The 127,208-nt window shown below is 45.6% G+C and overlaps 1 long non-coding RNA gene across 8 annotated transcripts; it reads left to right on the forward strand.

Moving 5' to 3' along the window:
• Nucleotides 1–23,395: 23,395 nt before the first annotated feature.
• Nucleotides 23,396–120,170, forward strand: LOC121064587. Of its 8 annotated transcripts, XR_005816562.1 has the most exons (15): nucleotides 23,396–23,613; nucleotides 23,727–23,979; nucleotides 37,050–37,214; nucleotides 47,255–47,304; nucleotides 52,154–55,147; nucleotides 55,451–61,362; nucleotides 80,989–81,149; nucleotides 89,631–89,837; nucleotides 90,134–90,256; nucleotides 90,486–90,624; nucleotides 92,253–92,482; nucleotides 92,790–92,904; nucleotides 97,147–97,279; nucleotides 98,937–99,011; nucleotides 101,831–120,170. It is a non-coding gene; the product is annotated as an uncharacterized LOC121064587 (long non-coding RNA). The 8 variants fall into 8 exon arrangements; XR_005816563.1 differs by lacking the exons at nucleotides 23,396–23,613; nucleotides 23,727–23,979; nucleotides 37,050–37,214; nucleotides 55,451–61,362 and adding exons at nucleotides 44,239–45,012; nucleotides 46,084–46,130 and having other exon boundaries at nucleotides 52,154–52,262; XR_005816568.1 differs by lacking the exons at nucleotides 23,396–23,613; nucleotides 23,727–23,979; nucleotides 37,050–37,214; nucleotides 55,451–61,362 and adding an exon at nucleotides 44,239–45,012 and having other exon boundaries at nucleotides 52,154–52,262.
• Nucleotides 120,171–127,208: the final 7,038 nt, after the last annotated feature.

A 127,208-nucleotide genomic window follows, 5' to 3' on the forward strand; every position in this document is an offset into this window, starting at 1 on the left:
GGCTTCTTAGGTTTCTCGGTCTTGTCACTTGCTATAGGAAGGCTGATGTGGTTTAATGGCTGTAGATTTGTGTTTTAAGCTAATGAAACTCTTTCTTAAAAATATTTTTTTTCCCCCCTGGAAGACTTCTACAATCTTGGTTGTTCTGATTAGAATCTTCCTTCCAATTGCCGGCTTAAAGTTTTCAAGGCCATTATCATAACCTTTTTATTTAAAGAAAACAAAACAAAAAAACCAGTTTTTGCCTTATGTAGCTCTCTTTCATGTTTATTCATCTAATGGTTTATGGCTAGAAGTTGTATCACTTAACGCCTCTTCGGTCAGGTAAGCAAACAAAACTCCCAGTATTGATTTTTTTTTTTTTATTTTTGTTTATTTTTTAATTCTTTTGATCACCCTGAACCGTGTCTGCTCTGCATGCTTGGCTCGAATCGGAGACGGATTTGCACCTTAGTGTGCCGACTGCCCGCGCTTAAAGCAGCATGGGACACGGTGTCCCTTGGTGTCTCTTAATATCCTCCAGAATGTCTAAAGTCTGTGGCGAGTTAGCTTGCTGTGCTGGGCTTTGATGTGCGGTGCAGTTGGAATAGTTCATCAAAGCAGAAACATGGGCGAAGGAACTATTCTTAATCATTGCGCAGTTGTTAGCTGCTGCTCTGCAGCTGAGGCCGCGTGAAATAACTGCATGAATCGTCCTCCATTTCCTGCCTCGGAAACTTCACGGTCCCGTCGTTCATTTTGGAACTGGTGCTGCGGTGTCATTTCCCAGCTGAGACCAGCATGGAGTCTGCAGGTGCTTCTCTGCTTCGTTCAGCCGATTCCTGCCGTTGAGCAGCTGAACATAAACCACCGATGGAGCAGAGAATAACAGCAAGAGCTCGTGCAGGCAGGCTTCCGTTGTTGCTGGGAGGCAGCAGGAACAAGCAACCACGTTCGCGCTGTTTGTTATGCTGGTGCTCCTCTTCTGCTCATTCCTACTCGTGGTCTAGATTGAATCATTTGGCTGCCATTAATGATCTTGGCTGAGAAATTATAATTTGTAGTCTGAGACCACGGCTGGTGGTCAGACAGCTTTTTTTTCTTTTTTTTTAAACCGGTGAATCCCATTCCTTCTGGCAAATGCCGGGCTGTCACTTGAAAGGTAGAGGTTACCATCTGGTGTCATTCCTGCTACCTAAAATGTTTTCTCTACTGATGCTAGAGCCTGCACCTTTCTTAAACAGGGACCACAAAATAATCGGATGCAGTCTGCAGGCAGCCATAAATTGCTGCTGTAAATTGGGGTCTCAGTTGCTTTATTTCATACCTATGTCCCGCCAGTGACCCATGGTTACTTTGTAATGAGCTGCACTTCTCCTGCTGCATAGTTTCCAAATTGAGGAGTTGTTTAGCTGGCAGAAATACATATTGTGCCCAAGCACATGACTGAATCTTCTGCTGCAGATATTCACTTCTGTTACTCAAGTTCTTAAGGTTATTCAGCTCCTTTTGTAACTAAATTTCATCAACAAACATCAATGTGTTCATTATTCTTAGGCCAGGATTACTAATAAAGGGGGGAAAAAAAACCACAACAAGCCTCTAATCCCCAAACCTAGCTGATAACGGTATAATTCAAAGTATCTATACCTTTCTATCAAAAAAGATCACGAAAAGTTGCATGTAGAGATCTTCAGATATATTCTGCGTTTTGAAAAAAAGGTTGCACTGTTAGGTGTTTTCTCTTATCAAGATGTAAGACGTGCCCAAGGATGTTTTGATGGATTTAGAAGAATCAGGTGGTGAGGTCCAGTTGTGAGCTGAAATGCCTTCAGAATTGAGTGACTGCAGTGAAGTGAACCAGACAGAGAAGCTGCAGATACAGAAAGCCTGGAATTTCCTTCAATAAGTGATAAAAGAGCTGATAGAAAACTGCTTAGACTTCTGTATTAATTGGGGAAAAACCGTGGGCACTTTGATCCAGCTGTGGGGATAAGTACTCTAAAGAAGAAACAACGTAAGGAGTGGTAAAAGGGCTGAGCTGCAGAGAAAAACCAGCTGTAGATGAGAAGATAAATGGAACCAATAAGCCTGTTAAGACATGTCAAACAGTGATAAATATTAATAGAGCCTTCAGCTGTTCGAATGGCAAAGTAGGAAGGGTAGGTGAAGCCCACAGCGAAGGTGACAGTGTTTAGTTTGGTTCTGCCCTTCCGTAGGGACATGGGGAGAAGGCAGGATGGGTAACGGACATAAGGCTTTAGAAACTGAGGTGGGTGTAAGAGTGAAAGATGCTAAAGCACTCAAGTCTGGATGATGTGACATGCTCCAAAAACTTCAAAGGATTTTTAAAAATTATTCCAGAACTGCAGTAGGAGCGTTTTTCTTTTTTAAACACATGTATGCTGAAATAGCTGAACTAGTACGCTTCTTCCAGAACTCAAAAAAAAACAAACCTAAACCTAAAAACTTGGACTTGGACAGCTATATACTCTTAGTATGGCTTCAGTAGAATTCTAAAGTCTTAAAAGAGAGTAAGATACTGAGTAGACAGTACAGAAAATACTATTTGCTTATCAAAAATAAATCATGCTGGAGTAACCTGACATCTCCTCCAGTAGGACCTGCTTTTTCAGAAGTCAGCCTTTCCCCAGGCTTTGGTCAAGTCCTTGGGAGGAATCCAAATGGAAAAGTACTGTTTGAGCTACACAAGGAAAGTGTGTTTTATCAGAGAGGTTGCAGCGTCGGTGACAAGATGGCCCAGAAGCAGTGACAGTTTAGCAAGTGGAAGGAGAGGGGTGGGGACAGTTTGTGGAGAATAAACTTTTTTTTTCTGTTGGTTGGCCTAGATGCAGGGGGTGAATGACTATGCCTGTCAGGGCTCCGCACGATAGGTTTTTAAGACTCAGAAGTTAAAGTGATTATGGAGGGATTATTACATTACAGGGACGTAATGGTGTTTCACTGCTTGGAATGACACAAGTGCTGCTCCGATGTGTATTTGGAACCTCTAAAATTCCTATTCCTTCCGTCTAGAGTTTGGTTTTGATAACTGGTGAGCATTGAGTTAATAGTTAACGTGAATGTTAAAAGAAAGCGTTAGCAAGTAATAGCGCTCTCTTTCATTTTGTAATTGTACAGTATTTATAAGAAGCAGTGAGGTCATTGGCTTCCGGTATGAGCCACTTCCTGAAAACCGTGTTTTACATGGTAAATCTAAAAATGTATTTCTTCGAAAAACTCAGCTGTGTTTTGTTTCCTCTCCTCTTGATTCAGACTGTCCACCTTACTTCTGTTTCTGCTCTAGCGCTTACGTACCGCTGTAGAGTAGGGACACTTGGTGATGGAAGGCACGGGCCGCGCTCTGCAAGTGCTGCGGAGAAGGTAGCTCGCAAAGCCAGCGCAGGCGGTGGTAGCGTGGAAGCAGCTTAGAGTCTGACACACAGCAAGTATTGACGGTCTCAAACATTAGTGAACCGTGAATCATACGTTGAGAAATAATCAGATTAAGATAATGAGGTAAAACCAGCATCAGCAAAAGTACTCAATGTATTATTTTCCTGTTGGGTTACAGATATCTAAGGGGCAGTTGTTCTTAGGCAATGCCAGTTAAAATCAGTTTGTTCTTGTGCTTTTCTTTATGCAAAGTTCTCATACAGTCGGTTTCTGAACGCTTAGGTTTTAAAAGTAACCATCAAATTTCATAAGACTTGAAGGATTTGGCAGTAAAAGGAAGCAAGCATATATATGCTTCCTTCCTTGCAAGGAAACAAGCATCCACACTTCATTTATGCAGCATTTTTTGATCATATAATATTATTGTTTATAATGTAAGAGATTATTTTAACTATGACCATGTTGTTTAAAATGTCCAAATGCAGTCATAATTGAGCAGTATATATTAATTAAGCTATAGCAGGTGAGCGTGTATGTGGGAGCCAGGCAAGATCTGAAGGAGCCAGGCACATCTGAAGGAAAAAGCTGTTTCAGGGTAGTTTAGAAGAGTTACCTGTTTTTAACCAGAGTTGGACAAACTGAAATTGCTAAAAAGTATATGCCTCTTAAAGACAACGTAATCATTAAACGTGTGGGTCACTAATTTTATTTTTTGCATTGGTTTAGTTGGCTGAAAGGCTAATTAAGTTTAATATTTATACTATCAGAGTAAAGACAGACTAGAACAGCTTTATAAACAGCTGCTTTGATTTGCAAATTATCTGAAGTTCTGAAATACAGGAACATAAAGAGCTGCTGTCAAAAAGAGTTTGAGAACCTTGTGTCCATTTGAAGATGTAAGATAAATAAGAATTTTCGTGGTTAATCATATACTTGTTCAGTTCAAATAAGGTATTTTGTTTGACTGTGCAATAAAGTAACGTAACTTGCTGGATTTCATGGAAATAATAGCAACAGGAAATTCTTGAAAATATAAATACTTTAAAAACTTAGGAACGGTTAATGTTATTTTAGCCAATCGTCATGCTGATGTGTTGTTGCTATAAAGTCATTCTCTGTGTCTCCATAAAGACATGCTGCCTGTCAGCCTGTAGTTGGCAATGTTCCTGACCGTTGCCATGGTTATTTTATTGGTAATTAGCATTTGTCAATAGCTTGTCCATCATAACTCTTAAAATCTCAAGCCTCATCTGCCCATACCACAGTCACTTCAGAGATTTCCAAAAATACAGTTCAGACCCCGGTTTTGTGTGGCTTTGTTGGCTACTGGATGAGGAACGCAGGTTCCGAATTTACTGGGGAGAGCTGTGTTACTGTGCTCTTGATCCTTTTTTTTTTTCCTTCCTCACTTTTCTTGTCCAAGTTCCAAACGTGTGGACATGAAGTAGAACCAATGTCTGCATCGCTGTGTTCTTACTTCTAGCGTTATTGAAAAATTAGTCTCCTCTACTGACGTGAAAATAATGACTGTGTACTAAAGTTACTGGGAGCTGTGGGAGTGTGTATTTGTTTGCTGTCAGGCTTTAACTTTACCATGCCAGGTTCAGTTTGTGCCTCTTACATGAGCTGCTAACGTACCGTCCCAATATAATCACTGTGTGGTCAGATTATCGCTTAATTTATCAGTTATTAATGTCTCAGAATAAACTGATCAAAAAGTTACCACTTCACAGCACTGGCAGCGTTGGGACTTCAGGGAAAAAAAGCCCTAAGCCTGGTTCCACCTTTCCCTGCAATGCTTTGCTTGCTTTTCATATGGCCTGCTTGAGGATCTTGCGATACTGGTTTAGGCTGTGCCTTGCCTCTGGCACGTGAGCCTCTTGTTTACAGCTGCCCAGGCAGCAGTCGTGGCACTGCGTCGGCGTCGCACACACTGCACAGGGCTGGGGAGAACAGGACGGCTCGCGCTGCCTTTAACCTTCTGGTAAGAACTGCAGTTACCCATTTAGACAGTTCTTATGGGAAGTACTTAAGCGAAAAAGTCATACCGCTGGTCAGATTCCAGGTCCAGGTGGACTTCTCCTCCCAGGTCAAATGAGTAGACCTCTTGAGTTTTGCATTCCTTTGTATCTTGTTACTTTCCTTCACCTGCTGGGATAATCTGGGAGCATCTCATAAGAGTTTTCACCAGTTCTCTGTCCAGTGCATGGTCTGGTTACCCAGCAGGTGAAAAAAAAAAAAAAACTCAGGTGAAGTCTTCTGTAGTACCATAAGGATGAAATGCAATAACCTGTGATAGAAAGGGGTTTAGTCTGAGTGATCCAAAGTCTCTGGACTGTGATGTACACCAAGTTGTGTGCAGCTGCTTTGTAGAAACGGATTTGTTCATGGTTTAGGTAATTTCTGGATTGAAAGAACATTGTGTTTTTTGTTGTTTGAAGTAGGTAGCTTTGGGGTGAAACTTCGGCACATTGGTTTAGCTGAAAATGACATTGGAATGTGTTTCTTAGTTTTGTGTTGCTTTAAAAACCTAGACCTTGAAGTACTTTGCAAAAGGTTATTTAACATTTGCATCATCTTCAAAAATGTTTAAATTGCTGTATTAGTTTTACATTTGGTGTGCAATAACGACTGGTAATCTTTGGGTCTTTATTGTATTCCTGACTGCCTACATACTGTTGAACTTGTAGGATTTTGCCTATGTGGCTAAGCACGAGCAATATCTGGCTTGACAGCTGCAATGACGCTACATAAAATAAGATGAAGTAAGTGAAGAGTTAACCAAAGCGAAGCTCTTAGCAGCGTATCACTGCAGTTTCAGATAGTTATCACTAGGAGGACACACAGACCACAACATTAAGGAACTAATTGTTTACCTTTTCGTATTAACTGGTTTGGTGCTAGCTTATAAAACCCAGAAAATTGCATTGCGAGGTTGCCGTGTAATAATGCGCTAATTCAGATACTTTATTTTACTCACAATTGAAACGGAAAGTTGTGTAACAGAGTAAAAGCGAGTACGGTAACATTTGGAAATCTCCGTGTTTGCTTTGTCAGTGAATCAGATGAACACTTACTCTCAAGGGCGTACGCCAAGCAGTAATTGACATTTCGGTGGAAGCGATCCCTGTTAGCAGTTTTTGTATGTTTTTTTTCACTGGAGGAATTTCTTGCACCTTTTTCTGCAGTATTTACAGAGGCTGCTGCTGGGCAGGGAGCTACGTAAGATGGATCACTGGATTTGCTGCGGCGCTTGCTGTCATCTTGGCTAACGTAATCTGTGATCTGTGTGTTTGCAAATCGCTTTCCTTTTAGTTGTTTGTATGTATTTACTTAGAGTCTGATGTACAGTAGCCATACCGGGTTGAGTAATATGGAAATTAGTCTAATTGATTTAAATAGTTTGTAGACTGCCCGTGTTGCCGAGGCAAGCTGTTACCTAATAAAGATTTCAGAATCTGACTCTTTCTGTATCGGATCGTTATTGATATCACACATGCAGACAAAGATGATAACTGAAGCATATGCTTTAAATAAAATGACACGAGAAAATGAAAAATGGTTTCAAATTTAAAATTAGGGAAGGATGCATGAAAATAACACCAGATGGAGAGAAAGAGAAAGTAAGATGCATCTTACTAATAAAGTGTGATGTGTTAAAGTTACATAGACTATAATCTTAAAGGCTGCCATTGTGTAAAACTCGCTGTGACTTCTGTAATAGTTGTTGTATTGCATAAAAGTGAAAATACGTCATCTGAGTCTTCTGCAGTGAAGAGACCTGATACTACAAAAAGGAGCACAACCTAGTTCTAAGTAGTTTTGAAAACCTAGCAATTGTTTTGCCCCTTTAGATCTTGGGAAGATAGGGTAGAATCTGAACTAAAAATATTACCTGTGGAATTAACAGTTTTACATCTCTAGGTTCATATACTTACTTCCCCTACAGACGTTCTCCTCAGTATTGCAGCTAGTTTCTATAGTTTCATTTCGTTGGACATAGCAACAAACCCCTGTATCGCCCTTTGAGAACACTCAGGCCTGGAATTGTATAGATGCTTTATTGAAATCCTGTGGTTTAAACAAACCTGTGCACTTTTTGCTCATTATCTATAATATAGCTGTATTTTTCACACGTTCGCTGGTACTTGCTGTGTTGCTTTGATCCTCGTGATGTTAATATCCTGAGCAAAACCTGGTGTATTTTCTTGCCAACCATTTATATTTTTTTGTCCCTCCATTTGTATTATCTCAGTTCGGTCGATTTATTTATTTATTTATTTTTTGTGGGAATCAGTCTGTTCTATCACAAAAACTCGGTGTTCTGTGTCAGGCCCTTAACTGTTGAAAAGCGAGGACCTAGCCTGCTGCCTGACTGCGCTGAGTATCTGCTGACCCCGTGCATCAGGCTGCACACTGCACATCTTGGGCTTTTGGCCCCTGGATCATTTCTCTCTTTAATTTGAATTGATTTACAGGGTTGTCAAGACTGTTCCTTTTTGTAGCATTGCTGCTAGGGATTCTGGAGAGATTTTCTTCATTTTGCAGAATTTTCTAGAAGCGTGGAGTAGGACCTGGCTCAGCAAAGTGCTTCAAGTTCTTAGGGCCTTATCAGGCTGAGGCTTTTTGGTCTGTTTTCAGGATTATTTCTTTTTTTTTTTAAAGATCCCATTTACCATTCATTCTAAGAACACTCGAGATAATGATTGAGTTATGAGCAGAAACGCTGCATAATACTACTGAAGTCATTAGAGGCCTGCAGCATTTTTGTAAATGATCTAGTTATAATTTTGGAAAGTATTAGGCCTAGATTGATCTAACCAGAGCAAAGACTGGGAGCCTTTTAATCTTAAGAGGGAGAATGAGGACCAGACTGCAAGACTGGTTAATTGTAGAACACGCAAAGAGCATCTCGTGTTTTATTTCTCCCAAAGTTGGATGAAAATGGTGTATACTGAAGATCTGCACTGGACTAACGGAATGAGACAAGCTGCTTTCAGAATGAATAAATGCTGAAGTATGGTTCTTGTTCTGTCAGAGTATTTATACAGTGAGTAATTACAGTATAACAGGATATTTGCAGCATTCTCAAGATGCAGTATTATGTTGGTAGTGAAGCAAGATTTTGATTATTCAGATCCTTTAAATGAGGAAGCAAATAGCTTGCTGCATTATACTGAATTACGCGGATGTATTTGTTTAGGTTTTTGTTTAACAGCATAGCGATTGTTAACCTTTGACTAAAAGCGAGTTCTTTGGAACTCATTCAAGGATTTACATTCAGATAATGATTCAGAATTTGAGAGAGTTTCCAAAACAGATCAATACTGAGATCTTGTTTGGTGAGTAACATCAAATCAATGTCATAAAATTCAGCTGTGAGACTTGCAGATTGGCAGCTGGCGCAGAGCTGGAAGAAGGACCAGGGCAGGGGAAGACGGGAGAAGGTGGGAGATGAAGGCAGGCCACCAGGCTGATGGACAGACACTTCAGGCTGAAGTACAGACGGCAGTACCACTGTGAGTATTAGCATTTGTGGTGCAGCACGTTAGGATACTCTGTGCGTTACCGCTAGCAGTGTAGTCATTCGTGAAATCCTAATTTTTGCAGCGGTTAGACTCCATTTCAGCAGATCTGCTAGACTTGCATTTTGCAGCCTATGATGTGTTACAGAGAGCAAGGTCTGAAGCAGGCCTTCAGAGTCAGACCCAAATAATGGGAACTGGAGAAAAGCATTCTGCAGTGACGTGAGGCGTGGGCTGAGAAAGTCTAGAGGCGCTGAAATAGCGGGTCATTGCGTGTCAGCTTTTCTCAGCTGGCCGCCAAAACCAGAATGCTGCTCTGAAGTAGATGCAGTCTTTTTTTTTTCCTGGAATATGGGAGAATGAACCATGCATTTCTTTATCAAAAGATCAGAAAAAAAAAAAAAGGTGGGGGGGACAGACTTTTGTCTCTACAGATACAGGGATTTTTATGGTGTCCTTTCCGTGAATAATCAGTTAGTTTTGGCACTCGCTCTCTTTGGTGTAGAGGTACAGGAACTCCTGCAGCACTGATGGAAAACGCTATCTTTCCATCAGTGGATTGCCAAAGGTAGTATGGCTTCCATGGCAAAGGTGAACAGAGTCTCATTGTGCTATCACAGACAGGTATAGGACCTGATGGAGCTTCTGTTGCTGGTTTCTGCTAGTGGAACTCCAAAAGACAGAAAACACTTCCGTGCAATTCTAAGCAAACTTTCAAGGAATATTCTTCATTTATCTTTTTTTCAAAGATTCTCAGGATAAAGCAGAAATCCTACAATTTACTTCACAGTCATGACAGTCACTTAAAGGATTACTTTAGTGTTTTTATCCAGAAGCCTGTTTTCATTCTGCTGTAGTCAGTATGTGATATTTTTTTTCCTCATACTTCCAATGAAAGCCTTTTGCCATTTTTTTCCCTTTAGCCTTTTTAACTGAAACGGGTTTTCATTGCTAAATGGAATTTCTGATGCTACTTATATGCCATAGGTGGTAGTTGTATTGGGGTAATAAAAACTGGGATGAGTTGTGGAATGATAACGAGCTATATGTTGCATTGCTATCAATGTTAGAACATGATCTTCTGCTTTGACCAGAGGTTTGTTGTAAGAGGAAAGTGCCAGGTAGTGTCTGCAATGTCAGCTTAGTCATGTAAACAGTTCTGAACTGGAGCATAGAAATTAATGCTCTGCTCTAGGTACCAAGCTTTACCTGAATCAATCTCATGTTCTATTTTGGTACAGATCCAGGTTGCTTAGAGCACCTTGGGATTGCAGAAGAGTATTTTCATACTTAGTCTTTAAATGTCTTATGGGAAGTGCGTGAGGCTGACATCAAGTGTAGTGGCTTATTGAAGACAAAAGGTGGTTGAACTGACATGGGCTTGAAGAAGGCTTTTCCTATTTATTCATGTGACCTGTCTTTAACAGCTCTTGAAAAGTACGTGAGTGGGTCTGTGATGTTGGCAGTCAGTATCTACAGAAGCCGTTTCCAGGGCCTTGGTTTGTTGCTGTCAATTTGCATTACCTGGTGCCAGTTTCTTGAATTTGGTCAGAACAGAGTGGAAGAAAAGAGGGAGAACAAAGGGTAGACCAGAGTGGTCATCCCTGTGTATTAAAAATGCGTGTGTTGAAACGGGTTGGAATCTGCTCAGTGCTAGGAAGTGAAGTGTGTTCCCACAGAAACGATGCACGCTGGGATGCGGAGAGAGCTTTCAAACTGCATGCATTATCGAGAAATAACCTCTCAGAGCTCTTGGCCGCTAAGGGTAAAGCTTGCACAGCTTGTTTCCAACCACAGTGCTGATATGTTTAGTAGAATTAACGTCTGTATTTCAAAAGATGTCTCGAAATTTCTTGGAAAGGGAAGGTGGCTGACAGAAATGTACCCAAAACAGGAATAGAGGAATGTTATTCCTGGTATTGTTCAGGATATTTTTCTTTTCTGTGGAATACTTGAGAGGTAGTTGAATCACTAACAGGAATGACAAGCTAGGAAGTTACGATGGGAGTGCAGTGACCAGACTGGATAACTCAGTCAAAAAGCCAGGCCACTCCCTGATACCACATCGAAGTCAGAGAAGTGCCTGTTAAATCAGCACAGGATATTTTCTGTCTTCATCTCTCAAATATTCGTTCTCAAGCATTGTTTCTATGATTGTTTGGTTAAGAAACCATTGGAGCCAAGTTACTTTTAAGTAGAAAGCACACTGCTTTTGGCTATTTTTTTTCCCCAGACACCAAATAACATTTTCAGAAACTGAACATAAGTAAGTAAAGTAAGTAGTAAAATATTTACAGGAGTAGTATTAGGTGTTTAATTCTCATGTACTGTGTTACGTGTTTCCCAAATAGCTTGTCTTTGCATGGGTAGTGACATAAATGTAGTCCAATTTTCAAGAAGGAAAAAAGGAAGGTCAAAAAACAGAAGGTCAAAAATGGATATGAGGAGGTATGGACTAGCTAGATCTCAAATATAATCCACCGCTTCTATAGCCAGACCTTACGACTTGCGAATGCTTCAGGCTGACCTTCCTTCCTCTCGTACTGTAGTGAGATCGCAGATAGCTTGCCCTGACCTACTGACATCCCATAGTGCTGTCTGTACACTTCCATTGCTCATGGTCACCCAGCTGCTGTGGGTGTAAAGGTGAAACAAGACAAGCTGCTGTATATTGTGTGCAAGAGAAATTGTTCCTCTGCCTTCTTTCTTCTGGCTGAGGTGCTGGACTCCCTGTTGTTTTCTGCTTCGGTACTGCAGAGTCGGTGGTTCCAGAAACAAGACCAGTTGTGATGGTCCATTGCTCTTAGGGAATGGTGAAATGTCATCTCTCAATGGAGAGAGGCTGCGGTCAGAGTGGGAGGGCAGAATGGGTTTTGATGTTATTCGTGGTGTTTTCTTGGTTTAAGAACACAGGGTCAGCATGCCTTTAATATTCTGCGCTTGTATACGTCATTTCTGATGGCAGAAATACACTTCGGAAGTTCTTTTGCCAAGGTTTTCATTTCTTGGACAAGAGCATGGCTGTTAGTGCCTTGAAACTGCCTAGCAGCCTGTAGTTACCAGCAAGATTGATCCCTCCAGGCTCCGGCTGTGGAAGAGCAGTGTAGAATAACTGCACCTGAGCAGGTCACTTCAGACTCTTCGCAGTCTTTAGAAGTTTAGGATGTGATTCCTCACTTTTTAATTTTTTTTGAGTGACTGGATTTAGTCAATTGGACTGTTTTACCTGGATCTCCATTACCTGCAGTGGGAATTTAGCTGGTTTATGTGAGGGCACCTGTATTGTAGAAGTTAAGTGAGACATATCCCAATCCAGGGTAATACTGTGTGGTTTGGTTACTGTGCTCTTAAGAAATCTACATTTATACTGCTGTGTCGTGCTGGTTTTTTTTCTGTGAAAATCTGTAGAATCCAGGGTTGTTTCTCTTCCAAAATTAATATATGCTAAAATAGGCTTTTGCAGTCAGAGTGGAAAATGAATATAACGCTTTTCTAACATGGATTCATCTGGGATCTCTCTTGGTTTGCATGAGTTGTGCTGGGACAGAATAAGACCAGTTAGTTTGATAAAGAGATGCTGAATTACAGGGCCGTGTTCCCAGATCACTCCATCTCTGAAAGCACCATCCGCTGTTGAAATAGTAGGGAGGAAAAAAGGTTGAAGTGAGTCACGTTAATAAAGTTCACGTACGTCTAAACCTTCCTGTTAAATCTGTAAAAGCCCTGCTGAAATTGCTAGGTGGGATTTTAGTGCTGGCACCGAGGTGTAAATTTTAGCTGCCTATTGATGCACTCTTAAGTAAGTTACGGGAGTTTCATGTCCAGTGGATGGAGAGAGAGATGGGTGCCATGGAGAGCTCCAGAAACAAACCCCGTCTGCCTTGGTGCCCTCTAAGTGTGATGCACCAGAAGCAAATAATTCTCTTTATTAATGATGCCTAATTTAGGCAGACTGAATCCTAAACAGCCTGCTATCAGGATTTCCTCCACTCCTTTTTATTTTGCTTTGTGACTGAACTTTCTGGAGAGGAGAAACAGCAGATTTTTCTGTACAAAACCGATCCAATACAAGCAGAACCAATTTGTGTAGGATGTATGCAAAATAAGGTGTTAAGGATTTCAACTGAAGTTTTCAGGGAGAAGCCCCTAACTTATGATACTATCAGTATATGTAGCAGAGGTATAATATGCATGATTTTCAGTACGTTAAGTGTATAAAAATACCAGAAGTGTTGGTTGTTTCTTCCTCTTGCACTCAGTTTTAAATCAGTTTCACTGAATACTTTATTTAAATAAAGCCAAGTTAGGTAGAAGAACACCAGTTATAGTAGATGACAGTCATAAAACATTGTTCTTTTGGTTAAAGCCCTTTGTCTCTTTATGTTAAAACATGCTGCAGACTGCTCCTCATGCTTCTTCAGACATCTCTTGAAGCTGGAAAACAAATTGAGAACAAATTTATGCAGCTATTCAGTGCCAAGTGTGATTCCTCCTATCTTCGCAGCAGAATCGATGGAAATTTGCTGGTTTTCTGGTGGGACTTGGGCGAGGGGCGTGCTTCGCTCGGGGAGCCCCTTTGCTGGACAGTGTCCCCCTGGCAGGTGCTGTTAGCTCTCCTTGGTTATCAGCATTCGTTCTTCTCAAGTTATTTTCTGCACCAGTAGATCTCTACTGCCGATTGTTTAATTACTATGGATTATTTTAGGTATCACACTGATGAAATGGGTGAGCAGAAGGAAACAGAATGGGGTTGTCATGACTACTGTGGCTTTTTTTTTAATTTTTTACTTCCCTTCAAAAAATATTTTTATCTCTAAATTTTTAGGGATAAAATTTGCTTTGATTGTAAATTAATTGTCATACATCGGAATCGTCCAATTTTGCTGGATATTGTGAAGGGTGAAAAGGGAGAGTTCTGTATCTTTTCATGAGGAAAACTGAGTTAGTTCGATACTCACAAAATCCATTTCAAATCAGGTGGCTTTGCATAGAATTTGCCTATGAATTAAAAAATAAGGTTTTTTTCTCTTGACTAGTATTTTTTTGTGATTCTACCTCCTAATAGTGATAATTTCATTGTTTTATTTAAATTAATGTAAATCCTTTTATACGAGTAGATTTTTGTAATACCCATGCCTCAGCTATGTTTAGAAGTGATTTTTCTCTGATGGAATTCATTCAGGCCTGCAATTATTGTGTAGCAAAGGGAAGACCGAAGCAATTCAAGATCTTTTCAGTCACTCAGGAGGGCAAATCGCTTTTTTTATGATGGATTGAGTCAGCACATTGCTCTTAGCCACAAGAGCGAGTCTCTTTTTTTCTGGGTACATTCGGAATGGGACTTGCATTACCTGGACCATCAGCAGGGTGGTGCAGGGGCCTGTTGAGGTTGCGGTTCTTGTACCATTGGTGCGTGTTCAGCAGTGATCAAACAACAGGACAGTGAACGGCACAGGTCTGGCTTTTAAATCAGAACAATTTTTTTTTTCTTAAGTCTCTCCATTTACAAGCATTTGTTACTTAAATATGTATGTTTAGGGCACAACTATAAGACTAGTGCCTGATGAGTTCCTTACTGGGTTTAAGGTTGGTATGTGCCTCTGGTCTCTCCTGCACGCAGAGGACTCTGCAATAACAGCCGTGTCTGCAGCACACTCCTTGATTCCCCAGGAGCTCTAGCTTTTCTTGATGATACAGCCAAATCAGCCCGAGCTGATTTAATTTGCCCTGTTCCTCAGCTTAACAAGCTAGCCCTAGATGAACTTGCCTGTTACATTAAAAGACTGCTACTTTTTCCCCTACGCAGCCCCAAATCTTTCTTAGGAATGTCTCGCAATCAGTGTTGGAACTAAACAGTAGAAAAATGATTTCTCTTCACTGTCCTATGGTTGCAGGTGTCTCCTAATATTTTCTGTACATTTTAATAGAGGTTAATAATTTCTGGTAGCCATTTTCTGCAAGAGTTAAATTTTTATTCTTATTTTGGACTATTAATATACAGAAATAATGTTTTTTCTTGTGAATCCTAGTTGCTGGTATTGAACAGTACGAACAGCAGGGTGAGGAGTTGTGTACTGTTGGGTTTTGGTGCTGTACTGGTTTTCCTCCAGTGTAAGCTGCATGCAGTTCATTCTGTTCAGGAGCTTGTCTGAAGTCCCACAACCAAGCCACTTGAAAGAGCAAACGCAGAACAAAGGATGTGAGTTTGTAGAAAGTGTAATAGGACTTTGAAGACTCGTGATGGCTGAGATGCTTGTGTGTTGTGTGGTATCTTCAGTTACAGTCTGTTCTTGTAGTTGTCTTTCAAGGTACATAAAGCCAAACAACTGAAGTGTGGTGATCTGTTATCTCCCAACAATTCTTTCACATCCTGTATATTGGTGTCTGTGCTCTCTATCTGACCGTGCTTCTTCAGTCCACATCCTGCCTTTGCATGTCGGATTTAAATGTGCAATTAAGTGCTGATTAATTCCACTTGCTGAATGGAGCTGGTCACACAAAGCAGGAGGAGAGAATGTGAAACAACGATGATGCTCTGCTCTGTTCCCTCTCACTCCACTTCTATTTTTCTGACAGACATTGCTTTAAGTTAAATATCTGTGCTTCCGTGAATATAACCTTTATTTTAAAATAAATAATAGAGTTTGGCAGAAGTTGGCAACACTAGAAAAACACTCCTACATGCCCTGAGTGTTTTGTTTTTCCAAGGGTGAGTGTGTGTATGGTAGTGACTGAGAAAGAATAAGTATGTGTGGGCACTCGCAGCTAGCCACACGCTTCATGCTATGCACTGTATCACCTCTTCCTTCTTTCTTCGCCTTGCAGAATGTACCGGTGTAGATACATAAAACACGCTCCTTTCGAAATTGTATTAAATAAGGTCCTCTTAGTCACTCAGCGGTCACAAAATGCTGCCAAGTGCTACACATCCTCTTAATTTGTAGAGTATTTGCAAATGACGAAATACTACACAGTTACTGCGGCAGAGCAGAAGCATCTTCCTCCACCCGTACAATACTGAAGCATGAAGGAAGATCCGCTGAGCAGAAAGCCAGGATTTCTCCTTTGACCCTCCTACGTACTGCTTCTGCACGTGAGGATCCTTGCTCCCCGAGGCTGTCTGCTTGTGGCAAGCAAAATTGTCATTCAGTGCGCTCGCAGCTGCGAGTTTTGACGAGGTCGGTAAGCAGTTCTGGCACAGCGGGGCTGCTCCTCCCTCACTGCCGCCTTGGTACCAGGAACAAGCGAGACTTCTGCTGCTTCCTGTGTAACGAGGTACGAATTCCAGATCAAATGTTAGAGCTTCTTGCTTCTACGCGAAGAAATCGGATTCAACCCCTGGGTGTGTTCCAAAGGGAATCGCGTTAAATCTGACTGTTGCTTCCAAGTGTTACACCATGTGGACCCGACACAACCGGGGAGAGAACTGAGACACACACACATTTCAAAGATGTCAGGCAGAAGGAAATATTGGATCAGTTACTCTGACATTTAGGGTGTTGTAGGTCATTATGTGCAACTGTTACTCCCTGTTTTGAGCTCAGGATCTCATGCTTGACTGAAAAGTTAACAGGCATTTGTTTGAAACCTTTTTCAGAATGGCATGCTGTCCGTTTTGAAGTTCCTAAAAAAAAAAAAACAAAAAAAAAAAACGGAGACTTCAGCATCAATTCTAGTAATTTGTTCTATTGGTTAAACACTTCCTGTGCTTTCTTCATTTTCTTTATGCCTTTCTGCATTTCGAACTCAAATTTATGTCTAGTTGCTAGTTTCCTGTAGTTTCTCAGCGATTTTAAGCTGGCATCAACTGGCAGAGCTGCTGAAAGAAGCAGTCAGCTTCCCGCAGTCGCTTGTTCCTGCTTTGGCGCCAGCTGGCGTGGCCAGAGCGTTGGCCCCTGGTGCTGGCCTGATCTTCCTACAGCTGTACAGGGAACCAGCCTGCAGAACCAGCAACAGCAGTGACAAAATCAGTCTTGGTACGAAGATCTGGTTCAAACAAAGCTATGTGAAGGGTGCTGTAGCAAACAAGTAGGTGGAACAGGACAGGAGTGAACAGTCAGGGATGGAAGTGGGCGAGGCTGCCTGTTCTGGTGGTGGCTGTCCCGGTAGCAGATGGTGAGACAGTGGAGTGACTTTCAGCTGTTGGTTCTTGGCCACTCCGTGCTGTAAATTATCATATTGTAATGGTGGCTTGTGTGGTGTCGTCTCTGCGTCTGTGACTTGGTCCTCATGGGGTCAGTATCACGACTTCACAACCAGGTGTATGTACGTCAGGGTGCTGACATAAAAACTGTAGTTACTTTACGTAGAAAAAGCAGTTTAGAAGCAAATATTGTTGGAGTATTAATGTTAATTTTGCTGATAAATCTTAGTATCTGTCATGGTAATTGGCAAATGATACTGAAAGACTTTTGACTGTGTTACTGCAGGGTTTGTGTGAAGCAAATGGGTCTTGGTTATTAGCAGGTCGAAAGTGCAGATTCCCAGTATGTGAGAATGGGGGGTGTAGGGCTAGGACAAGGGGGAATGGCTTTAAACTGAAAAAGAGTAGGTTTACAGTAGATATAAGGAAGAAATTCTTCCCTCTGGCGGCGGTTGGGTACTGTCCCAGGCTGCCCAGAGGAGCTGTGGCTGCCCCATCCCTGGGGGTGCCCAAGGCCAGGCAGGATGGGGCTGGGGGCAGCCTGGGCTGGTGGGAGGTGTCCCTGCCCACGGCAGGGGCTGGAATGAGTTGGGCTTTGAGGGCCCTTCCAACCCAAACCAGTCTGGGATTCTGTGTGAAGGTACCACGTGATACCAATGAAGAGGACATTGAACGGAGCCCTGGGGAGCCCCAGCAGTGACTGGCTGTCAGCCAGGTGTAACCCCATTTACTGTAACCCTTTGAGCCTGACCCACCAGCCGGTTGTTCACCCGGCTGGTGCACCTTCGTCCAGAAGGATTCTGTAAGAGACAGTACCGAAAGCTTTGCCCAATCCACAAGGAATACATCAGCTGGCTTCTCTTTGTCAGCTAGTTGGGCAACCTTGTCACAAAAGGAAATGAGGTTAGTTTCATAGGACCATGTCCTCACGGATATGTATTGGTTATGGCCAATGACTGCGTTGCCTGTCAGTTGTTCTTCGATAACTCCCAGAACCATCTTCTCCGTAACTTCATCAAGCATTGAAGTGAGACTGACAGGCCTATAATTATCAGGGGTCTCTCTTTTCTTTCTTTCTTTTTTTTAACTTTTCTTAAAAGCTGGGACACTTGCCAGCTGCCAGTTCACTGGGTCCTCTTCAGATTCCCAAGATCATTGAAAAATACATACTCAGGGCGCATGTAGCTTTGACGTAAAAAGTCAAAATACATACCAGTTTTCTAGGGTGTCAGATAGCGATGATGTTCTCTCTATACGGAAAAAGTCTTTTTGCAAATACTGCTGAAAGCACGGACTGATTTTAGCGTTGTCAAAACATGTTTTGTGCTTGCATTGACGTTTACCAGTGACTCTCACTTTTATATAGCACATATTCTATAATGAAAGTTGCTATGTTTTCTTCTCAAAAGATTCCAGCATTGTTTAGGCAACAGTGTTGAATGAATGAAGGAAGCATCTAGTCACTATTTGTTACCTTCTCACTATTTGCTGTGCTGATACCATATCTCTTCTGGCAGCACAGTTAAACACTTCACTAAAAAGAATTTCTTTCTCTTTTGTGGTGCATTTGGTTTTGGATAATCTGATTGCGTATTATTTCATTGAGCTCATCTTCACAGATTCTCCTAGCAGCCACAGATCGCGTTTCACACGTGGGAACTGATAAACAAAGCTGCAGAGGCTATTTTATCCTTCCGTCTTGCATAGGAACTCAAAACAGCCCGGTTCGTCAGAGCTCTTGCCACCACTTTGGTGGAGTATGAGGAAGCCACTTCACTTGAGATGTGACCGATTGCCAGCGTATGTTCAACTCAAACGTTTCTGAAGTGGTCACGTGAATTGGCATGTCTCAAACGAAGCTCCTCGAAGGGTGCCCAGCCGTGCCTGTCCTGGGGATGTTCTGCTGCTCCTCCTCCTCTTCAGAGCCTCCCTCCTTTGTTACCTGTCCTGTTGCCTTTTGTGGGGCTGCTGGCTGGCAGGTGTGCTGTGTGGTCGTGTCCCAGGCCAGGTGTCTTACATTCTAATCAGTCTTTTACACCTATTTTGTGTATATATATATATTTTTTTTTTGGTTGAATCTTTGAGAAACTTTCTGGGGTGAAAAATTTCAGGCCACCTGTGGCTTCATGGGGAAATTCCCATATTTCTCATTTAGAACTCTCAGTTAAGGGTTTTATTGAAGGCAGGAGGTGACTTTTTCTTTTCATCTTTGATTTCAGTGTTCATTTTGCAGATTTTTATTAGCCTGGTACAGCTGTAAAATGGCAGTGTTGTTATGATCTTTGCTGGAGGTGGTACAGTTTAAAGAAGGCTTTGCAGTCTGATTTAGTTGTTTGTACTTCATTGTAATTTAAGAGAGAGATTCTTTTTTTATTTACCAAATGCTTGTGATTAAACCATAAAAAACACAATAAAGAGGAGATAATTTTCTTCACAACACAAGGTCTTTTATTTCTCCAGAAACCTGTGAAAGTAGGGGATTCTTGCCAGCTATAGAAGTTTTCAGTAGATTGCTCTTATTTTCCCCTTACTATATTTCAAATCGTAAAGCATATGACATTATTGACAAGCTTTCTCAAAAATGACATCCGAGTTTGACAGATCTTGCTAAAATACCATTTAACTTGCATCTAGGTGGAAATAAATGATACAAGAATGGATAACCATTAAACAGTGCTGAAATAAACACATCCGTTTTTCTTCTTCAAAGACTCTTAATGATGAATTATGACTGGAACTGTGCTCAAGTACTTGTAGAGTCAGTGGGAGGCTTTAACTTTATTTTTCCAGGAAACCCAGAAGGCTCACTCTCACTACAGTGCCTCTTTCTGCTATTAAATATATCACCTATGATGTATGTATTTCAGAAACCTTCAAAGCATGCGATTAAAAGGAAGTTTTGTACTCAGTAAAAGCTTTCTGTGTCCACTTCAGATGCTAAAAGTACAAATATCGAGAAAACATTTGCTTTTGAGTTCACAAGAAATGTCAGTTCATAGGAGTTTTGTATGTAGCGAACGTCTTCATCTAGGAAGTCTTCAACTAGAAAAACTGATTTCCATACCTGGTAAAAGATGGTCAGTAGATTTTCCAAACTCACCACAGGGCTGTGGGTGAGACCATGAACAAAACAAAGAACTGGACATTCAGAAGCATGGTCCTAGCTTGAACGTACCCTGCTGATGTGAGCTAAACTGGAATTTCCAAAGAGGAAAAAGGGAGTTAACTCAAACCTCGTTGGTTCAGGTTGCGGCAGCCTGACCTTCCCTGGTTCTTTCTGAAAACCCCAAGGCAGGATGTGTCATGAGTTGCATTTGAATTGAAGGTTGCACTCCCCTCTGTCAGGTGGAAGTCCCTGCTAGGTGGAACATTTCCCTTCCCTGAGGGCACCTGAGCACAGCTCTTGGGGCATCTTTTCTGAGGACAGGGTAGAGACGGATGAGAAAGGAGCCTGTGTGAGCAAGGGAGGCTGCCGAGAAGATGGAACAGACTCAGCAAGGGCTCAGATATGGAAAGACGGACTTCTCCTCCAGGGATGCCTAGAGATTTTGCAAGTTCAGGTCGCTAATGGCTTGCGAACAAGCTTGAAAGCTAGGAAGTTACTTAAAAGCTTTTTCTTCATCTTACTTTTACTTGTAGCTGTTCAAGAGTTCTGTGCTTTATGCATCTTTCTAGTAACACCTCGCTCCAGGGCCTGCAGTGCTTTTAGTGTTCTGAGGGTGTTCGACTCTCAAGAGAAGCGCAGGCAGCTCCTCCAAGCACTCGGTGCCTCAGGGGCTTGTCGCAGTGTTGTTAGAGACAAGATGCGAATCCGAAGGCAGCTCTGTGCTGAGCACTCACGCTGGGAGATGAGCAAGGCTGTGTGTCCTCTCAAGAGTGGGACAGGAGGTTCTGTTACTTCCTTTATATATTGGAGAAACAGTAGGATGGAAATACTCCTTCAAGTCTAGGGAGCAGCGGCAGAGAATGTGGAATCTTTCTTCAAAGGGCTGAAGAAAGCCAGCCAGTGGAGCTGCTGATCTGGGCGTCTTCATAGCACCCGAGAGGGGAGGACTTTGTAGAACCTGAAAGAAATCAGAGGCAGGGATTGGGTTCATCTGGTGGCTCCGATACCTTTGTCTGTAGGGAGCAGCAAGACAAACCCGAGAGCACTGGGTGAACAGTGACTGCAGTGGGATTGAGAAGCTTGGGCAGGAGGAATATGGGCAGAGGTAAGCCACTGAACTGTGGAGTTGATCACAGGAAGATTCTGTGTTAAAATAAATACGTACAACATGAGTATATGTTAAAATGGGTTCCAAAATACATAAATAACACAAAAAGCTTTCAAGACATCTCTTACAGCCTTTGGAAGGATTTGTATGCTGTGGGATGGTGCACCAGCTCCATCAGCTACTACAGGAAAAGACTTTAAAAGTCATCTTACAGAGGCACGTCTTGAGAAGGGTTTAAGATTAAATCAAGGTAGAAGAAGCCTTGTGACACAGGTTCGGAGTAACCTCAGTGATACTGCTCTGAGTGTAAGGCAAATGAAAATGGGAGGCAGCACCTCTTGAAAACTGGATGCCCCGTTTCTGGGACCATCTCTGTGATGTTCAAGTGGATTAAAAGGACTAAAATGGGGGAATTGGTCATGTACCAGGTCTGGATCAGAACAGCAAGAAGTCAGCATTCTTGTTGAGCTTATTGTAGGCTGAAATTCATCTGTCTTCCCTGTGAGGAGCATCAAAATGACCTGATGAGTACAGGGTGAGAAGTGCTTGAGAGTAGTGTCAAGATGCTTGAGGTAAGGAAGAGAATCCACCTTTCCTGGAAAGAAAAGTAGCCCTTTGTGGTAAAGGGGTCACTTTGAGGCTTTGGAGACCGGATCTCTCTTAGAGACACTCTAGGGAAACAGAAAAGAGACAGGTCTCCTATTGCAGTAACAGGACATGCAGGAGGTCTATCTATGTAATATCCATTAATGCGAAGAGGAAGAAAAAGAAAAGATCTCAATATTTCACAGTATTTTGGCGTGCCGTTTCTTCAGAGGGAATCCCTGGAAGATGTGAACCAAACGTGACTGACTGAAGAGGAAAGTCTGGGGAGAGGATGGAGGTACATGGCAAGCACGTCCTGGGCTGGTGGGACAGGAGAGTTGAGAAAACCCATGTTAATCCTAAATTGTGTCCAAAAAATGATTAAAAAGTCTCACTTCTGGAACTGCTATGAACTGCTGAAAAGAAGACAACAGTTCTTGTAGCCATCGGGAAGGAGGCGACCTGCAGAGGGCTTCTTAAATGTGTTTTGTCCTCAGTGAGGTTGGACAAGGAAGGGAAGCTGGGAGAGAATGGAAGTGGTTTCCCAGTCTAACTTGCAGTCCAGACAGTGAATCAGGAAGGTAAGAAAGAGGGGTGGAGGCAGTACAGTTTGGTTAGCAAGTTAAAAAAGGAGTTTCAAGTGGTTCTGAGACTTACTGTGGCTTCGGAAGTGCCTGCCGGGAGTGCTGTAAGGGAGGACAACAGAAAGGGAAGGGATAGCACAGAACAACTTCGGTTGGTTGGGTTTTGAGGCGAGGCTGGAGCGGGCCTCGTGGTGGGCTCTGCTGGTCAGAAAGGTGCTGAGCAAGGCCTGAGAGCAACCTGAAGGAGAGGACCTGCTGGGAAGGACACAGTGGGTACTGTGCAGGATTGTGCACAGGCCCTTCCGCTTCTGTTACCTCACTTCAGTTTTCTTTGTGAAATAAATACGTACTGCCTCCTTCTTGTTAAAAACTGGGTCTAGTATTAAACATATTATTGTGACTTTTAGGTGTCTTGTTATGGAAAGGTGAAGGCACATCTGCCTCCATGTCTCTGCCTTAGAGGAGGTCGTGCCAGGGTACTTGTTAATATTGCAAGTCAAAATACGTTCGAGTGAGCCTTGAGGGAGTGCTGTTAGCTTGGATGTATTATTAGAGACGGGCTCTGGGTGCTGGAGTGATCGTTTACGTGACTGAAAGTTTTAGGGAAATTATTTTTAGAAGTCTTGCTATTAATTATTTGTTGTTAACAAATTGAACATGAGAAAACAACGAAACAAAATATTTTTGAATAATCACAATTCAGAACTTTGACCAGCAATAGGAAATGTAATTAGGTTTTGTTTTCTTGTTTTCAAATTTTTGCTTGGTTTGTTTGTGTTTTTAATGGCAAATGTTCAGCTTTTGAACTAAAAAGAAATAAGGGAAGGAGAATTTTCTGTGCATTTAAATCCTGTGTGCTCTGCTGGGGTTTTAATTGTGTTTTAAGCAAAGTCGGTTCTGGTTTTAAAGCCTAAATGAAGTTTGAAGCTATTAGCTGTATGATACAATGTACAATGATTCAGCATTCGTGATGAAATCTATTTATAGTTAACTCTATTTTTATTCAAAGAAAAACAATAGCACTGAATTTCAGGCAGTTTGACCAGACACTGAGGAAAGTCTGTTGGAGCTGAGGAAAATCTCGAGCTGCCTGATCTTGAAAGCTGAGCTAGTGAGCTCCTCCGGCATCAGCATTTCAGTGCTGTCCTCTCTAAGGTGAAACGCTGTGCTGGAAGGCTGCCTGAGTGGTAAAGCCTGCTTCACATCTGCTGCGGAGGGGTTATCTACATGAATTGCATTGTATTTTTAAAGAATTGAGCAATATAACTCAGCTCTGTTCATTTTTTCCCCTCTCTTTCAGGTTTTCCTGTTCTGTGGCCCTATCGCTGCAGCCGCCATGGATCTGAATGCTGTGGCTGCAAAGGCTTCTTACTTTCTCATACTGGATCCCTCAAATCCAAGAGCTGCTTGGCAGTTTCCAAGGCAACCACCTGTGGAATAATTAAAAAGGGTGAAGCGTTAGTGTGCCAAAGATACGGAATTCTTGCCGGGAGAGAGCACTTCATTTTCATCTGTTATGAAGAATCAAATGTGTCTCTGCCAGCAAAGTTAAGGTAGTACAATTAAAAGAGTACTGATTTATTATCTGGAGATGCTGAAAGTTGGCGTAGGAGTAACAGTCCTAATGTGACCATATGCCGTTGACTTCACAAAGTGACCGTAGATGGTTTACTATTAATTTTGGGGTATATTCAAACAGAAAATCTAAGAGGAAGATGATGATGGAAAAGCAATGTGGGTGAACAGTATTTCATGCAAGTAAAACATTTGCATGAACTGTTTTGCAGTTTTTGCTGTCCTGCCTCACAGACGATTTTAAGCTGGTAAGGACTAAAATGGAGCGTACATTAGTGGGAGCATAAATATAGGAAGTGGAGCCTTCATGCCAAGTGCACTGAGATTTCTTTGGCATTCAGTGGAGTGATGGATATAAAAGGAGTATAGGAGTGGGCTCGCAGAAAAATGACAGAATCGAGGATCGATCTTTATCCCGTAGCCTAATAAAGGGTATGCAGCAATTAAGTTGATGTTGGAACTGAACTGTTAAGCAGGTTTAGACTCCTGGGTGAAGCAGTAGCTAAAACCATTTTTAAGCCAGAATCAGAGCTGAAATTGCACAATAGGAGACCAAAAGGTAAAGAAAAGAACTCTGTTAGAATACCAAATAAAACAAAAATACCAAATTGAGTTCTGCACGTTTGAAACCTGGATACAAAAGTTTATGGAAAGCTCTTGCGCTCTAGATGGAACTGGAAACCTTATTCTTTAAGTATAATATGTTGCTGGATGTATCTGCTTATTATATCTTCTTCTCTGCCAGTCATTCAAGTACATTTGAATAGAAAAATATTGTTCATTTCTGACAATGAAGTTAAATGGGGAAAGCCACATTCACGTTCTTCTCATAGTCCACATAACTGCTCAGTTAAGTCTGGTTACCTAGCTTAATGCTTTTGTGCAGTTAATTTTAGGCGTGATACTTTTGTGTCATTTATTTCAGCAAAAAAAATGATCTCTGAATTTTCAAGTAAAAATATTTGGGATACCATCTGGGCTTTACATAATCAATTTTTACTGCCAAGATGTTTGTGGGATTCTGTTCGGATGTGGATGGGATTTCACATTCCATCCCTTTCACAGCACAAGAGGATCATTGTTTTTAGATACGGTGGGTCCAAGAAGAAATACAGATTGCTTGATGGCAGCTTTGTGATGTGAGGGAATACAAATAGATGCCCAACCTCTCTAGTAACCACTGTTACATAGTCAAGCTCCTACAGAATCTCAGAAGTAATATTTGTAGGTGGTATCTGAGTGCAACTGTACTTATAAACCCTAATACTTAGCTGGCAATTTCAGTTTTGCTGTCACTGTGGCTTAACTGCTAAGTTGATTGCCTTCTGAAGTGATTCTTCTGGCTGTTTACTTTTTTCAGTATACAGCTGAGGAAAAAGTGGCTTATTGTTTGTTTGGTTTGGTTTTGTTGGATTTTTTGTTTGTTTTGGGAAAAAAATACTGTTTTCCCATATGAAAGGAATGTGCTGGCAAAGTATTTGCAGCAGGCATGGAGAACATGATTGCCTAACTCTACCTGAACCGCGTGTCAATGGGGGTGTGCGTGTATGTCTGGATCCAAATCTTCTGCTTTCCAAGAACCATGAGTAAGTCTGAAAGATGAAGTGTGTACTTGGGAAAGAGCGTATGCCTGTGCGTGTCTAAGACTAATGCAAGAGCTAGGTAGTAATCCCGTGAAGTAGGCCAGTATTCCCATGAGTGTGCACGGAGAAGTTCCCTCCTGGACACTTCTTGAAAACACCGTGGCCGTTACGCAAGTACCTCACTTTTTCTGTTTCTCCTCAAATAGTGTGGGTGAGATTGTTCTCATGAATCTCAAACTCGTAGGCAGTGCTGAAGCTGATGGTGGAAAGCAGAGAAGGCGGGTAGCTCCCGAAGGTACCTGTACCAGACCTCCTCCAAAGGGATGACTTAGATTTTAGAGGCACTGCTCTTTACATTGATGGCTCAGCACAGACCATTACTTCAACCTAGATGGGAAACTTTGTGTGTGCAATTGTCTTTAATATGTATGACCTGTGTACAACCACTTTTTTTCTTCGTATTCAAGCAACGTGGTCTAGCGGAAAGTGTCGGTACACGTGGCAGGGTGGTGGAATTAGATGGGCTTTGAGATCCCTTCCAACCCAAGCCATTCTGGGATTTCATTCCTAATCCAGAAATAGGGTAAGTGGATTTGAGCTTGGTTACCGGTACAACCCAGTTATTCCCAGCTCAGACAATTGACCCTGGCAATTCTTCCAGACTTGGGATAATGCGGTTCAATGTCAAGGATACCGGAGAGCTGCATGGAGTTTGTTAACATAGTTTCTATTAGAAATAAAAACATGCATGCTAAATTTAGGCATCTGGGCTGTGTGAAAGAAAATAGAGCGGCTGGGCAGAATTTCTAATCTTGTGTGTATAGTTTACGTTTTGCTAATTGTTATCCTTGAGATATTTTACAGGACTGAAGGGGAGTAAAAACTTAAAAGCTGTGATTTGTTCAGCAATCCTGATTTTTTTTTTTAAGTGGTTCAGTACATGGCAATGTAGGATTCGTTTTTGCAGTCTTGGCTATTAAGAATTAGTGCTATATGCACCTAGAAAAAGTGAAATTGTCTTTGTGCTGCTCTTCTGTAACAGACGATTGATGTTACTTTGCACGTTGGGGTAATTTGAGCTCCTCTGGAAAGAAAAAAAGTACAAATGAGTCATATGGTAATGCTCTTAAAAATATTTGGTCCAGTTAATGTACGCTTTTTTTTTCCTATTTCTGTGCTGCTGGCACAACTGTATCAAAGGAGTCAGTTACAGTGTGGGTCTCTAGACGGATCACTAAAATGTGCGTTGGTTTTGTCATGTCAGTGGGACTGTTTCCTAGAAGAGAGAGCTTTCTTCTGGCTGGTTGGAAATCAAGGTGATTTTTGGGGTTGGGAGTTTTCAAAGGGAATTTTCGTTCTGCCAATGGGAGTCAAGAGTGAAAATGTAGGGCTCGTAGGGAAAAGAGTGTTGAGCAACAAATGCCTTCCACTTCTTGGAATAGGGAACTCCAGCAAGGAACTGAACCGTTTGCCTAGGCTTTCTCTGGGCACCTAATATCTACATTTCTGACGGGGGTTTTAGGGTGTATCAGGCTGGGCAGACACGTCAAGGTCTCACCAAGGTGTTGTAGAAAAGGTGCTCAGTAGTCTCTGGGAATATTGGTCATAGTGATGCTATGTAAAGTCACGTATCCCAAGGTTTTTAGGACCATCTCTTTCCTCTTTGGCTCCTCAGAGATCAGAAGAGAGTTAAAATGAGCTGCCCGGAAATGATGAAGGAAATTTTCCAGGTGCATCAATACAGGATGCTATTTTTGCCCATCAGCACCCCCATCAAAATCAGAAACCCCAGTAAAAATGTGTTGTGCTCCCCTGTATCCTGCGTTGCCTTCAAGTGCCAGGCTGCTGCTGGGAGGGCAGTTACAGGGACAGCAGACACAACCTTCACAGGCAGGGTGCTTGTGTGGATGAATGCCTTACGAGGATCGAATTGGTACTCCACTTCCAATGCTCTCGCAAATAGAATTGTCCACTAGATGGTAACTTCAAGATGAGTCATGAGATCCCTTTCTTCCTGCCGGCCGTTGCTACCGTGCATTGTGGATATATTATTTTGGTGTAGTTCAGAGGACTTCCCCTGACAAATCGTGCAGGACAGAATGGAAAGGTCAGTCCTTCTTGTTCTGGGGCCAGTTTAACTCCCTTTGCAACCAGCGAAATAACTACCAAAATGTTTCTTAGCAATGGTCTTGTTGATATTTGTGTGTACTTCCAACTCCCTATTTGTGAATTTAATTCCTCACGTTAGGTTGTGTGCAATTAAAAAAATAACACTTCAGAATTACTGAATTGTACTTGGTAGAGGGGTGAAACACGGCTTTAAATTACTACGCACAGTGAACACTTAGGTATTTTTAACAGGGTAGGAAGAGATACTAGCACCTGACAATTTGTCAGGACATTGTACCTGTGCTAGGCAAAATGACTCTTGGAGAGGTAATGAACATAAGACTAGAGAGCAGCTGTTCTCATACACCCGCCTAGAGCAGTGTTTGTCTCTAGCAGAGTCCAAAGGTGGGTAACTGAGCGCTGCAGGAACAGAAGAAAAACGCGTGATGCTCCTTGCGCGCACCCTTCGGTCTTCAGACATGGGGAGTGCAGGAGTTTCCTGAGCCGGATGTCTCTTTTATAATGTTCACTTGATTTGTCTTCTCACTTTCTTAAATATTCCCTTCAAGCCACGAGAAGTTTCAGGAAATGTGATACTCTGTGGTTCCATAGCTTGACTAACATGGCAGTGTAGTGAATGAAGTCCCATGTTCTTCTGAACTCCCTTTAATGCCTACTGCTTGTACTGGAAGAGAGGTAAACGATGAATCTCTATTTACTCTCCCCATGGCAATCATAATTTTCTAGAGCTCATCTGGCTTAAGTCGAGACTCAATTTAAAGCCTCTTGACCTGTATTCCCCCTCCACCGGGTACCCTACTTCACACTTAATTTCATTGACTTTATGAATTTCATCAATGTAGTTTATTGCCCAGTCAGTAATCTGTTTGCAGTCTTTCTTCAGTTTTCCTGCTCCTTTACTGTCTTCGCTGCCGTGACTTAGTATCATCAACAGATAGCATTTATTGAGCTCGTTCCATGTCATTTCTGAGTTAATTGAACAGTGCTGGGAGCAGATCCCAGCACAGATCCCTGTGGGAATCTGGGGGTGGACAGGAGCAACCATGATTGTACCAAGTCCTAGCAAATGCCCACTTGGGCACGTGACACGGTTGAGTTTATACATCTGTGTTGTGGTAGTCTTCTCCAAGTGGAATCATCACTAACATTTTTGTAGGAATGCTGATTGCATTTATAAGATACGTTGTCGTTCTCCATCAGCTGCATATTTGTAATTTCACCTTTGAAAGACGTGACAGGGAAGGGATTCACCTTTTTTGATGATGGAGGATGATGGCTTTTTAAAGTGCTCTTTGTTCACAGTGCAGCAGTTTTCATTTTCTGAAGTTCTGTTCTCAAAAACAGCTTGTTCAGGACGTACTGGTTTATCACTCTGCATTAGCAGTATATACAAAACAGCGCTGAAGAAGGTAAATTGAGCAATTGGGTGAATCTCCACAAGTCTAAAGGTGCACTGGTTTTAGGTGGGTAACTGTGGAAAATTACATTAACAGCAGAACTATGAGTTGTTCTTGTTTTCTAATGTTCATAATGTTTCTAAGTTCAGGGACACCTCCCAGCAGCCCAGGCTGCCCCCAGCCCCATCCAGCCTGGCCTTGGGCACTGCCAGGGATGGGGCAGCCACAGCTCCTCTGGGCAGCCTGGGCCAGGGCCTCACCTCCCTCAGAGGGAAGAATTTCTGCCTTACATCTAATCTAAATCTCCCCTCTGTTAGTTTAAAGCCATTCCCCCTGTCCTATCCCCACACCCACCCCACAGAGTCCTTCCCCAGCTCTCCTGCAGCCCCTTCAGGCCCTGGCAGCCCGCTGGGAGCTCTCCCCGGAGCCTTCTCTTCTCCAGGCTGAGCACCCCCAGCTCCCTCAGCCTGGCCCCACAGCAGAGGGGCTCCAGCCCCTTCAACATCCTCGTGGCCTCCTCTGGCCTCGCTCTGACACGTCCCTGTCCTGGTGCTGGGGCCCGGAGCTGAACGCAGGCTCCAGGTGGGGCCTCACGAGAGCAGAGCAGAGGGGGACAATCCCCTCCCTTGCCCTGAGGAACGTTTGCAGGCTGCTGTCATCGCTCCTCATATGGAATTTGTTCCCTAACGCTGCTCATTGCTGTTCTTCGTACCAGTGTTAGCCCTTCCTAAGGTGGGGGCACCAAACAGCGCGCAGAGCTCGCGGTACGACCGTGCAGCAGATGGATGCACCTCACACTGCTGCTCCCTCCTTCGGTCTCTGTTCCCTGCCTAATGACCTCTGAATTCTTGCTTGCGTTCTCACTGCTGCTGCTATCAACCACTGTGAAAGCTGTGTTTTCAAAAAGCTATCCTTAGTGACTTCAAGGTCTTTACTAATGAGGAAAAACTAATTTAGAACCCTTTATCTTCTGTGTGTAGTTATTTTTTTTTCCCAGATACTGGACCTTGCATTTATCTACTTGAACTTCATCTTCTGTTTACTCTCCCAGTCACACTGTATAATAACTAGCTGGGGAAAAAAAAAAGGCTGAGAAGAACTTCACTTAGATTTACTTAATATTTTCTCCTCAATAGACCTGTGATCTCACATTGAATCATCTTCAGCATAATTAATGGTTACGTTAAATGACAGTATGGATTTTTATAGGAGTAGACTTTTGTGTGTCTCTGTGGAAATGGCTATGTCTTTAGCATGTTAATTAACTGTTAATAAGAAGACCTTGCTTCTGTTGTGGGTTCTAAGAGTTGTTTGAAGAAGCGGTAATAAATGGTATCTTAAAAATGTTATGTTTACGTCCCATTGACAATATTGAGAACTTGTCTGTCCCTGAAATCCTACAGTTCAGCCACTTGAATCTCAAGGGATGACGTTTGTCGCCGGTAGCTAGCTGTCAGCTGCCTTCATGGGACCACGATGGTCATCTCCTGCCTCGGGCTGAGAGCGGTGTATGGGGAACTGGGGAGCTGCTCCTTCCTGCGGGACTTGTTTACGTGTCTTCTCTTGCTTACTGTGCTTTTGTTGGAAGGAAGAGGTATCTCTGAGCTTCGTGAGCTGCCGTGCACACTGAGGTACTCAGGTCAGTCAAGGTGAAGTAGAAGCTATTGGGAAAATGTTCTTTATGGGGTTGCATCCCTAGTCCTGCTGGAATATCCCACTATTCCTGCTGGAATATGCTATTGGAAATGGCCAGAGGGTAATGTTAAACAGCAAATCCTGTCCCCAAACAGAGAAGGTGAAAGAGCAATTTGGCTAACCCTACGTAAACATCTCCTTGTGGTCAGACACGTGTTGCTGCCTGGACTCCGCCAGGCTGATGGCTCTGCAGTGGCTCCAGTGGGGTGTTAAACACTCACAAAGCCTGTAAATCCATTGCAGACACCTACATGAGGTCAATTAAATCCTGTCCTGGCATTTCAGTCCTTTGGATTGGCGAGTGCTGTCACTTCTGGAGAGCGGTCATCAGTCAACGTGGTGCTTGAGGAAGGTTGTGTGGCGTGGAGCTCTGCAGCGCGGCAAGAAGGCTGCAGGCTCTCTGAGGTTGAATTAAGGTGTAGGCTTGTGGGTCACCCTGAAGGGTGAAGTGAGAATGAAATCGAAGATAAAGTTCTGTAAATTGGTGAGCCGTTGTAATGGTGATTGCAAGGCACACCGTGTTGTGATTTGGATGGTTCAGAATTTTGTCAATTTTTATCACTTCCTTGAAAAATAAATCTAATTGAAAAGCCTGCAGCCCAGGGCTGTGGTCAGGTAGAGCTTACGGTTCTAGTGATACCTATTTATTTTCTGTGTCCACACCGAAGGTAGCAGCAATGCTGCCCTGTGTAAATTGTGAATTGGGTGGCTGAGGTGTGACGAGGATGTGGTGGCCTCAGCTGTCACCTTCAGGAGTGGTTGTTAGCCAATGCCCTGGCAACCTGGTGTTCGCATTGCTTAACCTGAGCCCTCTGAAAAACAGATCTTTTCTTTCAAGTCACGAAGATAGGAGTATTGCCAGAGCAGTTCTTCTGTTAGTGTTGGATGGCCAGGGTAAGATGGAGAAGAGAAGGCTTCAGGGAGACCTTAGAACAACCTGCCAGTGCCTGAAGGGGCTGCAGGAGAGCTGGGGAGGGAATCTGTGTCAGGGGGTGTAAGAATAGGACAAGGGGGTATGGCTTTAACTAAAAGAGGGGAGATTTAGAGAAGGTATTAGGAAGCAATTCTTCCCTCTGAGGGCGATGAGGCCCTGGCCCAGGCTGCCCAGAGGAGCTGTGGCTGCCCCATCCCTGGCAGTGCCCAAGGCCAGGCTGGATGGGGCTGGGGGCAGCCTGGGCTGCTGGAGGTGTCCCTGCCATGGCAGGGGGCTGGGATGAGATGGGTTTTGAGGTCCTTTCCAACCCAAACCAGTCTGGGATTCTGCGATAAGGCTCAGATGTTCTTTAGAAGTGCAGTTTTAGAAAGTGCTTTAGTGAATGAGAAAAAACTCCATTTTTAACGAAAGCAATGAGCTGAGCTGAATCCATCCTTAAAGGTCAGGTTTAATTTGAGTATTAGCACTTCGCTCTGTATGGTCACCGGCAGCGCAACAGCTGAGTTGTTCTTGAGTTTTTAAGATGAGTTTGTGTCAGTCTGGAGTTATTCATACGCTACCCAAAAAATAACCTTTTGAGCGTATCTTTTAGCATACTGGTTGTTGGTGATTGTTCATCCAAGTGACTGATCTGAGTGGCTGGAAATTTTGTGGTGCTTTACCTTCGGCAGGATGAGAACAGGCTCAGGTTTGTGTGGGTGAATGGACAGTACCACGTAAGTCTGCGCACACAGACTCGTAAGCAGCCTCGGGGCTGAGGTTCACGAACTTTTTCTGTTCCCTTTTGCTCTGTCTGCAGCTTCCTCAGCCTTGAGCTTCGCGACCAGGCAGACGGGTCTAAAAACTATGTAGATTACATAACGTGCTGCCGGGGTTTATTTCAGCTGCAGGGTAGCTGCTCTCGGTTTCTGGCAGGGTGAGCACACTCCTCTGCCCACCACGCCATGCCAGGGCTGGGGCTGAGAGCAGGTGATGATACTGATGACATCCTCTGATCTCTTGTCAGGGGGTGAATTCGGGGAAAGGTAGGATTTTCTGGGGACCCGAAGGATGCCAATACCACTCTCCTAATTCATTCCCATCAAGTAGACGCGGGTTAAACACAAACGCTCAGGAACGGTATCAGGACTGAGAAGATGAAGGGTGTTTTTTACTTAATGCCTGCCAGGAATTAAGAAAAATTAACATGAAATTTTTGTGGTCTCGGAGAATACTCGCACAGGGAGTTGTCTGTTCGACAATGAGGGCTTGAAGAGTATTTGGGTTGGATTAGTCATTTTGAAAAGAGGACTCGCATGCGATTTGTAGGAGAATGTTTAAATTTCTTTGGGATATGTTAACTTCCAGTTCAGTTGCTGAGGACTTCTCATTCTGATTCTCGAGGAAATGAATTGATAGTTCTTATGCATAGATCTCACTGAAATCAGTGGTAAGGATTTCTTGCTGTTACTGAGGCCTGCAAAAAAATCAGGTTAACTCTGCACAGTCTGAAGTATGAGGCTGGACTGCTCAGCAGTCAGTGAATAGTCAGGGTTCTGCTCATTCAGAAATTGTTGTTTCCTTCAAATTGTCTGATTTTACCTTCTGTAGGGTCCCAAGGTTATTTCAGTAATGGTGTTTCTGGTATTTTCTGTTTTGGGCACTTACTGCAGGATTACAGATTGTGCTGAGGTGTTGCTGGCAGTGATACAATTCGTGTCTTGTTTACGGTAACTTCTTTTAAGGTTTGTAATGCAAATATCTCTGCAGATGTCAGAGCTCTGGGTCCTCTGGAGCTGAGGATTTCATATCGTCTAACCTGCACAGCGAAAGGCTGTACCCAACTGATCCAGCCACATAATGAGGAAGGGAAGGGTCCTCGTGATCAGTCTCATCTGGATGTCTGATTTTCAGAGAGCTAAAGGCAGAGTCTCTTAATTGCAGGAGTAATTTCAGACGGCAAGTAGCAGGACTTACTCTTCTTTTTATGATCGTTGTTCTAAACAGGGAACTCTGGCTTCCTTCGTAGTTGTTTTTCCTTGGTGTTCTGCCATGAAAAAGCAGCCTAAAGGTAATTGTGCAGAGGAAAATTGGTGCTCGATTTGGAGTGGTATTTGTGTTGGTAGAAGAGGATCAGCGTCCTAAAGACTTGAGTCTAACTCACTTTAAGAACAAGAAAGGCTTGGTTTTGTATATAAGTGATTTTTTAATGGTGCTGCTGCTCTCAGTTAAAGCTCTTCCAACTTAAATAATAAACTGCCATATGCTAGTGTAATGCCAGCACGCAAATTGTGTTAAAATATAAATTAACAGAACTGTAGTTTGGGGCTTTAATGCCATCAGAGGGGTCCATTTGGGAGCCCTGTTCATTCTGCACAAGACCTGGAGTTGGTTGCACCCCATGGCTGTGTTCTGGAGGCTTCGGGCGGAGGGGCTGGGAAGGAGAGAAAAGGAACTTCGGCAATTTCAGTGCCTGGGGAAGTACTGGTGAACGAAACTCTTCTTCCATAAAACACTCCAGTGAGGTTTAAAAGCTGGCATTATGAGCTCTCCAGCCTGCTGTGGATGCTGTCTTGGATTTTGAGGCAGAACCAGCCCTTCTGTGGCCATTTGTGTCAGGTTGCGGTTAGCAGTCTGTGTGGAAGCTGGCTGTGTCTGTACCAGTGAGTTAAATGGGGCTTAGTGGGATTGAACAGCGTCCTGTGGTCATCCCCACTTCTAATCCCTGCCGTGCTCGTTAACGGGGCTTCGTCCAGCTCTTGCCCAGGCAATGCAAGGGGGTGGTTCTGGTGTGGAGTTTGGCTGCTGCCCTGTGCTGCTGGCAAAGGCAGCTCAGCTGTGTGAACGTGGGTTACACAGCATCTCTGCTGGTCCTCGTGGCCAGAAAAGGGACTTTTTTTTTAATACTATTAATTATTTAATACTATTCCAGGAGTAGTCACGGGTGTCTTGGTACTCAGTAAGCCAAGAGTCAAAGGCACAGGCAACTCTGGAAGTTTGGATACTGAACTGAGCTTATCTGGGCAGCTTTCAGAGTTGTAAGCACAGGATAAGTTCTTTACTTCTGATTTTTATTTACTATAATCTTGTTTGACCCAAATATTTAACTGATCTATAGGGCTTGGACTTTTTAATGTTAATCTTCGGAAGCCCACGTGTGTTTGAACAGAGGCTGCAGACCACATAAACACGTCCATTAATGGTGAGCACATAGCTCAGATGCCTCCGTTTTCTGTTTGACGTAGGCATCAGTGAAGGAGTGGTAAGAGTCCAGCTGCTTGTGTCCAGGCAGTCGTTTGGGGTCGGTCGTGATGAAGCAGCAGACTGCCTTCAGAGGGCAGTGCTCCTGACGGTTTTGTTGTGTGCTGCTCCGACAGTGGTCGATGCAGTGACCTCCGATGGAAATGTTTTCGTTTAATTCACGTGCTTCACTAAAACCACAGATATTTATTTTAGTGCTAACATCAGGTACTTGTAATCTTGAAAAGGCTGGAAAACTGTGATGCAAGACAATAACTCTTTTTTCCCCTCTCTGTAAAGAAGACCTGACAGGAGTGCATGGAAACTGTCAGCAACATTCCTGAACAAGTATTCAGGCACAGTTAGGCCACTAGTATTTTGATGATTGATTAAAATGAATGAGACATTATAAATAACATTTTGAATTCTTTCTGTGTGCCGGTTTTTGTTTTTTTTTGGAGCTTGGGGGGAGATGTCAGATAATTTTTGGTCATTTCTGTGCTTCCTTGGAGACTGGAAAACGTTTCACTATTGGCATTTGAGATTCTTACGTAATCTGGTAATTCTGATAACAAGAATTTTAAGAAAAATGCTGAGCAATTCACATCTTGTCAACAAATTACGGGATTGAGAAACGTTGTGCTAAATACTCCTGCAATAATTTCACCAGAAATACTAGTATTCTGGGCTCCTGGAAAGCATGTTTTTCTAGGAATCAGGGTTGTATCCTAAAGGAGTTAAACTCTAATCTCATGGAATAAAAGAGGTACTGACAGTTATTCCATAAAATGAATACGTTTGGGTTTTGTGGAGTATTAAAATGGACTAAAACGGAACTGCTAACAAGGCAAAGAGGTCCAAGTTCAAGGTCATTTCTTTGAACTACAGAATTAGAAGCACATAAAATGGTTACCTTAGGGTGCCTTGTCCGGAATTGTATAAATTCCCTTGCTGCACGTGACAGGGAAGAGGAGCAGCTTCAGAGGTCCCTGTAGCATGTGCAGTAGAGTGGCAGAGGAGATAAAATGAGTGATCTGTGCTCCCGAGCTACCTGAATGTCACGCAAGGCATTGCTGCATGCACGCCTTCTTGTAGAGCTGATTTTGCAGATGTGGGGCCTGCCATGAAATCAGAAACACTGAGAAATATTTAACCTCGAATACCTTCAAGCAACAACTTTCTGTTTAGTTCCTGAAGAAGAGCTGGTGAATTTTCATTGAAAGCCGTTAGACGGCTGACAGTGCAGTGTTCAGAACAAAATATTTCAGTATGGAGCAAGGGCACAGTGTCAGCTGCTGCTTGTTCTTCATCCTAATCCTGTTGTTTCGTAACCGCAGAGTTCAAAATCTTCACCCATTACTTTTCTCGTTCAATAGCAAGAAACAACCTTCCTTTCTTACAGTATCTCCTCCATTGTTGCTAATTTATCAGGACATTTGATATCTGTCAGCGTTTTTGTCACTCTTGCAGCGTGTTCCTTGTCTGGTGTCACAGATGGGCTCTGTGCTCACTGGCACGACCAGCCGTGTAGGTGGAGTATGTCTCTTAAAAGTCTCTCTCTTGTATTTACTGCATTATTAGGACATGAGGAACGGTCTCACATTGTGCCAGGGGAGGTTTAGCTTGGACATTTGGGAGAATTCCTTCATGGAGCGGGAGCTCAAGCACTGCAGCAGGCTGGAGGTATTCAGGAGCTGCGGGGATGTGGCACCAAGGGGTATGGTCTAGGGATGGGTTGGGGTGGTGGTTGGACTTGATGAACTCAAACGTCTTTTCTGGCTTAGATGATTCCCTGATTATTGAGCCATGTCTGTTCTGCCAAGTACTGTCACAGCGTTAGTCAAAAATTTAGGTTCTGGAGAGACAGAAGGATGGTGATAAAAAGCGTTTGGGTGATGGGGGGCTGAGAAGAGGGACTTGGGTGGTAAAAGCAGTAAGCGTGTCTTCCCGTTCTTCTCTGGTACTTGTTTTGGCTAAACTGATGTACTCCTGAAATGTAATTCCTCATCATTTTCTAACAATGCTCAATTTAAGTCACCGTTTGTTTCTCCCCTAAATGGTATTTTCTTTCTTCCCCATCTTAACTTTAGCTTCTGTGTTACTTTTTGAAGTAATGAGGAGAAAGCAAAGCAGCGGATCAGGCGTTTTCCAAGTCTGTGCTTCTGCAGATCGGTTTCCTGAGGGGAGAGCCATCTTTCAAGTGCCGCTTTCTTCAAGTGAAAAGGGAACAGTTCATCTTCATGCAGCGTGCTGCAGTAAGCATTGAAGAGCAATACAGTTACAAATTAAAATCAACTTCAAAGCTAATTTTATGATTTCATATCTAGCTCTTAATGAAGTTTTAGTTTCATGTCTTTACACCAAGCCTCTAATCTGGTCTGACCTCATCTGACTGAAGATGAGATTTTTTTCCACAGAAGTGGGTGCCTTTAGAAAGTTGCCTAGTCCGAACTCACCAAGTAGTGGTAAATCTTGCACTTCTTTTTTAAAGGTTAAATCTTTAATAATACTATAGCAAAAAACCAAGTTATTTCAAAATTGAGTTCTTTCGGCTTCCAGCCTTTGTATCTTCCTGTGCCTTTCTCCGTGAGGATTGCAGGGTGGGTTGCTGTTTGTGATATTCACAAAGTATCTCTAGAAGTTGGGTCACATCCTCATCTTCTCTGTAATAAACTGTCTTTGCTCCTTTGACCCAGCATCACGAAGTCTGTATCGCAGTGTGACTGTTTTCTGAGCTCTTCCTTTGAACGCTTGCCAGTCCTTTGGCATCTCTGCAGGGTGGGTATCGGAACTGGACGTGAAGTTCTAGCTGAGAATTCAGCTTGGTTTGTTTCATAAACACTGGAAGATGGTGTCATCAGCCAAACCATTAAATACGCCCTTGCCCTGCACTGGCCGTCCACATGGAGATGATTCACTTCAGAGTGAAGCCTCTTCAGAGCCCTTTCTGGGTAGAAAGCATCCAAGTCCCAGAGGAGTAGCCTGTGTTCCTTCTGGAAGCACGGACAACTTTGTTAGGATTAAAATCATTTGTTGTCTTCAACCACCACTATGTCATCACGGAGCGTTATTATTTCCTCTGCCAATATTCTGTCATCTTAAAAGTTTCTTTTTTTTATTATTATTATCTAACTTACAAAATTGCCAGGGCCCAGTTTGATACCAGCTCTTGCTCGTGTCACAGGCAGTAATACGAAAGCCTGCCATCCACTTGCTTTGCATAAGAAAGCAGTTTACCAGCTCTGGAAAAGATGAGGGGACTTTGGTATCCCAGGTGATTCTTCTTGCGGACAGAATGAGTCATCTTCATGTGGACTTCAACATGTGGGTGAGTGAATCATCAGGTGTCGAACAGATGAAGCTTTTCAATGGGACATGCACAAGATAGTGTTTTCTCACAGAGACAACTTGTACCTGTCTGAAGAAAGGAGCAGGGAGGCTGGAATAGAGTGACGTCGAGTGCCTTCGAACACGTTACCTTGGGAGCTGATCCATAAGCCAGCCCAGTGTTGCTTTTCACAGTTCATAATATGATAGTGACCTTTAAAGTACTGGTAAGAGCAGCAGCTTTGGGAAAAATTAAATAATTGACCAGCGGTTGCACAAGAAACTGAGCACAAGTTTGTCCTTCTCACGTGCTTGCCTCACGCTACAGACTGTAGGGAGGCTGTGTAAATTGGTGCAGCACGTGACGATGACCCAGCACGTGCGTAGAGCCTGGGGCTGGATAAAACCCGACCGCGTGCGTTCATCCGGGTCTGGTACAGGGCTGTGGCCAGCGCCTGCTTGGGTAGTAACCGCAGACTAAACTTGAGGATTGTCTCAGCTTTGCTTTCTTTTTTTTTTTTTTTTTTTTCGGTAGCACATGGCTGAGTTCCATCATCCACAATCATGCTGTAGTTTTGGGTTTGACTGAGTTCTGAAAACTACAGAGCAAAACCATCTTGCTGTTATGACAGATTAGGGATAAGAAATGAAGCACTGCGTTTAGGTGTGAACATGCTAGGTAAGTAGGGTTTAGAGCTTGAGTCAAAACTTGCCATGGGTTTACATGAAAAGACTAACAATCATTTCATGGAACTTCAGTTAAGCTTTAATTTTGTAATAGTGCTTTGAGCTCAGGGAATTTTCTTACAGGTTTCATTATAAAGCATTTCTCAGTGGGCTTTTTTAAAGGGTTTTCAGGAGGTACCAGTAATTACAGACGTAGAGCCTTACATGGACAGAATAATTCTCTGAGCAGTGTAATATTTTTTTTTATTCTATTTTTTTATCTCAGGGCTGCAGGTTGAAAATACATGTACTTTAGTCACCAAAGCAAACTTGAAGGGAGGTAAATTCGTTCATTGCAATTAAAGGTGCAGATGCTTTTAGGATCTGACCAAATAGCTGCAAGTAAAAAGCATCTTCTTCATTCCTACTTCTGAATATGGATTTCGTAGAGTGGAAGGGTTGAGCACCAGAAGTGCAATAATAATAAAAAAACCAACACCACCCCCACTCTTCACACCCACCCCTTCCCAGCTGTCTAGCTCAGTAACTTTCACACCATGGTTGCAAGGCCAGAACGATTACAAATTAGGGTTAGCACAAAATCTAGCAATTTGAACGTTTCTGTAGCATTTTACTGTAACGTAGAGGCTAGAATTTCTCAAAGAACAAATCCGACAAAATGCACGAGGGCAGGGAGGTCACGCTTTTTTTTTAAACAATTCACTGCAACAGAAAATGGAATTTCTTAACCTTGTCTTTCAGGCAAACCGAATCATGCTTCGTCCCCTTGCACTTTGCCACCACGATTGCCATCTGTTAGGCACTCCTGCATCCTAGGATCATCCTCATTGCCTTTCCTTCTAGGAGGAGGTTGCAGGACATTCAAATTGTTCCATATACAATACAAAGACCCTAAACTTTTGATTACCGCGTGGTTCCTGGCCCTTTTTCTAAGTGTTCTTAGGCAAGTCCCCAGGTGCTGATGACCAAATTATGGGAGCAGCAGAGTATGTTAAACCTTTCTAAATCTTACCCTGTGCAGAGGCTCTCGGAGGGCTTATTTTCAATTGTGGTGGAAGGAGCGTGCCTGGTCTTCACTCTGATTTTTAACTTCAGCATAGATCCCTCTAATTTAGTTACCCCCAAGGCTGAAGCATACTGCTTTTTAGGATTGCAGAGGAGCCATTAATGGAAATTGGTTGAGAGTGGGAGTGCATGCATGTAGAAAGTGTGTATAAAAAGATAAAGATGAGCCTCTTGCTTGTGATGTGCTTAGATCAAAGCCAACAGCATGTACCTAACTTTACTCGAAGGTATAGGAGAGAGCTGCTGTGCTCTGAATAACAGCTGCCACCACAGCCTTCAAGTCAGGAAAGCTTTTGTGGTCCTCAGTAATGTGCAGCTGATTCTTAAAAGTGCGTGTTTTCTCATCTGTATACAGTGATGTACGACTCCAGGTATGGATCAGGGGCTTTGCCTTGATTGCGACATGAGATAGATGGTTTTCAGGTATCCTTACAGGTAGTATTAAATCATGGTATTTGCAGTAATTGGGGATAAAAGGTGACAGTCCGAATTTCAGGTCTCTAGTGCATGAACCCATGCTCTGGCCATCGTTGTCTTTGCTTATATCTGCAAAGGCAAAATTGTAATAACGCAAAAAGAGTGTTTTTCTTCATGGCAGTGTTAAGAGGTAGTGTATCGAAGAATAAGTAATTGCTGCAAAATAATCTGTATGGAAATAAGGTACATACCAGTCACAGCCTCCATGCTTGCTACCCCGTTCTTAAAGGAGGTGTGAAAGCTGTGAAGGCATCCTTCAGGATCTGGGTAAAGCATTCATACTGCACTTGTCTGTGCCGGAACACCTCAGTGTATATTAAGAGAAGTCAGAGTTCATCCCCCAGGGAGGTGTCATAGTTCCCCCGAGAAATTCAGCGTCAGAAACCCAAACCAATATACAGACAGAAATCAGATGACTGCCATCCTAGGTCTAGCAAAATCTACTTCGATTGAAAGTGTGGTGTGATAACTTAATGGCTTTTCTTCTTTTTTCTCCTTTTGATGCACAGTGTGTGTTCAGGACTGTGGGACAGGGAAACTTGTATTCTGCCCAGCACTTCTACTCGGCTTTTTTTCCTACTCTTGCTGTGCTCCATGTGGGAGCTATCCCTGTTGAGAACACACTGCGCTCCTGGTAGAAAAAAAGGCTAAAATTCATCTTTTAATTTATTTGTCCTCTCATTTGGAGAGAGCAACTAATGTGATTTCGTATAATAAAACCAGTCGTGTGAGAATCCACAGAGGTGATTTTCTAAATTTAAGGTTTCCCTTGAATTTTTTATCACAAGTAGATTGGATTACTATAGGCTGTGTCAGTGTGAGTCACTTGTAAGTGCCTGCTAATCCAATAAACCTGAGTGGTTTCTTATGGAAATACTATTTTCTGATTTCTATTTATACTGTGGTCCTGGCCTTGCTGAATCCCCACTGACTTCACTGGAAACATCTACATGGAAAAAACTCGTCTAACTTCATATGGTAATGGACATCACCATGAATCAGTAAAACGAAAAATAGCCTCAAGTAATTAGTAAATGCTTTAAAACAAGTTATTTCCCTCAGTTTTGTTCTGTATTTTGTAGCATTTTAGGCTGAGAGTAAAAACAAGCTAGAGAGCTTTTTTTTTATTTGGTTTGTGTGGAAGGTGGAACAGCGTTGATAGGTTTTCACCCTGTCCTACAAATTCCAGTGGTTTTGTTCCTCTTGTTGCCACTGCCCTACTTTGTGCTGGTGCGGTGCCCTTGGATCGCTGCGTGCTGTGCTGTCCTACCCCGAGCGCTCTCAGCCCTGCTGAAAACTGCCTAAAAAAACGGAATAAAAAAGCAGCCGCTTCGAAATCATGACTTCAGCCTTTTTTCCCTGTTTAGCTTGAGCAGCAGCTGGTATTACGAGACAGCAGAATGCAAATACTTGGCTATTTTTCGGGATTTATCTGAAATTAAAAAAAAAAAAAAAGTGAGGAAGGCAGTTTTTCCAACCTGAGATAGGTTATACTTCTCTTCCAGAGCAGCAGGAGGGTCTCACAGTCTTAAAAGCCAGCCTCTAAGCCTGGCCTGTTGCACAATACCAGGATCTGTATTTGCAAAATGGATTTCTCCAGTTGAGCGGGGGAAAAAATAAATGTACTGGAAACGGTTTGACAAAATTCAGCATTTGGGACATATGCAGCGCTGCTGATAACCTTAAGGCACCGCAATTTTCATAATGTTAAATTTACATGCACGTACCGAGTTTCCAAATACCATCCTCCTCTGTCTCTACTGGCGCGTGTTATTGTGCGTGGTGTGAGGGCTGGGACGCTCAGCTCCCCTGAATTTTTGACGTGTTAAGACAGAATTTGTAAATGTTGGCTGCCTACTTGATCACACACGTTTGTGACGATTATTGAGCCTCTGAAATAAACGCTGCCTGGGGAGTCGGATCTGTAGCTGAGGAGATGTGAAGCTCTAATCTTTATTTTGCGTGATAGATTCTGCTAGTAAATGTTGCACGGCATTTGGAGAGACAGTTCAATACTGAGATTATAGATCTGTTAGTGGTGGTGGTTTGTTAGTAATAGCTCCAGATCCTGAATTAGATCCTTAATTAAGATTTCTGGTAATCTTACCACTAAGCATCCAGTCTCTCAAGCAGATACTCAACACAGTAAGAGAATGCATGGAGGCCTGAGAGTTAATGAAGAAGCTAGAATAAAAGCACAAGAGAAGAAGGAAAATAAAGCAGAGAGATCTGTCTTCATGTGTTGAACACAACTGAATAATATAAAAGCATATCTGATAAGGTAAATATAAAATCTGAAGTACAAAAAGACTGATAACTAATGTTAGTGCCAGCCTCCGTCTTGCCACAGAGTGATAGTAGATAGTGCACTAAATAAATTGATGAGCTTAATTATATTAAATTGCGGGTCTTCTGAAGGATCTGAAACCCCTTTGGAGTCACCAAGGGAACAATTTTGGTAATTAACAGATTTCAGTTTAAAGAATAAAGTTGTGATGTTTCTGCGAGCAGTACAAGCTGTGGCATTCCGCTTGAAAACATTACTCACGGGCAGGCTGGCAGCGAGGGTCAAAGGCAAAACTTACTCAACACACGGACAGCTGAAAACGTAAGAATGCCTAAATAAATATGTTTATTGCAGGGGCTTGAGCCGGGGGAGGTTAGGTGGATTCGGTTTATTGCTGAATCTGACACCAGCGTTGCATCAGCTGGGCTGCGGAGCGAGGTCAATGCGCAGGCAGATGTGGAGGGAGAGGTCTCGACCTGAAACAATGTGCTCTTCCCTACACGCATCTTATTTCTAAAACCAGCTTCTGTATAATAGGAAAGTTAAAAATAAGCTTTATTTTTTTTTTAGAAGCGTGCCCTGTGCCTGGTCTGTGGACCAGAGGACAGCCCCTAACTCTGCTTCTTTGGTAGGTAGCTGCTGCTCTGCATAGGGCTTTCTTTTGGGAATGGGACACCACCAGTGCCCCTTCAGGTTGTTCTCTTGTTTGTAGACAGCAATGCAGGAACACATTGCCAAGAACTGGGTTTGAAAGTTGTCCTGTTCCCTTCCGAAGGCATACACTAACCATAAAGCCTGAAAATTGAGATTATTAGTTGTTTTTTTTTGGTGGTTTATGACTTGTTGCACTCCTGTGGAGGTGGTCAGCTGCAGGAGAGGGGAGGAAGGCTCTCAGCCCAAATTTTCCACGATGTGGTGATGAGGCACTGTCCTAGGGTACAAGATCAATGCCATCAGTCTGTCCGAAGCCTTAAGCCCAGGTTTCCTGCTTCTGCCGCGACTGCAGCTCTTGGGCTGTTGCAAATTAGGCAATTCATCTTCCTGTTTGTGGGGAGCCTGACTCCCAAGAACAGGCCTTTTTTATTATTTTCCTGCATTCTTAAAAATAGGGCAATTGTACCAGCTTGATTAGAGGCACTTGAATTGATTCTGTTGAAGTTGGGTTGTCAAGAGGTCTTCAGACACCCCTGTCCCTCTGCGCCCGTGCAGGGATTGAAAAAACTCCCTCCCGAGGGGAGCGGAGGGGCAGGCGCTGAGCTCTGCTCTCTGGGGACAGCGACAGGACCCGAGGGAACGGCATGGAGCTGGGACAGGGGAGGGTCAGGCTGGGGGTTAGGGAAAGGTTCTGCCACCCAGGGGTGGTCGGGCACTGGGACAGGCTCCCCAGGGCAGTGGGCACAGCCCTGAACCTGCTGGAGTTCAGGGAGTGTTTGGACAGCGCTCTGAGACGTAGGGGTTGGTTTTGGGGTGGTCCTGTGTGGAGCCAGGAATTGGACTTGATGGATCCCTTCCGACTCAGGGTATTCTAGGACTCCCTGACTCCATGATTTCACGCTGTTGATGGAGTATTTGGGAACATGAATTACACTGAGAGTGGAGCTGCTATTACATTTGTCTGGGTGAGTTGCGTGGAAGGAAGAAGCTGATGGTAGGTGAGGGAATGGCTTGTGCTTCAAGGGAGGGAGGAAATCCTCTTTTTTTCTGTCCAGGGTTCCACCTGCCGTATGTTTGGGCTGTTCCCCACCCACCAGAGGGGTTCAAGCCCTTCTGACAGAGCATACGGTGTTTATTTTTCTGAACACAGAGCATGCTCTCTGATTTCTTACTCTCCTCCCATGGAAAAAAGCGGTGCTGTGAGATCAGCAATTACCTTTCCCCAGCACTGTATGTTCTCTAAACGCAGGGTTCAGTTAAGAGGTCAGTTCAACAACAACTAGAAACTATGGCTGTTTCCAAAGGCTTCATGCAAACCTGCTGTTCCTGTAAGCACTATGTACTCGAGTAGAATGATATATTTTCTTCCAAGTGCAAGAAATCCATTTTATGTGCTGCTTTATGAGAAAGATTTGTTATTGGCTGTTTATCAAACAGCGAGAGCGCTGCGGAGAGGGGAAAAGAATGTAGTGGCAGAAGATGTTTTAGTAGCTAAGTACCGCTTCTCCCGCAGAAGAATTGTTTTCAGGACACAAGGTTGTTGATGGGGTTCCCAAGTGAGTATGTGTTTCCTTTCCCCCTCCTTCATTTGTCATTAATCAGTAAGGTGGGAAGACCTCGCTTTGTACTCGAGTCGTTTTCGTGGAGTTGTGGCAATTCTTCGTGGGTTGAAAAAATAAATAAATCCAACAGCAGTAACCCAAACACAGCGGCTTGTGCTTTAAACTGCAAGCTCATCTCACGCTGTTGAGATGTGAATTGAAATTGTGGGCACAGAATTCTTCCTCTGTTTAGAATACATTTTTTGTATCTGCTAATGACATATTGTCATGCAAATGAAGTTGAAATAAATTAAAGGAAATAGTTTTCCTCTAAAGTATACTCAGCTGTAGGACTCCATAATGGAGATCTATTTTCAATTAGAGTTTGGAATTTGGAATAAGAAGCCACTGAACTAAACATAGTTGCCAATTTTGAAGGGACATAGCTAGCATAAAATCACACCCATCTCCAAAATATGTTGATCTATTTAAAATCTGGAGGAGTATCATGAAATCTGTGGTTTTACTTTGTATATTTGATTGTACTTGGAATTTAGAAATTTTTTTTCCTGGATTTTTTCCCCCCTCACAACAGCATTTTGAGAACAGAAACGTCATTTTTTTAAAACCACAAATATTGGCTGTGCATTTTAGAGGCAAGCAAAAATAGTGGCCAGGGTCATTAGTGAAAAACACACTCCATAAAGCTCTATTGTTGCTTTGCTAAATTTAATAGCTTGAGGTTTAATGATGTCCCTTTTAAAGGAGTTAGACGATTGCGTACCTCCTAATGATGTATGTATGCATTTCATATTGAGATTTTAGAACCTCAGCTGATGACGGCAGGATTGGGAAAACATTTCTTCTCATGCACAGTTGCTTGACGAATTAATGAGATGGATACTCTGTTTTCTTCTGAATGCATCGTTGGTTATATTTTTTGCTGATGCTGAAGGTTGGGTACCTTGTGCTAAGATGAACGTGCAGCTGCTGTTGTGAACCATTGCTAGTTTTATTTTTATATATGTTTGTCCATCTAATTCTACTGTATGTTTATGAAGACCGTACTTTCTTTATTGATTTCAGAGAGAGCAGTATGACAGTGTGAAAACTAAGACGTTAGGGTGACCAAGGTAATTGCTGCACCTTCTCCATATCCAATGGCTTTGTAACTTGTAGGTAAGGGAAGTGAAGGAGCCAGACAGATCAGTGGCATTTTTGTGTCCCTTCCTCATACCCTCCTGGCTGCAAACTTTTGAACAGAGCCAGGGCTCTTCCTGGCATCCTCCTCTTTCCATCTCTCTCTTCTTGGTGCTTGTGCATCACCATTTGCAGCAGACTAAGAAGCGTGCTAACCTTGAGTGATGAGATGTCTTCGTATTGCATTTTCCAGTACATCCTTTGCTGTTTAGTTACTCATTGTCTGGAACCTACCAGTTCTTAGGGAGGTTTGAATAGCTCTTCCAGGTCACTACGTGGCATGGTAAAGGGAATGAGGAATTTTTTTTGCTGGTTCTGCTAAAGGTTTACTAATTGTGTGGCTAAAGAGAGAATGTAGCATTAGAGCATTCTTTTTGAGGACAATACTCTGAATAACTTTACTTCATACATTTCTTCTTTTTGTTCCATTTTTTTTGGTTGCTTGCTCTTTTTAATTTTAATCTTCAGAATGCTTTACAAACTATAAATGAATTCCCAGTAAGGCATGGATATACTTTGTGTTTTTACAGATGTGAATCCAAAGCACAGAGCAGGACGTAGTGGCCGACTTCAATTCAATGCCTGTTGCAGTGTGTTGGGGTGCCTACAGCATAAGGCTAGCAAGTGTGACCCCAAAATGAGGGAAAATTGCCACCTTTCCAGAGTCATGGAATGTAAAGTGATTCAATATAGCTATCTTGGAGTGATTAAATCCCTTTTTACTTTTTCTTTTTTTTTTTTTTCTTTTCCCTTCAGTTTATCCCTGGTTATAAGGAGTTTCTTTGGCAAACTCAGAATTTGGCATTGTTGACTTTCTTTGGTGGCATGCTCAAATCATGAGGCAGTCTCCGCAGTTCATCTTGGTAGAGCAGTCTCGTAGCAGAAATATTCTGGCAATCCAGTCGGAGAAATAGAAATGAATGATGGAAATTTTTTTTCCATTGCTGAGTAAAAGCAAACAGTAAGCTTCAAGCATTAATTAGCAATATAATAAGAAACTTCAGTTCAAGTAAATATTTTTTTAAACAGAATTTGTCTTTTTTTTTGTGTGTTGCAGAAGAAGAAATGGTGACCGAGCTGTGCAAGTGAACCAGGACAATCCAAAAAGTAAGTCAGTCAAAGAAGACTGCTTAGTTTGATTGTTTATAAGACTAGAGGACATCTGTGCTGTAAGACGTGTATTTAATTGAGAAGATAATTAGTTTTCCTCCTTTCTTTGACTGTGAGTGTAGTGTGTGACTTTGTAGAGTTGTTTTGAGTTAGCTGGTTTGAAGCCATGTTGCTCAGGGCGAGTTGCACTTGGTAGGTTGTTTCCCTGCCTTCCTCATCACTGCTCAAGATCGTGTCCTGTAATTGTGTTGCTGCTGCTGTTAGAGCCATGGTGGTCCAGTGATGTGTGGAGGAGGTCTGTAGGGAAAGGCGTTGTCTCTTCTTAGGCTGTTTCTGATGAAACTTGAGGAGTCAGAGCAACCTACAGGTACACAAGAAGGGCTAGAAAGGGTTTTCGGGTTACGAAAGGCTTGGTAATATTCTCCGTAATACCAGTTGGTGTAAGGAAAGTTTTAATCTTCCTTTCAGGCTGCTGAATATTTTTGAATATATTGAAAACATTTATTTGGAGTACTGTATGTGTTTGTGGTTTAGCACAGGAGTTTCTTCCACTTTGGTCAAGAAAGACAAACGTTTTTCAGTGGTATTTCAGATAGCAAGCCTTACAGCTCATCTTTCTGATTCACTTGCAGTAGACACAGGCAGACTTTTAAGATGTGTGCTCTTAACTGTCTTGAACAGAGCAGGTACTGTGTGATAAGAACATCTATGCTGCAGTTGTAATAACAAAACCTAATATTATTCTGAATTTGGTTTCGCACAGGCCTAGTAAGTGAATTCATTAAATGATTACATGAGGTTTTCTGTGTATTGTTGAGTCAACTTTAAAATATCCATAAGTCTGCAAAATGCATCTCAATGTGCTTGAGCAAAGGATGAGTATGTTCTTAACGCATAGGTTTTGATATTATTGATGCCTCCAGTTTGTCAAACAGTCTGTATGTGTGGTGCTTTATTGATCCTTTCTCTATCACTTGCATGAATATCATTTTAATTAATACCTGTGTCCTCGTCTTGTCTGAAGTGTAAGTAATCTTACAGACTTGCTTTTTATAGACACTTTCTATTTAAAAAAAAAAAAAAGGTATTAAAAGTGGTAGAACATGTGTCAGACATATGCAATTCCTTCAGCATCATGTTTTCCACACTGATTTAATAGCTATTGAATCTCTTCAAATATTCTTGTTTCCAAGACCTGTTTTGCAGTAATAAATCTTCTTGGCTGTAAAATTCTTGAAATGATTCAGGAGGACAATTGTTTCCTTAGCACATTCCTGAAGAGATCATAGTTAAAAATGGAAAGGTCCTTAACCAGGTCACTTTTTTCCTTGCAGTGCATGTAGTCAGTGCTGAAAATTACAGTTAATGAAATTGCCAGTGTTTGTCCTGGTGAACCACTATTTGGCACTGATGCTCCTTACTGTAAATTACAGAGAGAAATCAGGGTAGTAAGTTTTGTATTGGAGTGCCGTACTGAAATGCATTGAGAAATGCCCAGCCACATAAAGCTGTGGCATGGCTTGAGGCAACTCTTCGTTGTTAAAAAAAAAAAAAAAAAAAAAAAATCTGTCTTGAAATTGATATTGAAAATATTAATGAAATTGCTAGAGACTTATTAATTTCCCTGAACGTTTGCACATGAGGCTAGTGGATGGGCTGGGGTACACAGTAGGTTTTTTGAAACAGAGGATAAGAAAAAAACCGCTCAGGGTTTTTTTTTTTTTTTTTTTTTTTTTTTTTTTTTTTTTTTTTAAAAAAAAAAAAAACTGCTCAGAAAAAACCTGCTCAGGGTAGTTTTTAACGTCTTCCTTCCATACAGCGAGTGCCATGCATGGGGGTTCTCAAGTTGTATGGAAGCTGCATCAACAACGAGTACATGGTCTGTTGTGTTGCCAGCTTGTATTTCTTTGGGTTTGCCACCGGATTATCTTTTGGAAATAGCAGGGCCTTATGTAGGAGAAATCCCAAATGAATTCTGCAGTCCGTGATGTAGGTTGTATGCCTGACAAGTTACTAAATTACAAGGGTGATGAAGTTGTGCGACCTGGTCTGCTGGTCCCCAAAGGGTGAACAAATGTTGTGTAATCTGTGTGGCTTTCTGACAGCTGGAGAAGGCTGCGAACATCAACCATTAGTTCCTGGGAGCAGAAGGGAATTCAGCCAGCAGCCCCTAATGAGCTCTGCGTGTTGCCTTTGCCAAGGGAAGCTGTTGGGTAGCTCATGGGGAACACCACGTGTGCCAAGGCAAGGGAGACGTGTGTGTGTGTGCCAGAACCGCACAGCTGGAGGATCTTCCTGGGTGAAAACACAGGTTACGCTGCGAGATACAGAATTCCTTGGTCAACCGTGGTCTTAAAATCTGTCGCTTTCTGAAGCACTGTGGTGTTTTTTTCTGTTTGGTTAGCTGGACGGCAGGTGTTGGGATCGCCCTCCAGGTTGTTCAGCTCTGAGGAAAGCAGTAAGTTCTAGGGTTAGTTCCTCCTTGGACATTTCCTTAAAATACTCAGGCTTTGGCACCTGAGATACTTGATCCTCTTGAAGTGCCTTGGGATAGAAATAAGACTTTTCAGCTCCCCCAGGCTTTTTAGCAGATTTGTGTATGAAATCTCCTCTTACCAGTGTTCTGGAAAAAGGGGTCTGGTATCCACACTACCCTCACCTGCCAGGCAGAGAGATTTCCATATAAACAGAGCGTTTTAATCAGGTGCTTTTACTGCAAGGTTTTCAACCTTGTTCTTCATAATAGCACCCATGAATATAGCAGAAACTTCTGTTAGTCACTATAGAGATAACCTCTGCGCTTAAGAGGTGGGCTTGGGGATTACTTCTGCACTGTAGGATCTCAACAAGAACGCCTTATGTCATTCCTGTTAATGTCTTCTGGAAGAAAAGGTAATGCTAGGAAGCATTTTACACGTGGGTGTGTATGCACAGACACTTTTAGAGCTGGCGGGATTCTTAGCTGCCATAGTCCTGTTGGAACTGTAGGTTGTATAGAGACCTGGGGCGGTCTGACAAATGGACGAGGTGATGGGAAGGTTTTTACTGGCAGTTCAGGTCCTGCTAACTTGTGTGCCTTTGTGAAAGCCACCGAGTCGTGTTCCTCGTTCCTACCTGTGAAGTGAGAGGATTGTACCTACTTCAGAGTTCGGGCATCAAGGCACATCTTAGTATTTCAGCTCTTCAGAAACAAGAGCCTAATACCTGATCTCAGGAGAAAGCCCAGTCCTTGCACATGTGCGAGCAAGCAGGTTTCCTGGACCTCTCCGTCTGGTAGCTTAGGGCAGGGAATGACAAGGAGGCTTTGCAGAGAAGAGAGAAGTGCAGCCAGCAACCGTCCAGAAAACCATTTTCCTCTTCGGCTACCACTTTTCTTCTTCGGAGGTCCACTAGCGTATGTGGCGTAAAAGGAGACAAAAACCACAAAGAGGTCAGTGCTTGGATGTGTGCGAAGTAGCCATTAACACAGGCAGTGAGTATTCAAAAAGAAACTCTTCGTTTGACAGTGCAGTCTTCTAGATGACTTGTAAACATAAAAACACACCATGTTTTTAAAAGAGCACTCTTAATTTCTGTCAGATGTGAAAGTACCTGCAAGTTTAATGTGTGTGCCTGCTAGGAGTTACCAGATTGGTGTTTTATGAGCTGTCTGGGGTACGGTGGCTTCATATACAAAACCCTGGCACCGCCATGAACACTGGGAGACGTGTATGAGCTTTGCTGTGTGCTTTGGGATCTGTGGTGCTGAGAGCACTTCACAGTTTAGGATTCCCTTTGTGCAGCTGTGTTCTGGGCTACAGGAGGCCCCAGGGAGCAGACCTCTTAGCTTCTTTTGCCCCTTTTTCCATAGTGATGCAGCTGTTACAAGAAAGCATTCTGGAAACTAACATCCCTCCAAAAAAAGGGGGGGAAATAAAGAAAAAAAAAAAAAAAAGTATCGTCCCAGAATGTATGCATCTGTGTTATCAAGACCTGGCTGATACGTTCCCAAACTAAGTGGTACACGGCACGTGGTCCTGCTCTCCCCACCTCTGCCTGTTGATCAGTCTCCCTGGTAGTCCCAAACCTGCAGTTTCCTGAAGACTCTGGGTGTTTGAAATTGGAAGACACCTGGCAGCAAAACCTTCTCCCCATTTTTTTTCTTCTTTAAGTGAGTCACTCTACAGAAAGGATAAAAAGCACTTGGTTTCAGATCTCTGTTTAAGATCTAGAGTTTATGTAGAAATTCTTTTTTCCCTGCTTTGCAAGCTAAAATTGTGCATGGATGGAGCAGTTGGGTGACCAACTTGTAGCAGTGCTCCCTCAACTCTCAGGCAAATCCATGCACACACAGACACACAAGGAGTAATGAGGAATTTAGCATCCTAAATAACTCTTGTTTCTCATTTTGTAACCTGTGGGGTGTCTTGGTGCTGGAGAAAGTGAGCAACAGGCAGAGGACAGGGTACTGATCTTTTTAAACATTTTTCTCTAGAGATGCAGGGTGAAAATACATCTTGATTATACAAATATTTTTGCATTGGTAATACTTTTTCTTAGCATGAAAGCCAGAGATTAACAAATCATTTTTTGACTTGATTTAGATTTTATTTTCCCCTAAGTGAAGCTAGTTTCTATAGCTCAGGGGTGGGAACCTATATATCCTACAGGCTATATATGACTCACAACTGTTTCGTACAGCCTACTATCACTTTACTTTTTCACGTTATACAGAACAGTACTGACATGGTTGCTAACACATGGCCGTGGCCTGCCAAATATGTTTAAAAACCTTGGCCCTCAGCTAGAAACAGATTTCCCCGAAGTTGCTAAAAATTGTTGTGTCACAACCTGTTTTCACTTGCAGGCACCAAGTGTCGGTGAGTCCCACTTGCTTCTAAGCCAGCCTGGGATGGATAGACTGAAGGCGCTGCTCCTGACATCTAGGCTCCGAGGGACGCAGGCTGTGATGCCTGGTGGGTTGGAGCTCCGAAAGCACTGATTCAGCATCCTTGAGCTTGCAGTTTTGCATACCGTATTTATAGCAAACGACACTGTGTGATTTGGGCTTTGAGTTTTGCATGCAGATAGCAGGGGGAAAAATACATCTTCATAGGAAAAGACAAAACAAGGATTTTCTCTTCAAAGCTCCAAGTTGTTCCAGGCATGGGAAGCGATGAACGTGCACTCCTCTCTAGTTTTCAGCATCTTTTCTGTGGGGCTGAGGTCTGTCTCTTCTGTAGAAGAATGCCTCTTCCCTTCTTCCCTGCTGCCCCGGCTGCTGGGCTGCACGGCACACGCCCTTTCTCAGGAACTCATCCTTAGCTAACTGGCCCGGAGGTCTGGGCTAACAGGCTGGAAAATTACAGCCAGCTCCGTCAGCCTTCCAGGAGGAGAGCTGCTGGTCCTCGGAGGAGGGCGATGGCTGCGTCAGGCCGTGCTGATGGGCTGCTGGCTTTCTTCACTGGTGTCTGTGCCTGCAGCGTCTTCCAGCCCTTTCTGCACGGGGCAATCCCAGCAGAAGCTGAGCTCGGACGAGGCAGGTTGTTCCCACACGTGCAACCAGCCCCCATCAACAGGACGAGGGGGCGCAGAGGATGCAGCAAGGAGAGGAAGAGGAGGCTCACATCTCGCTGGGTGTATCTGTCACAAGTCGGTCATGGAGATTTTCCTCCTGTCTTCCAGGTTTAGATGTGTGTACGTGAGAATTGAAGTATTCCAGATGGCTTTTAGAATAAAGGTCTTAACGTTGCCTATGTCCATACGAAAAATAATTTGCCTTTAGATTCCAATTTAGGATTATTTTCCCGTTCTTGGTTTCCAGCTACTGAATCTCATGTATCGTGTGCGTATAGAAGAAAAGAGAACTGGTGAGATGATGTCACAAACGACAAAAATCTGCAGAGATTCCGCTCAGAATTAACACTTAAAACTCTGGAAAACCTTGCTGCTGTAGTGCATATCAGAATTTTTAAAATACCGTTTGCAAAGGCTGTGAGGGTAAAGCCACGGAGCCTGGATACGTGCATTCTGGTTCTACTCCATCTGTTTTGTAAGCTTGGAGAAGTTGCTTTGCAGTTTCCTGCTTCGGTTCTCCTGTCAGCAGCGTGCTTTACTTGCTCTTGATAAAGCACTTCAGAATAAAACCTTGAATTGGTATTGTTATGGACTGCCATAAACTTAATTAAAATCCTTTTCCCTCCTCACTCATCCCCTCCCAAGATGAGAACAAGCAGCCTGTTCTTTTCCAAGTGGTACGATGGACTGATGTGCTGCAGCTGCTTAAGGTTAGGCTTTACCTGATCCCTTCTGCTCTCCAGACACCCAGTGAGCAGCTTCAGATGGAGAAAACCCTTGGGTTTCCGGCATCTCTGATTCTTTTGGGGCACGGTCTGGCATGCGACGTTTCCTTGGTCGTTTTACGTAGCAGGCTGGAGTTCCCAAACATCCTGGCATGGGTCCGTGCAGGCTGCTTTACCTTAACGCTGGCTGATCTTGCCTTGAGTCAACCAGAGCTCAGTGTATCATGGCCAGATGGCTTACCTACAGGCTGGCGGTGAGTGAAACATCGTTTTCAGCGCCTCAGAGCACTCTTGTCAGGCTGTTAGAGCCCATCAGCACCCTTCCTCAGGGCAGAGGAGCTAATGGAGCCACACCGACCTGCCCTTACGCAGCTGCAAGTACGGATCTCAGTGCGGAGAGAAGCTCTTGGGCTAAACCTGCTGCTGGCGAGCACGTGAGAAGTGAATTCAAGCGGGCATTAAGCTCTGGGGGTGCAGGAAAACCCATGGATTTTGCACGGCTAAGCGTTGTGGAAGCAGTTGAGCTCAACAGACTTAAATCTCCACGCTTGGAAGAAACACCCATGCTAAGGTGCAGCCTTACTCAGTGATCTGCCACTCGTGTTCTCCACTAACACTACCGGTGTCCTGGCCAGATCCCCCCGCAGGGAGCTGAAAAAGTGGATTATATGAAAGTAAAACTCTTCAGGCTTTTTGTTCTGTGCTGATGCCTCAGCCTTGCTGCAGCTGTGCTGTGCCAGCATCTGCACTCCGTATCTAGAAGCAGTGAGCGCACTCTGAAGGGTTGCTGCTGGGCGTTGCTGTGCTGCAAGGGTGTTAAAAGCCTTGCGGTGTGTACAGAGGTCAGGTGTAAGTTGCTTTAATTAAATGTAAAAGCTGCGTGCACGTTGCAGAAGAGGGCAGACAGGGATTCCCTCCGCTGACTTGTCCTCTTGCTGTCCGGATTTCTTTGCTGTTGTCTCCCCTCTCACATACTTGGGCAGAGAAGTTTCATCTTCTCCCTCCCATGCTGTTACAAATGGCATCTGGCTTTGGAAACACAACAAATCTGGGATGTTTTCTGCTGTCGAGAAGCCATTCTTGCTATTTGGTGCCAGAGCCATCCTCGTCCTTCCTGAAACACACACCTAGACAGCATTTATTTCAGTCAGGAAAGCAGAATTCCCATCCTGTGGGAGGCTTCTCCGATCTGATTTTTATTTTTTGAATTACAGAGCTTGGACTACCCACCCCAGGGCTGGCAGGCGGCCGGGCAGGAAGCTGGACAGACTGGCCTGCCGGCCAATCTTGTTGCCTTTTATAGAGCATTTTGATGAAATCAGCACATTTCCATGCAATCTGTGTTTTGCAACATAAAGATTGTTGTGTTGGGAAGGGTTTTGGGGCAGCTCTAGTTGTAGTCTGCAACTCGCGTCTTCTGGGAAGCTGCAGACCAGTTTTTATTTGTTATTACAGACAACCTCGTGAGAAGAGAGGTTGTGGTTCTGTGGAAGAAAACCCTCCTAGAAGGATGTTCTCAAGCCAGCACGAAGGATTTCCCTCTGCATGTCAGTGCTTAGGTAGGTGAGCTAGAAGCCAGGGGCCTCGTGTTCCCTATCCACGTCTCACTGACAGCAACTTTCTGACAAAATTGCTACCAAATGTTGTGTGTTTTCTTAGAGCAGTTTACGTTGGGTGAAATGCAAGCCGTGCAGGACACAGCCCTCTTACTTTTGGTGGGGCCAAGTGCTGAGCTGAGTGTCAGTGGGGAGGCACAACCTTTGGGAGAAGCCCGCTAGGTGGGGAGGACACCATCTACGCTCCATCTACACCACCTATTCCTGGCGCTCGGTCAGGACGTTAGCTGTGCTCTTGTTTCACAGACGTCCCGAAAATAGAGCATGGCACTGTGATGCACATCTTTGGAGCAGGTTGTTTAGTGTCTTCAAGCCATGCTGGTGATAAACTGGACCTGACTCTTCATCCTGCTCAAAGCAAGACTGCGATTGGAGTCAGGTCAAGCTGCTCTCAGGGCCTTTACTACTTGAACATCTCCAAGAACTGAGAGCTGATGGCCTTTCTGCCCCCTTCTTCCAGTGTTTGCTCATATCTGTGTTGGAGAATTTTCCTTGCACCTAATCAGAATTTGCCTTTCTGCAGCTCGTGGCTGTGGCCGCTTGCCGTTTGGCTGCGTGGGGCTGAGCAGCTGCAGTTCCTCAGGAACCCCCTGCAGGTGAGCAGGGCTGGAAGCGAGCATTTTGTGCGAGGCTGTGAGTGGTATCCAGGAACCCTCCTTCCATCACTCTTCCACTCCATCTCTTCCTCTCTCTGAGCGTGGAAGTGCTAAGGAGAAGCAGGACGTGGATTATCAAGATACAGCCGTGTTACTGACTGACTGTTGACTTTGGACTTCTTTAGCATCATCCCAAACTCCTTAAATCCACCAGTGTGAGTGATCCAGGTATCTTACACTTAAAACAACTCGGACTGATTTTGAATGTATTTTCTTTTGCTTGCTTCTTTTCAGTAAATGAATCTTCCTCCTTGGAAGATTCTTTGCATTTTGAGGTTGTAAGCTGTCAGTGAGTCACCAATTACCAGCTCAGTGTAAATAATTTCAAGTGAAATCATTACTTGTTAACTTACGTAGTTGGTGCGGTCAGAGGAAACATGAGGGCAGCCTTGGCTCTCTGGAGAAGCTCATGTTGTAGAGGATTTTGAGTGTGTCCCGAGAATGGACTGGTTGTTTACACAGATGTTACAAATCATCCATACCATTTCAAATGAGTCGGTCTCGCATGGAATTCCATCCGTTAAGGAGTGATATATTTGAACATGGGATGACTTTATCTGCTTTTCTTGTTGCCTGTTGAAGCTCTGGTATTTGCACAGTCACAGCCTGAAAGCTGTGTGTGTGTAAATCCCACCAGAGGGGAACCTAGAAGATAACCAAGAACACCAGTAAAAGGAAGGAATAGGGGAACTTCACCTTCCTGTAGTCAGTCTGTACAGGTTTGGTGGTTCTTGTGTACACAGTGTAACTTCCCTGGAGCCCATCCAGATTCACAGTGGGTAAGTCACTCTGCAGAAATCAAAGGAGGTATAATCTTGTAAAACTTTTATAAAAGGAAGGTTTTTGCATTTCTGTCCAGAAGCTGCCTAAGCAAACATCTAATATTGACTTGATCTCGTAGTCTGATAGCCTGCCTTTGACTTGGAGTGCGAAACTTAACTCGAGCTAAATGAACCATACCTTTTTTTTTTTCTTTAAACATTTAGCATCTTCCTTAGAAAAGCATGTAAGCCAGGTGCTCCTGTCTTAGCAAAAGCTAACAATTTAAACTCCTCCCGTGCTTGCTGTTTTCTCCCAGCTTCTCCTCGAGTGGTCAAGGTGCATAGGGAACTAGAGGGCTGCTAACATGGCTGCTAATGAAATAAAATGCAGTGAGATTCAAGAGGTTGCAGCCTGCAGGAGTCAGCTCTGCAAACTGTTTTTTCCATACCCAAGAAACATGAGTCAGATTTTGCAAAGTGAGTCAAATCTATCTTCAGATTCATTTGAAGGCGCTGCATTGGATGTAGAATTTGAAACAGTATTATGCATAGAAAGGGCTCATTAAACTGATTGAGTTTGCAGTATTCCCTTTGAGTGGGAGGGGGGACGGAATGGATGAAAGTGACGGGGAAATGTGGAAGGAGGTTCGGGTATTCCTCAGTCCCCAGAAACGTGAGCAGTCCTCCTGCAGCCTGGAGGAAATAGAAAGGTGATCCTTTCTTCTGTGCTCCTGGGGGGACTTCCCAGGGCCTGAGAGATGGTTATTAATTGAAGTTTGCTTATCCTCGCTGCTGCTGCTGATCTGTGGTTGGTCTCCAGCCTGAGAGCAGCACACGAGGGTGCGGGCGCTCCCTGGGCTTTCACATTCTTCTGCCAGAAGCCTACTGGAGACGTCCTTGGAGATCCAGACACAAACCCTGGCCCACAAGGAGGGCAGTATCCGCCTAACACCTTCGTTTAAATAAATTAATTTCCTTTTGTTTTGCACTTCTTGCCTTTATCTTCACCTGGGTAGTGTTCCTGCCCATAAAGCTGTCCTCTTGGGTCAAATGTGCTCGAGCTGTAGCCCTTGGACAGGATGTGACTCCTGCATGTTTTGCTGGCTGTGTCATGCACAAACACTCCCTTTCCTCTGGAGGAATTAGATGACAATTAAACTTGGAGGCACAGTCACCTTCCAAGTCTCGGTTTCTTCTCCTCTGTTCCCATGTTTCACCCTCCCTCTGAGAAATCTCTCTTTTTTGATCGTGGATTTCGACCAGGAAACAAATTTGATGGCTCCATTCTTAACCGTTGGTCTTTGACTGGCTACAATCAACATCCTAATATTGTGCTGAGAAGGGTGACTAATACCTCCTGTCTGCCTTACGTCTTGAATGAACTGGTAGACAGGCATGAGCTGATTTTTTCCTATTCTCGCGTGTAACCAGCTTAAAAAGAATTCTTTAGACTTAACTTTTCTTCCACAATTTTTGGTGGGGACCCTGAGCAAGCGGGTGACGGAATTCAAGTGCAGCAGTACAGAGAGCATCTCTGCTGGCGCTCGGTGGTGGTACGAAGATGAGCTGGCAGCACCAGACACACGGGTCCCTGATACACAAGGACTCTGGCTGCTTTTAATTCTGCTCATAACTTCAACACCCCTGAGTTGTCCTCACTCTGAACGAGGGACGTTGTGCTTGTAGCCACGTCCTGGTTCTAGATTGTTCAGGTCCTCGTTACCTTTTGTAGAAGTTCCTGCTTTATAAGAAGGTGTAGGGGACTGGGATTCAGGAGCCCTGCAGCAGTCTTTGTGCTTATTTCCACACCTCCACATCTCCTCCAGTTTACTTTCTGCCAAAGCGTTGTGAGTTTTGGTGCAGCACCTCTCAAGCACCATAAATAAAAACCCAAAATGAAACAAAACAGTTTTAATAAGCCACAGCTACTAGTATATTTAAGCAGAAGGAGGTGGTTGGTTACCTTGCCCAGCACTGCTCTTTGTTGCGCCTCCTGCCAGGAGCCTCGGAGATGCCCTGAACCACAGCTCGGTGCATCTCCAGCCACCGTTCCTGGCTGCACGGGCATTGGTCATGGTCAGGGACACAGCATCTTGCCTGCAGCCTCTCTCCTTCACAACTGCTGCTCTCATTTTACTCCTCGAGGTTTTACTCGTACCCTTTTGGTTCCTTTTCCTCGCTACATGGGTACGTGACTCCGTTACCACTCTGCAGCTCCAAGTCCTCCAGTGACTTCTGAGTTAATTACCAAGAGGCTGAGAACAGCAGGTTTGGGATTTTTCATGCAAAGATCCCTTTCGGAGAGGTTCTGCATGCTGCTTGGAGAAAGTAGTTGTTGCCTAAGGGAATTCAGAAGTCTGCTTCACTGTCGGGCTGACCTGCAGAGCTGCTTCTCCCTCTGATGTTTATGTAAAATTTTATTTCTAAGGAATTTAACAAGATTCACCGTTGGCAGTTATCTCTTTCTGATAGCTGCTCAAGAACAGAATTTAAATTAAGCCTGTAATTTCGGGCACCTTTAGCTGAGTAAAATAAACCCAGTTCTGCTAGCAGCTACCTCCCCAGTAATGTAGTCACTGTTGGATGGGAGCAGTCTCCCTGAAAGTCCTTTGTATGTAGGAATGCTGTACGCCATCCCCTGCACATGGTTGAGGATGCCTGAGTCACTCCGGTGAAGACAGATTTCTAAATCAGCGTCCACTTTTGCTCAGGATTTCTAAAACAGAACCACTTCCTGGACAGTGCGATAAACAGTTACATTGTTTTTTGTAATTATTTTTGTCTTGGTTTTGAATCTTTCTTGGGGTTGCTGCCACACATGCCGGAGGCAGATCTGGCAGTTTCAAAGTACTGGAAAATCCCTGAGGATCTGGTAATTAAAGTACAGAAACCCCACGTTGTGACCCACCGGCCATATTTTCGGCTACATCCAGTATCTCAGCTATGCACGTGACGCGTGTCCCGCGTTCTGGTCAGACTGTGCCTTACCGCTGAGCTAACACACAACTCAGTGATAATTATTTTAACATTTTATTACTTCCTAGATGCCAGCACAATAGCTGGATCTGTCGTTCTCCAACACAAAGTTACATTCCACTGAAACACTTGACCGTGTCACCAGGACCCTGTAAGAGATTCACCCCGTCGATTCATAGCTTGCTGCTGCGCAGTGCAAAATCCAGACGGTGCTGCTGACTCTGGCCTAGTAAAATGAATTGTCGTTACGGTTTCCCTCTCTGCACGTGTAATGTATGGGTTTTTAGCAAGCCTTTGTCAAAAGGGAATAGAGTCCTTCAGTATTTAAAAGAGGTCATCTTATTAAAAGCGAGCTTGTACCGCAGAGCCATTTTTTTTCTTCTCTTTTCCATTTTTAGGTCAGATGATTCAGGTTTTCCTCCGTGCTTTTAACCTTTTGCCATCTGAGCGAGTTGTTCGAGGGACAGCGATGCTTCGAGGCCATTACTGAAAAAACACTGCCTTTGATAGGGTGGTTCTGTTTCACTGTCTTTTTCTCCTGTAGTGTTTGCTCTTAATTTCTTATTCCTCTGTTGTTTTCCATTTTTCCTTAGCACTGAGCTAGCATCATCCTAATGAATGCTCCTCTTGTGTTTTTTAACCTCTCACACTTCCCTTTTTAGCATGAAAGTCCATACAGGAGATGGGGGAGGAAAAAAAAAGGTCTACAGCTCAACTAATCTACCAGCTTTTCATGGAAATGTATACAGAATTGCTAGTAACAGAGAAAAAAAACAGCATTTTAACACTTCTCATTCTCCTTTGAACAGAAATTTCCATAGCTTGCTGGATGTTACCTCCTTGCATTTTGTCCTTCAGATAACAAAATGAGCGTATGCTTTCATAAACTTCCTCTGTGAAAGGCAGGAGAGAGTTCCTGATGCACTCGGAGCTTGTCCTGCCTTCTACATACTTAAAATAGATTTAAAAATATCGGCAGGAGCGTGTAAGTCTGCAAGCGTACATAGATCAAGAATAGGTAGCTGGATTGCTGGAGACAGTGATTAGAGAAGGGGTGGCAGAGCTGTGTTGAAAAATATCCTGCAGATGGATCGTGTCGTTCTCGTCCAGTGCAGGAATTGTGCACTGAGCAGACCTTTGCTGAAACAATGGCTGCGTTTGAAAAGCAGAGGCTAAATTCTGCTGTTAAAGTGGCTTTATGTCTTTAAAGGGACCTGATATTTTATTTTGTTTAGCATGGGGTAAATCTCTCAAAGGCAGTGGAGTTACACGAGGCTTACATCGGAGTAACTGAAAGCTGATTTTGGCCCTTTATGTTCTGTGCTTCGTAGTCATGTGGTGCTATTTCCATAAATCATGCACTTGAAAGGTTTTCTTGCTTCCTGCTTTTACCAATCAGATCATATAAAATGCAGATGAACCGAGCTTCTGGTTTATAAGCCTAAGCAGAACACCCCCTCTAAATCCCCTTTTATCACGCCGGTCCTGGTTCCCCCATCTGAAAACAAGATAGCAAGAATGACAAACTTTGACTAATACAATGGAGTTTTTTGGTCTCCTCCCTTTCTTATTTTGACCTGTACTTTGCTTTCGTTATAAAGTGAACGTAGAAATTACCCTGTGGGAGTGGTGAAACTGCAGCAGAGAAACAAAAACTATTTGGATTCTTCCGAAAGCTATTCATTCGCTTGCTCTTCTTTTTATTAACGGCTCGAAGCATGCAGTTTGTCTTGTTCTGACTACGTATCCCTCAGCAGGAACGGAGGTAATGCTTTGTGGCTCTTTCATTTTAATAGTGCTTTATCAGAAGAGGTTTTTACGTTTTTATCATTGTTATTTCAGCTACTTTGAACGCGTGTACACAGCTATACAGCTGCCTGGTGGGCATATTTCTATTAATCTCAGCGAGCTCCTTTTCCAGTAACATTTTTTTTTTTTTTTTTAGTAGAAGAATGGGGCTTTAGGTTCGGATCCGGGCTACGCAGGTGAAAATCTCAATTCTCTCCAGAGAAGGATGCAGAGCTGCTTCCAGCAGCCGTCAGCAAATTTGCAGCCAAAATCGAGTCTATAGCAGGTTTTTGTTTTAATCATACCCAATACCTAAAGAAACATCTCTCTGTGCTGTTGTATCACCAGCACTTTCTGTGCTGGGGAAAGTACGTTCCTGTAAACTGATGAGCAAGTTCTCGGCGCTGCTTTCTCTGCAGCAAGGAGGTATTTTTAGCAAGTTGTTTCAGAAGCATAGAACTTCCTAAGACTTTTAGTGTTGATTCACTGCAAACGCAGGGTTGGCAGCAGGTAATTCCGAGAGGATCCTTCCCACAAAACCGTGCCCGCTCCTGCACTACGGGTGCAGGTGGTCATGGCTCCGAGAGATGGGGTATGGTAAGGGCGAAAGAAAGTTTTGCTTGGCTGGTGCCTGAAGCAGGAGTGCTAAGAATGTCTCTGAAATACTGCAAAGTAACTTTATGCCCCTTAACGCCTTCGCGAGGGTTTTGCACCGGGGGGGAGGAAGGAAAGACAAACGGAAATCCTTTAGATTTTGCTAAGGTTTGCCGTAGATAGCCATTTCTGGACCTGTTCCAGAGGTGTTTATTCGGCGTGTTTCTCCCTTTCTCACGTGAAAATGTTCCCGGTGGTCTCACACAAGGAGTTAATCCCAGCACATCTTCAGCACGGGCAGCAGCATCTCCTGCAAGCCGCCAGCCCCGGGCGGTGCCAGGCGCTGTGAGCACGCTGCCCAGGGCTGCCAGGGGCAGGAGGAAGCTGTGGCTTCGATGGGACCGCTTTAAAGAGGCACCAGGAGGGAACGACCCTCTGGTTAGGTGCCCTGGTGTAACAAGTGTTACTAGAAGTTTGGCAGTACTTGTGTGCATGGCTCCTAATATCTGCATTAGTTTTTATGGCTGGAATACAGGTCAGTTGGTCTCGGGAAATGCAGGTTTTTCTAAAGTGATAGGCGAGAACTGTTTGTCACTCTTGAGTACTCTGAAAACAGCAGTCGACTGCATGGAACGGGGAAAATTTACATCAAAACTTAGAAGTAAAAATTCCAGTTCTCTGCCAGCGATCCTGGGCATGGCGTTGCATTCCTGTGTGCGGCAGTTCCCCGTCTGGACAAAGATCAGTCGTACCCACTTCTCTCTAGTGGCTTCACGCTAAGTGAATGAAATCAAATTCACTTGTTACCTGCGTCGTGTGAAAATAGTCTGTGAGAGCTGAGAATTGCCGCAGCTAGGAATTCTTCCGAGTGACAGGGTAAGCAATACACGATTAATTGCAATTAATGGCTAAGCTGTGTTCCTATAGCAGTTAGTGCCGATGCTCAGTGCTTCCGTTGGGCTGCGAGCAGATCAGAGCCCCAAACTAGGCTGGCTGAAGAACAGGATGAGTTTGGTGGATGATGGTTATCAACATCGGTGCAATAAGATCGGTTTAATTAAAACTCTGCAGTCAGACGTTGTATATTCTTGTATTTCTGCTGCTGTGCTAACAGGCAGAACTCAGCTAACTGAGCAGCCGGCTGTCCGGTGCCAGCAGGACTTTGACACCTCCAGTGTGCAACCCAACAGGAAAAAATCGTGCAAATGAATTTGTTCAATAATTAACTGCATGTATGTATATTTCTTTTAATGAGTATTTCTCTGGATTTAACAAATAACTATTGAAAGGTTGGGTTTCAGCTTCTTTGGTCAAAAGTAGTAAAATGTGTTAAAATACGTTTGCTCCATGTCAGAAGCTGACCAAGCAGTGGTTCGGTGTGCTGTAGGAACAGTCATATTGCCTCTTTTTATTCTATTTCAGCTGGTTTTGTAAGTGGTAAGCTATTTTTCAAATATGTATACACACTACGCACATATATTCTATTCACCAGACATTACATACACGTATACATATTCTCCATCCATTTCCAAGCGACGAGAGGAAAGCTTGACCTGCGTGTGTGGCAAGAAACGTGGACACGAGGAGAGCAGAGAGCTTCCCGCTCCAAGTATTTCTCCTCGGCTTGCTAGGTCATGCCTGGTGCATATTTGTGTGCCTCAGTTCTGCTGTCAGAACGAGGAGGTTAGCGTTTGGAATTGCTCACAGGATCAGAAATTCTTGAGCGATTCTAAACCCGTATGAAAACATGAGATGGAAACTTCTGAAAAAAAAAAAAAAAAGAAAAAAAATTGTGCCAGCGTTTTAGACCAGCTTTTATACCTGAACTAAAATTTTGCAATAATGAGTTGCACATACATGCAAATACAGAACCTACCTCTTTTTTGTCCTTTCTTTCAACTCTCTTTAACCACAGCACACATCAAAGTGTTACCAAAAGACTGAGCGTAGGAATTTATGTTTGGAGAGCATTATCCATAGATGACTTCATGTTTATTCCAGCCTTCCCTATTTTCAGGTTCTGAAACTCTTTTGTAATTTTTTCCATTTGATTTGAATCGAAGCCATTTTGAAAAAGCAAATTATTTTGGATTCCTTAATGCAAACTTCCAAAATTTACCTCCAGCTTTAATAAAACTCTACTGCTCAAACCTTTTTTTTCCTAAGCTGTAGAACACAGTGAATGAGAATAAATAGAAGCTGGCATGTTTCTTCTTGTGCAGTTTTATTGGTGTGCATGTTTGTTCATTTGTCTGTTAACTTGTAGAATTCCATGATCTTACAAAGTGGTTTGCGGTTTGGTTTGAATTGGTGAGACTTTCCTATTTTTCACATTTTAACCGTTACTGACATTTTAATGCAGTAGAAACAATGCCGCAGAAGAGCCACAAGTTTTTTTCTTTGAAAATAGCCATTAGATGTTATGGTGCTTTATTGCCCTGCTTTTAGGAGGTTTTAGGAGTTTCTTGATGGATTTCTGGGCATACCTTTTATGGGGTGTTACAGAGGCACATTGATCTGTATTTGCATGCCCAGCTGCCAAAAGCCTGCTAACAAATTGGGTGACAGACACTCCAAAATCTGTATTTTCTTCACATCTCTGATTTGTAGGGTTGGCTAGAGCACTTGCTGAATTTTAGGTACAATCCCCGGGTTGCTCCTTTCAGGATTTGACTCTTTACCTCCGGTTGCACAGTTACACGTTGTGTCTTCTCCATTCCTTATCTCACAAGTGAGGGGAGCCTGGCTGGTGCCCTCGGCGTGGAACTGAGCCGCAGCACGTTGAGCTTGGTTTGCTCAGAGCTGTGGGACTGCTGGAACGCCCAGGGGCACACGGACAGCTGCATTTTCTTGTAAAAAGCAGCACTGCGTGCTGTACACGCTGTAACAACAATACCACTGAAGCAAGAGGTCACATTGATCCACGCTGGAGTTCACCAGTACTACGCTTTGCACTGAGGTCAGTAATGAACTGAAACAACCTTTCCAGCATTTGCTTTTCCTCCTCGCGGTGCCAGCGGAGGAGCTGGGAACGGCCTCCTGGAGTTTTCAGGGAAACTCATTGTTCACGTAAACCCTGGGAAGGAATTTCCCTTCCTTCTTGGCCTGCTAGGTATGCAGTGAACCATTCAGTTTGCTTTAGCTGCATACCATCTGCATTTTATTTTTGTTTTGTTTACTGACTTTCCGCCCGTGTTGGTACTTCTTTTAGCATGGGTATATTGTTGTGTAGTCCACCTTTGTCAACAGGGCTCTGCCACTCTTTGTTCGCTCCGAGCAGCCTCGCGTTATGCAAGTTGGGGTTTGGAACAGAGCTCCTCATGGAAAAAACCTGAAATTGGGGGAAATTCTACCTGTATTGTGCCTGCGGTAGGATGGGCATTGACTGCTTTGATTGTTTAGAGCTGCTGCTGTTTGTCTGGCATGCGTGCAGTTCTGTACTTTGTACTCATGTAGCACTGTGTGCAGGGACCTGCAGTCCTTGGGGCGCGCTGCTCAAGCGAGGAGCACAAACCCAGCTTCTTCCTTCTCCACCGCTTGTGGCTCTGCTCAGCATCTGCTTTTACTTTCCCTCCACTTCTTTCTCCCCGCTGCTTTGAGCTTTGCTGGAAGAGTCGCTCCTTCCTGAGATGCCTTTAGCCTCAGTCACCGCTGTTTCATGGTGAAGCTGGTGCCGCAAGGAGATCCCAGCCCCACAGCACCAAGGATCCCAGCTCCACGGCACCCGGGCTGTTGGAGCTGGAGGAGCCCCGTATGCAGTTGGGTTTGCGATGTCGCTAAGCGGACCGTTCAGGTGGTGACTTCGCTGTGGCCAAACACCAGAGCAGCGATGCTGATTCTGGACTAAACCCTGCTGCTGGAGGCTTTGCAGAGCACCGTGCAAAGAAGGTCAGCAGCTCGGTACAAACCCTCGAGGCTGGGTTAGAGGAATGTGACCCTGTGGCTCCAGGACCCAAGCTACATCCGCGCGTTCCTGCGGTGCCGTGGCCAAGCTAATCAAACCACCCCGAGATGCCAGGAGCTGGCTTTGCAAAGAATAGCATTGTTATTGATGGTTTTTCATTAACTAGGTTGCCCCAGCTTCCTGTTACCTGACATACTTGAGAGTTGACTGTGTTGTATTATGTTGGAGTTCCTTACTGAACTTCATGGTCCAGAAGTTTGGCTGGCTTCTCTTCGGAGATAGCTCCAAGCCGTGTTCTCAGTAGCATTCATGATCCAAACATTCCCAGGTTGTTTTGCTAGACAAGCCTTTAGTATAACAGTGATCAAAATCTAAGTCACTGTGTTCTTTCTTCAAAGCTAGGTGAGAATGAGAAATTAGTCAACATTCACTAAATAGAAATTCCTTCTTCTGTACAGAGTTTGCATCCAACAGCACTGTGATGATAGGCCTGGATGACCACACTGGGTAGAATTGTCTCCTACCAGGAGTTCTTGCTGTTAGGTAAATCAAAACATGTTTGTTCAGGGGGTGACTCATGGAAAGCTAAGTAAAAGTTTTATAATTGGATCCTTTGGAAACGCTAAATGGCACATCACAATGAAATCGTTAAAGTCTCCTTACATAAATTGTTTATACGCTGCTAATCCTCTTCTACAGTGAGAAGAGCACTGAGTGGGTCTTTAGTACAGAAAGTGCAATCTTTGTTACCTGTAAGTACAATCTTCAAGCTACCTGTGCTTTCCTGACCTCTGTGATTGGGCTGAATCTGAGCGTACTGCCTGATTGTAAATCTAAAGATCCTACCTGAGCCCAGGTGGAAGTTTCTGATGCAGAATACTTCCCAAATCCTTCCTGCTGAGCAGTCTGGATTACACTAACCATGCAATGGAAGGAAATAGCACAAAATGTATTTTGCCGTCAGTGCTTCTGCAGTGAAATCCTGTCCTTTCATGCACTGTGCTGTACCTTATTGCCAAAATTACCCTGCAGTCCTAATTGATCCTCTCCGTTTGCATACCCTCAAAGCCCTCAGTCTTCCTTCTCGAACACTTGCCTGCTGAAGCCTGGGAGAGACCTTTGGTAACCGTTACTTGCCGTGGAGAGCAGCTGACACCTGTCAAAGGACTGATAAAGAGCCCTGGACGAGGTAGCTAGCCTGGTGGGAACGAAATGGCTGGGCTCAGCTGGAAAAATTTAACCTAAGAGCTTAGGATCTGTCGTCTTTCTTGTGGAGTAAGTGACAAGGAGGTCTAGCTTTCAAAGGCACTGCAGCTTTATAAGGCATAGAGAAGAGAAGATCCGTTGAGTTAACTTGCCAAAAATGTCTGCATTGTGTGTATGACTGGGGGGGCTGGAGGAAGCTCAAGCAGAGGCTGAAGAAAGTTGGGTGAAAACAGACTTTGGGCTACCCAAAGGCTGACCTGTAACTCCGGGAGGTGTGATGACTGAGTAAGAGCGGTGCGGCTGGGAGGAAGTGTGCATAGTCAAATTTTCCCTCCTACTTCAACATTCAAATGTGGATCGTAAATATAGAAGGTGCTGCCTTCGTTGGGTGACCGTTCCTTGGTACTGCTCATCCGGTTGCTCCATAGCCTTACTTTTCAAAGAGGGAAATAACAAAAGGTATCATTGACAGTGCCAGAGTGAATTTGCTTATACACATGTAAGCCTAACTGGTATTGTGAAATGGAACGAGTGGGGCATAGGGAATTTCCAGATCCCAAGATGAAAATAATTTCAGAGAAGTATAGACAAGTTTGAAGCATTACCACGGTAAACGAAAGTTGCTAGGTCCTTTTTTTGCTGCCACCCGATTGTGTACTTTTTGGCAGTGGAGATGTGTTTTTTTTTTCATGAGACTCAAAAAAACATGAACAAACCTGCATGGATTTTATAACACATGATACCTTCACTTCGGGATCACAGGATTCGGGTTGGAAGGGACCTCAGGAGGCCTGTAGTCCGACCTGCTCCAAGTAGGATCAGCTGTCTCTGGCCTTTACTTGGTGCCATTGCTGTAACCAAACTTTTAAAAGTAGTTGTGATTATTTAGCCTTGGTAGTGAAAAAAATCTCGGGCCGAATAAAGGCCACTGATCAATTAATTGAGTTTTCAATCACGCTTTTTAATGAAGTACTATCTACTTTCCAAGAGCAGCTGTGCCTTTCTGCATGGAGGCGAAGAGGATAAAGGGAAGAACAGACACACCAATACCAGACTTCCTTTCACCGATCATCACCGTATGGATTTTCTCCACTTGCCAGATACACTTAAACTAAATTGTAAGTTATTTCAGCTCTGGGGCTGCTCTCTGAGACTTGTCACAGCCCAAGAGTCAGCTCAGTGAGGTTCAAGGAGCCTGATGGTGTAGGGCTGCTGCAGTTTCAGTGACCATTTGAAGCTTGACATGTGTTCTGCCCACTTGTTTTCAACACGTGTGGGTACCATTGATGAGCATGGTTAGGAAAGTGTATACTTCCACGTATTTTTTAATTGCTATTTTTTTCCTTTTGGTATGATGGTGATGAAAAGTACCTAGGCAAGGCTGCCTGCTTGCCTGTGGGCTGATGGTTGTAGGACAGGCTTGCTTTCTGTCACTGCCCTCTTCAGGACAGACCGTAGCTCATCTCTCACATCCATGTGTCTCCCATCTCTTCATGACCTTCCCCGGTCGCTGAGGCTGTGCCTTCGCAGTCGCCTTACCGAGCCCTCAGCCTGCAGTGCCTCTGAAAGGCACGGCCCCATTTTGATCCCATTTTTGGACGCTTCACCAGGCAGGATTCGTGCAGCCAATGGACTAGGTGGCAGGAAGACACACCGGGTTGCCCTTCAGCAGAAATGGGTCTTGCACTGGATTCAGTTGGGCTTGCTGGAAGCGTTCAAGATCTGCTAGGTCCTTACCAAGCAGAGTGATTCAGGCACATCAGTAGTCTTCATGAAATCAAAACAATTGGGACCTTGCTTGGTAGTAACATTCGTTTTTGAAATTCCTTTAAGATCAGCAACAATGCAACTACCCAAATTTCATAGGTCTTTTTAAAATCTGATTTCTTGAATCCATGTTTAGACATAATGGACTGACCTCAAGAGGTGAGAGCATTCCCAGTGAGGACCGAGTCCTGCCTGGGCCCCCCTGTCCCACAAGAGGTTGGACCTGATGGTCTTACAAAGTCCCTTCCAGCCCCTGTTGTTCCATGATACAATTACTGAGTTTATTTGACACTAGAAATGGCAATCTTGTGACACCTTAAACTAAATGGACTGGAGAGAGAAGTGGGAAACTGGATTATTTTTTTGTCTGTAACTGATGGAGCTCAGCAGGACAGGAGAGGAGAGTTCCTGGGTACCAGCAGAGGCCTGTGGAGAGATGTGGGTGCGTTTACCGAAGGCAGGAAACCTGTGACACATCTCAGAAGTATCCAGCAGGTTTGGAAGGAGAAGAATACAGATAATCCCTTTGAAAAGCGGGAAGCTGTGCGTGTTGAAAGCGGTCCTTGCCGCAAGTGGCAGCTCTCAGCACTGCTTGGCACTGCGGCTCGGCCAAGCAGTCTTGGCACAGAACCTGGCCTTGACCAGGAAATGGTTTTCTCTGCAGCTCAACGTCAAGGGGAGGCAGCTTCGCTTCTCTTTGAACGCACACCTGGAGAAGGTGGTTTTAAAAATGATTCTGCTTGAGCAAGTTCATAAAAATCTGCCTGGGTGACAATAAATGTTCTTCGGCTTTGCCCTGAACAGCCTCTTCCTTTGAAGTTACTGTAGCTTCTTTGTATGATGTTTGTGTTATTGGGAGAAATATCTCAAACCCAAAGATTTACAGGGCAACATCCATGTTATAGAAGACTCAGAGGAGAGGAGAAACAAAGTTACAAACAAAAATGAGTACTCTGATCCCAAGACCAGGTTTACAAGATGAAGGTATTTTTCCCTGCTGGGTGTAGCCCACATTTTCCTGCGTAATGGCAGCCACATCTCGAATGTAACAAAATCTTTGTTCCTTTCCATTCAGACTCAAGCTGCAGAAGAATTTCTCTTCTCATTGGAATCAACCCTTGGCTGCAGTGGAGAGAAAGGATGTCTGAAAGTCTGCATTATGATTTCGTTGTGGGATCAGATAGAAGTTGAGGATGCAGCTGAGAGAATGAAAGGTTTTAATCTCAGGCTAATCGTAGTGGTAGCTGGCAAAAATGGGCAGTGAATGAGGGCTTTATTAAAATATGTTCTCAGGTGTCAGTGTTGGTTTCTGTCAGATCTCTAACACGTAGCAAAACTGTTTGAGGCGTGAATGCAGAAGAGGCTTAAACCTTTGGAAGAGACTCTCAAAGCCAGCAGGAACACCCTGGTAGGGTTTTTTTTTCCTTGAGTCCTGTTGGTTTTCTTTTCAGCATTCCTCTTTGCCAGATTTTTAGTTCAGGGGAATGCATCCTGTCCTGCAGTGTCACCCCCAGGACGCTGGGGTTTGCTCGCTGAGCTCGCGGCGTGCAGCGCGTGCGATGCCTGAGGCCAGTTGGTCGCAGCAGCTGATGCCTCTCCTTCGTGGTGCAGTGAGAACGGGGCTGGCTGGAGGGAGCACTGCTGGAGCAGCGTGGAAATAGGGACCTGCCTCCTGGTAGGAACCACACAGCTGTAACAGGTAACTGCAGAAATAGGGAATGACAACAATGCGTTACCATTAACGAGGCATTCTGCAAATAAAAGGCAGGTACCCCTTCAGCTGTTGGCATTATGCTGAGGGGAGCTGGGGCACAGTTTTCAAGAACCATCAGTTCCGAGTTCATGAGAACCGTCTGCAGCAAACGGCCAAGCAGGGTGTAGCACTGCTGAGGGGATTGGGTAGAAAGCTGGTGCTCTGGGGATGTGGAGCCTGCCGTTACCTTTGACATCTGCGGTATTATTTCAGCTCACTGCTTGCTTTCAACGTGCATTGGTTTCCTTTTTTTGCAGAGTAAATCTGAGGACTTCAGGCTGTAAGTGTGACTGAGGAAAAAAGCACAGCACAGGGAGGTTGGGATGGGAAGGATGGGGTTAGCTGAGCACTCCTAAAGGAGGTTTGCCAGAGGTGTCGCAGAGCTAGGTGAAGGCTTCACTTTGTCCTGCCTTGGTGCAGAAGGAGAGAAGATACGGCCGTAGCTTTCAGCCACAGGAAATGCAAAGATAGAAGTGCGGGTAGCTTGATAAACAAGGACAGGAGCCGTAATTAGTGCTGGGAAAGCACCCTCGTGTTCTCCGGGCCTCCTTGTGGAGCCGCGCGGTGCCAGCCAACGGCAGAGGAGCCACAGGTTGGTGCCAGCGATTCATATCCACTCGGTGGAGTTGCTTTGAGATTTGCAGATGATACAACTGCTAAGTGCTGTTATTAATGTTTCAAAGCTTCTGGCTCCCGTTTCCATATGTGGATCATCAGGCTGTCTTCCCTTGCCATTTTAAAATAATTGGACGACCTGAATATCTTCGAAGTAGCTTGAGTTGTTGCTCAGGCACAGGCTTTACAAATGAAATCTTTCATCTGATACACTTAATGTTAATTTTCCTTCTGTAATGGGATTCTCTTTACCCAAATTTACATGATCGAGCTTGCAGCCTGTTGGAGATGTTCTTCTCTTCCAGTGGTAAATGTGCCCGAGCATCTCGCAGTATGTGGTGAGAAACACGTAGGTAGCTGCTCGTGTGTCATGCGCCTCCGCGGGCAGATAAACAATGAGGGGTTTGTGCGGTTGTTGCTCCAACAATACTTCAGAAAAGCGCCGGCCCGCCTGGCTGTCACTTCTGTTGTTGTACTTTGCTCTTGGTGACATCACTGGTGGCAGCTAAATGAAGTGTGTTAATTGTTAGATGCTCTGTGACCAAGGATGTTGACTTTTCCCAGCAGCCAGTCCTACTCAGCCAGTTCGGCAGAAGAAGCTCCGCGAGCCAGAATATGGCCTCTTGGTTACACGTACTGGTGAGAGAGGAGTCGGTCTGTTTAGATGGGAGGTAAGTAATTAAGGAGAACTAAAAGCCATGTGAATCATCTTTACGTTTTCAACGTCTCCCTGCTGATGATGCAGAGTCAGCTCTGAAATTAAAACCCTCCACTGTGTTAAAAGTTGCTTGTGATGCCTCTGAGACCAGTACTGGCATGGGGAACAGTGCTGTTCTCCAGGATTGTTTCTACAAGGTGAGGATCTCCAAGTTCCTTACGAGTGGGGGGGCGATCAGGAGGTGTGATGTGCCATCACGACAGATGGACAGACAGATTTCAGCTGGGCATAGCCCATACCACGGCATGTACGCCGCCCTCAGGATGAGCTCTTTGCCTCATGCATGAAGAGTTGACGTTAATTCTGCCAAAACCATCCCTCCTGGTCCCTCGGCTTCTTCAGAAGGCTGTCGTGTGCCTGTGGTTGTCTGCTGGGGAGGCCTGGCGGTGAAGTTCAGGGGACTCTTGTTGCTAACCCTTGGTATGCTCAGACCAAGATGGACTGCCCAGGGGGTTTCCAGATACAATATTTGAAGTGAAGCGGCGCTGCAGAGGCCAGGGCAATGTCATGAGCTTAAACTCTGTGCAGTAATAACTACATCCTCCCGGCTGTCCTTCGGGTCCATCCTCTTCTCAGCCTGCCTCTATGGATAGGGAGAGCTTAGCCCTCGATGCTGTGCTCTAGAGACAGTTCCTCAGCGGCACCCATTTCATCTTCCTCCCCAAATCACCTCCTTCCATGGCTGTGTCCTCGCCAGAAATGTAAATCTGAGGTCACAAATGGTGCTGGGTAGTGCTGAGCTGGAGACTTGCTCGTTTACATCAGTAGGAAATGCGGTCCGGAGCTGGTGGTGCACTTTGAACGTCATGCCCTTAGCCATGAGATGATTCTTCCTTCCTCATAAACATCCTTTTATTAAAGTAGGAGGATATTGCAGGATAAAATCCACTTTCTGCTTTTTATCTCACTGCGTTTACTTTCCAATTATTTCTATTAAGAGTGAAAATAGATCAATCGCTTCCTTTGCAGGCTGGCCTGAATTCTTCGTCCCCCTCTCATAGACAAGGCCTGTGCTGCAGAATTTCATTTGCAAATTGGAACAGAAGTCTTAAAACTCTTAAGAGTCAACACGCTAGCTTGTGTTTCTCCACTTCAGTGAGGAGACAGAGGAGAAATGTGCGCAGTAAATCATTATCAAAAAGCTCTCATTTTCTGAAACACCTTGCACAGCAGCTTAAAGCAGAATTGGAAAACAGATTCCTTCGTTACCATCGGGCAGGGCTGCGAGGTTCCCGGCTTCCCTTGAAAAGGGAAGAGCCCAAGGTAAGGTAGCTGTGTGCAGTCAGATGAATCGTGCCGTGGAAGTGGCCGTTTCCTTTTGCTGGCCATAAGCGGAGTCCTCGTGGCTAACAGGGACACATCTACTCTCTGAGCATGCAGATATAAGTGGGATGAATCCCAGTTTTCCAGCCTGCTCCTCCCTTCGAGTTGGAACACAGCATGTTGAGTTGTCTCACTGGCTTAGGCAAAACGTGGAACAGGTTTTCAAGGGTTTTAAAAACATAGGAATAACCTGCCATTTTTTCCCCTGCCAAATTTTGCAGTGGGGATTGTAATGATGCTGAGAAAAGAGCCCATCCGTCCGAGCACTTGCAGTTCTTGTTGAACGACGTCGAAACGGTAGGAGCGTGTTTGGAAGAGGCTCGGTGTCATCCAGTGCAAGCCTGCGTTTCGGGACAGCCGACAGCCCGTCCTTCCAGCAGCTCTGAAAACAGAGCTCAAATTGCTGTGGTCCTACAAACTGCTGGCTTCACGGGAATAGGAGCTGTACCCAAAGTGCACGCCTGAGGGGACCGGAGGGGCTGACCTGGGGCTGTTGCAGCGTGATGTTTGCCTTCAGGTTTCTTGGGTTGTGTGTTCAGAGCAGAGGCCTTGCTGGGCTGCTTCTGCTGGATGCTGCTGCCCACGTGGCTGTGTTGGCAGAGGCTGCAGACATCAGCGCAGAAGTGAGTACTCTTGTGCTTTTGGGGAAATATTTGCTTAGGGTGACACTCAACATGTATGTAAACACACAAGTAGCACCAAGCTGATGGATTGGGAAAGAGCAGGATTCCTAGGGACAGGAATGGAGCACGTTGTGGTCCTTCCCTGAAGCTGAGACCGGTGAGGCCAGTTCCGTGTACGTCGTCCGTGTAGTTTGGGGCATCCTTCCAGAGCTGAATCCTACATACAGAGGGAAAACAAAGTTGTTTGCCACAGCACTGGGGTTGAGCTGTTAGTTATTGGAAGGGGGAAGGCTTCTTCCATCTGGACAAGAAGTATCTTTGCCATTGCCCTTGGGCTTTATCAGGAAAACTTCTTTCCTGCTCGAATGTAAATTGACAGTTGTTTTTTCACTGGCATTAGTGCCAGTTCCAAGGACTAAGTCAAGTGGTGAAGCGATAATAGTGAATTTCTAATCCTCTTTTTACTGGAGTTGCACATACGGGGCATGTGCAGCGCGATGCCATGACAAGTACCGTGCCTGAGTTACGCTGGTGCTGAACTGACTTGTTCTTTTGGAGGCAGCGTTGGTCGGGGCAGAAACATGCTTGTGCTCATGCACCTCTGAAGTGGGCTGATGGAAATTAAGGAACTGGCAGCGAGAACAAGCAAGGAGCCTAAAGGAAGCGGCGCTGCCAAATGCTGCCGTCCCTGCCAGGGCCGGTACCAGGGCACAGCGAGGCACACACCGAAGTGTATCGGTGCAAGAGGTGACTTGCCCGCGAAGCTGACTCAGTGGGTCGTGGGCTGTGGTGTTTGCTTCTCTGCCGTGGAGAGCTCGGGTCCACCGCTGTGGGATGCAAAGTGCTTGGCCCTGATGGAAAAGCTGGGTTTTACGGTGAAAAAATACTGTGCTGGGGCTTGGCTTGGTCTTGCCCTGTTGTTAGGTTGTGCCCTGAAAGCTCTCCCTGCTATCAGTTGATGCTAGTGGTGTGCTGGAGTGGTTGTAAACTGGTTTTGTGTCTGGTTTTGGGCTCTCTGGGGTCTTCCAGTCCCCTCCATCTTCCTGAGCACAGTGAAAATATTTGGAGTTTTATCAATACCAGTGACTTGGCTTTTCAGGCAGGAAAAAAAATCGCTATTCTGAGAATTTTAAAGCATGAAGGCATCGGATAAAGTACACCTCGGGTGATACCCAGCCTGCCACGTAGGTTGCTTTCCTCCAGTTGCAGCTCTGCAGGCTACATCCCACCTCCTGGAGTCAGCGGTGCCCACGGGGCGCAGCGAGCAGTGGTGAGACGTGGCCTCGTGCCCCCGAAGCTTGAACTCGCCCTCCTTTCCCATCTTCCCTCTCCAAACCCCAACGTGCACCCGTCCAGGCTGCGGAGTGACGCGGAGAGGCCGCACCGAGGTCGGAGGTTGCGGTGTCAGCGCTCGGGACTCGTGCAGTGCTGCTCTCAGCTGGCTGGCCGTGCCCTCCCGTGTGCTCGCCTTTTTACACGTGGTTGCCTGCCTGTCATCCTTCTCCGGCTGCTCACGGTATCATTTTACCTGTACTTTTCCATCCCGGGTGAGGGTAGCAGGATAAACATGGTGTGATGCAGGGCAAAGCCTTACTGTAATTTCGCGGAGATGCCAAGAGCTTCAAACGTGCCATCTAGTGGTGTAAACACAGCACTCCCCATCAAGGAAACCCCCCCCAGATCCACCCCCTCGTACTCACTACTTCTGAAATATGCCCTTGTTCTTGGCGGAGGTAAACACTTAAAGGTTCCTGCTACCCTGTCGGTTTTTGGAGTGCGTGGACTGAGCTCTTCAGGGACTTGATAATCAGAAGGAGGAGCAGGGAATTTTTTAGGCTATTCGACAAAGTATGTGCTAACTCGAGAGGTCTGTACCTGCATGTCAAGAAAACAGTTTCTGCTGGTATTGCCTCCCCTTGGAGGAACCGAAGGGAGTTCGCAAACCAAATGAATCTTAAAGTTAAAACACTTTTGTTTTGGTAGGGAGGGGGAGATAATAATACTAATTCAGTGGTATACAATGATCCATCGACAGAGCCCTGTCGCGAGAAGCCCTCCCTTTGCAGATCAGAACTAGGACGTCAACTGCTGCAGCTTGTAACCTGAACTATTTTGTTCTCCGCTTGGCTAAAGAAGGCTGCACCAAATCGCAAAAGACTCCAAAATCTTTCTGAAAACCTTTCTGAAAATCTTTCTTCATCACCAAGGTAAGAACAGGCCCTACAAGGAGGAGCGTTAGAAGGCACGAGGCTTATTCCACCATTTGGCACGTGTGTGTGATGGATTACGGTCTGAATCCAGTCTGGTGTGAGTGTTTGTCCTTACTGTTATCTCCGGTTCGAGCTCTGGCACCGAATTCGAGTTGCGCAGGTTGGGCTTTGTGTGCTTGCTGTTCCTAGGATTTTTACCTAGAGGTCATCGTGTCCTTTGTTACAGCAGGCAAGTTTCTTTCTGTTTGGATTGGGTTATGTGATCCATCTGCTGTAGCTACCAGAGGACGGCAGGAGAGCGTTTCTGTGCTCCCTCGCTTGCCCCTCAAGTCATCCTTTTCAGAGCAGGGCTGGAACTGAGCCTCTCCTATCAGATCCTGCAGCTCCGAGCTTCCTTTGTGTGTGCTGCTTGTGTGTAAGCACGTGAGACCAAATGTAAAAAAATAACAAAAAAAAAAAACCACGAAATTTCCAGCACTGAGATTGCAAACTGCAAATAATATGGAAGGAAGATGCTTGTAGGGAGAATAAGGGAATTTAAACGTCTAAAAATAGCCAGCAAGCTAAGTGGGAAGAAAACTAAATGTGCCAGCATTAAATGCTGGAAGTGTATCTGTCCTAACTCGAGGTCTGCTTATGTAGCTTGGATAAAATGCAGAGAGAGGATTAAGGAGAGAAATCAAACCCTAGGGACGAGCAGCATCTCCTCGGCTGACTTTTCCAGGGACGGTTTGAGTGCGGTGCTGAGCCCCGGGGCTGCGCTCAGCGCCCTTCTGCAGGGTGAGGCTGGGCCCTGCACCCAAGCGCATGGGCCAGAGCACAGGTTCTGCCCGTGATGTTTCTGCCCAAAACTTCGCAGTTTACAGGCTTCAGGATCAGCCCCAGAAGAAGTTAACTTTAAATGAGACGAGGTTTAGGTCGCAGCTGGTTTAGCCCTTGAGCTGCCTCCTCGTGGTGGCACAACGTGGGAGGGAGCCAAGAGTAGCAGGGGACGTGAAGTGGGAGGTGCTTGTGCCCATCAGATGGGACCGATCCTTTATTTGGGTGCGGGCTCCTAAATGACCCCGAGGTGGGTACCGTGGTCTCACTGTCTGTGTCTCTGTGCGTGCCTCCAGCTGCAGGGAGCCAGTGCTTGCCCCAGCTCACCTCCGACAGAGATGCTTTTTTCTGGAGCAGACGCCCAGGTGTCCCCCGTGCCCCACGCAGACCAGCAGAAAACATCACTGACGGCTTTCCCTTTTCGTTTAGTGCCTGGGGCAGGCTCCCAGCGCTGCCTCCTCCTCCCCAGGGACTGGGGGCGAGCAGTCCTGCAGGGCGAGCAGCAGTGATGGGGGCACGGTTCAGAAAGCTGCTGCAGTTGGCAGAGGAACAAGGGTCCTTCAGAAGGACGAGAAAGCAGCACATCTATAATAATAATAATTTTAAAAAATAGGGAAAAAAAACAGCCCTGCATTGGGAAAATTCACATCATGCATTTGGAAATAGCTGTCTTCGAAGGTGCTTGTCGTTTTAATTTTTCCGTCAGACTTAGGCGAGTGGTTTAGGTAAGCCATTTCTGCTGCTACCCGATTTTTCTTTCAAGGAACATGATATTTTTACACTAAAAAAGCGGCTGCTTCTTACCTGTCATCTTTTCTTTGGCTTGAATGGGTTTTGATTTTATGGCAGGAAATGTTGGACTGTTTGTGCCAATGGGATGCAGCGTCTGACTTTATGACCGCAGCGCGGGCCTTTTATTAGTAAAATTTAATGTGTAACAGGGTAATTCCGTTGCACCTACTACTATGCTGGCTTGATTTTGTACAAAATAAGCGTCTACTTCCTTGAAGGCCTTACATAAGCACTAACTGGGAACGAGCCCAGCGTGTTCGATCACAATAAAGGAGCTGATTCAGACCGGGCTCTTTCTTAGAAATAGTCGTAAACAAGTTTATGTATAGACACTGCTCTTATATACAAAACTCGCTGAAGAAAATGTTTCTAAGGACCAGGGGATCTAATATATGGCATAGGGACTCTGCTCAAGCTGATCGCTGACCAAACCTGTTGTCGTGGCTCGAGGCAAGGTTTAAAAAAGAGAACATCTCTGAAATGCTGGTGCACGGAAGGGGCTGAGCTCTAAAGAGCTTTCTGCTCGTGCCAGGAGAAAGGCATTTGATAAAAGGCTTGGAAACTCGGGCTGGCATCCCACACGTGCAAATCCAGGTGCCGTGCGTGTTGTATTTGGGTGTCGGGGTTGTTTCAAGCCGGTCAGGACCGGCGTTAGGTGCTTTGATCCGTCGCTTTCCTCGCCTGTGCCCACTTCCAGGGAGAGGGGGCTGTCACATCTCGCGTGCAAGTCCCCGCCGCCGAGCATCACGCGCTGGGGAACAAGGAGAGGGCTGTCATCTGGGGGGCTCTCTTCCCCCCGAACCAGGCAGGACCCCAAATGATCCCGGCCAGGGCTCACCGATGGGGTTTTATCTCGAACAGGTACGAGCGGCGTGAGGGCTGCGTGTCCTGAGCTGTGCTGCCGGCTCCCGCTCAGCATCGCCGGCTAGGTGCAGGACCAGACCTGGGAAGCCTCGAGCCTTTGTGATGGGTTTGTAAGGACGGTGCCTCGCCTCCTCCCTAACGAGCTGAATTGTTAAAATATGTTAATGGCAGCAGACACACGAGAAAGGGTGAAGCAATACCCTGACACGTTGGATAATTAGATCATCTCCTGCGCAGGAAAAAACTCGGGTACGAAACAGGAACAAGAAATGCCTCCCTCCCCCTCTGTCGAGGCACCAGGTCGGGCTCTTTCTGCGTGCAGAAGCAGGTTAGACAATCAGATCTTCAGCATTAATTCCTTTTAGTGAAATTCCCAAAGATTCGAGGCGCACGTATGGGCACTAACGGCTACTAATTGCCTTGCACTCGGCTGTTGTTTTTTTTGGAGAAGTTGGAGGCTTGTTTCGGATGGCTGAATTCGCGAGCTGCGTATTCGTGATGAAACAAACAAAAAAATGAGCGCTGCTGGCCTGAATTCATAAACAGTGCCGTGGTTAATGGGGTTTCCTTGCTGAAACCCTAGTGAGTGCTGTCCTGAATAGGAGTTAGATAAAGGGAATTTCCTCCAGAGGTGCAGGGCGCTGTGGATGCTTTTCTCGTAGCCTTTGTCATTCTGGCAAAGCGGGGCTTGATATTTCTTAAAAGATTGATTTATTTAAGGTAGCAACTGCTTCATAATCTCCGCGATAGCAGCGGGGTGGGAGCTGGCACCCATGGGGGGCCGTGGCAGCGACGAGCAGGCTGGGCTGTTTGAGTTGACTTGTTGATAAACACAACCCTTGACTTCTGTTCTCTTCCTTAATCGCTTCCTTCAAAGAGTTAACTTCCCAAGCAGCCACAGATTAGTTCTCTCGGTTGTTTTAATTATTCTTCTCGTCACGCACAGTGAAGGTCTCGTGTTTGTGAAATGTCTTCTTTTATTTTGGTGTGTGTGTCCCCTTCCATCGCTGCTCCAGCGATGCTGGCATCGCAGGCTGAGCCGGCCGCGGTCGTGTCCTTTTTACCCACTTTCACCTTTTTTTTTTTGAGCACCCTCGGGGGTGACGCGAGCGCTCCGCTCTTTGGGATTTCAGCGAGGGAGAGGCTCTCGCGGGGGCCTCCACGTGCTCGCAGCTGAGCAATTTCCTTTTGTCCCGCTGGCAGGTGACTCAAAGCAGGAGCGAGCAGCTGGCCGCGCCGTTAGCCGGTGGCCGCAGCCTCGGGAGATGAGTTGTGGAATTTCCATCCAAGTCAGGATTAGGCTCAGGAGATGGCAGCGGCACAAAGCACGCCGGGGGAGCGCAGGAGAAGAGGAAATCATTCACGGCGACTCATCCTGTGGTTGGGTGATTCAGGGGTCTGCCGGTGGTGGTCACAAAGGCACGTGGCTTACTGCATCGTCTTTGTGTGCTGCGCAGGATGCAAACTGTCTCCGAAAATTAATCCTGGCCTTCGGATTTTTGTCCGGTGAATTATTTCCAGAAAGGAGTTACTGTATTTTCTGGAACGAATATTGTGAAATTCTTTTCTTTACAGTGGGCGAGTTTTCAGCTGGTGATTTATCAACCAAGTATTTTACAGGATCATAGTTAAAGGCTCTTTTTAAAGAAGAAAAAAAAAAAAAGAGAAATATCCTGTGCGATAGGGAAAGTAAAAGCATCTCGGTTTCCAAATGATGGAGGAGTAACCGAAAGAGCTAGTTCTTGGAATAGGAGCTCCATTGGCACTCGGTGGTGATTTCCTGTGCATTTGCTGCGAGAAGCACTCGGTGATGTGAGTAGGTGGTACTAAAGGGTTATTACGAAACCAATTTTCAACCAGACGTTTTGAGTCATGGATCGGGAAGAAGGCTAGCAGCTTCGGAGCTCTCTCTTTGTTCGAGCAGCGCGCCTGGGAGGCGCAGGCAGGATGCTCCCGGGACGGAGCGGGGACAGGTTTGGCACAGGGACCGTGCCCTTCTTCTTCTCCGTGCCGCCGCGCGCGCCTGCGATGGGCACGGGGCTGTGGGCTGGAAGAGCTGGGAGCAGCGGGCAAGGTGCACGGCGAGCGCTTCCCTGCCTGTGTCTTATTTGTAAGTATTTGCTCGTGGCTTTTCCCAGACGTGAGAGACAAAATGGAGCTGTGTCAGGACGGATGTCTGCGCCAGGGCGAGGTGGTTTTTTGGGAGCCCGCTCGGTTCTGTCCTGCGAGCAGCTGAGCTGCCACTGGCAGCAGACAGTTGGCTTCTCCATCAGGGAGGGGAAAAAAAAAAAAAGCGAAAAGGGGGCGTTTAAGGGAATTGGTCTGGCTCCTAAACCGAAGGAATTGTTGACCTACTGACTCAGTTATGAAGAATTAGGGAAACAGTCTTATTGTGGTTTCTTTTGTTGGTGGCAGATTCAGAAGGCGTCTGTGAGCGGCCGGGCAGGACTAGCACAGGAGAGGTGCTTCTGGTACCTGCTGCCTCTCGCCTGGGGCTTGTGCCAGCAAGGAGCCGAGGTGCCGACTTCACATCACACCTGGGCTCGATTTCGGATGCTTCTCCTGGCAATGCAGGGGTAAGTTTATGAACTTCTCCTTTTCAGTGCTAAGATGCTATCTTACTAAATGTAATGGAAGGAAATCTCTTTCCAGCTGTGTGAGCGTGGCAAGGTGTATTCGTTGTTCAGCAGAGCAGCTCTTACAGAATGGCTGGCTGGCCTGTGCGAGTTAAGGAGTCTGGAAATCAGGGGGCACGCTTTGATCTGGGTGACAAAAACCAATCCCAAATGGCTTTTCCCTCCCCACTTCCACCTGCAGACCTCTGCTGACGGGGGTGCTGGGCAACCTCTGTGCCCCAGCCGTGGGACAGAACCATCCCAGAGGCCCTGCTGCTCTCTCACATCCCTGATACTCGTCGCTGAATGAGCAGGGCTTTGGTTTTCTTGAATTTCGCATGATAATCGGATGTCCGTGCCTGGCATTTAATGATACTTTTCCTGAAATACGCCTAGAATAGAAATGTTATTTTTAAGTGGCTTTTTAAATCCCAAGAAAAAGGCTACCAATTAGTGGTTTCTCAGAAAATAAAATAAATAATTAGAATAAAAAAACGATTAGCATGCTGTTGGCTAGAAGGAATCCCCCTGGCTGATGGAGCTGGCTCTGGAAGTCGTGCTCTCTGGATCTGCTCTCGACTGCCACTGGTTTGGGGCTGGTTTTTGGAGGAGGGGGTCTTTTGGGGCAGTCATTATTCCTAGCTGCCCGGTCAATTAAGTGAGGGTAGTGATATTTAACTTCACCTTCTGTGCTTTATCGGCATCGTCACTCCGCTTTCCTTTTAAAGAGGATATTAGTGATGCCGTAGCTCTTTGCTTCCCAGCAAATCGTGCTGCACGCATAGGTGGCAAGAAGATAGGGAAAGCAGAAGAGAGCTTGCTGGATTTATCAGGCTCCGTGGCGCATCTCCCGTGCAGACAGCAGCTGCAGTAAGTGGTGCTGTGTGCTAAGAGACACGAGGATTTCACCGAGGGGCAGCTTTCCTGCCCGGGCTGGGTGACGCGAGGACGCTTGGCTTTTCCCAACCCTCTCGAGGCGTGAGTTTGCAGCACGGTGCTCGGGAACCTTCCCCCTTTTTTTCCTGCAGCATGGAGGGCAGCACACCCACCACCCATCCCCACAGAGCTGGGAAGAAGCCCAGGGGTTCAAAAAAAAAGAGGAAGGTTGAGCATTGTGCTGGATTTCCTTTCCTTAAGTGCTTCCTTTGGATCGCGGGAGAGGAGCTTTACGTGCGCGGCAAGTTTCTAGTGAGCAGTTGCGCCGAAAGGAGTGGGAGGCAGGGTCAGGGAAGAGTCACTCGGTTGTTATGTGGGTGTGAAAAGCCTCTGAAAAGGAAAAGGCGGAGGAAAATATTTCACTTGAATTAAACAAATAAAGGAGAATGTTATATGAATTAGATATTTAAAGTTAGGCTCCTGCCAAGTATTTTTGTGAATTAACTGCATATCTTCTGAAGATCATTTATTTAATCGTGAGCTTATCAAAATGTTCTTCAAATTGGATGTATTCTAAAAAACAAAAACAAAACAACCCGTCTACCCCCAATTCTTCTTCTTCTTATCGTTTCAGATAGAGAGAAAGGCAGTTGCAGATTTTTATAGCCCCTAACTTGTTAACTGTTAAACTTAAATTGAAGCAACGGATCAAATTTCTCCCTCGCACCGGAGCAGTCCCATTTACTGAGAAATTACAGGCAGGACCCGTTTAAGGAGAGGCAATTTTAGATCTTCAGTTAATGGCTGTGTACCCACCTGCGGGGCAGGGGAGCTGCCGCTGCTTTGGGGAGCAGGCTGTTCCTGTCTGTTCACTGCTAGGGATGGCATGGACCCAAATTAATGGGAAAAAACTGTTCTGTAGTTTGAACACTGATGATTTTTTTTTCTTGCAAGTGTGTCTGTATTATCTCTGATTGCTTCTTGTTTTTAAAATGCTGCCTAGTAGAGAGGAGAGAACCTAAAATGCGCGGTGCAGGGATTACTTCTTTTTTCCATGCTTTCTCTGATTATCTTGACCGAAAAAAATGCAGCCCATGGAGGCTGATACAACAGCGCTTCCTCTCTGAAGCAGAGAACCGCCTGCTTATTGCATTAGTAAGTGAAAGACTTGATGTTGCTTAAAAACAAAAACAAAAAACACCACCTTTATCATAAACCATATCTTTCGAAGTACAAGCCATAAATTGCACATCAGGAAAACACTAAAGCAGCGTGACATGAGATACGCAGGTGTGTAATGTGATTTCTTTCACTAACACAACCGAAGGCTTGATGTTTTAGGTGTATGCGGTGTCTTGGTAGCATCCATTTGTGCTGACTTCTGAGGGATTCCCGTCTGAAGGTGTGCAGGCACGGTACGGAGGCATTGTTGGTTTTGCTTTTTGCATTGTGTTGTAAATTTGGGAGTTAAGCTCTTCATGGCCCACGGCGATCCAAATGCAGAGTTTGTGGCTGAAGTTTGCATAGAAAACGGCGAGCTGGAAATTGGAGCTGGAAGAGGAGAGCGCTTCCTCTCGTATTGTTCTGCTGGAATCGGGATGCCAACATTTAAACAAAAATAATGCATCGAGCCAAAGAAAAAGGTATGCACACCAGCAGTGTGGGCTCTGAATAGGAACCGAGTGCAGCCGTGAAGTTGCAGGAGTCGTGCGTGGGGATCGCTGTGTCTGCCTGCTCCCTTGCCTCGCTTCCCATCCATTTCCTGGTGGCCTGGGCTGCCCGCAGGCAGTGCTGCCCTGCCAGGCTGTGAATTTAGGGGTTTTCTGGCACAATTCATACTCGGAATCGAAGATTGCGCACCCGAATTGTAACTTCTGGGACCAAAGCGGCTACTGAAACTCCTCGTATGACCTGTTATTACAGGCTCCTGTATATACAGCTTTATTGCCAAAACATGAGGTTGGCAGAAGTGAGTCATAACTGTGAAGATCTCCAGCTTCGCTCTTTGATTTTCTTTTATCCACCAAAAATAAAAATATTTCCAAGAATACAGGTAGGTATGTGCTGTTCTCCTGTTAGGGCAGAGCTCTCACTGGCTCTTCGGTGTATTTACATAGCTCATAGGATCTGTGTTGAAGCTTTAATATAAAAGGAGCTCTGTATACATTTTATCTAATCTTTGGTGCAGTAGGCATGAGCAATTCCTGGGGTAGGGATCAGCGTATAGGGCTCTGGCCCTTCTCCTGGGAGTCTCTTTCTCATGGAGTCATACTTGCCCTCCAGTGCTTTCTCTTTATGGCTCTGTGGATTTCGAATTCCGCTCTGCGCTGGCACCGCTCCCGTAGGAGGGCAGGGAGCAGCCTCAGCTCAAGGTCTGCCCCAAGGCTGCTGCTTCGAGGACTGTAGGAAGGGGGATCCGCAGGAGGAGAAGTGCCCAGCTGCCCAGGTGAGCCCTTACCCTCGGATTACTCTTTAAAGTCAACATTATCACCAGTTTTGGGTGTCTTTGGACCATGGCATTTACATGTTGTCTTGCAGCTGATGTTTTAGCATGACCTGAGCGTACCGAGCAGGTTTTGCTGTGCAGATTTCTCGTGTGGTCTCAGGGCTAGCTTCTTCCAAGGTCAGTGCTGGTGACCACATGGCCGTGAGGTGAGCTGGATCATCTTGCTGATCTGGTTGAAAATTAGATTTTTCTTCCTCCTTTTTGGAGGGAAAGTAAGGTTTTGGCTTTCCAAACAGATCCAAGTCATTGCATGGCTGCATGGCTGCTCGTGCTGATGATGAAGTAGGAGGAGGAACTCGTGGCCAGAAGCACAGGAGAAGGTGGGACTGTCCCTTTCCGTGACACCTCCATTGAAATTAAATTCAGCTCAGCCTGATCAGGAAACTGCCCCTTGTCTCTCTGTTATTCATAGTGGAGCTCAAGCTAGAGCTAAGGGCTGACTTTGTCAGGTGTAGATACACAATTAGTGAGCCTTGTCCTCCAAAACATGCACCTATCCATTTTTAGTCTTCCCTCTTCTGCACTGGCACCTGGATTTTAGGTGTCTGTGTTTCATTTGAGCATCCACGTGCATCGAGTACTCGATGCACTCCTTTAGTACACCAGCAACAGTGCTACTCCTTTCCATTTTCTGGTCAGAAATTACAAAAGTACTTGAGAGGAGGGCTGGCACACCTCTTGTACGGTGTCAGAGGAGTCCCTCCAATACTAAAATTTCTAGCCATCAGTGTAAATAGTATAGAAGGAGTATTTTTAAAGCCTGATAGGCTCACGGCACTTAAAGATTCACCATGTTTTTTCAAACAGCATTGTGAATTTTCTTCTGTTGGTGCTTTCCCCAAGCTTTGCCTTTGGCTGTGATCCCACCTATCATACCCCATCCTCATCAGAGTCAGGGTGGAATTTCTGTTGGCCAGGAAAACAACAATGAAAGGCCCCAGGCTCCAAAGAAGCTTTCAGGGCAGAGATGATTGAGGCAGCGGGGTTCTAGCAGATACGTGGAGTTCTTCATGTCATAAAGGATTATCTTTTTTTTTTTTTATTCCTTTCTTCTGCTTTGGAGGTTCTTTTGCTTCTGTAGTTTCCTTGTAAACTTCTCTATTCTTATTTTTTTTTTGTTAGAACCCAGTTTTCTTGTCCACGTGCTTTAAAGATGGAAGGTGTGCTAGTGCTCTTTCTGCTCTTGAGCTTTCTGCTTTCTGCAGGTACGCTCACCTAGTAACTTGGAAACAGTTCGATCAGAGAAGCAACCTGGTATTTTACCATAGGGGAGGATTTTCTAAGCCTGAAAGTTGGGGTAAATAGTTGAAAATGCCTTTTAGAATGGATCCAGTCCTGCTAACACTTACTTGCGTGCATGAGTAAAGTTATTTGCATGCATAAGCAGTGACAAAGTTGAACTCTGTATCATCAGATCTGCTGTCAAAAGTTGACCCTAGGCATTTTGTGAGAAAGATGATGATTGTCTCTTTAATTACTTAAATTCTGTTTTGCCTGTTTAGGAGAGCTATACGCAACTCTGTAATTACTGCCATTCACATCAGGCTCTCTAATGGCAATGCCGTGCACAACTTCGAACGAAGGCGGTGTGGCGTTAACTGCAGCGTACAGACACAAGGGCATCCTTTTGGTGGAAGACTTTGATTATCACATTATTATCAGCCGATTAAGCTGGTACTGGAGTTTGCCAGCCCTCTGTTAAGTGCTCCTACGGAATTACAGAGTCATAGATGTTAGAGATGGAAAGTGCATTAGATCATCCAGACCGTCGTCCTGCCAGGACTTGTTTTCTGCTGCATTTTTTTTTTTTTTGTTTCTGCGGTTTATGGCTAGAGATACTCTAAGGACTTGGCCTTCCACTTCGATACTCTTTTCCACAAAGTTTGATGGTGAGATTTTTCTTTGCCTGATATTTGGCCTAAATTTTTCCATTTCTTTCTTTCACCACATTGTTTCAAGTCTACGGTCTCATCTTGCAGCAGTTCTTCTCTCCGTGATGTTAACAGCCTGCAAATATGAGCAGAACAGTATTTGGGGCTCTTGAATATTAATGTATCACTTACCTAAGTGCTGCACATTCAGATCTCTAGGACTTGGGAAAAAATTCTGATTAAAGATAGGTTTTAAACCGAACTGCTAATAGTATAATTTTTACAGTGCATATTTTATTCCAGAATAAGAGTGGTCTGTTCTGGTGTCACTTGAGAAATTGCTGAAAGTTACCTGAAAAGGCCAGTTTTACTCTGGAAATGGTTTTTGGGGTGGGGTTATTACACCAGTGTAAATAAAGTGCTTCTGAACTCTGTTGTGACATTCAGACTGTCGGGAAGTGATTCTGTGCAGGCAAGTCTGCAGAAGGCATTGCAGAGAAAATGAACGAAAGGGCACGTTCCAGTTAGTGACAGAAATGGTGGAAGTTGTATTGTCGTTATCTGCATCTTCATTTTTCCCCCTTTCCATTATCCTCTCTCGTTCTCAGAACCACTTTATAAATACTGTTTCTTTTTAGAGTTGCATTCATCTTGGTGGGATCTGGGGGTTGCTTGCTTGTTGTTTGTTTCTCAGTGCCTGGTCTTCGCTACCAGAAGTCTTGGGCGCCCAGGCAGGGTCATCTCCACAATTTCCAGCGTCTTCACCACAAAGAGCTTGACCAACACCCCCCAAAATAAATATCCTTGGCCATAAGGAAGACAGACAGGCATTGTTCTTGCTCTTACCCCATGAGAGAGCGGCTCGTTTGGTTCTGGTGTGAGCTGGCTCATAGCCATGCTGGCCTGAGCCAGACCATTCAAAGAGTGGCCTAGGGTCATACCCCGGCGCCTTTAGCCTAAATCTCTGGTTTCTGAGGCATTTTATTACTGTTCTCGTTGCAGAGTGCCCCAAATGATGAGAGGGTTGCGTTGCAAGCCTCCAGAGAAGAGTTTTCGGTTGCCTTCCTTAAAGCCACCTAAGAAGCTCAACGCAGGGTAGGGATGTTGATGAGAGAGGTGAGGACAGGAATACTGCAGGAGGTAAAATTACTATTGCCGAGTGGTTTGAAGGTATTTGAGGATCGGATTGTGTAACTGAATGGGGAAATGAATGAGAAACATGTAAAGGGGTGGGTTAGTGAGTGAGTAAGAGAAAATGCGAGTGGGCGGGTAATTAGACTGGCAAGTGCGAGAGGAGGTAGGAGTGGGTGACTGGAGGGGTAGGTATGTAGCAGGAAGGTTGAAGCAGCTTCATGGGTTGGCTCCGTGACAATAGTTGAAGGAAGGGGAAAAAACAGCCCCCTCGAGGTGTGTGGACGAGTTGGGTGCTGGTGCAGGCACCGCGCTGCGCTCAGCAGAGGACCCTTGAGACCTTGGTTGCTTTCCAGCAGCCCACCTGCAGCTCGTGGGAGGGCAGGTCATTGGCTCTGCCTAAATAAATGTCCGTGTGTCTGTCTGAATACAGCAGGCAGCCAGCTTGGCCTTGGTCATGTGGCTGTATTCTGCTCGTGGTCATGCAGGAATATGTAAAACCTTTACTATTTGAAGGTGGTTTTGGCTCTGACAAAGTCACGGAGAAACCACGTGAACCCAACATATGCCTGAGCCCATCTGGAGCACTGCTGTTCGTAGTGGACGTTGCCAGCAGTTGAAACGGCCCAGAGCTGCAAGTGGAAGGAGTTAGGTGGCAAGTACTGCAGAGCCCCAGCCCGGCTGAGGTGGGAAGGCACCTCTGGGTGCCTCTGCTCCCACCCTGCTCCACGTCCAGGTGGCTTCTGAAGCCCTCCAAGGAGGGGACACCACAGCCTCAGGGTACCTGTGCCAGGGCTCCAGCACCCACGTGGTGACCTTCCTCATTGGAGAGGCTGAGATAAAAGGTACAGAAGTGCCAGATGTGCTCAAAGTACAAATATACAACACAGCAGCATCACAGCGTCTCCCAAACCTGAAACTCTTTCCCTTGCAATGAATGAAACGTGAAGTTGCAGTCATTAAAAATAATTATCAAACCTTGACCGATGACTTTCATTAGGATCTTTTACCATAACCGGTGTAAGGCTGGCCATAGTTCACTGTGTCTAATCAGTAATTGTTTGTAATTTACCATGGCAGAGTTACAGCCCCAGCTGTGACCTTTTCCTAGCTGGGTACAGTCGGGCCATTGTTGAAGGTAATGGCTCCACTACCCCGTTAAGTTACACTGAGTTGCGTGTGGTACATTTTCAATGTTTATTGTAAGAATGCAAGTCCTTTTGAAGTCCAAATAGAGGTGAATGACTCCTGCAGGAAGTCGCAGGCTTTATCTCCGCTGCCCCAAAGGTGTGTATTTGCTAAGGAATAACTAATACGTGGTGGTGCACCGAAACATCCTACTGCAGACCTGGCCCTGCTGCTCTTTGCATCAAGTAACCAGGCAAGGTGAGTTTCCCCTTACTGAACCTACTTTGTGAGGAAAACCGCGTTGGTTGCACGTGGATGTAAGAGCAGGATGATGACCAAGCAGCCTGCTGTAACGAACGTGGTGACTCTGTGGTTGTCATTTCGCCCTGCACAGGTGGTTTCAGCCCATGTCATGCTCTGGAGGCTGCTCTGGGAAGGGGGACCCAGCTCAGCACCACAGGGTGTTTGCTGCCTCCTGCCAGCAAGGTGCCTGTTCTCCTTGCAGGGCACAAAGTCCCTGCAGCTGGGTTACACCAATGTCTGGGACGGGCATCAGGGCATCTAACTCCTCAAACTATCCCCAGCTAGAGAAATCTCTTCTCATCTTCAAAGCAGTCACCTGTTGCAAGCCAAAACTCCTCCAAAGCTTGTAACTGTAGCCAGGCGAGCTCATGTAGCAGGCAGTGTTCTTTTCCTGTCAAACCCAGAAAGCATTTGCTGTGCTTAGGCAGATGTCATGCTGTTAGAAGAACTCAGATCTCGTGCTGCTGTTGAAATGCTGTAGTAACCGTGCTGCGAGGTAAGGTGCGGAGGAACGTGGGGGTATGTTTAATGCAAGCCTGCTGGGCTGTGGATCTGCCAAAGCCCAGGATTTGCATTACTTACATAAGCTCAAATCGCAGGAGTGTTTACACGTGCTTTGTGTTTTAGGAGCTGCAGGAATTGAATTGCTGGGTCAAAAGCTCTGCTCGCACCTGCTGACAGTGGGATTGCGCAGAAACTGTTAAGAGTACTGACCACTGCAACCCTAGCTAGGAGCTCGTTTGCTGTTACGCTTGATACTAAGGCTTAGAACAACAATCGTAAGAGCAGCGTGCACCCGCGATGGAAATACAGATAGTCATCACATTTCTGAGAGTACGTAGGAAAGAAAACCTTGAAGTTTCCTTTCTGTTTAATTAATTGTTTGTTTTTTTTTGTGGGTGACAAGGTTACAGAGCGTTTGTAATAAGCATGCTTCGTCTTTTGCCATTTTTTTCCATATGGGTGTGTGCTTCCTTTTCATTATGTTGTTTTTCTTTCCTTTTTTTTTTTTTTTTTTAAAACGCAGCCACTCCTTTCATTTTAAGAATAAGAAATGAGCTGCTTTCGGAGCAGAAAAAAAGTTTCATAAACATCGCGATTGTGATCCTTCTAATCCTTATTACCTGTAGGGGCAGGTGCAGGAAGCTACTACAGGGAAGGAGGCTTACTAGTTTTCTCAAGGCTTGGGATTATGCAGTGGAGCAGCGTATTTTAGACGCTACGGAGAAAGTTCACAACAGCATGGTCAAAAGGTGCGTTGCTCAGAAATACATCCCCTTTGCTTGGCTTATTTCACTTCGATTTCAGATTGTAGAGGTCTAAGCCTTTCCAGCTGTCATTCTAAATGCTAAATGGGAGTAGGTGGCCTGAAGTCTACGTATTAACTTAATTGTTTCCTGCTGTTGTAAAGTAGATTTTATTTCTGGCGATATTATCTCTTAATACTTTCATTACCGGGCTTTTTCTGTTTGTTTGTTGAAGGGACACACTCAAGGGAAAGTGAAGGGAAACGCTCACTTGGTCTGAGAAAAAAAGCAAGCAGTTAATGCTGGTAGCTCTGCTGACTATACAATCCTGAGGTAGCGTCCATAGGAAAATGGCCACACAGCTTAAACAAGAAGTAAGAATATTTTTAGCGTGTCGAAACTGTTTAAAATGCTGCAATGGGAGTAGGGCGAGGAGGGTGGTTTAAAAAAAGCAAAACAAACAAAACAAAACAAAACAAAAAAAAAAGCACCCGTCCCTTGTGATTCTCTGGTTTTGTCTGAGTTTTTTTTCTTCCCTACGATCAGTCATGTGTGTCAGTTGTTTGCTGCCTTAAGACTGCAGCTACGTGCAAGATGTATTTACCTAGTAGTAATAATATTTTTGTGATGCTTGCCATCTGGCAGATACGTCGCACACCTTTGTATTAAAATCTGTGGCTCCCTGTTTGCGTGTTGCTGTGTTTTATGGATGGAGACTCCGGTGCACGGACTTGTTAGGTTACAGTTTTGGTCTGAGGAATTGTTCAGAGCTTACTATTTATTACCAGAAATAGGGCTTCACTATTCCTCTGTCTTGCTGGATCTGGTAGCACCAATCCATTTGTGGGCAAACAGTTTGTCTGCTTAAAAAATATTGGGTTCATTTCCTAGAAGAAATGCTAACCAGCTAACACAGAGTAAGAGATGCAAGTATCTTCTTTACCCGGTGGTTCAGGAGGTGCTCGAAGTTTGAGGTTCTGATCCAAAAGTGTATGTGCAGATCACAAGGTGTAAATACCTGTCAAAAATGATCTCAAAATCGTATGCCCGTTAAAAGCTGCATACAAATACTAGTCCCACTGCCATTTACAGTAGCAAGATGACCTCTCTTGAATGAAGTCAATAAATTTGTGTCAGAGAATGGGATATCTATGATAGGGAAAACAGGAGATGAACCTTTTCAGTCTCAAAATCTGTAGCCGAGGTATTGCTGCTTAAGCAGCATTATTATTTTTCAAGTAAATAAATAAAGCAGCTTTCTGTGCTGCAAGCACACCTTCAGAAAAGGGCTTCTGAACTGCTCGAGCTTCTCAGATATATTTGCTTCCATTTCTGGCACGTACTGACTAATGAATTTCCATTTCGAGCGCAGAGCCGTCCTCTAAAAGACCAGGCTTTCAAAGTGCTCAGCAGCAGACAGCATCGATGAGCTTAATTCCAGTTCGTGGTGGCACCTTCTGGATACTGAGCAACTGGGAAATTTCACCTGTCACTTGGGGAATTGATTGAAAGTTGATTTCTTTCCAGAACCTGGCATGCTCCACGGTCAGCAGTGTAATGGTACAAGAAAACAGTCCAAGTCTGCTGTCTCCCAGGCTGGGTAACAGTCTAAAATGTTTTCTTCTCAAATTGCTTTTAAAACATGAGCATGCAAATTTGAACGTGCTCTGCAGATTTGACCTGTATTTCTATCTGCATGTTTGGAAGAAGCCCATAAAATTATTTCCATATTGTTTTCAGTAAATCTCCAGTTTATTATTCTGAGAAAATTTGATGCATCTGCTGTGCCCACGATCTGGCTTTCTGATACGCAGATGCACAGCCCTGCCTATCTTGTCAAATCAGTGTAGCAACTGCTTTTACAAACTACGTGACAATGTACAACCTCCTATCTGAGAACCAGATCAGACTAAAATTGGGACTCGGTCCAAAAAATAAAAGACTGCAATCAATCTACTCACTGTGTCAGCATTCAGATTCGTTTCTGTTACATACACTGCAGGGAAAGGAAGTGGAAAACACGCGCTAGCATCCAGAAACGGATTCCTGAGTCATGGAAGATGGCTGAGATGGGCGTTGTCAATAGGAGCTGCATAAAAGCTCCCATTTTTGCAGACGCCTTCTGGGCTGGTAGACGTTGACGACGATGTTGTAAGGCTGCGTGACACTAAGGAAGTCGGTGCGTGACACTCCGGATGCCACGTGGTTGCCCTGTTTACAGTCAGCCCAGCTGTAAGCGCACACCAAACACCAGCAGCAGACCTCTCTGCTCGTGTGTCACAACATCCTCCCTCTGTGTGGTCATCAGCCTTCCCACCTCGCCCTCGGTACCAGTGGGGATTCGCAGGGCTGAGTCCCTCGAAAACCATCCTTGAAGTGCCGAGGAGCTCGGGCTGGCTTGACCTCTTGCTTAAGAGCTTGAATTTCCTTCCCTTCTGCCCGCTGCTATTCCTGGCTGCTGCTGGCACCTCTCCTGCTGCAGGCAGGTGGTCCCGTGTGTGGCGCTCTCCTCTTAACCCTGTCATTTCCCTTTCCCCAGCAGTGGCCACCTTCTCTAAAATGGGCTTGTTTGAGCAAATCGTTCACCCCTGTTACAGCGAGGAGGATCGGCGGGGCCGTGAAACCCGTCCACGATGGCTGTAGGCAGTGCTCAGGTGTGTAGCAGCAGGGGCGCTTCAGGGTTACAGCAGTAAATCTTTCAGTTGTGCTCTTCATATTCATTAATTCATACATTCATACATTCATCAATTCATACAGTTGTGCCCTGGAAGTGATCTAAGGGCTCCCCTTCCTGGGCAAAGCCACTTGCCAAGGTCTAATCTGTGCCTTAAAGCTCTGGTGGTAAATCCCATCTGGCAGCTCTGCCTGCCTTCGGATGGAGACACCAACATCAAAATGTCCTCCTTGGGAAAGAGCAGCGAAACTTTCACTGTCCACAACAACAACAACAAAACCCTTATAAAGGTTTTTTTTGTTGTTTCTTTCCTTTTTTAAAAAAGAATCTTGCTACGCTATGGATGTGCAGCAGACTACATGGGTGGGATTTGGCTGTGGTACAAAGACCAAATAACTTAATACCTGCTCAGATACCTGTCTACAAATGCCCAGGGACAGGATTCAGTTGCTGGCACGCAGGCGTTGGGTGCCTTATAGATACTTCAGGATACCTGGGACGTATCTGTGGGGCCAGCAGGTACAACGTGAGTTTTCTGGGAGTGAGGCAGTGCTGTGGACAGTAGCTGTGGGCCAGGCAGGGCGCTGCACAGCACCTAAAATCCTAAAACGACCGGAGCTACAGATGCTATTATTTTTCAGCAACGGAGTATTGACTGGATTCTTACTGAGCGATCTGTGCCATCTTTTGCTCCCCACATAAGGTGAAACAAATAGGCGTAAGAAATAGTTTAGAAATAAAAATACATTTCATGTCCTTGCAGTGAACATCACAGAATTTGTAATAGTCAGTGGGGATGCAGAGAAACTAAAGATGTTTTTGCAGCTGGATACCTGTGAAAGAAAATCCTTAGACCCAAAGCCAGTAACTCTTCGTGAGTGTGATTGTAGCTTATTGCTTACACTTCTCTCAAAATTTTGGTGTCAAGGTCACATCTTAAGCATTAAGCTTTTTGTTTTCAAACAAGAATTTTTGGTTGTTTTGTCATTGCTTAGTTGTAAATAGTGAGTTGTTCAATGAAAGTAGGGGACAACATACATTTTGAGCCAAAACACCACAGCACATAAGAAAATTGGGCTTCTGTTTTTCATTGCCAATTTCCTTCTCTTTTCTATCGTGTCTTGGTTAAAAAAAAAAAATCAACAAGCCCATTGTGATGGTTTTCATTAGGCTTCAACAGAGATAATAAACGTATAGTGTCCCTTTGTGAAAGGAGTTTTTAATTATTGTTAATTGTACTTGCTAGCATCATTTCTGAAGGGAAGCGGAGATGACCTCATTCCAAAAGTTGTCAGTCTCATGCCGGTGTCATTCACCGCCTGGAAAAGAAGTTGGCTTTTTGTTTCTTCTTGCTTTTTTTAATGAGGAGCTGTCAGCTGGCCTGATGGTCCTTGCCGCTTTGGAAACACTTTCCAAAGTCTGGTGTAGTAGCGTGCTTCTTTCTGAAATGTTCAGCTTGAACAGGAGCACAGGACTGGCTACGAAGGACAATTAGCAAACATTTGAGGGTTTATTTACCTTGTTCTTTCATACTAACGTCCAGTCTTGGATGTTATCACCATCTACCTGATTTCTGAACTCTTGGAAGATCTTGGCTTTGGCATGTTCTTGGGGCAGTGAGAGTTTTGTCTGTCTTCGTAATTCATTTCCTGTGCTGTTTCCTCGTTTCATTTTACACGAACCTTCTCTAAAATACCCCAGATTTCCAGTTCCCTTCCAGTTTATCAGTGCAGTCTGCCACTGTGCCTGCCATGTATCTCAACCCTGCTGAAAATCCCCGTTTCCCACCAGTACCTTGGTGCCTTTTGATGTGATGAGCTAGGCTGGCAAGCTGATCCAACCTCGGCTGCCAGTTGCACAGCAATGCCAAGAGCCAGATCTGACAGCCTGAATACCAAACTCCAGCGAGATACCAGCGATGGGGCTCCTGAACCGCTGGGCTGGCATCTTTGCTCGGTTACTGCTCAAGCAGACTCTTGCTGACTTAAATCACTGTGCTTGTTTTCTGTCTCAGTTGTGTACTTAAAGATGATTTTTTCTCAGTATCAAAACCGTTGACTTGGAGATAAAGAGCAAAATGCCAACAGGTTTCTCTACAAGGGAATAAGTGCTCAGCTGTTTCGTTTTCTAGCCCTTGCCTGGAGAAATCCGTAAGGTCAGTGAGCTTGGTACATTTAATGGGTCTCCTCACCACTTCGCCAAAAGCGTTGTGAGCCATGATCTGGAGCTCCCAGTTCCTCTCATTCCTTCGCTTTCTGCTGCTCCCTAAAAGGCAGATCTCAGGTCTTGGTGGTGCGAGATGCTAGGTCACCTTACGTTGACTTGATTTTGTCCTTCTTTTTGCCATCTGTAGCAGGAGGATCCCCACTGCATCTTACAGGTTTATGCTGACAGTCATGCTGTCTTCTTAGCATTTTCTGTGGTTTTATCAAATAAATGCTAAATACAAATGCTCTCAAACCTTTTAATCTCCCAGGCAGGATAGAATTTATTTCATGATGCTTTTTTTTTTCATCTTTTTTTTAAGAGGTGTTGGGACTGTTTTCATCTTTACTATGTTCTTTGCAGGACTTATGAGGGCAGTGAGGCCCAGGCTGCCCAGAGGAGCTGTGGCTGCCCCATCCCTGGCAGTGCCCAAGGCCAGGCTGGATGGGGCTGGGGGCAGCCTGGGCTGCTGGAGGTGTCCCTGCCATGGCAGGGGGTGGAATGAGATGGGCTTTGAGGTCCCTTCCAACCCAAACCAGTCTGGGATTGTATGAATCTCCAAATCTGAGTTACCTTGCACCTGCCAGAGGTGGATCCAGAAAGAAGTTGGTAGGATTTAGTCTCTGCAGTGGTGGGTACCACGTGGGGTGGGAAGGTACACCTGGAGCAGCACGAAGTACAAGCTGCTTCATCCTGAACAGGCCAGCAGGAGGCTGAGTCTTGCCCCTCACCCTCAGAAAGTACCGTAGGAATCATGGTTACAAGGTATGTCATGAACCAGCAGGCTGTCTTCTGTACAGTTTGACTCCCAGAGCCTGAAAGGGAATAAATGACCTTTTCCTACCTACCAATAGATCCAGAAACACAGCTACCTTATTCAGAAGGTGAGTAAAGCAAAGCTGTGTTCTTAGCTTAAGCAGAATTTCTCCTTTCCCTACTGAGGAGCATTTTTGAAGCGCAGGAGAAGCAGCGGGCGTGGATGTGGTGGTGGCGGATGCAGAGCCCTGCCGTGGGAGAGCGGGGTTTATTCTAGTCGTCCGTGTCTTCACGGCTTCCCGCACCGTACCACCCTGCTTCTCGACCGTGACCCTTTCTTGTGGGCAAAACCAGCTCTTGATTTAAAAAGGAAAACAACTTAAATCTGCCCTAGGGCAAAAAAAAATGACGGCGAGAATACCAGAGGATTGAGCAACGTGGACATGTTGTTTCCTTTAAGGCTTCTGACTATAAATGACGTCACTCGGATAGTTGGGATGTTTGTGAGCACTACGGGGCTTGGAAAGGGAAAGCCAATCGGAAAAACACTGGGAAGCTGAACAATTTGTTATGCTTTATGACTCCCTGGTAGTTTAATGAGGGAGCTATTACTCATGCGCTGTCACTGCACATCTAGAAAATTCCTCTGGGTTTAAAAACTGGCAGGAAAAAGTAGTTTCCTAAAAACCACTGAATTAATTAGATAAAGCCTGTTGCTCAGGAGTCGCGGACAGGAAGGGTCAGAGGTGGAGCTGTGCACGACTCAGGATGACTTGGAAATCTCTGCACGGTGCTGCACAGAGCAGACGGAGGGGATCAGTGGTGCAGGAGGCAGGCTCAAGCATCTCTTTTGTAGGGCTGTTGATTTGGGGGAGAAAAAGGTGAGGTGGGTTGTAGCAAATCCTTTCCCTCCATTCTCCAAAAATACCTGGTACTGGGGTACCAGACTCCTAAAGAGGTGGGATTTGAGGAAAGGTTTCTTACTCACGGACAGTGGTACAAGGCAATATATCATGAATATCAAACCTTGAAGTGTGTAACATGTATTTAAGGAAAAGAAAAAGAAGTATTTGTTTTCTTGGCTTCATTGTACAGCTTTAATTGAGTTTTCATGGTTTTTTTAATCTGTATTTCCACGTCTGTCTGGCTTCTGACTTCCTGCTTCATGCACCTGGGTTATCTTACAGGTTTGTGTAGCGCAATTTGTGTATTTACTTCAGTTATTTTAGTTATTTTAACCTATTGTGTCATGTCCACGCAGGATACACATTATCTTCATCTTACCTGGAAACCTAACAGGAATTTTATGGCCCTTGAAAGCGGGATGAGTGCTGTTTGTCTCGTGGTTTTACAGCCTGGTGTAAACAGAGCGCTGCTCCAGCCTGGAAATGCAGGTGAATATATTCCCCAGCAAACTCCCAACACAATTCCTTCCTTGCAAAAAGTGCTGATCGCACACGGGCTATTAGGGAAACCTGTAAGGAGTCTCTGAAGCGTGATACAATGATTAATAGGACAGTCAGCAAGCAGCTGTGATACGATGATGAACGGCAGAATCAGCACGCCACTGTAACAGTTCTAATGCAAGTTTGTTGTGTATTGGAATACCTCAGACACCATCCTGTTCCTTACTTAGTTTAACCATTTGGTGCTGTGCATCAATTTTGTTTTCTCTCTGTGCTGCTATCCTTGTACGTACTTCCAGAATTCCTTCAGTTACTTCTTTTTCCCCAAACATAAGCTCTAATATAGGATATTACCATTTTTACACCAAAATACAGGGATAATGCAGCAGAAGTTGTGTGTTTTAAGCTTCACATCAAAGAGTTTAGCAGTGTCCATGCAGCATGTGCTCCCTTCTGAAATAGGCAGTACTGAGCTGGCTTTGAATATTTTAAAAAGCACGTAGATGCCCAGCTTTGTGTCTCTGTGCTGGATTTTTGCCCTTGGGTGTGGAACCTGCTGTCTGGGCCGGAGTTAGGAAATGCTCCCTACATCTGCTGTGAGCAAGTGTTGGATGTAGGACGGCTCAGTCTCACCACAGTAGGAATGGGACTTCCAACCGAGACTGGGGGAAAGCTTTGGGAATTACGAGGATGGCAGGGCTGTGATGTAATCCCCATTATTTTGGGAATCAAACCACTTTCAGGGCACCTCGCTTGTGATGTGTTAGAGCAGCATCTGGGCACCAGTAATTCTGATGGTGGCAGAAAACATGGGGATGCTCAGAGAGGGCTGGTCAGGGCACCAGCAGCAGCAAGACCGTTGTCAGAGCGGTGTTGTGTGTTGGATCTATGCTGCTGCCGTTTTCTGGGATGGACGGAGTGTGAGGCTGAAGGCCAAGGCGATGGAAAACGTGGCTCACCTTTCTGGGCAGGAGCTCCAGGGGCCAGACTGCTGCTGCCTTGGCGTGTTCTGGAAAGAGTTCTGGGGTTAGCATGGATTTTGGTGGGTTCTGGGATCTTTCAGAGGGCATGGTGCTGTTAGTTGGCAGTCCAGGGGAGAATCACCCCAGGTGGAACACCTCTGATCACCAGCAGCAGGTAACGCCAGGCTCTAAGATCACACTTGCAGACACCCAAGCAGCTACTGAATAGATGGTTTTATCCCTCCAGGCACCTACATTCTGCCAAAATTTAGGCAGAATAAAACAAAAATCCATCACTTGCCCACTGTTTTCTGTTTGTCTGCAGTGGGCTGACCCTTTAAACACCTTTCCCCGAAATGTGAGCTCAGGGGAGAGGTGGCCCAGTGATCGGCCACGTGCCTGCAGCCCTTCAGCCTGGTGCCCAGGGCTGCTTGCCGTGCACGCAGCCGTGTCGTGCTGCTTGGTGCTCAGTCACCCACCCAGCAGAGAGACCATGGGCTTCTGAAGCTCCAGCCGTGTGTATTTTGCACCAGTACAAATTTTTGGCTTGCTGTTGGTAGCAACCTAACTCAATTTTCCCATTAAAGAGGGCTCAATATAGCCTCCTAATGTTATCATGGCTCGGCTGCGTTCCCTTCTTTGCTAATTGCATGCCTTTCCCTGTTTTCTCTCCATGCTGGAAGGAGGCTGCTGGAACAGTCGATGTTGCTGAGAGGCAGGTCGTGCCTTCGAGGGGTGCTGCTCCCACCTTCACACCGGTACGTGGGCACTTCTGCACGTGCTGTTAGCCAGCACTTGCTCCGAGCCATTCCCCCATCACCTGCTCCACGCTTTCTGTGCACGGATGTATGCACGTGCTGCATTCAGACCACCATCAGGCTTTACATTTGAAGGCCTCCCTCTCCTTTTTTCTTAAATCTTCGCCAAGCCCTTTGCTGCAGCTGGCATCGCATAGCACATACTTCCTTACCCCAGTCATCACTTCAGCTATTTTATCCTTTTAACCTCCCCAGTTGCTACATGAGACAATTGTGGGGATAATCTAGAATGAATTCACTTGGCCAGTATTAAAACCACAAAGAAATTCTGCGCAAAAGGAATCTCCCGACGAAATTATTCGCGAGGGACTGGAAGGAGAGAACACAATGCAAAAACCCGGTCCAACTGCGAGGCTGTGGGGACAGCAGCACGGGCTGGCAGCTGCGTGTGTCGTGTCAAACCTGTTGCAAGCACCGCGTGGTTCCTGCAGCCCGGCTGGCAGTGCTGAGCGGGGAGCAGACCTTGCTGACAGATGCTTGCTGCCGTTCGTGGTGTGCGTCGTCCCGGGGAGTTTTGCGTCTTCGGTGCAGTTTTGTTCTCTGCATTCAATTCCCCTTTTCTCATCACGTCTAATATATTAAATTGAATTTGCAAATTATTACAAATTGACATTAGGATGTGCCTCTTAACAGATCAGGCTAAACGAATTACATGCCATGAAGTAAGTGAACTCATTTAGTAATTGATGAATTAATTTAATTATCTGTCTGTTACAGATAGGAGAACTCAAATGTAAGCAGCATAAAGATCTAACTCTTCTTCGCTAAGTCACCTGGGTTCTTGTTGTTTTATTGTTTCTCAGCCTGATGTTGGCTGTATTTTTAAAAATTGTAAGTTAAATAATTCATTTGCAGTTTGGGGTTCTCCTCTGTGATTCCATCCCACCCCATTTCCAGGCTGACTCCTGCATCTTGAATTTGTTTGAAACCTTAAGGTGCCTATTCACTTCTCCTTAGCCGAATATTAGCACTGGTTCTTCATCCTTATCCTTCTCTCACTGAACAAACATTCAGCACAGACGGTTGTCTTGTCCAGGCCGAGATTTTAACCTGGCTGGATGTCCATAAGTTTTGATCTCTGCTAATCATATTCTGAATGCATTCATCAAAAACGAATTCTGCGTCTTATTTCCCAAAAGTTGCCTCCACCAGCGCATAACTGACTGCTGCTGCTGTGTAGTTAAGTTCCAGATGTGCATCTCTGTGCATCATTTCATTTCTCTCCTGAGATGCTTCCCTGACTTGCCAGATGTGAATTAACGTCAGCTGCAGCTCAGCATCATTTCAGCAGAAAGGAACTATCTGCCGTGCCAACCCTCTACAAATGTCACAAAAGTACCTTTTTATTTCAGCCTCTATTTTAGGGCTGTGTGTTCCTGTGATGTCTAGAGTAGATCAGCCATCGGGCTCTTAATCTGCCTACACAGGAGGTTTTATTGTTTCGTTATTTCTTACACTTCCTCTTCTCTTGTTATCTCTTCACTCTTCCTTGAGTCAGGCACTAAACTGGAAACCAAACTGCTCTGATCCTGTTTCACGTGAAGCTCTCAGATCATTGACGTGTCTTGGTCCATAACAGGGACAACAGTTTTACAGTGCCTCTCCTGGAAACCGCAGGGAAGCTAAATATCTCCATAGCTAAATACCTCCATAGCATCCTCAGACTGAGTTTCTCAGGTCCCATAGAAAATCAGACCAGAAACAGAACTCGAGCCTTCTTTATTTTAATGCTCAAATTTTGATGTGCTGTCCTTGTTTGTAGCTTCACAAGGTAGAACTGGGAATAGGGAGGGGAATAACAGGATCAAAAAGCGAGCTGCAGCAAGGTGGATATATGTATGTTATGTTTTTTAGATAGTTAGGGATGTATTTGTCTAATACAACTGAATTTGTTCAGTAGCTGCAGTAGATTAAAGCAAAAAACACTCTGCAAAACAAAATTACTTTCAAAACCCAGCAGCGACTTTTCCCCATCTCACTTGTCTGTGTTGAATATGTGGAGCATTATGTTGTGGTCCTCTAATTAGCCTGGTAATTTTCATGGCGTAGGCCGGCATCGGTGTTCATTATTGAAGCACAGTGCCTGTTTTTGTCCTGGAGATATATTTTGTCCTGTAACAGCAGTCAAATGCATGAACTGAGTTGTAAGAAGAGGTTCAGGAGTGAGGATCAAATCTGCGTGTGGTCCTTGGGCTGTACCACTTCCAGTGCCACCAGATGCTCACGGTTGGTCCAGGTGATGGGGAACCCCTCATCCTTGCTCCCTGTGTGGTGAAGATCCCTCTCATCTCCTGGCTCTTCAGTCTCCAGCAGAACATAGGGGCCATTCATCTGTCCGTAAAACCTTTAGGTAAATCCGTCATCCCTCTCATTTCACAGCCAGAAGAAACAAACTGCTCAATTAGGTGACATAGCTCGGTTTAAGTGAACAGATACAGAAAACAGGAGTTTAATACATTCGTATATTTATGTATATGTGTATAAAATCAGTGTGTGGTTCTGTTTATTCTGTTCGTCAGGATGGGCTGTTCGTGGAGGGTCTACACGAGCTGCATTTATGGCCTTCCCCTGCAGTGGTGGGAAGTGTCAGCTGCTTGTGTTCCTGTAACGCTGTCTTACTCTGTAATAAAACGTGCGATCGAACATGGAAGCAAATGTAAAAATGTACGCTAGCTGTGTAACTTCCCTCTGCCTTTACGAGGAGAAGCTAAAGTGAAAATGCAAACAAGCATTTAAATAAGCCCTTTTATACATTCCAGGTGCTGATCTCCTGAGCATGCTTTCCATATGCCAAAGGAAGAACACGATGTTGGAGGGAAAGCCTATTTATAAATGTGTACCGACTGAAAGGTAAATAACTCCCGTTTCCAGTAAATTAATGGAATATGCTCTCTGCACTGGATGTGTTCCCTGCTGAGAAGTAGCTGGGGTAAATATATCTGGCATGTATTGTGTTTGTTGCTCTGCAGCACGGTACGTAGGAAGCAGGTATTTTTAAAAATCGTGTTCTCATTCTTTGCTTCTTAAATACAACAGAAGAAGGGTTCAAAGGTGGTTTGTTTTGCTCTGAAAATATTTCTGGATTGGCATTCGTGTTTTTGCAGTGTCATCCCTGATGGGAGGGGTCAAGAATACTTAAATCTTCTGCTAAAAGATTCTCTGCAGCCTGTTTATCAGGCATGGGAATTCATCTGGGATTAAAAACAATCACACTTGGATCTGATTAAATTTCCTATCCCTTTCATTTTCTGTCTTCTCTTCTGTGTGGTAATTCTATTTTACTTGCTCTTCAGTAATCAGAGAGTCTTTCAAAGTAATCATAATTGGAGTTTGTACTGTACCAGAAAAAATACAGAGAATTAAACATTTTTGTGCATGTTTATTGTTACTTTTAAATGATACCTAAGGGCAATTCTTTTCAGGTCACTTTTCATCCTCAGACAAATTAGCGTGATGATTTACGTACCAGTGTGAACGAAGCACTGAAGATAAGCAGAGGGGCAAAAAAATTACAAATGCCTGGTTTGAAGAGCTGACTTTGTAGAGACGTGAGTGGATGCAATACAACGCACGGCGCAGGAACACAAACAGTAGGTGTAGTTTCTGAGGGCTTCATGACGGGGGCATTTCTGTTCAGCGCTGGGATTAGCACTTCTGTTGAAACTTACATAACAGAGCCTTTGCCGGGGTGGTTTCTAAAAATTAGGTTCGTTGCTCTTCGGATTCCAGAGGCTTTAAGTCAGAGGAAATACTTTAAACTGAAGAACTGGTTTGTTTTTTTTTCCATTGATCATTGGTTTCCTCCCAGTTCCCAATTAGATCCTACTGCATGTGTAAGACAGCAGTGGAAGTGAAAAAAAAAAAAAGGGTTTTATAGTGAAAAGACTTGGGCAAGAAGCACTGAGTTTTGTTGTGAGTAGTTCCTTCATTAATGTACCTTTGTTCTAAGCATACCTTAGAAAAAACAGGGAATTAGGTTGATCATGGTACAGTTGTACGTTTCTAAAGTTAGAACATTCTAAAGTATAACATCTGCCACTTTTGTCCAGCAAGTGATGATGCCCTCCAGAAAAAAACTACACTCCTCTCTCTGTTGCCCTGAAGATTGCTGTTTGACAGAAGAGCAGTCAGCTGCTATGGTGATGGGCACGGGATGGGAACATGGACAGAAATAGTGGTGAGGCTGAGGCTGGGCTGTTCATCCTTCCTTACTGTTTCAGCAGCTCTTGCTGAATTTTGTATGATTGAATTCAAGGCATTAGCAGGCTATCTTACTTTTTTTTTGGCCTCAAATTCTAGCAAGTACTTCAAAATAATAGGGAAAAAGAAGAGTGAGACACTCAAGCTGATAATATTTGTATAAACCTGCATCTCATTCCCTGCAGTGCAGCTTGTGCCTGTTGTGCTTGAATTTAGGCACACAGAAATCTTCTTCCACCTATAAGAATTAGTGTTTTTTTTCAGTAATTTTCAGTAATGAATAATTCATATACTAAAGTCTTTGTCACAAGAACATCTCACTGTTTCTCCCCCAGCTTGATAAGCTTTTGTATTCTTAGGATTTCCGTTTCCCTAATCAGCCCAAAATAAACCTGAAGAGGTTTCAAAAAACAGAATTCAGAGTAAGTCTGAGATGACTGCACGTCGAGGATATTGCTTTGCACAGTAGGTGATCCTCTGGCATTTTCTATTTACAGCTCCTTCTTTTGCAAAGAATTATTTATCTGCAGTACGAGGCCACACCACTGCCATGCATTCAGTGCCTCAAAGTAGACCAAATTGGATATATCTTATTTAGCTTCTATTTTTCAATAACTTCTGAATCTGTAATCCAGAATGACTCCTTTGACAGGAAACTTAGTATCTGTATTTTAGTGTTAAGGTTAGTGGTAAACTTTGGTTGTCTGTTTCATCGATTTGACTGTAAAAGCTCTCACTTAAGTTCAGACTGAGAAGCAGTAACTTGGCTAAAAGCCTGTCTAAGAGTCTGGAGGAAGAGAAGAATGATTTTGAGGTTGTCTTTTAATTCACCTATTTGAAGAGCAACACAAAGAGGGGACTGATTCAAACAGCTGCTGATACTTTATTTTTTCTTCCAGATTCTGAGGACAACCCTTTCTGTCAATAGTGAGCTGTTCCAGAAATAGATGGAGAAAATTGTACGTGGGGGAAGCTGTTTTTTTTCTGAGGTATAGCACATCTGTGTCCCTCCTTGGTATCAGCTGGTACTTGGAGATACCTTGCGGCATTAGCCATCAGATTTTTCCTGCTGGAAGCTTTGAGAAGCTTCTGAAATTAAAAAAATAAGCTTATTGTATGTACGTTACAGATTAATTAGATGTTTGATCAGTGGGTAATGCCAGTCTTTATTCAAGGGCTGCTGGCTTGTTCCAGAGGAATGTTCCCCAGTTCGCTTACTTGGTAGACCTTTTCATTACAGCTAAACAAAGGACAGGAAGGAAAGCGAGGTATGTGAAGTACTGTCATCAGGGTAGGAAATTTTAACAGTAATGGTTTGTCATGTCGTTAATTTCCTTCCCCAAATGACCTAAACACTTCTTCTCACCTGTTTATGTCAAGTCAGCGCGGACATTCTGGCCAAACTGAATTCCAGCTGCGGAGGCTTCAGTTGTTTCTTTCACATAGCTGATTTTAAGATAACAAAATTGCTCAGAAAAAAAAAATACGAATGGAAAAATTCAGGCAGCAGGCCAAGGGTGAAAGCTGGACCTTTTATAAAGACCTAGTAAAACTTTAGTAAGAAACTTAAAGTTTGGTGTATTGATTTTTTTTTCTCTGTAAGTTCAAGAACTGTGTTTCATTGCAGGCTGAACTCTCATCTCTGTTCCTCATGACCAGCTGAGCAAGGGAGATGGGATTTGATGCTATCCAAGGTGTAATTCCACAGTTCATGTCTCTTGCTAGTGCCAGCTTAATAAGTTTCTGCCTACCCCCAGCCATTCATTTCCAGCTCAGCAGCAGTGCAGTGCCTTCCCTTTTCTGACCATGTGCAAACGCAGGTCCCTGAAAATACCTCAGCAAGGAAAAGAAACACTTCTTCTCTTTGAATTAGAATTATTTGAGTGATCTTGCTTACAGCATGGCCCACCAAGGGTTGTATCCGTACAACTAAAGGTGACGTGCATCTGCAGGAACTGCAGCATCAGAAGCACAGCAAGCGTTGGAGGGTGTCCAAATGTTAAGTGGTCTTGTTGTCAGTGAAAATCTGCTCTGGGACTGTATCCTGGTTAAAGGGGTTTCACTAGTCACGGTAATATTTATTGGTCTGCTTTTCATTTTATTCTACTTTATTTATTTTTTTAAATTAGCATCTTCTTGTTTGGACACTTTTTTTTATTTATTTTTTGAGGAGGTAAAGCATCCCTGAGAAGTAAATCAGCTTTGTGGACAGCCATGAATGTCAATAAAGTCTTGGCAAACACAGTAGGTATTTATTCAGCCTTGCAAATTAAAAACATTTTTCCTGCTTGTTTTGTGAAGGGAACAAAAAAAGACAAATTACATAGCGGATGAGCTCTCTTGATAGTTGGAATTCATTAGTCTGGTGGTGAAAACGCTGGGGGATTGATGGTGCAGAAATATAAAAGATGAAACAGCTTTTCCCCAATAGCAGTGGTTTAAGTTCAAGTTGAAAATGAATGGGAAAAAAAAGACTTTAAACACATCTGTAACTGACTTCACAGTCCCAATTACTATCTTGGTAGGCAGTTCTTCCTCACTGCTGTTAGTATTAATTGTTTTTTCAGCTGGAGGACAATTCCTCAATGGTTGCTCGGCCTTCATGCCATAGGGTATCTGCAGCAGCTCGTAAATGAGATATATGGCCAGGCGTTAAGTAGGAAGTTCACACACTCCTTTCCCATGCTATAGCCGTTCTGTGAACAGAGGCCTTCTGCAGAGTTGTCAATCTGTCATCTTCCCTTGGCTTCACATTTTATTTAAAAAAAAAAAAGGAATTTGAAAAGTTACAGTAAGTTGAACAGTTTGTCAGACATAACGCACTCGCAGGCTATTGTCTGCAAATTACAGGCTGGCTCGGTCTTTCAGCCTGTCATGGATGGATCATAAAGCTGTCATAAGCAAAGCTCTAACAAAATCCATTTGCACGGCTCCTGTTATGGCAGAGCATGGCGAGGAAGCAATAGGACTCATTTTTGAGGAATTTCCTGTCCAGGAGCTTTTTAGTCCAGTTGAAAGTCTTTGCAGGTCACTCCCAGTAGATGTTTTCCCTGATTATCCCTGGATTCATGTGATAAAATACACAAAATTGTCACTTCCGTTCAGAAAGGGGTCACAGTTCACATGCTATTCTGAGTGCGTAACCACTGGATTTAATCAGTAGGAGGGAGAGGGTTACCTGATACGCCTTGGACTGCAGATAAACCACGTGTAAATCACCAGAATTATGGTGATTATCACCCAAATCAATGGCAAAATAAAAAGCAGTATAAACTCCAGTCTTGCAGTGGTTTAATCTCAGACAAAGTTTAGTTGCTGTAAGTAATCCTGCTGATGTCAAATAAACCCTGCAAATGCTGAACTATTTAGGGTCAGGGCTTAAACTCTGGGCATTTCATTCCCATAATTTCTTCTGAAACGTTACAGAGCAATGTTTGTAACTACAGAAGCAATGTAATAGGACGCTCTTCCATACATAACTTTATGTATTCTGGGTTTGCTCTCCATATTTCCACAGTTTTTGCTCTTCTGTTGAGTAGGTGCCTAAGTGTGAAGGTGTTACCTTCTCTGCTCCTCGTCTTCCTCTCCAGATAAACAAGGAAATTACTCTTAGCAAATCTAGGAAGGACAGAAAAATCCAAGATCTGAAGATGTTCTGAAACTTACAGGGCCCAGAAGTTAAAGGACCTAATTAGGACTCCCGGAGCAGTGCATCAGTTCTCTCTCTGCAGTTCATCTGTTTCACCCATTTAGAAGTGACAGTTTACAGCCCTAATGCGAGAGTGTTTCTCATTATCTGTGCTCTGGAAATGCACAGCGTCATTACAAGTTTTGAAAGATGCTCTCTTCAAAAGTACAAATGCATTACACGGGAGAGTTTGCTCCCTGGGTAGTCATACTGAACTGCTGTGGTCTGCACCCGTTCTAGGGGTAGCACTAAAGACAGAGCCCCAAAATCGGTACCTCTGCGTCAAGTCCCATGCACATCACGGATGTCACGATGCAGACATGCACCCTGTAACACAATTTAGCCTTGCCTTTGTCCAGGGAAGATAATGGTTGTGAAGCTTTATTGCTTTCCTTGTCTCACAGATGGATGTCAGGTTTGTTGGACTTTCTCCTGAAGATTTAAGGGGGGGATGGGGGGGAGCGTGTTAGCTGTGCTGCTGACAGATACCCTCAGGGGAACTGTCCACGCTCATTGGAGATTTTCCAGCCATCTCTATCTCCAGCCATCTACTAGTTCAGTTTCTAGGCTAAGATAAGTTGTTCAGGTTGTCATCGTGGTAAAGGAAGAGAGATACACACCTCTGGAGGTGATTAACCTGTAGGAACAGATGTAATTTTGTTTTTTGACATGATTTCCTGCCCCCGGAAAGAAGGATTTTGAGACTACGTGGCTGTCCTCAGGAGACCGCAGATGGGTTCGGCTTGGGTGAAGGCTGTAATCAGCTTGAACAGAGCTGCCAGCAGCAGGCAGAGTACATGCAGGTAGGACACTGCAGAAGGAAACAACAAGTGCAATGCTTCACTTCTTGAATTACGCTACAGCAGGGCAAAGTTTGAGGCTCTTTATGCCTTGGAAGCGGTTCAATCCTGTCCACACTATAAAACTGCTGTATTTAAACACTGTTAGAGCAGCATCGCTTCTTGCACCGCAAGAACAGTGTTATTCACAGCCCCACGGGGCACAGTGCTTCCCTTCTGACATCAGAAAACACAGTGCTGCTGTGCCAGTGCTGCTGCTCTGGGCGATCTGTTCCTCTGCGATGTACCTATGGAGCGCTTCGCAGAGTGCGTCACCGGGAGCCTGGCTGAGCCTTGCAGCCTGTGCGGGCGCTCAGCATTGTTCGACACGATTCTGCGGATGCCGTTCGGGCGTGTTTGTTCTGCCAGCTGAGATGAGACGCCGAAGACAGGTTACAAAAAATACATCTGTTTGAAAAGGAGTTGTGGAGAACACACTTGAGTTGTGGAGTTCCAGGAAAGAGCCTTGTGGCTGACTTCCTAGAAGTAGTGCTGCAACCAGGTGGTAAGTGCCAGTGCTGCGTAGTCCGTAATTACACAGTCCTTGCGTTGGGTTTGGGCACTTGCCTTCTCTCCATGTTGCAAATACCACCTCGGTGAGAGCTGGCAGACAGGTGGGCTTCTTTTCAGGCCATCCTTTGGAACAAATCTTCAACGTGCAGGGATTAATACGTAACTTCTGTCACACTGTTGCTGCTGCTGCTGTTAAAAATAGTGTGCTTTAGCATCTAGCAGGAGACGTTTCGCACGTTGTTTTGCTGTCACTAGAGGGAGTTTGCAGCAGTGCTTCTCTTACCAACGTGGTGATCTCGGTGCTGTGGGCAGACCTCAGCAGACGCCGTGTGTGAATAGGAGACAGCAGGAATGAAAGTAGGACAAAGGTCCTGCCTCCCTGCTTAAACCCTTGTACGCAATGTCCGAGCTTGACTAACCAAATTCTTCAGGGTGACAGTGCTGGAAGCAATTCTCTCTGTTGGTAGCGCTGTAATAGAAAACAACTGAGCAGTCGGTGACTCAAGGCAGAGCCAAGGGTAAGAGTAAGAAAACAACATCAATTATTAAGTAGGAAAAACAAAGATGGAAAAAACCAACCTGGATAGGTACTCCTCTGTGGCATTTCCGATTTGTTGTTACAGGAACATCATCTCAGCTAGAAACAAGCTCCCTCAGGAAGCTGGTTTCATATGGTGGTTTAGATTTAACTATTTATTGTCTAGCACCATTTGAAATCAGTGTTCTTGGAGGAAGAATGCCTGCGTTCGTCCGTGAAACGGCTCCTTGGAAACTTTGGTTGAAAAGAAAAAATGTTGAGGTCGTTGTGTGCTTCTGCCATTAGACTTAGCTCCACCACCAACCAAATGACCTCAGGAGGCTGGGGCCTCTGAGTTTATGGCCCGTGGGAGAGCAGCACGAGGTGTGATTTCAGGGGCAGAAATTCTGGTGTAATACTGCTGGGCAGCAGCATGTTTACAGCATTTGTAGGTGGTGAACCAGAACTCGGAAACAGAGAAGGGCTTACGAGGCATAAACACTGCAAAAAAATGTAATGCAGAACTGCAACACGGCATCGAAGACCCTGATGTTAATGCACCCACGCTTAAATCACATCTATACAGTATGGCGAGGAATGAGGAAGGGAACTTCGTGCTCTGCTTTCAGGCTGAAGCAGGTACAGCTTTGGTTTTAGTTCTTTACTGCCCTTGTAAGTACCTGTGCATAGGGTGCCTCTGTCATCCAGAGCACGACAGAATTTAAAGCAGACCATGGAGGCGCTGGGAGTGCTGGGTGCTGGTCCCATCCACGTGCTGCCTGGTTGCTTTTTCATCGTGGCGTGCTTGGCAGATTCCAGTGTGCTTATTTATTGTGTCTCTTGCAGCATTTGGGTTGCAGGTTGACAGCCTAGAATGCCAGGTGTGGTCACTGGAAATGGCCAACACCAGCATCTGTGACAACGGGACCACGCAGGGCAGGCCACATTGGCTGAGGCTACCCAAAATCAAAGCATTTGTGGTGTTTTAATATTGGCTATACAATTTAAAAAGAAGTACATAGTTAATGATTTTGAAAGTTTCCACCTTCTATATCTTTATGTTATAATAATACAACATTTTTTGGTGAATAATACCACAGAGGTAATAAATTAATATTAATCAAGCATTTGGGAATCCTCCAATGTAAAATACTGTCCAGTACTTAACTCTTCATCCTTGCAGATCTCAGTAACCCCTTTGGAGGATGACTGATTTCTTTTGGTGTTCAGAGTCAATAATATTTTCTAGCACCATTTGAAATCGGTTATAGTGATTGGGGAATTGCTCCTTGTGAATTTTACACAAGTCTCCAGAGAATCTTTAATGGTATTACATAGGACTGAAAAAAAAAAAAAAAGGAAAGTCTGGTATTTCAGTGAACGGAACGACTGAATGCAGAAGTATTACACATTTAAGCTCCAGTGTTGTTAGGTGCCTTTATATAGCTCGAGGTTCTTGCTAGGAGAAAATGCAGTCTGTAGCTGTAGACGGAATATGTAAAATAAGCATCATGAGGTTTTGATGTAGGTCATCAGTGTAAAGATGGTTTGGCAAGCCATACAGTACTGCGAGGGAAGATAAAGGGAGATTGTTTTCCCAATGGAAATTACCAGTATGGACTCAAGATCAAGAAAAAAAAAAAATCAGAAAACACTGTTGGTTTAATGATCTAGCCAGGAGGTATGACAATACAAAAAAGCAGCAGGAACCCTTCCAATCTCCAATTACTGCACTCCGGACGTGCTGAAAGACGGATCTTGGGAAGGATTTCATTGCTAACCTAAGAGCTTTTTGCCTTCTCTCCTCTTACACTGTTAACAGCATAAGCCACAAAACTGAGTCATCTTCCCAAGGACCTTGTAGTACCTAAGAAGTTTTCCCGAGAACTGCACTCTTTAGGGAAGCACAACTGGCCAGAGATGCAGAGTCCAAGTCTGGGTCGTGTCCCCAGTTGCAGCAGGATCTCATTAGCCGTGAAGATAATTTCTGAAATGCATTCCTCAGCCAGATTATCATCCTGCATGTAGCTTTTGCGGAGGTAGTGACACAGACAGCAATACATGGCTCTAGCAGGGGAGCCTTTCCTAAATAAACCGGTAAGAGCAGGAATCTGCTGCCTTTCCCTGCTCTCTGGTATGCAGAAACTACAAAGTTGTTGCTACAGACAGCAAACAACTGCAGCAGCTTTTGGGTGTTCGGAGGCATTCCTGAGCTGGTTGGGGGCAGCAGATTCACCCTTCTCCTTCCCCTGCTCTGTCTTTCCATCAGCATATCCTCCATTTCATCAGCAGCACATACTCTGGTTTTTCACCAGTATATTCTCCCTTTTATCCTCAGCATATCCTCCCTTTTATTTCTGTTTGTTTAACTAAGAAGGGATCAAGTCATCACGATCCAAACGAGACTCGAGTGTGAAAAGCACACGGCCTCTGTCTCTCACTTGCATCCTTCTGTGAAATCCACCCGCGTGGTTTGTCTTGTTTAAACCCTCAGAAGTGGGTAGGACTGTGTTCTGTTAGTCCTTAAGTTACCATAGAGTCGTGAAAATGCTGAAAACGTAGAACATCGAGTAGTGTGTTTGTTGCACTGTGATGCCAAGAGCTGACACCTGCCCACGGACGTATTTGGGGGAGTTTGACAGATGTTCTTAGAGAGGTTACAAGCTGTACAGAATGAAGCATTGCACTCCTGAAGTGTGCTTTGCCAGTAATCCATGTGTTTTACGTCTGTTTGCTGTTGAAGTAGCTCCCATCCAGACCTTTTTTTGAATGATTTCTTGGGCAAAGTCCTTCAGCGTATTTGGAGTTCAGTGGTTTCCCAAGGTAAGGTCTGAGTATCGAGAGGTTTTTATACTTAAAGGAAACTTCAGCACAAAAACTAATCTCATGGCAAAAATCAATTACAAATTAATAAAAAACGATCACACCGAAAGCACCCAAAGGAGATTATTAAAGTTTAATTATTTCTATTGAAAGGTAAGAGGTTTTTAAGCTGTAGTAATTTTCTCTGTTTGCACCATATAGTGAGAAAAACCGGAGCTGCTAAGTACTTGGGTCTCCTAAAGGCTTTTCTGACGTGAGTAACATTGCTGGTGTGCCTGTGTCCTACAGCTTCTCAGATCTCTACTGCAGCAGCAGGGGAAAAAAAGAATGAAAGAAGGTGGGAAGGAAGAAAAATGATGCATGAAAACAAAATCCACTGTAAAATACATGCATGAGGAAGGGAGGAGAATTGTATAATGGGTTTCTTTTTCTTTTCCTTTTTTTTTTTTATTGGATCCTATTTACTCTCAGCACTTGGGTCTTTTTAAAAGTGAAGCTACCAGAAGACAGTCTTGTCAGGCAGCCAGATTTAGGTGCAAAGCAGTGCTTATGCAGATTGCATCCAAAGTGCTCCTCGGGTACCACGGCGTATAACTTCAGCTGCTGGCGAGTCTGCTCATCCTGCTGCCTGACACCCTGCAGCAGGTGTAAAGTGCAAGGAGGTTGCTTTGTGGTCTGCAGAGTGTCTCTAGTCGCTGACTGGTCTTTTGGAACGACGTTAAAATGAAGTAAGAGCTCGTACTAAGCCCAGACAGCGCGGGGAGTCAGCCACTGCTGTTGCCCCAGCGGTCGGGGATTACCATAAAGGATGCTTGAGGATGGAGGAAGATGGATAGTGGGAGTATTTTATCAAAAATATTTTAGGAGTGCCGTTTGATGTACTATTGTTGTATTACTGAGGCATTAAAACATGTTACTACACGATCATCAATTTAATGTCAGATTAATTTATCTGAAACTTCGGTGATCCTCCATCGTTACCTTCAGACACCTGGCTTTTGCATAGGGCGGCTCTGCAAACTCCATGACGTGTCGGGAATTTAAGGGAAAAATGCCTTGATCCCATTGGATAAGAGCCTGAGATGATGCTGGAGAAGTGTTCTGTGCTCATGGCAGATAAATTGCAGCTCAGGACCACAATTTGCAGCAGCCTCGTCCTTACGTTAATGAAACGTGCAGGCATAAGATGCTTATGAAAGGGCGGAATAGAAAATAAGACAACACAGTGTTATTCTGATAGATTGCTTCTGAGTCTTTCAAAGCATTTTGAGACTTGATAGCCAAAAATAACCTGCACGAGGGATCTGTCGTGTCCTTAGCATGGTGCATTTCCAGTGCAGCAAAGGGCTGCAGGGGTACAAGTGGAATGGATGCGGGTAGCATGGGTTTTGCTGCAGGCTGAGTCCAGCTGGGACGTCTGCTAAGTATGGAACGAGGCATAGGCTGGCAGAGCTTTCTGGTGCTGTAAAACACAGGATGAGAGCTCCCAATTCATTGCATATGCCAGGAGAGCAAATTGGAATCTGGGTAATGCTAATAAAAGCAGAGTTACAATTTATTGAATTGTGTCCAGAGAGGAGAGTGAAGCAGCCTTTGGCTTCTGATGTGACTCCTACGTACGTGAGAGCTCTTTGCATGTCGTTCGGGATGGTTGTGCTTTCTGCAGAGACCTGTCCTGCTGCCGGACACGGTTCATCAAGGTGATAGCTTCTGCTCTCCAGTGGTGCCCATTGGATGCTGAAGACACATCACCCCTTGAGAAGGTTCAGAGTTACGGGGTTTGAGGCATACACCCCTGCTGTATGCTCCCTTCTTGGCCATTGAGCAGGCAAGAGGACATCTGGATGTCATCAGGCAATACACTGGTTTAGATTTTTGCTCAGAAGTTGTTCCCATTCAGCTCCTTCAAATTAGAGACCTCTTTCCATGTGTCCCTCACCCTTTGCCCTTTCCCTCTTGTGTTCCTTCGGTGGTGGAGCCTGGTGGCTGCTTCCTCTGCTGCCTGGAGTGCTGGGCTTTGAGTCCTTGTGCCCGGTTTCTGTGCGGCCATCCCAGCACTGTGGTCCTCTCTGCTCAGGGTTTTCTTCCCGAAGAACCCAACTCGGCATCGGGGGTCTTGGCTTCCCTCCTGGGGGTTCGTAAAGCTGCTTCCTTGCGCACAGGAGGAGAGTTTTTAATGGTCGCCCTGCACAAAAAGGAGAGGCAAGCTGTGGAATTACAAGGATTTGCCTTAAAGTTCAGCATTCAGGGCTTGCAGTGCGTGCTTGATTGTTGCAGAGGCCAGATTTGCTCAGGCCCAAATGGGCAAAGCAATTAATATTTGGGTCCTGCACGTCCCCATCCGGGTGCCAGTCTCTTGGAGCGGCTCTGCAGCAGCCTGGTGGGCACAGCGGGTTAGCTCATCACCTCCAAGGGATTCCAGAGCCCTTTTCCCTGCTACATTTTAACATTATTTAATCTTCAATCTTGTCCATCTTTACTGTGGAACAAACGAAGGGGAATGGGGGGGTCTCCCAAATCGTTTGCTGGTATCAGAAATACCTTGGGCTGAGCGGATTGCCTGCCCAAAGGAGCAGGCTCCAGGCAGATCAGAGCCTGCCCAGAGCACATCTGGGGAGACGGAAATCTCTCAGGAAATCCATGAAGGTGATCACGGGCTGCTGGGCTTTCAGATAGGCAGTTGTGTGAAGGCTCCACTGCATTTCCAAGGTGAGAACCAAAGTCGGAGCTGAAGCGTTCGATCCAGGAAAGGGGAGAAATTTCCTTGTTTCGCTGCAAGGAAATGCGCAGATTTCGGAACTCAGCTCGGAGAAACTTCGAAGCGAAACGATGGTGTAAAAGAAAAAAAAAAACTTCATATTTAAGATTTGCCTGGAAAGCCTGAGACACTCATGAATAATTGATAGCGCAGCCTTCCCACGGCCGCTCGGCAGCACCGCAGCACGACCACGTTCGTCACCATATTGAGATGTTTTCTGGCAACCCTGGAATTTCTGTGATGTTTTTGTTCGTTGTGGAGCTGTTGCTTATCTTTTAATTTCCCAAATGAGGAGGCAGATCTCCAAAAAGAAGAAGAAGAGTTGAAAAGCGAGGTGCGTGTGTGCTGTGTTGTGAGTGAAGCCAGCAGGTCGGTCGTAAGGAGCAGCGTGGGCAACCTGAGGGGTTTGGAGGCTCTCCTGTGTTGTGCCCTGATGTCAATTTTAATACTCCTGAGTTTAACAAGGATTTTAAAGTCTGAATTAAATCCTCTTCTCAGCGTGCTCTGAGCACGTGGGACCACTCAGCTTCATTTTTGGTAGCAGCAGCTGATACGATCCTATTTCACATGGCGTAGGGAAGGCTTAAATCCAAGCAAAGGTCTTTTAACGTGGGAGCAACCTTAAAAACAGCCAGGTTCCATTTGGTACGGGACCTGCAAAGCTGTTCCCTAAGCCAAGTTCACAGAGCCACAGACTGGCTGAGGTGGGAAGGGACCTCTGGGTCCCTCTGCTCCCACCCTGCTCCATCAGGGCCACCTCGAGCTGGTGCCCAGGCCACATCCAAGTGGGTTTGAAGCTCTCCGAGGACACCACAGCCTCCGGGTACCCATGCCAGATCTCCGGCACCCACCCAGCCCAGAAGTGCTTCTGGTGCTCAGAGGGCACCTCCTTTTCCTTTGGGGTACCCATCCCTGGAAGGTGCCAGGCCAAGGGCGCGGACGGGGGACCCGTGCCCATGGTAAGGGTATCCTTGGCTCCTCTCCCTCTCCCCAAGAAGCCTCCCAGCTGTGCGATGCCTCCTCTGGCGCGGGGAGCAGCAGGAGCCGCGTGGTTCGCCTCGACGGGAGAGGCCGTGGGTGGAGAGGAGCTGGCGGGGATCCCAGGAGCCGTCGGGAAGAGGCTGCGAGCGGGGGAGAGCGAGCTCGCCGCCCACTCGGGATGAAATCACGCCGGTAAAGGCTGCCGGGACGAAGAAGGTGTCAAGTCTAAATAAAAAAAAAAAAAAGAGGAAGAGTGCTGGACCAGCAAGGAGGGCAGTTCCTGTGTTGGTGGGCTCAAGGAGGATCTGGTTTTCGTAGGAGTGCACGGTGCTGGTAACGGATACGGAGCCGGCAGCGAGGGAAGAATTTGTCACAGGAAGGTTGGCTTTAGCGCAGGAGGAAAATAGAAGTTGGATATGTGACCCGATTGCTGGGGATTTATTAATAACGTGTCTGATGGGGGGATTGCTGCCACCCAAGCTGCTGCCTTCCCAGTTTGACCTGTGACCGAACTGGGAGCACGGGGAAGTAGAAAAGCTCTCCTGGAGCTGGCGTGCTTAAAGCACTGTGGTGATGGGCTGCAGAGAGGTTGCCACTCCCCTACCCAAAAATTGTGCTGGTGCCATACCCAAAAATAATGCTGGTGTCGGCTGGACGCGCTCACTGTCTCTTCCAGAGTGGTGTCCGTATCGTACAACCAACAAGGGACAGCACCGTGGCTTTTGTTCTGCTCCAAAATTAAATACCAGCCAGCATGAAGTCTTTTAGGACTTCTTTTTTCCCCCATACTGATACCTAATTTACAGTAAACCAGACCAATTATGAGAACAGCTATTCAACCCCAAGGAGAAGACCTCCCTCCTTGTTTTCCACCTGGATGTCTTCCCAAGCCTCCTTACTGCAGTTCAAGCAGCATTTTGGGGAGCGAGCATGGTGCTGCGGCACAGCTGGGGAGCCGGGGGCGGTTTGGGGGCCCTTTGGCTCTTGCAGGCGCAGCCGAGGACATCGCCGTTAGGTCTGGCTGTGGGGAACGGGCTCCTCAGCACTGCTCCGTCTGCTCCAGCAAAGCAAAAAACAACGCGCAAAACTCCTTCCCCACCGCCAGCGCCAGTGGGTGCAAAATCGTAATCATTGCGGGAGAGATGCTGCCAAAAAAAAAAAAAAAAAGAAAGAAAGAAAAAGCATTTCCCTAGCTTGTTTTCTTTTCCCAGAAAACCAGATGGATGAATCATTATAACAGCAGCTATGACAGGGGACCAGACAACAGACTGAGCCCGAAGCCCAGCCCGGTCGAGCCAAGATGAAAAACTGCCCAAGGATTTACCAGTCCTCCCTCCCACGTGTGCTTAAAGGAGCGAGGCTCCACAAACAGGGCATCCTGCTCCCGGCTGCCTTTCAGCATCCCTCCTGGCGTACCAGCAAGCCTGGCTATCAGGTGGCACGATCTGGGGCTAGTAGAGCAGTCCCGTGCCTAAATCCCGTTGAACATTGCGAGCAATGAGGTTGAAAAACATGGAAATGGAGTAGATGCCCACCTTGGGGCTGCCCACGGAGCGATTGCTCCGATGACGGCCTCGTTGGAGGCTCTGCTGTTATTTCTGCTTCCCAAGGAAGCGGAGCGCAGAGAAAATAAGGTCCAAGAATCTCTTAATTTGGGGTGCTGGGTTCGAGGCGGTCGGTGCAGGATGTTGAGGACTCGGTGTTCAACGCACGGATTCCTCTCGTGCCATTCTGTTTCCTTCCAACCGCCTGCTTCGTTTATCGCCCTCTTCCAGCTTCTGCCTGTCGGGCGCTCTCGTGATCCTCAAATCCAACTGCTGCTCTTAGGTTTCGAGTGTTTTGATCGCTGGCTGCAAAGCTCGAGCCGAGCCGCGCTCCCTTCCTCCCCGAGGTAAACAAGGAGTCAGGGGAGGTCGCTGCGGGTCCCGCAGGAAATAACAGGGGCGAGGAGATCTCTTCACCTCCCCTGCCCTCTGCAACGCACAAGGACCCCGCCGCAGGGTGAGGGCAGCCCCAAAAAAATGGCCTCTCGGCCCCAAAAAGCTGCTTTTGGTCTCCGTGGTGGATTTGGCACCCGGGGCTCTGCGGCAGAGGCAGCTGGGGAGGATCGTGGACGAGGAGCAGAGAGGATGGGGAGGCAGAGGGATGAGCAGTGCTGCCGGCCGTACCCACGGCGTATTTATCGAGGTGGGAATAGCTCGTACCTGGGCGAGGGGGCGCCTCGAATCCAGCCTCCTGCTGGCAGCAGGACCCCAGCCAGGCTGCGCCACCCTGCCAGAGCCCCCAGGGCTGCGGGGTCCACCTGGGGTCTGCCCCAGGGCACCATCACCTTCCCTGCATTTTCCCTGGGGTTTCACGAGAGCAGAGCGGAGGGGGACAATCCCCTCTCTGCCCTGCTGCCCACGCTGTGGTGGTGCAGCCCAGGACACGGCTGTTTTTGGGGCTGCAGGTGCACATTCACCGTGACCCCAGCCTCAGGTGGCTCTGCCCGAGGAAGGACGCATGGCGGCAGCTCAGAGCTCACACCTTGGCTCTGAGGATGCCCAGCAGGAGGTGGACACGTCACCCACATTGTTTTTCCTCTTAGAAACCATCCTCCAGCCCAGTTTGTCCACGTGCAGTTTTATGGGGTACCAGCGATCCTCCGGCCCTGCCTCAAACCGCTGGTGCTTCGTGGCCCTGCAGCACCAGACCCCAGTTAGCTGCCCACCAGTGTCCCGGAGGTGGCATCACACCTATCATAAACCCCAGGTACCACCAGGAGCTTTCTTTTTGTCAGTGTTTGGTGCAACCTTAAAAGCTGTGAGATACGCAGAGCATAATGAAAACTGAGCATACAGCTGTAAATTGGGGGGAAAAAAAAAAAAAAAACAACTTGACAGCTGTCACTGCCAGTACGGGGGAAGGAGAGGCGATGGGGAGGTTGGTGCTGTGCCTTCACCCCACCCCGTCAGGTCTTCGGAGGCTTTTTGTGGGCCAGGAGGGCCCGGGGGAAGGGGCCAAGGCCGAGCTGCCTCTTGGTTTGGCACCGAGGGGAAAAGAAAAGTTAATGCTGCAGCCTAGTGGAGAAAAGCCGGCCGTGCGCATTTCCAGCAGGGCTGATTCAGGCGGGGTGGCAGGGGATGTAAAAGACTGGTGGAAAGAAACCAAAGCACACTGAGCTATGGCACTGGAAGCCTGCTTTTATGGGATCCCGAGAGCGAATTCTGTAACATATTCAGGTCTCCAAAAGGTATTTTGCTGTGCCCTGAGTGATAACCCAGTGAAAAGGCTGCAGACATCACCGTGACCCATATTAAAGCCAGCACAGCCCAAATCCCTCTGCAAACAGTGCTAAGTTTTTGGCAATGATGTCCCCACGGGGGCAGCTCTGTGCTCTCAGAAGGAAACAAAATACCATCAGAGCACGTTTACAGGGTGAAATGGTGGAAAAAAAAATGTTCCTGCAATGTGTGATATGGATGCCTGGTGCGTGCAGCTGTGTAACCCTGTGTTTTGCAGGGCTGCAGCATGGACATGGGGCCACAGCCTGGGAGAAGCCCCAAGGCTGGAGAACCCAGAGCTGGCAAGTGGAAAGTCCCCGGAGCACGTGGAGTTTGGGCCAGTGATCATGCAAACGGGCAAGGCAGGCACCACCCGAGAGCTAAGGGCTAGTGCGAGCCTTGGCTGGGCAAGTGCCATCTGGGGCAGGGAGAGATGCTGTGCCCAGACCTGGGGCACAGCAAAAATCGGCTGGAAAATTGGAAGGATTCCAAGAAGAGCCCCAAGAGTGAGGCAGGGCTGCAGAAGCATCCCTCAGAGGGGTAAACCCAGGCTCAGTGCATTAACCAAGCCAGGAGAGTCATTCTCTCACCACCACCACCGAGTCCCGTGTCTAGGTCCCTCTGGGGACCCCAATCCTGGCTTTGGAGCTTTGTGGTGGGTTTCCCGGAGAGCACCCATGGGTGAAACCCATCCGCTGAGACATAGGGAGGACCCTGCATCCGATGCAGATCCGGGGAGTGTGGGCTTGCAGGGGGTTTATGGTTTCAGGAGCTCCCTTGCTGGGGGCATGGCCTTCAGCACGGTGAGCATCGCCCCCACGCCAACACACCCACAGACCTGAGACGCCCTTGGGATTAAATAGCAGCCGAGCTGGGGTTTTTCAGGCCCACGGTTTGGCTGTAGGAGCTGAGTTGGCGTCGAGCTGCCAAAATCCCCTCTGTAGCATCATTGATTTCACCCCCTCACAGGCTCCTCTGGATGTACCAGGGTCCGTTCCCAAGCAGGGTGGCCCAAGGCACCCAGGAGACCTTGTGCCTGCGGTGACAGATCTGGTTTTCATCCCTGATTTTATCCCTCCCAAACCCAAGACAAACACCGGGGGAGAATAAAAACGGGGAAGGCTACTGGTGTGTAAATAGGTGCAGATGGGCTCATTAAAAACAGGCAGCGTTGCACGGAGAAGGTAGGGGAGGAGGACGGAGGAGTGTGGTCAGGAGGAGCATCGGGAGGAGAATCAGGAGGAGAGAGACGGCGCTGGGGTCGAGGAGGAACATGCAGCTGCGAGGAGCCCGACAGCTGGAAGCCAAAAATAAACCTCGACGGTGAATCAATTTGCTCCGAGGGACGGGTAAATCGGGGGAAAGCAATGACAGAGGGGAGAGGACAGAGCATCCGATGGGCTGAACGAGCAGGAAAACCCACAGAGCAATGAATCACTCCCCCCCCCCCCCCCCCCCGAAAAGCCCCTCTTCCCGAAACAAGGCGGGGGTGAGGCAGAAAACAGCAGAGACAGAAACAATCAATTACGTGGCCGAGGGAAGTTGACTCCCGCTGAATAAATACGCCGGCCGAGCAAAAGGCAGGGAGAAGATCCGAGTGTCAGATAAATCACCATCGGGTGAGCCGTGGTGGCAGGGCACGGCCCTACAGGCACCACCATGGGGATGCAGGAGGGGCAGAGATGCTCCCTCCAGTGGAATTCGGCCTGCGGTTGGGATTTTCCTGAATATCCTTGGAGGAAGGCAGAAATTGAAGAGAAGTTGCATTCAAAGCTTGAGGAGCAGATTTATTTTAAGGAGCAGCTCCTTTTGAGCAGCAAACACAGAAGTGATGGGGAAAGCCTAGAAAAAGCGTGGAAAGAGGGGTTTATTTAGGAAATTGTTTTGAACACAGTATCTTTGGGGTCACAAATTAATAGAGGGGCATTTGAGGATTGCATCTTGCAGAAAGCGTGGTAGGGAGGTGTTCACTAATAGGACCTCGCTGCTCTCAGTCGCCATAGGATAAGCCCTACCTAGGAACCCCAAAAAAAGCAATGACCCATGATTTGGAAATGAATTTTGGGTGTTTTACCAAAAAAAAAAAAAAAAAAAAAAAAAAGAGAAGGAATTGGGGAAAGCCTCCCAGCTGAGTGCTCAGACCACCAGGCTGGAGTCCAGCTCTCTCCTGGCTCCATCCTAACCCACCTCCACGATGCAGCTGTAGGAAAGCAGGTGAGGACTGCGAGCATAAATGGCCCAAGGACTCTTTTGGGGTGGAGGTGCCATGTGCGTGTGTGAGGGGTCCCACCAGCTGTCCCCTGCTCGGCTGTGCTCCAAATCAGCATTTCCCAGCTCGCCCTCCCCAAGGGACATGGGCATCCCAACACCATGCATGAACAGAGGGCATGGGCAGAGAACCGAAGCTCATTGATGGGAACACAAAACCCAACTCTGCCCAGATGCTGAGCTCTGCACGTCTCGGTGGGGAAGGCGATGCTTCCATCCCATGCCCTTGGTGCATGCAAAGAGGGCCCCAGCCCCAAGGGTTTGATCCACACACCATAAGGCTTCCCTCGCTTGGAGATGGAGAAGCTGAGCCACAAACCTGCGCCTCTGCTGGTGTGATGCCGCGTTGTCACTAGAGGGAAGCAGAACCATGTGCACGGAGCTGCTGCGGCACCGCTGCTCCAGTGATGGAGCCAGCGAGCAGAAGCACCTGCCCAGGGCTCCTGTGGTGGGGAAGGAGGGGACACCTTCATGGAGTCACAGAACGCTTCGGGTTGGAAGCACCTCAAAGCCCACCCAGTTCCAACCCCTCGCCATGGGCAGGGACACCTCCCACCAGACCAGGTTGTCCCAAAGTCCCATCCAGCCTGGCCTTGGGCACCCGCAGGGATGGGCAGAGCTCCAGGGAAGGGTGGTGGGTGAAAGCCACGGGGAAAGGGAGCGGCTGGAGTGGTGCTGGGCCCTGCCTTCCACCTGCTGCACCCCAGGGGCACATCTGGGTCCCCATGTCCCATCCCTGGTGGTGAGCTGGCATTGGCTTCGGGGGCTGAAGAGGGGTTCAAGGACCCTTGAAGGTTGAAGGTTCAAGGACCCCATGGTCAATAGGGTTGACTGGGGCCTTCAGGCACCGCCAGCCCTGCAGTGATGCCCGATGTTCTCAAGGACAAGCGTTCACCAGAGCTTGGCCAGCCCTCTGTGGCCCTCCTAGGGTGGGTAAAATGGTGGCAACTGGGTCTGTGAGGACACTGGGCTGGGCCAGGAGAGGCGCTGGGGTGGTGGGAAGGAGCCAGGGGCCTCAATTGCCCTTGGTGAGGTGGTGTCCATGGTGCTGCTGGTCAACGCACCCAGCAGGACCTGCTCACAGCTCCTCCTCTGTGGAGGACACCAAGCACCATAGTGACTGCCCTTGGGCCTGGAGATGCTCTTCTCTGGAAATAAACAGTGCCCTGGGGTTCTGGGGCAGGCGGGATGGCAGCAGAAGACAAGATGGCTACCGATGGCAGCTGATCAGAAATGACATCTCAGATAACGAAGCAGCATTCTTCCTTTGGCCTTGGCACCTCGTGCAGCATCCACTACCCAGGGGCAAGATCCATCCAAGGGCATCCACGCAGGGAGCCACAGGCAAATTCCTTCCCGTGTGCCGTACCAGTACTGTCGGGTTAAGCATCATACTGACAAAATACTAAATTCTGTTGCGCTGTTAAATAGATAATTGTGGTTTGGGGTTTTGTACCTCCAGGTCGCTCTCTTGCTGGTTAGCGTCAGAGCCACGCTGCTGGTGCTTGCTGAGCTCCTCGTTACCTGCAGGGGATGAAGCAGAGCCCAGCAGAGCTGGGGTCAGGGCTCGATGGGTGTTTTTTGGTCTGAAGGCCCTGATCCGCGGGTGGGAAGAGCTGGAAGAGAGCCCAGGGTGGTGAGTTGGTATCAGAGACACCCAAACCGGTCGTTTCTGGTGGCACTTGCAAGAGGAGGGGGTTGGGAGGGGAGCAAAGCTAAGAGCACGGAGGGGGAGGAAGATCACCAGCAAAGAGGGCACAGTAGTGGCCTCACGGTGCGTAAAGCGTCATTAGGGTGAGGAAATAGGTTGGTTTGTCTGTTATTCGATGGTATTTTGGAAACAGGAGATAAAATATTAGCTGTCACTAAATCAACAGCTGAAAACTATTGCCAGCGGTAGTGATTTGGGTGGGGAGGGAGGGACATTTAGGCCAAATGACTCACCCAGGAGGACAGAGAAGAGGAAAAAAAAAATCATTTTTATTTCTGAGAAGTGGAGGTCCCTGCAAATGGAGGGTTTTGGTGTCTGCTGGAGCAGCAGCAGGCCATTTTACAGGCATAAAAGAGGATGAGCTATCGAGATGGCTCCAACTAAAGTGAAGAACAAGCAGTGCTGGCGAAGGCCTTGTTTTTAAAAGGAGCTTTCTTTTCTCCCCATTGGTGAGAACTTCCTGCAGCAAAAACAAGTGCAGCTGCTTTTTTTTTTTTTTTTTTTTTTTTTTCAGAAAGAGGTGACTGAACCCTTTTGCTCTTTGAGGGCGAGCAGGTCGAAAACCAGTTCTGTGGCCTCCCATACCGAGGGGCACATCATTGCAAGGGTTGCGTTGCTCAAGGCCAGCAGACCAAAGCCACCAGCCAGACCAAACCCTCGGAGCCTCCTGGTCCCCATGCTGGGCACTCCATGGGGCTCGGGACAGATCCTTGGGACTGATCCATGGACCAGGTCCTCCTTTGCCATGATGGGAGCACTTGGCTCAGCTGGAGACGTGTATGGGCACCTAGCGGGTCTTTATCTCCAGCCAAATCCCAACCTTAATGGTTTTATTTCTGCAAAAAAGGCATTTTCTTTCAGGCAGCCAACCTCCTCGCCGCTGCACCTCGATCTCATTTGATCCTCCAGCATGGATGTTCTCCTTTCTGTTCTCCACCCTTTTCTTGAAATCCATGCACCTTAGATGGTGTCACAAATGTTAGATGTGACATGTTTTAGTCATGTCCTGCTGACCCCAAAAGGGAAGAACACCTCCAATCCCCAATCTGACATGAGGGCTGACCCGAGTCCTGCCCTGTCCTTATTTAAAACAGCCAAAATATGCCAAAGAGGCAGAGAACAGTCTGCAATAACACAGGACCACTGGTTATCCCACCCAACTCGCCCAGTCCCTCTCACCGTTGGCTGGTGGGCAGTGTTTGATCCCAACAACCACAACCCTCCTGGTCTCGGAGATCCCTCCGCATTTGTACTCTATAAATATGTATATTTACTCTATGGCCAGAAGAACAATGAACTGAAACCACCCCGTCCTCACCTCCTTTGCTCCCACCCAAGCAGCTTTCTGCAGGCTGTGGGAGCAGATGTTTCAAGAGCTACACGGGAAGAGAGTAGGTTGAGGAGCGTACGCTTGAATTTTTCTAAATGCCTGGAAACCTTCAGCTGCAGGCAGGAGGGAAAGGGTGGGAGTTGAACTGGGGACAAAGCAAGCAAATTCTGAACAGCAGATATTAAACCGAGGGCTAGGAAGAGCAAATAGGTGCCTAGGAGCATAGTCTGTACCAGGTCTTGGAGTGCCACGCAGCGGAAACGAATGCCTTATAATGCCATGACAACAGATGCCTCGTGCAGCCCAGATGGCTTCGTGTCTCCCTGGAGCTGGAGTTCTCAGGAAAGGTTTAAAAACCCAACAATTGGTGCTAAAAGCCAAGTAGACTAGCTCCCTCTGTGCACATTGGACGTGTCACCAGTCACCGAGTCCTGCCAGGGTCATTGGCCCTGGCTCCGGCCAGCAGAGTTGATATGAGGAACTTTGGGGCTTGAATTTAGCCTAGGGACAGAGCCCTATCGCAGGAGCAATGAGCCATCTGAAGATGCTTCAGTGGGGTGGTTGGAGCCGTTGATCTCCAGAGGTCCCCCTCAACATCAACCACTCTGAGTCTAGGCCAACCAGCCTCAGCTGCTGTCCCCTTCAATTCCCACTTGGACCCATTTGGGTTTGCCACTCCTCTGCTACAGTAGTTCATCTTGTTTGGTTGATTGTTCTCTATTTTATTTTGTTTTATTTTATTTTGTTTTATACTTTTTTGTTTTATTTATTTACTTATTTTTTAATTTCATTTCATTTCACATGAAGCTTTGGGGCCCCTTTTAGCAGTAGAACTACAAGTCCTGCCTTCACACGCTCAGCTCTGCACTTTTATTTTGCTGCTGTGACCCCGACTTGCAGCAGCAGCTCTGAATTGAAGGGTGAGTGTGCTTCAGTCCCAGCGACGAAATGTAAATGAGGTTTGCTTTACAGGCAGCTGCAGGAGCAAGCTACAAGAAGGCTTTTTCTATTCTCCCTTCTTTTCCAAGATGATCTTGGAGCTTGTTCCTACTCTTGTCTCCTGCTGACCAGGCTGAGCAAGGTCAAGAAGAATCGTAGAGGCATTAAGGTTGAAAGAGACCTCCAAGATCATCTGGTCCAACCATCCCTCTACCACCAATGTCACTCACTAAACCCTGTCCCTAAGCACCACGTCCAACCTTTCCTTGAACACCCCCAGGGACAGTGACTCCACCACCTCCCTGGGGAGCTGCATCACTTAGCCAGGGCTGTGCTGGTTGACCCAGCACTAGACACCTCCACTTGGACTGAAGGGCCTCCAACCAGCCCCTCTTCTTGCCCAGGTCCCCCCCTAACAGAAGCAGGGGGTATTTCTGGCCATAGAGGGGTGCAGGGGGGATACGCCTCTTTGGGGTTTCTTGATGGAAGACGTTGCTTGCTCATGGGTTTGGTGGTGTGGGCATAGCTGCAGGGACTCTTCCTGCCTTAGAAGGAGGCAGAAATACCAGGGAATGGTGGAGAATGATGCTCAGCATGCCTGCTGTGCTGTGGGCTTGGTATGAGTCTGCTGGTTTGTCTTTCATGTCCAGGAAATAAGGATCCTCAAAGGATGTCCAGAGGAGGCCAGGAGGACGATCAGAGGGCTGGAGCACCTCTCCTGTGAAGAAAGGCTGAGAGAGTTGGGGTTGTTCAGCCTGGAAAAGAGAAGGCTTCAGGGGGGCCTTATTGCAACATTTCAGTACTTGAAGGGGACTTATAAAAAAGATGGAGAGCAACTCTTTGGTCAATCAGATAATGTCAGGATAAGAAGGAATAATTTTAAACTAAAAAAGGGGAGATTTAGATTAGGTGTTAGGAGGAAATTCTTCACTCAGAGGGTGGTGAGGTTTAGAACAAGTTGCCCAGAGAAGCGTGGATGCCCCATCCCTGGAGGTGTTCAAGGCCAGGCTTGATGAGGCCCTGGACAGCCTGATCTAGTGGGTGCCGTCCCTGCCCATGGCAGGGTGCTGGAACTAGGTGATCTTTGAGGTCCCTTCCTATCCGAGCCATTCTGTGATCCTATGATGCTATCCTTACCTGCTCCCCCTGCACCTCCTCTGTCCTCACTCTGACCAAATGCAGCACTGCTCTCCTCTCCCTGTCGTGCATTCTCTGAAAGGCCCAGAACCACACCACGGCTCCTTTTAAGGGGGTAGGGATTTGGAGCAGCCCGGCGAAGCACCCCCCCGGCCCTCATCCTGCACCAGGCAGGGCTCAGCTTAGCAGGACGTGGCTGGGCGCGATGCCTGTGGCTGCTCGCTCCATGCCAACCACACCAGCACACCGAGGCACTGCTCTCACCTCCTGACCGCACGGGGCTGTCTGCTTAATAGGGGAAATCTGCTCTTCTTTCACTCTCAGGGGTGAGAAATGCTTCGTGTGACCTTCTCAGCTTCTGCTTTTCACTTTCTCATTGCAAGTGCCCGTGCTGACAGCCCCACAAGCTCCCAGACAGAGAGTTTTCCACCTATGACTAAAGCTCTTTCTAGCTTGGGACACCAGGGGGGAACTTCCCTCTGCTTCCCACCCGTGGCTGATGTTTTTTCTTCAGAGTTGTGTTGGCCTTTGGATGTCAACAAGCTGGAAATCAGGTTGGAAATTAGAAATTTCTTCTCAGAAAGAGCAGTCAGGCGTTGGGACGGGTTGCCCAGGGAGGTGGTGGCGTCACCGTCCCTGGGGGTGTTCAAGGAAAGGTTGGACGTGGTGCTTAGGGACATGGCTTAGTGGGTGACATTGGTGGTAGGGGGATGGTTGGACCAGATGATCTTGGAGGGCTTTTCCAACCTTAATGACTTTATAATGCTAAGCTTTCAAGAAATCCATCCAAATCCTTCTAAGACAATGCTGAGGAGGTCCCCTGTTTAAAAAAAAAACGTGGTCTGCCAACGTGGTCTTCCCCCATGCACAACAAGTGAGCCTGCTGGGTAAGGTCAGTTATCTCAGACCTTTGTCACAGCCCTGGGGATACCCGGGGTGTTAGTCACATCTTCATCTCCTGTGCAGAGAAGTACCCCTGTTTTGTGGCCCCCCAAAAAAAAGAAAAAAAAAAAAAAAAACCTTTGTAAATTAAAGCCTTTGTGAATTCCCCTGGGTGCTGAGTCTCAAAGAGGTGTAGCATCAGTTGGCCAGTCACCCATATCTCTGCTATGGCACTGTAATAACCAGAGTTATTGCAACCCCTTCTTCTCCCAGGAGAGGATGCGTTTG

This window comes from Cygnus olor, chromosome 1, assembly GCF_009769625.2.
Source record: "Cygnus olor isolate bCygOlo1 chromosome 1, bCygOlo1.pri.v2, whole genome shotgun sequence".
Lineage (NCBI taxonomy): Eukaryota > Metazoa > Chordata > Aves > Anseriformes > Anatidae > Cygnus > Cygnus olor.